This window comes from Onychomys torridus, chromosome 13 (assembly GCF_903995425.1).
Source record: "Onychomys torridus chromosome 13, mOncTor1.1, whole genome shotgun sequence".
In the NCBI taxonomy this organism is placed as follows: domain Eukaryota; kingdom Metazoa; phylum Chordata; class Mammalia; order Rodentia; family Cricetidae; genus Onychomys; species Onychomys torridus.
Window position 1 is genome coordinate 32,980,262 of NC_050455.1, and position 144,179 is coordinate 33,124,440.

The 144,179-nt window shown below is 38.3% G+C and overlaps 2 protein-coding genes across 2 annotated transcripts; both read left to right on the top strand.

Annotated features, from left to right (window-relative positions):
* The first annotated feature begins 37,260 nt into the window (after window positions 1–37,260).
* Spink5 (serine peptidase inhibitor Kazal type 5) lies at window positions 37,261–93,017 on the top strand. Its single transcript, XM_036204481.1, has 30 exons — window positions 37,261–37,299; window positions 39,636–39,760; window positions 41,463–41,538; window positions 49,517–49,644; window positions 51,553–51,616; window positions 52,471–52,598; window positions 53,935–54,001; window positions 56,896–57,023; window positions 58,409–58,496; window positions 59,396–59,523; window positions 60,899–60,980; window positions 62,189–62,316; window positions 62,978–63,026; window positions 66,429–66,556; window positions 69,919–70,006; window positions 70,848–70,975; window positions 71,524–71,587; window positions 74,925–75,049; window positions 77,673–77,766; window positions 78,938–79,065; window positions 81,895–81,967; window positions 82,660–82,787; window positions 82,950–83,028; window positions 85,998–86,125; window positions 87,174–87,246; window positions 88,174–88,263; window positions 88,415–88,542; window positions 89,114–89,213; window positions 89,944–90,074; window positions 92,783–93,017. Exons 1-30 carry the CDS (start codon window positions 37,261–37,263, stop codon window positions 93,015–93,017), a joined length of 3,150 nt encoding a protein of 1,049 aa, XP_036060374.1.
* Window positions 93,018–109,573: 16,556 nt separating this feature from the next.
* On the top strand, window positions 109,574–113,243 carry Spink14 (serine peptidase inhibitor Kazal type 14 (putative)). Its single transcript, XM_036204452.1, has 4 exons — window positions 109,574–109,643; window positions 110,487–110,530; window positions 112,235–112,371; window positions 113,198–113,243. Exons 1-4 carry the CDS (start codon window positions 109,574–109,576, stop codon window positions 113,241–113,243), a joined length of 297 nt encoding a protein of 98 aa, XP_036060345.1.
* The last annotated feature ends 30,936 nt before the right edge of the window (window positions 113,244–144,179 follow it).

Genomic DNA, 144,179 nt, shown 5'->3' on the forward strand with positions numbered 1-144,179 from the left:
TTCTAGGTGCCATGCCCATATTTATTAGTACTGTAGGTATTAGCAACAATCTTCATATGAGCCTTACCCTTTCACAGATAGAACAAGGCTAAGTCAAATTCACAGGATCCCATAGTGTGAAGTACCAAAGGCTGTGTTTGAAATTTGTTTGTGTCTAGCTTCAAAATCCCAACGTTTCATCAGTGGAAATTGAAGGGCTATGCACACCCAGTGTCAAGAATAAAGGGCTGATTTGCATGTATTCCAATTATCACATTATGTGGGCTTTGAAAAATAGAGAGAAATAGAGAAAAAAACATTGCCTAAGAAGAGTTACTGGAAGATATTTTTAGAGGAAGAAAGAATGTAAGAGCTGGAGGATGGGGAGGTGAAATGCTATTCCCTGGATATGACATGACTGTTGCACACATGGAGTCACTACAGCTGTGGTTACCTACACAAGACCTACACATGATCAAGCCAGTTAAAGTTTCTCCAGCAGGAAGGGGAAGGACTACTCCTGGATGAGAGCCTATTGAAAGTTGACAGTTGCTGAGGAAGAACAATCACTTTTCTTTGAAGAGTGGCTGTTGGTAGGTTGTCCATGCTCCCATGGATGATACCATACCCAAACTCACATGGGCACTACCAACTGGACTCAGTGGGTGGGTGGATTATGAAAAAGACTAGAAGATATAAAATTGTGAGGGTGATGTGTTGGAGGAGAGACAATGAAGGAAGTTTGAAGGAGGGGAGGTAGACAAGATCAAAATGTACTATACTCACATATGAAAATGTCAAAGTATAAAAAAGTATGGAAACACCAGATTACTCCAAATTTAAAAAAAAAAAACACAAAATAAGACTTTTAAAAAGTAACTAGGAATGAATATCATTTACTGAGTGATGCTAAATCTTAAGAATATTCATGTTTTACCGTATAAATACAATAACTCTAAAATCCTATACTAGTGGAGTTGATACATTCACAGCCATTCAATGTTGGGTTCAGGATCCTGGAACTAAACTATAATACTAAAGCTTTTGCTTTGTTTTAATGTTTTCATGTCACAGTAATGCAGTCAGACAATACTTGAAATTGAGAGTGGTGGGAGCATGCAGGGCAATGAGTCATCCTCAAGGAAAAAGATTCCAAATAAATCCCAATTCACAAGAGCATGTAAAAAAAAAATGTGTAGTTTTTCTAGTTGGCTTTTTCTTTCTTATTTCTTTTAAAATTTCACTTCATTTATCTTTCTTGAAAAAGCAAAGGTAATTCATTATAAAGATCTTTTTTGTATTTACCAACTTAAACTTGTTTGTGTAGGGATGTGTTTTATATATGTTTGCCAGAAGAATGTTGTGCGTTAGGGGGCATTATGTGGTATGTGTGTCTGTTTGTGGGAAGGGTGTGTGAATGTGATGTAAATGTGGCAAATTAATGCCTTTGTTAAGTGCTTAGGAGTGAAATTGTATAAACAGTATTTACAGCTTCAATTTGATCCTGAGCTATAGAAGAGATTTAGATGAGATATAGTAAGAAAATGGATACTGAGTTGAAAGTAATTAATACTTAGGAAGGAAAAGGTATACCAAATATTTGTGCTTTAATCTCCATTATGAACTTTCTCAGCGATTTTATCTTGAACTGAACTCCTAGCTGCTAAATGCAAACAAAAACGTTTACTTCATAATACGAGTATATGAATGCTTTAATGTTTAAAGTCTGATTCTGGCATTAGTAATAAAGAATTTTTTTCTGAGCCAGAAAATAAGTCATAATTTTTAATGCATTCTAAGCAAACTAAAATTTTAACTAAAAAAACCTTTGGAAACTTAAAGAATGAAGTTTTCTTCTTATCACTGAATATTTGTTTATCATTGTAGTTAGAATGATTCTATCCTATTAGAGATAGAACTAGAAAAAGAAATAGGGACTTATCATTTAATCACTAAAATTATAATGTCAAGTGGGTGATCTGAATTTAATATCTGTGTGCAAGAGGATGCTGTAGAAGAGTGTGGTCAGTTACTCTAGCACTCAGATTTTACAGCTCTAGATCCAGCACAGAAAGAAGAACTGCTAAAACTTCACTTTTAAAAATAATGTAGTCAGGGCTGGAGAGATGGCTCAGAGGATAAGAGCATTGACTGTTCTTCCAGAGGTCCTATTCCCAGCACCCACATGGTGGCTCACAACCGTCTGTAATGAGATCTGGTACCCTCTTCTGTGTACATAATAAATAAATAAATAAATAAATAAATAAATACATAAATAAATAAATAAATATTTTAATAAATACTGTAGCCAATGCTTAATTCTAAATGCGTTTGGTCTCTAGTCTGCATTTTCTCGGCTCCTCTCCTACCCCTTTTATTTACGTCATTGTCTCCTTGGAAAACGACTAAATGGGTAGACTGCCTCATCTATTTGTTTTTATTTATATACCAAGAATTTGATTTAAGAAAGCAGTCATCTGCTTTGGTTACTTGTTAGAAGAAGCTGGGGTGGAAATAAAATGATTAAGTGAACTTAAATAGATGTGGGTACTTCTGTGTAAAAAGACATCTTCTAAATCTAATAATTGACCAGAAATATGCACAAAGTCCTACAAAGACATGATTTGACAGAATTTTAAAAAGATTTTTACTTTTGCCCCTGGGGCAGGATTTCTGGGTGTAGCCTTGGTTGTCCTGGAACTTGCTTTGTAGATCAGGCTGGCCTCAAACTCACAGAGATCCACTTGTTTCTGTTTCCTAAGTGCTGGGATTAAAGGCATGTGCCATGACCATCCAGTTAAATTTTTGATATTTTATTGTAATATGTGCATAATCATGAAAGGAAAACATGTTAGGCTGTTCTCTTGTTTTGAAGCTTCACAATTTTACAATTTTGAGTTCTGTATCTTGTAAAAGTATGTGTCATAAAATCAGAATTGATTGGGAAGCATTTTCTTCATCTCTGGGAAAAATGGGTTTTCTTGCCCCTGATGTTCTTGCTTTCAGTGATAAACTTGAGTGTTATTCCTCTTGCTCTTGACATTTTATTGGTTTCCTCTATGTTATACTCTCAAAATTTAGCAATATAATTGCTTAGTTGAAATAATATCCATAACCCTTATTTAGCAGATGTCTTTTCACATAGCATCCTCAGTCAATAGACAGCCTGATGACTGTACATCTGCCTTAGGCAATTTATTGGCTAGGTCACTCATGATCAAAGAAAAGCCTATAACTTCTTCCTTAAATAAATCAGGTGAGGCAGTTTCCTGCAGACATGACAAGCATTGTGAAAGACACCATTTTTATCACTTTTATATTTGGAGATTGAAGGGAATTTTGTTCTCTCTTCATAGAATAAGAAATCTCTGACAGAGAAGAAATAAATTTTGTCCTAAAACAGATGTTTTGAAATTGTTATCCAAGCAATTACATCTAGTCAGTGTATCATATCTGGATACTTTGAAATGTTTCTCCTCTGCTTGGTATTAACAGTCTGGCAATCGACTTTGTTAAAGGACACTATCCTGTGTTGAACATTTTCTTTGAGAGGTATCAATTTTTTGTTGCATTTGTGAAAACAATTGTTATCCCTGAATGTTTTGATAGATAAAGAGAGATTGGTGTATGCAAATATATATTTTGTGTCCGTGTGTGTGTGTGTGTGTGTGTGTGTGTGTGTGTGTGTTCCATCCAAGACTGTGATCACAATATGCAAGTGCACTACCTTTGAGCTCTAGAACCAAACCCTGCTTAAGCAACTATAAAACTTTTAAATTCTATTTTCTTCCACTTTCATTCATATATCTTGGCTGACTACCAATAAGATTCTTTATATAGTTTCATTTTAATATGTTATTTTATGAACTTTGAACCAATTTTAATGACATGTCACTATTGATTATATAAAATCAATAAGCTTTTATTAATTATGTTTTTAATTTGTGAAGCTACACTTCAATTTGGAATGCAAAAAATGTGGATGCATTCAACAAATATTCAAAGTAAGAAGTTAACAAAGACATTTATTTAAATACAACATTGATTCCAGGTAGGTCTTCTGTAAAGAAGAGGTTAGATATTGATGAATTCTAGATGGGAAAGCCATGACAAATAAGTCACATTCAGAGCAGAATCTAGGTGTGGTGTCCCTTTTAGATCCAGTGCATTATTAAATTCCATAATCATTTTAATTCATATTGCTAGGATTAAACCAAACTTCGTAATATCACTTTTCTATAAAATACTGCCCTCCTTAACTTCACCCTACATACCCAGAAATATTTTGTCTCTTAGGGCACTTGCCAAATTCACTTTTCCCAAAAGTCCATTCTTCATCTCTCAGTTGATTGTGCAATTACTCTGTGGAATTTCACACTAAATTTTATCTTTCTGTAGTTACAAACTTGTGTTTGAAGATGACCAATGCTGAGAATTTGGTTTATCTGTCTTACTGCACCACGACTTTCTCTTAAGACAAGGTTCCTGATTCATTTCCAATAACTACCACAGAGTGAAACTGATGTTCATTTTATCTGAACCAATGAATGAATGAGACTTTTTGATAGAAATATAAGATGATGAAAGAGGTTGACTTTAGAAGTGGAGGAATGAGCAACACATGGGAATAGCATGGTCCACAGGAAAAGATATACTGCTCTATCAAGTGAGCACTGACTGGGGCAAGTTATAATGTGAACTCCAGGAACCACAGCAGAAAGTGGCCACATTTGGCATCAGTGAAGTTTTACAAACTGTTTTTCATCTATTATTTCTTTCTATCCATCAATAAATTAATTCACCAACAAATAGGGCTATACTTCTTTGCTGATACCATCTTGCTTGATGCTGGCTACACAGGAAATTCAGGAGCTATGCCTCCTGTCCTCCTGTCCTTGAGATGAAGGAGGAGACACTTGTTTCTCCCCTTAAAAGCAAAGCACACATATATCTTATGTATATTGTGATCACATTCAAGATTTCATTATATAAGCAATTATTCAGACACAGTGAAGATAAACATTACAAGTCTGAAAGAGACACCCAGACAGTTTCTAGAGAAGAAAGTAGAGAGGAAGTTAGTTATATAGACTTTGGACTGTAAAGTAAAGATAGACTATACTTAGAAGAGAAGGAGACAGAAATTCAAAACAGATTCTAAAATGTGACAAACTGAACTTGCTTGGGTTGTTAAAGACTTTTCACTAATCATATGCCCAAGTCAGCTTATTATAGAGCCATCTTCTTATCCATGTTTGTTATCTAAATTATGAAACCAGTCTGGGTGTCCATCAGTGGATGAATGTATAAACATGTTGAATACAGATACAATGGAGTTTTATTTACCCATAAAGAAAAAATAGGTTAAATTTCATGGTATATATCTTAATCCTGCAATTAGGTTGAGAGGAAAGTGGGAAATGATATAATTATATTTTATTTTAATTTCAAAATGGAAGTAATTAAAAATTAAAATTAGGTTTTAGCTCTTCTGGTAAGTACCTATATTGCCCTTTGAATATCATAGGGCTTTTTTTTTTATAATAGAATGATGGCCTAGTCACCAAGATGATTAGTTGAGTCTTTATAGCCAATTCTGGTTGAAAAGCACATAGCATGGCCTCTGTATATCTCGATAGGCCCTTTGAACTGGGTTATTCCTTGATGAGCATGTGTCTCAGGCATGGTAGGATATTTAGCAGCATCTCGGGTCATTTTCCTCCAGGTGCCATAGTGCCTTCCTAGGTACAACAACCAAAATCTGAGACATTGCCAAATGTGCTCTAGGAGTAGAACATCCTCCCAATGGGAGCTACTGGAAACAGTAAAGCTAATGAAAATGTACATTGTTAATCTGCTAATGACATTAGTAATCTAGAGTCAAACTCTGCACTAAATGATGTACACAAGACTGAGTATATTCTCTGGAATATAAAATGATGAAATGACACACATAAATACATTTTGGTAAAAGAAGTTATAGGGTCTAGGGTTGGCTTAGCAAGCAGTTGAAGGCACTGATGCTCTTTCTGGAGACCAAGGTTAGGTTTCTGGTACCTACATGGAAATTTAACAACATCTGTAACTTCAGTTTAAAGGTATCTAATGCCCTCTTCTAGTCTTTGAGGGCACCAGGTGCTCAAATAGTTCATAGACATAAATTCAGGCAAAAAGCATATACACAGAGCAAATAAGAACAAAAGCCTTTAAATAAAATAACAAATAAGATGCTCACTGGACTGGGACTGGGAAAGCTGAAACTTCTGACCTCTTCCGCTTTCTATCAGTTGGTCATTGAATCAGTATCCTCCATCTGGCAGTGACTGGAATAAGGAAAAAGAAATTCAATATATTAAAATATACTAAGGTTCCTATCAGCTTTAAGTCCTGTTTATGAACCTATGGTTCTCTAGATAATAAACTTCTAGAGACCACATGTTGAATGTGTTTTCTTACCCAAATGTTGAATGTGTTTTCTTACCCAAATGTTAAATGTGTTTTCTTACCCAAGTCTACCCTCAATCATTTTCCTTCTTTCTTTTTTTTTTTTTTTCTGATTCACAAGGGTCTCTTGGAACAATCCCTCCTGGTTAATGAGTGACAGAGACAAGGTGTGATCAGGCAAAGGTACTTATTTGCCCTAAAATGATATGAAGTTGGAAAGGAGGGCTGGGTTCAGACTACTCTGGTTTTGTCAGCACATTTTGTTGAACGCATAAATGTGAGTTAAGTGAGCAAGGCTTCTAGCATGAGATCCTGTGGGAAGCTTCAGTTGCTCAGACCTCTACACTGGCCTCTCTTCCCAGAAAACGGATGTCAGTGGACACTCAGCATTTCCGCCACAAGTAGGCAGTCACTGCATCATTGCATCAGGACTCTAAAATGAGAGATTACTCTGCCTCCCAAGATTGTTTTCCACACACCAGCTAATTAGGCAACAGGACAGCAGGGTGGAGTGATACTGGCTGTCTCCACACCCACAGTGGATTTGGCTGGGTGCCGCTGCAAACCACCCTCGCAGCAGGGCCATTTTCTGCAGCCACACCCAGATACAGCAGCACATTGTATTTTTTTTAAGGGTTTATTTAATTTAAAAGCATGTATATTAGTTAATCTAGATGCAAAACAGAAAAGTGTCAGCTCTTTCTTGCCTTTAATTAATCCCTCTCTTTGTCTTTCATTCTTTCCTTTTTCTTGTTTTTCAGACTTACAACTGGCCTTGTAGAGTATGCCCCATCATGAAACCAACTGGTGTAGCTTGACACACAATTTCAACTTGGACTAAAATAAGCCTTGGGATATCAGGAATGGCAGCCAGCTTTAACTAAGTCATCCCAAAGAGCATTTTTAACTTATACTGTATGATTAGATATTCAAGACAAAATGGATATATAGGTTGAAATTTCTATTTACAAAAAAAGGAATATGGCTTCAGATATATAAATACACATACTTTTTCCATTTCCAAGGTGCCTTGCTTCAAGGGTAATCCAGGAATTGATTCTGTCCTGACAGACTCACATCAGCCAACAGTGAGGACAGGAATTCTAATTCAGGCTGCCTAATATCACACCAATATGATTTTGACTGCATCTATGACCTTGCTAGCTACTTAACTGAGAACAACACAAAACAACATTTTTCCTCCAGCTTGTGAATTCAGCATTTAATTTTTTAAACAAAGGGAAATGTTTGAACATTTCAGAGCTTAGGATGAGCTGTTTTTCATGGACCAAATGATCTGTCAGTCTATCCAGCCATGTATGACTATAATTCATTGAAAGTGACCCAGTTCCCTGCAAAGGTTTCACGGTGATCTTGCAAACAATAAGCTGTCCAAGGGAAGGGGCATTGATGAGTAAATGACTCCAATGCTCTGGAGGATATGAGTTTGCCTCCTTAAAATCAGGTACTGTTTTTGGTACTTCTCATATTATATTCTTCAAAGAGACTTAGAAGTAGATTTTCCCATTGTGATCTCAATGTAGCATAAATAGGCAGGCTTCTATTAACAGACAGCTAAAGCTGACCATGTCCCGTGCCTCCAAATATCACCTAAAGACTTCACATGGCTTAACTCACTTAATCCTCAGGGCAATCACTGTTAACAATTTCTAGTTTCATTATGACAAAGCAAGCTGACATGGAGAATTTAGGTAAATTATCTAGTGATACCATGACAAAGAAGTTAGTATTTAAATACAGTTTAGCATTACACCAAAGTTCAATGCTTCATTTATGAGTTACACTTCCAACAGGCTCTCAAGCGGACTTTATTATATATCACATTAGCAGTTACCCATGCTAATAAAGCCAATTGCTACAGCTTTCTCCCATCATCACCCCTATGTGCCTAGCAATTTTGCCAAGTGGAAAGTATTGTGATCATTGTCCACTGGGGTAAAGATGGTGACAAGGCAGCATTTATAAATATAAAAGTCATCATCTTCTATGTGTAGGTTAGAGAACCTATATCCATAAGGCATTGAAAAAAATATTAGCAGAAGATGATTAAAAAAATTTGAAGATGCTTTATTGGGGAATCTGGAGTGGGATATGTCTATAGTTGTATATCTATCTTCTTATCTATCACATCTATAATCTTATCAATCATCTATATACATACATATCAATTATGTATCTATCTGTAAAATCTAACATCAATATATAATTTGTCTATAATAACTATGTATACATCTATATTTGTCTATCAATAGTCTATTAATTATCTATGATAGATATCATTTAGTTATAATATTTTCTATCCATTTGTAATATCTGTCATCTATCTAGCTTTCTAGCTCTCTAGCCAGTTGTCTACCTGTCCTTGTTCTCTTTCTCTGGAGAACCCTGACTAACACTGAGGAAGAAGAGCTCAATGCATTTAAATGTCTTATGAAATGCTCCAAATATCTAATTACTTTGCTAAAAATAGCATTTCTAGTCTAAAAAATAATACTCATTTAATATGAAAGTCTTACCAGATGAAAGTAGAAAGAGGAACATAAAATATAGAAATATACTCACAGAGGAAAGAAATCTTAAGATCTTTAGGAAGGGAGGAATTTATTTCTACCTACCATAGTATATAATATGTGAGCTCTTTAAAAACAGTCTAACAGTGAATGTACTTTTTTCTATAGTCAGAATTGTTAACAAGATGTTTATGAAAGATTTTCCTTTGAGGCTGAGTTGTGACATAGTTAATCACTTACATAACCACCACTGCAATCCAGATGCACAGTAGTTCCATCACCCCAGATGTTCACAACTGTCCTCCTCCTCTGACCTCTGTTATGACTACCAGTGATCTAATCATTGTCCCTAAATTATTTTCATTTGAAACTGTTGAATGAATGGACTCATGCAACATTTTATGTCTTGCCTCTCACAGAATAATATCACTGAGACCCATGCATATTGTAGCAGGTTTGGCAGTACATTTATTTTTGTTCTACAGTGGCAATCCATTGCACAGATGGACTATTGTTTGTCTGCCCATTTATGAGTTCATATAAATATTAACTTTTCCAGGTTTTAGTGATAATTAATAATGTTATGGTAAGTATTTTTATATACAAATATTTAAATTTATCTTGAGCAAATATTTAGGAGTTTGACTGTTATGTTATATGGTAAATATATGTAGAATTTTATAATATATAGCTTTAATGACATTTTCAGAATGATTAGAAATTCATAGGAATTTGAAAGATGATACACAGAGGTCCTCTGTATTTTTTATCCATGGTTCCTAATAGTTAAGTCCTAATTATAATACAATAGAATTTGATGCAGTTTATCTGAATATTTGGTGTCATGCCATTCCATGCATAGATTTATTAACAATATACAAGTTGTCAAATTTTCATTACCTTTAATGCCATATCCTGCCTTTATAGTCATATTAATTTTCTGTCCATCACATTAACTTCTGAAAACTACTAGTGTTCCCATGTCTACAATTTTATAGTTATTTACAATTTTATATTATATAAATTAAAATGTACTATAAGAACATTTAGAGAAAGACCCATCTGAGTTGCTGTAGATGCATATAATCTACTAGTTTTTAGTGCTTATGGTTATATCTAACGTTTTGTTTGTGCTAACAACACTACTACTGTAAGTTTTTCTTAGAATTTATTCTTGTAAAAGAGTTCCCACTGTTTTCTTTTCTTTTTTTAATTAAGAATTTTTTTTTGATTCAGCTCAAACCTCCCCCATCCCTTGCCCTCCATTGCTCCCCCCTCCCAGTTTGCTCTTTTAGATCTCATCTATTTCTCCATTGCTGGGTGATCCCTGTGTCTATCCTAGGGTCCTACTTATAAGCTAGTCTCCCGGGAGCTGTGGATCAGGAACAGAGTGGGAAAATAAGCAAAGAGATACCATGATAAATGAAGATACCATGGGACTAGGGAGAAGCAGAGGGCTACAGAGGTCCCCAGGAATCTACAAATATGACTCCACCATAGACTACTGGCAATGGTTGAGAGGGTGCCTGAGCTGGTGATCGGATGGCTGAATACTCTGTCATCATAGAAGCCTCATCCAGTGACTGATGGTAGCAGATCCAGAGATCCATGGCCAGGTCCCAGGTAGAGCTCCAGGAGTCCAATCAATCAGAGAGCAAGAGATATGGAGACCATGACTGGAAAAAGAGCAGAGACAACTAGCCAAACTAGTGGAAACACATGAACTGTAGAGCAATAGCTGAGGAGCCTTCATGGCACTGGACTAGGCCTTCTGGATAAGTGAGACAATTATTTAGCTTGAACTGTTTAGGAGGCCCCCAGGCAGTGGGACCAGGACCTGTCCCTAGTGCATGAGGCAGTTTTTTAGAACCTAGTGCCTATGGTGAGACACTTTGAAAAGCCATGGTACGGTGAGGAGGGCCTTGGACCTGCCTCAATTGAATGTACCAGGCTCTGCTGACTCCTCATGGGAGACCTTGCATTGGGGGAGGTAGGAATGGGGGGTGGTTGGGGGGGGGGGAGGCTGGGGAATGGGAGGAATCCCTGGTTGATATGTAAAATGAATAGAAAATCTCTCTTAAAAAGAAGAAGAAAAAGCATTCATAACCCTCTAAAAAACAAAGAAAGAAAAATTTTTTAAATTTATTTTACATACCAATCAAAGATTCCCTTCTTCCCTCCTCCAACCCCTCCACTGTTTTCATTATCATGCATCTATAGTGGTTGAAAGAGACCATACACTTTTCACACACTGTTCTTGGATCTTGTGCATGCTGTTCCTCTACTTAAACAGCACTCATATCACATCCCCATATGCTCAAACATCTTTAAGCATGAAGGCCAATTTCAAAGGCCACATCTTTCCAAACAATCACTGCTCATTGCTTTGATATAAATAACATAATATGTATTTCCTGTGCTTTCTTGATACCATTTCTGTTCTATTGAGTCAGTTATTTTTCTTATTTAAGTATTATCATCTTAATAATATGTTGTAAGTTGCTACAGTCTCCTGACCAGAGCAGTTTTGTTTTTGTTGTTGTTGTTGTTGTTGTTGTTGTTGTTTATTCTCTCCTTCCCTTCCCCAGGCTTCGTGCAGCTATTTACTCTGAACTGAAGTGTTCCCCTCCAGAGGGAGGGTGGGGACCCATAAGACACAAGAGATAACGATTTGTGGAGCCTCAAAAAGTTAGAGGCTTCCCAAGTCCCCTCCTCGATGTTACAAAAGCAGTAACCCCTTGCTGAGGGGCACTCCATTATCTTCAGTGGAGCTGCCTACAAGGTGGGCAGGGAGCTAGAGAGGTGCATATTTTGTGAGTCATCAACCATGCTGAGGTAGGCCATTCAATGGTGCAGCCATGTCTGAGTCAGACATATTCCTGTAAGAAACCCCTCACTCAGGCTCCTGTAACTTGATGCACCCATTGACCTAACAAGCTAGGCTTGGTTGGACTTGTTCCTTGGTTCTGTCATCAGTTCATTATCTGATGAACAGATGCTTGTTCACATCTCCTGGGGAAAATGCACACGTGTGCAAGGCTTTCAGGCTTCAGTTATGGGAATCCAGCATGCTTCCTATACATGGATATTGATTTAAATTTTTGATTAGGATAAATCTTCATAGATTTGAGAAGAGGAAAATGTGAAATTCCACATATCCATGTTGATTGTATTCTTAACCATAACACTACTGTCAGTTCTCATTAATTCCTATGTAGCACCCACATTTTATAGTTTTAAGTCCACTTACTCTGCTGGTGGCCCAGTTAGTAGCTGCTTATTTACATGGTCTACAACTGTGCACTGTTTTCTGATGTCTTCTGAGAATGAAACAGCATGGGTGAGGTAAATAGCTGCTTCTTATTTCCTCTCATACTGTCCAAAGATCTGTTTCTTCCAAAGGACCCAGGTCCCAGCTTTGCTTCTTTGGAGTACATGGAGTAAAACTACCCTTTTGTTCTGCTTGATAATAAACAATTTGAATTAGTTTTATTTTATTGAGTAAAATTCTTGATTAAAGTAATTTAGAAATAGATAATATGTAATTTGTTTATACTACTTGACTATCATTTTAGTCTAACCAAATGATTAATTGAAAATAAACTCTTGTCTACTTCTCTGTTATTAGGTACAAGGCTTTTAGATTTCAACTGTCTTCTAGATGGGTTGATATTCATCTTCAAGAAGAAATTTTCTTCAGTCCTGGTAATCTTTGTTTTGAAGTCATGTTGCCTAATATAAGTATAGCTATTCAAGTTTTCTTTTGAATAATTTTAACATCATTTTTTACCTGTCTTTCATATTTTACACACTTGCATTTTTGTGTTTAATGTATATTCCTAGCAAGCAGCAAATGGGAAGCAAATGATTTTTAAATCTAATCTGACAATAGCTACATTTTAATGTAAATATTTGCATATGTGATATATTTATGTAGATTACTTTAAAATAAAAGTTTGTTTAATTTACATATCAATCATAGAAAATAGCTATTTATACGGATTGTTGTTAATACAAGATTACCAGTTTGTTACTTATATGTTTTCAATTTGTTCCATTTTTTAAAAATTCTCTTTCAAAAATGAGGAAATGTTCTGCAGAATGCCCTCTTCTGGGCATGATACAACCATTGCGATAAAAACTCACTACAGTTGGGAATGCCTATACTGAATTTGCACAAGAGTGGGCCTCTCAGTAATAGATATTAATGGAAGAAGTGCTCAAGGGACTCACCCCCGCTGAACTATTTACAACTAATAGAGCCACAGAAGGGGAGGCATTGTCTTTAGTTGAGGAATCACTGATGACACCACCAGTCCTCAATCTATAGTTCCAAGCCAGCAGTGACACAGGTGGTCCTGTTTAATCTAAATGATATGCAAAACCAAACCAAGAGTCCTGGGCCTGGATGGGGTTGGAGCTGTGGGAAGTTGATAGGAATGGGAGGAAGATAAGAGAAGGTGTATGCACTTGGAGACTAAGTAGAATAGTTTATGTACATGTGTGAAATTGTCAAATCACAAAATTAATGAAAAGCAGCATATCGCATAGACTCTGTAAACGTGACTATGCTTGATATCAGGTAGATGAGTCCACTCGAAATCTGGGTTACTGACTTAACTGATCACAGAACAACAGTTCATTTGGTATTCATTAAAATGTCCTTCCCAAGTAAAAATAGTCTTTCTTCTATTTCATTTTTCCTTTCCATTAGATGAATCACATACTTTAATGTAGCATCCTGTATGTTAGTTTACTAGTTATAAATTATCTTTGGTTGTTACTACTTGTAAATAATTCATTCATATATATATAGAGATAGATAGATAGATAGATAGATAGATAGATAGATAGATACAAGAATTTCTTGTATCTTTACCCATGCAGTTTCCCTTTCTGGTATTTTTTTTTTCTTTGTAGAGGTCATATTTTATAAGGTATGTTTTCTTCTGCCTGGAAAGCTCAGCATTTCGTTTAGTGCAGATCTTCAGCAACTAATACGTTTTTTAACTTCCCTATGGTAACTTTCCCTATGTTTTTATTTTACCTTCACTTTAACAGGCGACCTTTTTGAGCATAGAAATTTCATCTAAGTTAGCAGTTCCTTTAAGGAAGTTTTTGTACTTCCTGTTCAGTGACCTTACTTCCAAAGAGGAATCTGATTTTTATGAAAACAAGTCTTTCCATAGGCTCTCACTTTTTGTTTTAATTTTACTGTGGATATTTCATTGAGATTCTTGGAACCGCCAGTGTGGAAACATTTTTGATGCAGTTGTTTATGCTTTTGTTTTTCTTCTTCCCAACCCTACACTGGGAGACCAGAGTGGCATTCAGTTAGGCTGTTCTAGCTCTCCTTCAGGTATTGATGTTCCATGCTTATTTTGTTTTTCATCTTATTTTGCCTAGTTCCTATTGTGGGCTTTCAAGTTCACACTTCTTTCTGTGTGTATGTGATTTATGTTTTGTTCTGTTTTTTAAAACGTGATCAGATTCATTGTTAACTACATTTAGTTTATTCTTGCCTTAAAGTCAAAGTTTAATTTCTATACTTCTTTTTTTTAATCTTTCATGTGTAATGTTACATGTTTTGTGCATGTAAAACATGTTCCTAGTGGCTGTTTTAGTTTCTTTTTTTTTCTTTAGAATTCTAACACCCATAACAGCTGCATAACAAGTTTCAATCAATTCTGATTGATCTTTATTTCCCATGGGTCATAGACTCTTGTTCATTGGCAGACCTTTAGAGTCTCAGATCGATGACAGGCATTAGCAATACATTCTTGGTTGATGAATTGGGTGCACATGCATTTTGTGTCTATAAGTGTGTGGTGTACGTTTTATCCCCCTGGACCATATAATGAGTTTATCTTTTGCTATTAAGTTCTTTGGGGTAGAATTAGAGAAATAAATATTTGATCTCTGGCAACTTATTTTATTCTAAGGCAGAGCACCTTTGAATGCTTAGTCTAAGGCCTTGTGAATTGTCAGGATATTCAGCATGGATGGTAAGGAAGGTACTGCTTCTGACACCATGACATCACTGGATGGTGAGGAAGGTACTGTCCCTGACACCATGACATCACTGGATGGTGAGGAAGGTACTGTCCCTGACACCATGACATCACTGGATGGTGAGGAAGGTACTGTCCCTGACACCATGACATCACTGGATGGTGAGGAAGGTACTGTCCCTGACACCATGATGTCACTGGAAGGGGAGGAAAGTTCTGTCCCTGACACCATGACAACACTGGATGGTGAGAAAGGTACTGTCCCTGACACCATGACATCACTGGATGGTGAGGAAGGTACTGTCCCTGACACCATGACATCACTGGATGGTGAGGAAGGTACTGTCCCTGACACCATGATGTCACTGGAAGGGGAGGAAAGTTCTGTACCTGACACATGACAACACTGGATGGTGAGAAAGGTACTGTCCCTGACACCATGACATCACTGGATGGTGAGGAAGGTACTGTCCCTGACACCATGACATCACTGGATGGTGAGGAAGGTACTGTCCCTGACACTGTGACATCACTGGATGGGGAGGAAGGTACTGTCCCTGACACCATGACATCACTGGATGGTGAGGAAGGTACTGTCCCTGACACCATGACATCACTGGATGGTGAGGAAGGTACTGTCCCTGACACCATGACATCACTGGATGGTGAGGAAGGTACTGTCCCTGACACCATGATGTCACTGGAAGGGGAGGAAAGTTCTGTCCCTGACACCATGACAACACTGGATGGTGAGAAAGGTACTGTCCCTGACACCATGACATCACTGGATGGTGAGGAAGGTACTGTCCCTGACACCATGACATCACTGGATGGTGAGGAAGGTACTCTCCCTGACACCATGATGTCACTGGAAGGGGAGGAAAGTTCTGTACCTGACACATGACAACACTGGATGGTGAGAAAGGTACTGTCCCTGACACCATGACATCACTGGATGGTGAGGAAGGTACTGTCCCTGACACCATGACAACACTGGATGGTGAGAAAGGTACTGTCCCTGACACCATGACATCACTGGATGGTGAGGAAGGTACTGTCCCTGACACTGTGACATCATTGGATGGGGAGGAAGATACTGTCCCTGACACCATGACATCACAGGGCACTGCTTTCTCTGTCATTTGAATAGGAAATGCTTTTCCTTAATCTCAACTTGCTCTCCCTCACGTTCTTTTAAAAATTTTATAATTTATTATTTTATGTGTATGGGTGTTTCACCTGCCTCTGTGTCTTACTCCTTGGTGCCCTCAGGGGTCAAAAGAGGGCCTTGGATTCTCTCAGAACTGTGTTACAGATGCTTGTGAGACACCAGGTAGGTGTTGGGAATTGAACCCATGTCTTATGGAAGAGCAGCCCAAGCTCTTAACAGCCAACCTGTCTCTCCAGCCAAGCTCCCCAAAATAAATAATAAACATACTACCAAATCCTTGGGTAACATTCAGATCTCTGGAGTTCTCACTTTCTCTAGGTCTTTCTTGTCTAGTTCTGCTCCCTGGGAACTCTCACTTCTTGCTGCCTTATTTTCCTACAAGCTAGTCTTCTCCTCAGATCTGTGTAGCTGACCTTGGGTTTTCCCTCCACGCTCTGCAGCTAGGAAGTACTCTCAAGCCAGAAAGCACGTGCAGTATTATGACACTGTTTAGTTTCTCCTCTCATGTGGAGATCAGTTATTTTCATTTCAAGAGACCGGTGTAGACACTTGTGGTAATTGTATTCTACCTTCTATCCCCTTTGATTTTTATTTTGCTGTTGTTCCCCCTATTCCTATCTCGTTACTGCCGATGGGATTGTAATTCTAGGATGGGACTCATGTTTGCTACTGCTGCAGTACAACACTCTGTGGCTGAGGAATCAAAAGTAATAGTAAAGAAGCTTTTGCTATTGCCTATCAAACTGCCTTCTAAACATTCATATATACTCCCATAGACTATTGCTTCTATCAACCTTGGTCATGGAGAGAAAATTCTTATTTGGAGTAGGTTGTGGTTATTACAATGACTCATAACTAGAAGCTTCTGAGGATGAGTGATTATGCTGTGGTGGGGTGGCTTGATGTTTAGCCATAAGTAGAAAATAATAATAATCCACTATATCGAATGTTTCAAAACTAAGGAAGGAGGCATGAAGAAATGGCAGAGAAAATATAGGAGCCAGAAAGTGATGTGTGGTGTAGTCATGTCCTTCAAATGGAAACATTCTCTCCCAGAGGGAAAAGGATGACTTCTAAGACTCAGGAAGCTCACAAAAGTCAGAGCATTGAAAACTCCTGAGCTTTTCCCCATAGTTACATAAGCAGCAAACCTTGGAGGCAGTAGAAGAGATTCTTGGCTGGAGCTGCCTTCAAATTGCACAGTGAAGTGTGATGCATTGTTCCTGAACCATAAGCCATACCAGAGCGTGCTTTTCAATGTTATAGAACTACTTGGGTCACCTGCGCCCCTGTTCTCACATCATGTTCCTATAAATAACCACAATAAGCTCATCAGCTCACCAAACTAGATTTGAATGGAATGATTTCTTTGGTCTGTTGTCGCCACTTTAAGTTTTAAAAGTCTGCATGTCTCCATAGGAAAAGTTTTGGGACACCTAGTATCTTTGAATGGATTTAACTCTTTTGTAGACTATGAGAGAGTACACATATAAACTAGAATAAGAATGGTCCTAAGTTCCATGACAACTCTTCTAATTACTGCTGACAAGCTGGAAGCTAATCATTCAGTCACACTGGTCTTTAATCTTGCTGACCGTGATGTGGAAATGAGGCACTCTCTGCTTGCCCTCTCATGATGATGAAATGATTGTGTAGTCCATGACTTGCTATGGCTTACCGCATGGTTTTTCAACTTTGGGGTAGTGGGGGAAAGGAACACAGTCAGTAGAAATCAAATTTTGGATTTTGAGTTTTTATGTTTGTGCAGGATAGCCATATGTAGTAGAAAACTCTTTAGAGGTGGCAAACAACAAGGCATAACTCCCAGCCAACTAAGAAAATCAAGAAGATCAGAAATGCTACTGCACATTGCATTGCTTTGCTAGGCTATGGAGTTCGGTGAATCATGAGCATTAAACATATTGTTGACATGTGATCATTTCTATTTGTTATAGGTTTATCAAAGTATAACCCTGTCATAAGCTGACATACACTGTATAAAATATAAGACTTTTTGTAGCTACATATTGTTGAAAATTTAGTTTACCACATTAATATATTTTATTAATTCACCAATGTTAGAAATAAAACAAGTTATATAAATACAGGATCTTGTTCTTTTAAATGTTCTTTGTTTAAAGTATTGATAAATAATTTAGGTGTCTATATACTCCAAAAAATTATTATTCTTTTTCTCCAGTAAGTAGAAATAGAAACATATTTACGAGGAAAATTACACAGTCTTGATTAAAAAATATTTTAACTTTCATTATATAAATGTAGGAAATGGTCAAATAATTAAAAAATAGAAAAAAGAAAACTATTTTATTCAATAATTACTTTTATGAACACATATTGCTATGCAACAAAATGCACACATACTAGATAAACACAATAAATTGATGACATCTTTATTAATTCCAGTAACTATAAAGTTATTAAATCATTTGCTATACATTTTTTCTTTATATTGTTTTTTTTCATTTTTCTTTATTAAGAAATTTTCTACTCACTCCACATACCACCTACAGATCCCCCTCCTCCCTCCTCCCACCTCCCAGTCCTCTCTCCCAAGCCACCCTACACCCCCACATCCTCCAAATCAAGGTCTCTCATGGGGAGTCAGCAGAGCCCAGCACACTGAGCCTAGGCAGGTCCAAGCCACTTCCCACTGTACCAAGGCTGTGAAGGCGTCACACCACAGACACTGGATTCCCAGAAACCTGCCCATGCACTAGGGATAGATCCTGACCCCATGCCTGGGTGCCCCCCAAACAGTTCAAGCCAAACAACTGTCTTCTGTATCCATAGGGCCTAGTTCAGTCCCATGGGGGCTCCACAGCCACCAGTCCACAGTTCATGGGCTTCCACTAGTGTGGCCTGTCATCTCTGCATGTCCTCCCATCATGATCTCAACGTCCCTTGCCTACAGAATCCCTCCTGTCTCTCATCAATTGGATTCTTGGAGCTCAGCCTGGTACCTGGCCGTGGATCTCTGTAGCTGCCTCCATCAGTCACTGGACAAAGGCTCTATGATTATTCACTAGACTGGTCACCAGAGTAGACCAGTCCAGGCACCTTCTGGACCGTTGCCAGCAGACCAAGGTGGGGTCATCCTTGTGGATTCCTGAGAGCCTCCCCAGCACCCTGCCTCTTTGTATTCCAATGATGTCCTCATCTATCATGGTATCTTCCTCCCTGCCCTCCCACTCTGTCTCTGTTCCAGCTTGACCCTCCCATTTCTGTATGTTCTCATCTCCCTCTCCTCTCCTTCTCCCCCAGTCTGCTCATGTAGATTGCATTGACTTCTCCTACTCAGGGTCATCCATGTATCCCTCCTAGGGTCTTTCGCTGTTTTGCTGAACATTTTTAACACAATTCTTTTCACTGATCTTTTGGATATTTCACATAATGCACCCCAACCCCACTCATTTTCCAGTCCATCCATGTCTGCTCTCCACCCTTGTAGCCTCCTTCCATAAAATAAAATAAAACCACTTTTCATTTCTGTCTTCCCAACCTCTCCATCACACATTAATTGTCATAGTGGCCTTGGAAGCTGCAGTGTGTCATGCAGTATACGCATTTGCCCTAACAGTTTTACTTTTGAATGTTCATTGCAATGAGTTGTTGGTCTGGATCAAAGCCCCTGGCTTCTGGTACACCATCAACACTGGCCCCTCACTGAAATTCCTCTCTGATATTCTGCTATTACCTGACTCATGGAGATCCTGCAGCTATGGTTCATGTACTCCAGCAGGTCATAGATGGCATAGATGCTGGGGTGGGCCAACTCAAAGTCCTAGATGTGGGCCTGGGTGATGGCTGAACTGATCAGTCCTGGCCTCCACCAGGACCACCACCGTCTGGTGATCATCAGAGCCAGCTCTCTCTCACACACTCCATCTGGGCCAGCTCTCCCCAGGTAAGGAGTGGGAATAGCTCTCCTGTGTGCAGGACCAACTCTCCTGGGTCTTTGGGGCCAGTTCTCCTGGAGGAGTGGGGCAGTTCTCCCACTGAGGCAATCAGCCAGGAATAGTAATAGTTCTCAGATAGCCAAACTACTTGGGCCAGCTCTCTCATGGCCCCCCATGGTAACACTGGTCATGGACATGAACACAGTTCCCGGCCATGGCAGGACCATAAACTCAGACATGGCCTTTGGCCTCAGCCAGTACTCAGATGTCACCATGGCCCCAGATGGCAGCTCAGGCCATCCAGATTAGCATAGCCCTGGTGACAGTGCAGCCCTCAGACAGCAATGTGGCCTCAGGTGGCATACTGAACCACAGACATCTGCATGGCCCTTGGTGGTAACACAGGCCATGGATATCGTCACAGATTCCAGTTGCAATAAACCCAGACACCGCCCTGAGCCACAGCCCAGGCTCATATATCAGCGTGGCCCTGCATGGCAGCATAGACCACTAAGATTGGTATGACCTTGGTAGCAGCATGGCCCTTGTGCACCAACATGGCCTCAGGTGGTGGCCCAGACCCCAGGCATCCTCACTGTTTTTGGTGGTAACACAGGCCACAGATAGGGCCATGGACTCATTATGGCCCTCAGCCATAGATAGGGCCCAGACATCACCATAGCCTCAGGTAGCAGCATAGGCCACCAGTATCATCCTGTTTCTCACCACCATCACTTTTTTAGTTCCACTCTCTCCACAGTGTAGGAACTACTTTGCTTTTCATTCTCTCCCATTTCTCTGTCGTACACCTGTTTCCTGTAGTGTGGACCACCATGGCTGTCCTCTGCATGCTTGCCTGCCTACCCAGGGCACGGGGCCTACTATACAGTTTTTATTGCTTGCATAATCCATGTTTTCCTAAGGGAAAAAGAGAAACATGTATATTTTCCATCTCAGACTGGTATTAGGTGTTCAGTTCCAAGGCTGTTTCAAGTTGGCAACTACACTTCCTTGATATAGAGTACTTGGGCTGGAAACATTTAAATTATTTTCTATAACATACTTCCATCATGCAATTTACAGTAGGGACTAAGTAATAAAGATACTAATATCACACAGGAGGACTCATTTCAAATAACTAAATCTAGCACATGAAAATAATGTCTGTGTTAATTGTAATTTCACCTAAGCATATTAGATAACTAAGTAGTTACGTGTTGAGGGGTATGATGTAGCTAGAGGGTGATATAAATCATTAACAAATGTAAGAGGGTGGGGAGGAGGGAGATGAGGAGAAAGGAGAGGAAATTACAAGGACAAAACTTTAGCTCCTACAACTATTTTTTAAAATATGGTTCATTCCAGTTAATTGAAATTTAAAAAAAAATATGCTTCACTTTTCAGTATTCAAACTCACGTTTACATCGCCTACACACTGCCCATCCCATCTACAAGTGAGGCTTACATAAATTAATCCTCTTAATTCTTTCTATGTTTGGATTGAAGATCACCTATTGGTTCAGCAAGGAAAAAACATTCTATTTGTAGATTATAGTCTTCCAGAAGGGTTTAAACAAATTGCCAGTAGAATTATTCATGTACCTCAGAATAATCAAAAGAATTGGGCAATTGTGTCTTCAAGTTGTGTTGAGGTTGAACGGTTGTTTGCCCAGCTTGTTTCTCTCATATGGGCTCCTTTGTGCTTGTCAGTGATAACTCATACCAACCTCTGTAGCTGGAGTTTTCTCCAGTCCTGCCTGGCCCATGGTCAGGATGAATCTCTCTCACCTGCCAGTCCTGTAGCCGCTCATACTCAACCAAGAAAACACACAGAGACTTATATTTCTTATGAACTGTATGGCCATGGCAGGCTTCTGTTAACTGTTCTTATATCTTAAATCAACCCCATTTATATTAATCTATAAGTTGCCATGTGGCTCATGGCTTACCAGTATCTTTTTTCTTTCTTTCTTTCTTTCTTTCTTTTTTTTTTTTTTTTTGAGACAGGGTTTCTCTGTGTAGCATTGCACCTTCCCTGAAACTCGCTTTGGAGACCAGGCTGGCCTCAAACTCACAGAGATCCACCTGCCTCTGCCTCCTGAGTACTGGAATTAAAGGCATGCACCACCATTGCCCAGCCCAGCTTACCAGTATCTTTTTTTTTTTTTTTCAGCTGAGGATCGAACCTAGGGCCTTGCGCTTGCTTATCTTAACATCTGCTTCTCATCATGGTGGCTGGCAGCGTCTCCCTGCCTCAGCCTTTCACTTCCCAGAATTCTCTTCTTTGCTTGTCCCGCCTATACATGCCACCTGGCTACTGGCCAATTAGCATTTTATTTATGCAGAGCAAGATCCACAGCACACCTCTCTTACTTCATCACTTTTTCTTTAGCTATGGTAGAGTCCTCCATCATTTTCCTTGCAGTAAAAGTTTCTTTTTTATATCTGCTTAAAATGTGGATGCTTCCCTTCACCTGGTTTCCATCAGCAAATAGGAGTTTGCTCTTTAAAATAATCAGAGATGGCTCAGTTGTCAAAGGCACTTGCTGCTTTTGCAGAGGACCTGGGTTTGGTTTCCAGTAGCCACATGGTAGGTTGCTAGCTCCACCATCTATAGCTCATTTCCAGGCAATGTGACTCCCTCATCTGACTACTGAGGACACCAGGCACATATTTGGTGCACATATATATATTCAGGTAAAATACTCAGACACATAAAAGATGTATTTTAAAAAGAATTTAATGTGCATAATTTAATCTGGAATCCCTTCATTTTCACAAGTAAAAATCTCTGTAATGTATAACAGCTTCTCAATTAACATCTTCATAAAAGTTCCCTGGTAGAGTTGGTGAAACAACGACTTATTTTCCTGTGTCTTTCACTAATCTATGATATCTCAGAAGTTGGATGATGCTTTGTCTTGTTCTTAAGTCTATGATTAGGCTCTCTCATGGAACAAGGCCAACATAGCCACTTAGTAAATATTTGTGGTATTCATGAGAAGAATCATATGCCTTCTGGGACTCAAGGGATAGAATATTTGTCTTATGTGTTGAAGGCCATGAAGTTCAATACTTAGTTCTATCAAAATAAATAAGGTACTATAAACATACTATAAAAGAATAGTGTAAATCCTCTGGGCTAGTTTGGGAGTAAATTTCAGTGGTAGAATGCCAGGGTTTTCATCTTTAACATACATATGCAAGTACATGTGTGAATGTGTGCATGCGTGCATGCATGTGCGTGTGTGTTTGCGTGTGTGTGTGTGTGTGTGTGTGTGTGTGTGTGTGTGTGTTTAGTACCTTGGGCTCCTCACAAATCCATTCTGGCTTCCATACCCATAAACATTTGTACACTTTTTTATTCTTTTTAACACCCATCAAGTCTGATTTGAGCTGCCCATGTGTATGCTATGGATGTGTGTCCTTCTAGTTGATAAGCTCTTGATAACTGGTTGATATGTTCTTCCATGGGGAAGACTATTTCTTCTGATCTCAGCATTCCTTAGTTTCCTGTAGTTCTTTGCTTAGGGCTGAAGCCTGAGCTTTCTCAATTAAACTTTAGCATGTATATTGGCATCACCCTTGTTCAGCTCATGTTTAGGCAGTTATATTGATGAGACTTTATGGGTGTAGCGTCTGACACTCCTAGGAGACACAACCTCACAGCAAACTCCGTTTCTCTGGTTCTTACAATTTTTCTGCTCCTCTTCTGCTTAGGTCTCTGACCCTTAGGTGCAGTAATGAATTGTAGATATATAAGTAGGGACTAGGATCCACAGCTCTGCATTACGGTTGACTGTGGTTTTCTATAATAGTTTACATCTGTTGCAAAGACAAAGGCGAATAACACTGTACAAGTTATTTGAAGGGGAAATGGGAGAAATTGGGGCTTTAATTAGGTAGGAAGTACTGTTCTCCTCCCTATTGCTCCCCATTCCTCTACCCCAGCAATGGTTCCTTTATCCCACAGTTAAGTGTTGACCTCACCTGTCAATGAAACTTCTCTTTGCAATGGATGTAGATGTAGACTATTACAGAATACCACAACCAATCAAAATACAGAGTTTTACAAAGATGTCTGAAAAAGTCATGAGAAATAAGACTATTAACTATTTACCTAAAAATACACATAGTTTGTATAAATCTGTCTTGATATATGCATATGTAGTTTAAATGAAAATTTCACATCTGGGTTGATAATCTTCTTCCAAAAGCCAAAGCACATCCAACAAAAACCCAGAAACTATACATGGGAAGTCCTCTTTTAAATTGTTGGCCAGAGTTGTTCAAAAGAGTCTCAAAACATCATAGGCTATTGATATCACCTTGGGTGCCACAAAAGATGAGACTTAAGTCCCTATTGTTGAATATGCCATGCACTTTAGACACTGGCCTGTAGGCCCTGCACTGGAACTGACCTGAATTGTCTTCTCCCTGAAGACTAACTTTTATGGTACCAGAAGTTTCCAGCTAATCTTCCAAAGGAGGGAAACAACAAAAGTCCCACCCAGATATGAGACCTATGAACTACAACAGTGACCAGCATTGCAAGATAACCATGTAGATGCAGTAGTGGCATACATATCTTGGTTGTATCCAAAAGCTCTTTTGGCCTTGAAACCAATTCAACAAGAAGGAAATCACACCTAGTACCCAGAACTAATGAAGCCATGGATTTTGGAGGAGAACCTGCATCCACCACTGTACTAAACTGGCAAAATCCCTAACTACAGCCCTTCATTTTCAATTTTAAGGTCTTAAGCTCTATAAGTGAGGCTCATAATGCCTACATATGAGTCGCACAGGTATTATCTGTCACTGGTCACAGAACCACATCTCTTTTAGGCTAGGTTTGATTTCATTAGTTTATTAATTTTTGAGATAACATCTCACTGACTCACAATGTTTATTGGTCTCAGACCTATGATCTTTCTTTCTTCCGGGTCTTCTGAGCTCTGAGACCATAACTAGGCACCAACACACCTGGCTGGCTTTCAAATAAACAATTATCTGTAGAAGTTTGCTATTATAAAGTTGAATTTAATTTTCAGGGTTGTTAAATTTTTTTCTCATTAATTCTTTTTATTTTTTTTACAAGAGTGGAGGAGGGGTAAGATAGGATACTGAGGAGATAAATATGTATGTTTTATGAAGCACATCGTATGCATGTTTAGCTGTCACTAAAAGATGTTGAGAGTGAGAGAACTAGTCTTCTCCAGGGAAGAGCATATCAGTTGGTTATATAATACTAAACACTTCTGAAATCATTCCCACAAGTAACATGATAAAGACCAAGCAAGCTGTACTTATGTATTTAAAGAAAGAGAAGACCATGAATTTGAAAGAAAGCAAGGAGAAGTATATGAGTACATTTGGGGGCAAGAAAGTAAAGGTGGGAATGATCTAAATAAACCACAATCTCAAAAAGTAAAATGTAGATGTAATTCTAAATTGTCTTATTAAATAAGAAACATAGAGCAAACTAAAGAGTTAAAAGCCCAGAGATCAAAGCAGTAGCCAAGAGCTAAGACCACCTTATCTTACCACTTGCTGCTGTTCTTCCCCTATCTTTTTATTGCCTTTCTCTTCTGCCTTCTCATTGGTTCTAAACCCAACCACATGACTTCCTTGTCACTACTTGTCTATACAGACCTCCAGGTCTCTATGGTTGGTACTGGAATTAAAGGTGTGTGTCACCATGCTGGCTGTGTCCTTGAACACACAGAGACTTTGCCTGCCATGTGATCTGATTAAGGACGTGTGCTAACACTACCAGACTTCTGCTTAATGGCTTGCTCTTAGCTCTGATCCCCAGGCAACTTTATTTATTAACATACAAATAAAATTACATTTCAGCACAAATAAAATATCACCATAATACAATATAGTTTAAAAGATTAAATTAAATGAAAAGTTTTAATTAATTGCATTTCATAAAAATACTGTTTACAATAAAACTACTAAACCCACCCAAAAAATCATGATGAAATACATTATTTTTATGTGCATAAAAAATAAAGGATGAGCTGGGTAGTTGTGGCACACACCTTTAATTCCAGCACTCTGGAGGCAGAGGCAGGCAGATCTCTGTGAGTCAAGGCCAGCCTGGGCTACCAAGTGAGTTCCAGGAAAGGCGCAAAGCTATACAAAGAGAAACCCTGTCTCGAAAAACAAAAACAAATAAACAAAAAAGAAGGATGAGTTTATTGTTTTCATTGTCTGTGGGAAGGCAGGAGATTATCCTCCCTAAGTACCAGTTAGTAAATAAGTTCAGTTTAGTAACAATTACCAACCTCCCTCACACTGTTCCTTTAGCTACCCTCTGGGTCTTAAGTGATAGAGGACTTGTCTTGCATTTCTGAGGATCTGGTTTAATCCTCTGTACCACAAAAATAAATAAAATAGTAAGAGTTTCCTGGCTGAGAATTGTATTGTGGTTAGAGGCAGCATCCAGGCTTGATCCCTAGCATCAGGACAAAGACACAAAACAGAAAACAAAATTCTCAGACAAGACACAGTATCTTCTACTGTCAACAAATATCCATGTCTGCTCTATAGCTTTGTAACTTTAGTGCAAAGACAAGTAGCTCATGGAAATCTCAATTTCCCACCACATAAGTGTTTGTATTTTTGCATGCACTGTATGCGAAACTCTGCAAATATGTAGAGTGAAGGTATAGTTTGTCAAATAATTCACACACACTCACTACCACCACCACCACCACTACCACCACCCCTATCAAACTGGGAAACTTAACAGAAACCTCAATTCACATACTCCTATAGGCTAGTATTCCAAGATTAAGGTGTATACAGGTTTGCTCTTAGCCTCCCACTGACTTTGTGATGAGTCTTTATGGGCTCTTTCCTCTGTGCATGCATGCCTGGTGTCTGTCAAGGTTTCAACTTTTCTTTTTGTATAATAACATCAGTAAGTTTTGCTTAAGGCCCATTCCAGTGGCTTCACTTTAACCTAATTCTAAGACGCCACTGCATAGAGCTTCAACATATACTTTAAATCAGAGTATGGCATATAATTCAGATCAAAATACTGAATGTCTGCATTAGTGTAGATGTGGTAATGTTTGCTATGCCATGTAATATTTATGGTTTTTGTTTTGTTTTTAAATTCAATTTCCATCTTATTTGTTAAGTAGATATGGCACAAACTAATTTAGCCCATAACAACTTGAGGGTGGTTTACAGTTTACTTTTGCTTGAATAAATTAACAATGATGCATGGATTTTCAGATACTTATAGCCAATTATTTCCAAACATATTATAACTATTGGTACAGAAGCAATTATAGCATATGCTCAGTGTAATAGAGGCAGAATAAGTGTGTCTCTAATGCTTAGGAGAATGGATTGTGGAGTTTTTGTCTTGCTTGCAAGACGCCATGTACAAAAATAACTACTTATAAGTTGAGTGACCTCAGGAAAGTTATAGGACTTCACCAAACCATAGTTTCCTGCAAAAAGAATCAAATTATATAAACCCATTACATTTATTGTCTTATCTGTTAAGTGTATAATACATGTTAACAAATTTTATATTTCCTTGAAAAGCAGCAAATCATATTTGCCTAATATGATTTTTTAAATTTTATCTTAGAGCCTGCAGAGGCCAGGAGAAGCTGTTCTCATTCTTGCTGACAGCACACACAAAAATTATGTCCATAAATATACAATTTTCTTTTACACCTATTCAATGCATATGTAGTGTTTCAGAATGAATGTGTCATGTTTATTAGTGTTCTTTGTCTCAAGGAGGGACAACTCCACAAACCTTTTGTTTCAGATTGTTAGAATAAATCCTAATAGTAATTGGAATTTACAACATTTTAACATGGTAGACACTGAAGGGATTCAAGCAATAGTAACTGTAGGGAGAAATTGGATGTTGTATTTAAGGGCAAATCATTACAACATCAAATGTATTGTTTAATGCATTAAAAATTAGACATTGAAGCCAGGCATTGGTAGCACACACCCTTAACCTCAGCACTCAGGAGGCAGAGGCAAGGGGATCTTTGTAAGTTCGAGGCCAGTCTGGGCTACAGAGTAAGTTCCAGGAAAGGCTCCAAAGCTTCACAGAGAAACCCTGTCTCAAAAAAAAAAAATAGACATTGAGTCTTTCCTGTTTTCTTAACCCTAATCTAATAAAAGCAATAATTATATCTATAAATAGCTATCTATATACTCACTGAACAAACAATAACCTTCTCATTCTATTCTTAGATGCAAATAGATTCTTATCTCTTCCATTCTAAGTCTTTCCAGGTAAACAGACAGGAATTCTCTAAGAGGGAGTGAAGTGGATTGTTAGTTAAGCATTCTGAGATAACAAGTTCAGTAAAGGCTGTCTTCTAGTTGGTATCTTTTCCAAAGAAGTATCAAGACATAAAACAGACAGATGTAATAATATAATTCTAGGAGGAAGGAATTAAAAGTAAGAAAATGAATATTTTATTTTATCTTCTAAGATATTCTAGGAAATATGGATACTACTCAACTAATAAATTTTGGGGTCCAAAGAAATCCATAAACTGTTGAGAATGCTGTACTTAAAAAACAGAACTCAAACAAACACTGTCAACAAAGCCAATAACATATTATGAGATAGGTCATGGGCTGTAGAAAAGAACCTACTACTATTCTGCTATATAGTCATAGCATTACAACAATTCCTGACAATGTATCACTATACCACAGATTAATGCATTGATCGACCCTCTTCAGAGAAGCTTTTCCCCCTAGTGAATGATAACAAATGAAGAGATTCACACCTGGACAATTTGCAGAGAATAAGAGCTTTTGAATGCTCAGACAGAAAGAAGATGTTCATATCACACCACACCCTTAATCTCTGGGATCTGTGCAGAAGAGAAGGTGCAAAGATCGTAAGAGCTGGAGGTTCTGGATGACTTCAAAGAAACAATGTTTTCCAGACACAACAGAGTAGCTGTGCATACAAAAGCACAGAGACTGTGAGTTCATATTGTGATTGCACAAGACCTGTGCAAATTCAAGCTGGACAAAATCCCAGCATGGATGAGGGGAGAGGGAAAGAATCCCCACTCCTAATTCAAGAACTGTTTGCATTGATAGTTTTGGGTGAAGGAAAGTCATTTTTCATTGGTAGTATAACAACAAGGGTATGACCCATGCTCCTGGACACAAACATAATGCCTAAAAGTAATTGGCCAACACAAACAGGACTCAATGAGTTTAAGAAAGAAATAGAGAGATGGAGGGATGAAAGCAGATGGATGAAGAAGTGGGTAGGATGTAAGAGGAGTTGATGAAGGGGTAAATATGATCAAAATACATTGTATAAAATTCCCAAAGAATTAATGAAAATATCATTTTAAAAGTATGGAAGATAGTAAGTAGTAAAGATTGTACAGCAGTGTACAGGTACTAAATGTCCCCTAACTCACCATTTACAGTGCCTAGTAAATTTTGTTATGCCTATTTTTGTTGTAGGATAATCTTTTTGTGCACTGTGAAGATGTGTCTCTGCCGAGGCACCTTATGATTGGGTTAATAAAGTGCCAATAGATAGGCAGGAACAGATAGGTGGGATTCCTGGGAAGAGAGAGGAACTTGGGGGAAGGAATCAAAGAGACAGAAATTTGCCAGCCAGATACAAAGCAAGTGGGATGCACAGTACTGAGCAGAGGTAACAAGCCATGTGGCAGAAGGTAGATTAATATAAATGGGTTGATTTAAGTTTTAAGTGCTAGCCTAAGCTAAGGTCAAGCTTTCATAATTAATAATAAATCACCATGTCATTATTTGGGAGCTGGCAGTTCAAAGAAAGTCTGGCTACACATTTTAACACCAAAAATGCATTTATACTTCTAACCTACTGGACATCATTATCCTAGCCCATTTTAAATGTTCTCAGAGTTCTTCCATTACACTATTATGGGAAAATAATCTAATAACATGCCTATTTAACAATGAAGCAGTCAGTATCCCCAGTAGTGTACTCATCAATCTACTGAAAGTGCAAGCTGATTGGCTGCAAAATTATAGTCTGTTTTACAGCTGAAAACTGCAAGTCAAAACTCTTAACTTGGGGGAAGAGTTTACAGTTGTACTGTTTTTTGTTGTTGTTGTTGTTTTTGGTTTGGTTTGGTGTTTGCCAACTTGCCACAAGCTACAATTTTCTAAGAACCTTAAATAAGGGATTGCCTCCATCAGACTACCTATGTGAAAGTCTGTGGGGCCATTTTCTTGATTAATGATTGGTGTGGGGAGCTTAATCCACTGTGGACAGTGCCACCCTGGGCAAGAAGTTTAGGTTGGTATGTGAAAGGAGGCTAAGGAAGTCTCAGACAGCCAATCAGTAAGCAACACTCTTTCATGGCCCTTGCTTCAGTTCCTCCTTCCACATTCCAACCCTGACTTTCCTTCACCATGGTCAGCAATGGGGCATGTAAGCTGAATGACTCTTATGTCCAGGTTAGTTTTGGTCTTAGGTTTTTTTGTGTGTTTTTTGTTTTGTTTTGTTTTGTTTTGTTTTGTTTCTCATAGCCATAGAAAGCAAACCAGGACCATGCTCTTCATCATCATCATCATCATCACATCTATTTGACTATTGAGATGTATAATAGTGTGTGTGTGTGTGTGTGTGTGTGTGTGTGTGTGTGTGTGTGTGTGTGTAGGTCTGTCTGTTTAAAGAAAATCATAGAGGATCAACAAAGAAAGGCAAATCAACACAATCTTAAACAAAAGACAGTTGTGAAAGCTCAGGAATTATACAAGAGCATAGTTTTTTATGTTTTTTTTTTTTTATCTTTTTTAAATTAATCATTAGAAACAACAAGGAGCTCAACTCATAGGAAAAGAGAAAACTAACTTTGATGTTTAGAAATATCTTTTGTTTTGGGGGACATTTCTGGTCTATGAAAATGCTGCCTATTTATTCTTATTCTTTTTTTTCCTTCTTTCTCAGTACCTCTCACATGGGTTCAGATTTGAATCTGGCTGACAAATGAACAGGATTGGAAAGTTCATAGCTTTTTACTATCTAATCCTTTTCCTTTCTAGAAAGAGGAAATAGAGTTCTGTATCTTGATGAGTAAATTGAATGTTCAGAAGACAAGGATGTGAATCTGAGAGATATTCTCTGATAGTCTAGCAGTAATCTAAGCCTAACTCCAATCTCATTCATTTGAATTTAATAACTGTGGTTTTAAGAAACAAAGAGTGATTGGCAGAGCATGTGATTAATCACTTCCAGATTTGCAACGTTCCTGAAGTGAACTGGAGGGAAAGCCCTGATGGCATAGGCAGCTAATGGGATCTTTCAATGTTGGGGGAACTGGGTGTTCTTCTGCTCCTGGGAGTGGAAGCTCTGGCTGTCAGTGAGGAGCACTTTGCCAGGAGGGAGGAATCCACCTCCTTTGTGTTTCCTCATAGCAGAGATTCTTCAAAGGGAGACTCACCTGTTGGTTCTTTTGTTCCTCCTTGGCTCTATATCCACCCATGAGAATAGTATTCACCTTGTCTACAGTAGGCATCATCAGGTCATTTTACATAGTCACTAATTCTGTTGTAAAGTACTAACTTGCCCACTATCAAGCTGAGAGGGTTTCATGTGGCCTAACTGGGGAAATGCAAAATAAAATATACTATGAATATACATGAATATTTAAAAGGCTTTTATAGACACAAGTATTTTCCTACAAACAAAATTATGAAATGAAAAGATTTTCATTTTAACTTTGGAATGTAGATGCTCAATAAAGTGTTGCAACTGTTGAGATCCAGATTCAAGCAGGTTGACTTTTCTGAAGAACCTACGTTATCTAGACCAGGCACAGTACTGGGAGACCAGTTATCAGTAGCTGTAAAGCTCACCATATATTCCTGCTATTGTTAGAGTTGTAAAGTTAGACACATATACAATCACAACACCTGGGTAACATTGGAGCTTTGCAATGCAATCATACAGCCCATGCATTATTTACTCTGCTTTACATGTTAGGAAACTGAGTCTCAGAGGAAGGAAGTGACTTGCCCAAGGCAACATAGTAACTGGTGAGTCAAGTTTTGGACTCAGAGAGACCTTGTTTCAAAGCTAGTTCATTTCCATTATACTGTAGTCACACAGACAGGAATAGCAACATACTGCCTGTCTCCCTGGTCCGTTTTCCTTGCACTAAGTTGTGACAGACTCTGGGTTTTTATCCTATAACAGCAATACATAGAACTTGCTCTCCATGCTCACTACTTTTCATGGACACTGAAATGTGAGAAAAGTATTACAAAATTGGTAGTTAATGGCTGTTTTATGTGTAATAAATTATTTATTATGAGAGAAAAGAAAAGGGGGAAAATCTATCTTTGATATTGCTGAGATTATGAACAAAAAGTTCTTTCATTTCAGGACTTTCTTCTGTGTGTGGAGACCCTGAGAACTACTGAAATCAAACTATTTGGTTGTGGCTTCAGACTTTTTTTTCTTTTTTTATTATTATTATTAAGAGATTTTCTATTCATTTTACATACCAACCACAGATTCTTCTCTCTTCCCTCCTCCTGACCCCAAGCCTTCCCCACCAACTCCCCCCATTCCCACCTCCTCCAAGGCAAGGTCTCCCATGGGGAGTCAGCAGAGCCTGGTACATTCAGCTGGTGCAGGTCCAGGCCCCTCCTCCATGCACCAAGGCCGCACCAAGTATCCCACCATAGGCACTGGGCTCCAAAAATCCGGCTCATGAGATTTTTTTTTTTAAAATTTATTCTTCTCTTATACTATATATCCCAGCCTCAGTCTCTCCTCTCTCCCATCCTCCCAGTACCCTCTCCACCAGACCCAAACCTCTTCCATTTCCCTTCAGGAAAGAGCAGGTCTCACAGGGATATCAACCAAACACAGCACAACAAGATGCAATAAGACAAATCACAAGCCCTCATATCAAGGTTGGACAAGGCAACCCAGTAGGAGGGAAAGGGTCCCATAAGCAGGTAAAAGAGTGACAGACACCCCTACTCCAATTGTTAGGAGTCCAATAAAAACTCCCAATATCCTTTAGGTGGGAAATCTAAGCCAACAGTGAAAGATGATCTGGCTTACAGAATGTGCTCCTTGTAGAAGAAGAAAAACAAATCAACAATGTATTAGAAAAAGGTCACATTTATGTATTTAAAATCTTTAATAACTTACTATTTTTTTCTTTGCAGGAAGGCCAAGTAAGAAAAGGATAAATTTAATTTATTAGAAACAGAATAATTTAGATATGTATGGGCTATGGAAAGTTCAATCCTGAATCTCTAATATTTAGGAGGAGTGCAGTATTTGGCTATGATAAATTACTCTTTTATTGAGAATTATTTTTGTGGTTCTAGGTAGGTATGAAATTCAGCATCTCTCATATATTAAACAAGCACTTTACCACTGAATTATATCGGCAGCCCAAAAGAAATTTTAAAAAGTTGTTATGTACAAAACATATTTTCACAAAGTCTATGCTTTATCTGTGTGTGGAGTGAAAAGAATGCCAACTTTGTAGTTCCTATATAGCCAGCAAGTCCTACTTTAGAATATCTACCGATGCAATCAGTGGGAATCCTAGGTTCTCTCAGTATACGCAACTTTCCCCAGATATGGAAACCTTGACATTTTTCCTGATGGGTAGGACAACCAATCTGTCTACTTTTCCCTTCCCTTCTCACTTAGGAAGGGAGGTCAGTTAGAGAGAGAGACACGTTTGACGAGGATGTAGCATGCCTGACATCACAGGGGAGCTCACATAGGATTAGAAATTATAGGCTGAAGGTAGGGTCCTTTCTCTAGCCTTCTGGGTTGGGTATCATGAAAACACATTATTGTTTTAGAAATAGGCATTATCTGCTTGAATCTGATACTATGGCAGGATCTTACAAGATGGAGACTAAACTGATGTTGTCTAAGGAGTCTAGCATGAGCCTGAACAACTGGTTCTGTGTGTGTGTGTGTGTCACCAGGATGTATAAAAGTGAGCTCCAACTCACATGCTCAGTCCTAGAGCAGCAGCTGAGCAATGCACAGAGCAGACCTGTGACCGACTTACATCATCTTCAGCATGAAGACAGCGACAGTGTTAATGCTTCTGACCCTGGCTCTTTACCTCACACAAGGTGAGCAGTTTGAACACATTTGAAGTTTCTTGCCATATATCTCAGACCCTGGAGAAGGAGCTTTTTCTCCCCCCCCACCCCCCGCTTAGACAAAAATATATTCTAATATATTTATGTATATTGTATGTATATATAAAATGTTAAAACCTTGAACTATCTTTAAAAATGAAAGTAATTTGAGAACAATTGAACTTTATCTATGAGAGGCCATTTTAATAATTTCATACTAGTTCTGAAAAGTCAACAGATTATTCTGTATTTTTTCTTCACCAAGTATCCAGTTTATACTACCTATAGATATAAGAGACTTAAAACTGGGATGTAATTACTATTTATATTTTAATTCTTTGTTAATTATAATTTAATTATAGTGACTGTTCCTGTTTTAAAACAATATGATTTATGTATTTATCTTATGTTAAAATTCAAAATGAATTGAAAATATTGTTCTTGAAGAATAAAGAACTTTTGTGAGAGCTAGAAAATAAATTTCCTAATTTTGTGTTTAATTGTTAGGATGGCATGGGCTACATAGATGTACCTTTCTCTGACCAGTTCCTTTTAAAACACTGAACCTCAGATATAAAACTATTGAGATCATACACAAATGATATCATTTCCTAAAATAAATATATAGGTATAAGAGAGTAAGTCAATGAGAGTGTAATAGTCTGTGACTTTAATTAATCTTAATTTCTGAAAGATCTCTGATTTTGCCTCTGTAATAATGAAGTAGAATAGCCAGAGTTCAGAAAATGAAATTTCATGTATATACATATATAATTTAAACTTCATATTATCTGGGTATTTTAAGTTATATTCGAATTGTTTGTGTATTTGACATATGTTCATCTATCAAAGTAGAATGCCATGCTTCACTCTGCAATGAGTTTTTAGGAAGTAGATAATCTGGTAGGTTTGGGACCATAGGAGTATTATTTTCCAAAGTAGGTGGACCTTCCTAAGTGATTGGGCCTTTGTGACAGTGCCATCATTTAATTTGCCACCACAGATCTTAATACATTCAAGATGATTTGTGGCTTTAGAATACATTGCCAGTAAAGCAATAAGAGGCTTGCATTGAGTGAATCCTATGTCTAATTTATTAAATAGTTTACATCCTCTTAACTTTGGTTTCTGCATTTTTGTCCCAGATGCTGCCAGTGGGAATACAATTCAGGTCAGTCTTGCTTTTTTTCATTGCATTCACTCCAAGTTTCCAAAAGAAAAATAATTTGTGGCTAACACCTTCATGCTAATAACACAGAGAGTATACTGACAGGTACTAATCACTTTTGTTAAAGACACAGAACGAAGTCTTTATGGATCAAACATGAGTACTTCTCTCTCTGTCCCTCTTTCTCTTTCTCTCTCAATGCATTATTTATATAAGGTGTTTGCAAGGTGCAATCTGCCATGCTCAAATAGTAGTTTAATACTCCATAGACAACTCCATAGACATAAAAAAAAGAAATTATTATTTTTCCATTCAACAGGTAAAGAAACCAGGATAAAACATCTGTATTTTTCTGGTAATCATGATGCAAAGAAAGATGTGCCTGTCGACAGTACATAGTCATCACACACTCATTCACACACATACACACACACACACACACACACACACCATATATATAATTAAATACATATTTATTTAATGTCTATTATATTTGTGATCTTATTTGAAATGCCAGGATATTCTAAAGTAAATAAAAGATATAACATTCATGCCCTCTGAAACTTTAGTTTTTGTGACAGTAAATAAAGGAACTAATAAGCAAATTACAAAAATATTTGACACATCCAATAATAATGCTAGGAAGAAAAAAAGAGTAAGATATAGAATATTCCAGGAACTAAGTGGATGTCTCCATTTCTAAATGGGATAAACACATAGAGTTTTCTATGGTAGGAAAACATGGGAACAAGGATTGAAAACCAAGAGAGATCTTGGTAGCTTACAGCAGCCCAGGTAGAACCCTGTGAGGGCAGAACCCTAGATATAGGAAGGTATTCAACTGACTATGACAGGTCTGGTATTGAAAAATAAAAGAATCATCTTGTATAGAAATACATTTTATATCTGTTTGAAAGATAATTGAAAAGGCTAAGTCTTTGTCATGTACGTATTTTATTTTTATCCACAGGCTGCTATGTATGCCATTGGTATATCATTTCAAACAACATAGCTGGTGTAGCAAAATTTGCTACATCTCTCCAAGGCCATGAATACTAAATAAAGAAATGAAGCAGCTTTTCTTTAGACCAAACTTCCTTAAAAACATGATTAAAATATTTGTATCTTACAAATAAATATCCTACAGTATTTCACTATATAGAGCCTCTATTAGTTCACACGTTTGGCTAATAAATGAGAGTTCAATAAAATACGGTAGAGTCTTGGTTTTAGAGAACTGGATACATGTTGAAATCTCAGATCCCAGGCAACTGTTGAAAATTCTTGCATTGGATTTCTTTTTTATTATTATTTTAAAATTTATTTTATAATTATTTTAATTTTACATATCAGCCATAGATTCCCCTGTCCTCCCTCTTCCCTCCCCCCAGTCCACCCCCCATTCCCATCTCCTCCAGGGCAAAAACTCCCCTGGGGATTCAGTTCAGCCTGGTAGATTCAGTTGAGGCAGGTCCAGTCCCCTCCTCTCTTCGCCCAGGCTGAGCAAAGTGTCCCTGCACAGGATTTCTTTCGTATCATTAAATTCTGCTGTACTGAAAATTTTCTTGAAAACCTTACAATATTGACATAAAAGGCAAGACGCACACAAGAAAACAGTCCTCACTCTGGGAAAGTTTCCAAGAATACTCTTTGGACATTGTCCCCCAAAAGAAAACTATTCATGATGCTGGAATGTTTGCTAATCTTCTGAAGACTCATTAACTTGAGGTCTTAGCCATATAGAATCCTGTTGAATATTTTAAACTCGAGCCAGAACACCATGAACTAGCACTGTCACCACCAGAAAGGAGCTTACATAGAGGCTGCAGTCTGTCATCAGAGAAGGGTCATTACAAAGCCAAAACAAATTGGTTAGCATTGTAATGCGAAAATGGGAGCAACTCCAGCTGCTGGAGGATTTGATTACAAGGTATGTGGACAGACAGAAGACAACAACAGGAACACGTGACCTGAGGTGGATGCAGTGTTTTTCTGAGATGTGGAAATGCAGAGCAACTTCAATGAGACAAACGCAAGCTGATGGCTTGGAGTTACACTGCAGAATCATCTCCCATGGCTCGGAGGGATGACATCTCAGTCTAGATCTGCTCCAGGGTCAATCTACTGTTCTTTGACAATTTTAGGGACACTCAGTTTTCCTCAGAGAGAAACATGTCTAGTGCTGTCCATTTCTATGGTCATTCACTGCATCCCAGGAAACTATGCTGGGGTATTTAAACCTCAGAAAACCACCCGTGATCCATCTCTGAGCATGTTGAATGCTGTGAACAAGTTTCTTAACTCACTCCCTAAACCTCTGGCTCCCATTGTTTTTGTTGTTGTTGTTGATGTTGCTGTATTTAAAGCTGGATCTCATAAGGAATTATATCTAATTGTGACATTATGAAGATTAACTGTGAAGTCCAGTCAAAACTTCTCTGGGTTGATGCTGTTTTTTTGTGATTTAACTATTAAAATTATTTAGAGTTTCATTCTAGTGTTATCATGACTCTTTTTTTGTAAACATGTTGCCAAGTATCTACCTCATAAGAGTTGTTTTTGTTGCAAAGATACTAGGCTATATAGCCTTTTTGTTATAAGGTTTTGAAAGCGCTATAGAGCCATTTACAATCTAGGAAGTAAGCTTCTAAATTGGCATAAAACATCAAAGAACCAGATACCAGATCTCAAGATGGCCAGCTCCTAGTCTGTTACCATAAATTGCTACTTTGTCTCTCTGAGAGATTGCTGAGCAGTGATAACAGTCCAAGATGATTTAGCAGGTGACCCTTAGCAAGACTCCCTGTGATTGACTGGTAGCTGATACTCCTTTTATCTCCTTACTAACCACTCTGTAAGTAGTTGCAACTTCTAAACATATTTAAGAAGTTGGATTAGATACAGTGGTGCCCATTAGTTTCTACTCAGTCCAACATTCTTCCTCTACTAAAGTATTATCATATTGAATTTAACAGTAATCTCATAATGAATGATTGTTGATGGACTAGATTATTGTAAAGCTTTTTTAGAGTCTACAATGATCGGTTCCATGGAAGAGGAATGTTTGATAGGTGTAACTAAAGCTTTATTACTTGTCTTCTGATGGAAGCATCTAGAAGCAGGGCTTGTTTTTCGGGAAATCTAAAGAGAGCATTAACCTTAGATTTAGCAAGTTTGATCTAAGGGTCTAGGAAATGTTCCTTGTTAGTGATGAAGACAGCATTTTGAATCCTTGCTCACTTCCACAGCACAAATGTGCTGTTGATTTTTCAAATGTACTTCAGTCCTAGGAAAGGCGAAGTGACACAGGGTGCAGGTTGTCAATCAAACATACTGAGCACAGGAATGAAAACAGATTCTGTTTATTTCAGAGACTTTTCCACTATTCTTTAGTGTTGGTTTCAAAATTCAAAATGGTCTCCACACACCTTTTTAACTGTGGAAAACAGGGACCATTGGCATTTACCAAAAGGAAGTCCAAATAAAGAAGATCACAGCATGTCTTTGAGGATGTTGCACAGATAATAGTAGTACTAGACAGTGTGCCAAAGGTTAAAATGGAATTCCAAGTACCTTAGCCTAGCCTAAGCCCTTGGGAGAAGAGCCCAGAGTCTTCGGCCCCATTAGCTCTGAAGTGAGTCAGCCTCTTAATACAAGGCCAATGGTGTGCCAACGGATCTGGAATTTGTCCAGAGAATGAATCATTATAGAAACTTGTCTTCCAAATATGAAGGAACATTTTGTAAACATTTAATAACTGCTAATATTGCTATGAGAAATGCAGTATACACTTCAGAGTATATGACAGGGCCCCTTGGTAGTATCCAGTGCTCATACACTGAGTCTCAGTTTTTTAGCAATTCTCTCACATTCTAGTATCTTTTACTGTTGTTTCACTGTGCACTAGTATTTAATATATCACCTTAGCTCATTATTATTATAATACCCAGTGTCACCATAACAGTAGTAATAAAGGAAGACATTTTATTAATTGAGTATTTATAACATGTCAATAATTCTGTGAGGTCACTAGTGTAACCACAGAAGATCAAGGAGGATCCTTTGTCTCCATACATTTTTATGTTTAATCAGTTGTATTAGATAAGTGTTTATTAGGTGAGTTTACTGTTTTTAATGGATAAGCCAGAATCATTATTTTTGTGTTGTTTGAACTGACTACACGGCTTTTTTTTTAAAAAAGGGCATAGTGCTATTAAACAATGTTATTTTATGAAGTTCTTAAATGATATAACTATATTTTCCCAGGGTGTATGTAGAAAACTTCGAGCATTGATGGAAATTAATAAGCAGTTGTGTTCTGAAGACAGTGAACATATTCCAAACCCCAACGACAATAACAATGAGCTATGTGTCTTGTGCAAACGGATACTGTGAGTAAAATCTTTTACCTTCCACTTGTTCAAATCACCAGCTAGGCTCTGAAATGATGGGGGCATGACAGTGGTCTATTTGTAATTTTTCTTCAACTTAATTTTCTTTGCAACCTAGAAGAGTAAACACATGCTGAGCAGACCATTCTGACACCTCCCATCAGATAAAACCGGATAATTGTCACCCATGCAGAACGACTTTAATGATCACTCAATGGGATTTCAAAGGCCTTTCAGGGAGCCCTATGGGAATATCTTAACCAGAACTCTGTAGTCTTCTCAGGATGTAGTTCCACTTCGAGCTTCCTGATTCTCAGATAAAAAGAACTTAAGACAGTCAGATTCCTGGGCCTGTTGAGACTTGATTCTGCTGTAGCTGAGAAGCTGAGAAGATTCACTAGGAAGAAAGCAGACTTGTCTGGTGGCAGCCAGCCAGCAGAGCGATTTATGCAGAATGCATTTTGACCCGTTGAGGTGCCAGGGAGAATCTGCTGGGATTGCATGGGGGTGTGGTGGACTAAAGATCTGATTGTATGTAGCTTTCACTGCCGTGCTCAGAAAGAATACTGGAAATTTACTAGGATGTTACTCAATGTCTCAGCATCTATCCAGTGTTCCTTAACTTGATTTCTGTCTCTTCCATGGCAAACAGAAGGCAGTAGAAGGTTTGAGTTATCGATTCTAAATCCTCAAAGCAGAGTATCACAATTCTTTTTAGGATTCTTCTGGATATTTTTCCTAGTGTCAAGGATTGATCTTAAGGCTTCCTGAATGCTAGGCAAGGACTATACTACTGACATACGTCTGCAGGCCCCTAATCAGTTTTTTTTTAACAGGGATCTCTAGATCTTCCATTTTTGAATACTGTCAAGACTTCAACACTGGTATCCAGGCCATGCTAGACTTATCCATTTAAGACAATTCTCCTATAATTAGTTTTTCAAAATTCACAATGGTCTATGTCAAGGATTTAATGTGACATATTCAATAATATTGATATAACAAAGCAATAAAAATATGTGTTACTTCTACTGAAGGGACTGAAGGATGAAGAAACACACAGGACAGGAATTAGGGTGGGGGACTTCATGCATGTGTAGCACTTTCTCACTCTTTTGGAAGGTGCATGTGAACCAGCAAGCATTTTGTTCACAACAAAGATTCCCTTTTGTCATATATGTGAAATCAAATCTATACATAGAGTAATATTCCTGATAATTTTAAACAAGAATAAAATAGTTTATAACTAATGTCACTTGTTAAATTGTTATTTTTTACCTATGTAATAAAATAGCTGGCTCACCAGGGAAGAAAGGAACTATGGATTGCTAGAGTTATGTTGCCATTGATAACGGGCTGTTGAATTCCATGTACATCGTCTTTCAAATGTTGCAAATAACGACACAACACAGACGGTGTTTAGAGTAGCAATATATTCATCTTGCTGCATGACATATTCAAAGTCAGGTATGTAGTTAAACACCAAGTCTCTTGCCTCTCCTTGTCCATATTTGAGACTTCTTTTAGCACAGAGGGGATAGCTGCACAGTCTTGCTAACGCATTAAGGGGCCTATTTTCACTTCTGGCAGTCAGGCAGGGGCTCAGGAAATAGTCAAAGCAACTGGACCATGGAAACCTTTATTCCTATAGGTTGGCAAGAAATTTTAACATCAAATTATACTGTTCCTTTCTATTTCTCAGAGATGAAGAAGAAAAGTCCAAGACTAACAGGGTAGGAGATTTATCAAGAGCCACCAGGGCGACTGTCCCAGCAAAGGTGAGCCTGACTGGAGTCAACCAATCAGTTTGCTTTTGAGATGATGCTGGACTCCATTTTGAGTTATTTGTTTGTTTCCTAATTACCTGTTGTGAGGCCAGCCACTTAGAAGGGAGGGAATGTGGCTTAGTCTAAGGGTGGGCTAAGTATCTGGTACAGCTAGTTCATAGGCCCAACCCATGACCCAACTCAGAAAACACTGGCAGATGCTGAGAGGTGGAGCAGGCCAGATGGTGTGAGCTTTCTGGGACTACTTCTCTTACCTCCTGCCTGTCTAGTTCCTTTAAGAATCTTTCTTTGACCACAGAATAATTACACATCTCAGAACCCGTATTGTCTGTGCAATATGGACAATCTGTGTATCTCTGGGTGTCATTATTTTATCTACTAAAATTTAAAAGCTAGCCACAGTGTTTAATGTATATCAGCAGGCATTTGATCCAGTCTCTTTGAATTTTCTTTTCCTGTTTTATCCCTTTCTATTTCTTGTGTATAACAGCTAGAGTGTTCTCCTAATTCAACTGGACTCATTTTTGTCTATTTTGCAGGTTGAGATTGAACTTAATAGTTTGCAAGAGTTTAGTGTCCAATGCTTAAAAGAAAAACAAGTTGTAAAATCAAAGAGGGAAAAAAAAATACTAAATAGTTAAGAGGCATCACACAGTCATTTCACTGGAACAATATATTTTTTAGAGAAAAATAAAAAAAATAAATTAAAAAATATTAATAAATAAAATAAACCTTTCTATATTGATGGAAATGTCTGTCTTAACAAAATCTCACAATTTTAGTTGACCAAACATAGGCTATCACCAGTTAGCCTGAGAAGCACATCACTTCCAGGTCCCCTGTGTTGCTTTTTCTTTAATTTCTTTCTTCTCTTCCTCCTCCTTTGGCTGTGGCATATAATTAAAATGATCAGTCAAGGTAGACACACCCTAATTACTTGTATCATCCATGGTCTAACCCAGCTGCCATCTTCCTTGGCACAGCAGCCCAGGAATGTCTGAGAACTTCTGCCACTGTGGTAAACATAGTTGACTGAATTCTTCTTTGGGGCTCAGTCAGTCTCACTCTTAAAACAATACCAGGCCAGCCATTCAGCTAGTCAATACCTACAAATCCTTTGTCTATAATTAAAGGGACTACATTTTAAGCTATAAAAGTGAGGAGGACCGCTTATTATTTTGAAATCTGAGTTACTCTTCTGACATAAGACCACTCTGTAATTCCCTTTCTTCCATTCCTTATATCTCCTTGATTAGAACTTTGGTCAACTCCTGTTGTTTAAAAATATAAAACACAAGTAAATGAGAACAAAATAAACATAAGACACTCACACCACACTCCAATCTTAACAAGTCTATTTAAATCTATTAACAAGCTGCAGAAAACATGAAATAGGAATTCGGCTGACTATGGCAAAAGCTATTACCTGGAAGAGCCAAGGACTCTTACAGAGGGAAGTCAAAACTCAAGGAGTATTGATGATACTGGATTTTGAATATATTAGCTGTATCATGCAATGAATTTCTTGTGTGCTATTTTATCTTTCTCATTTGATTCTTTTCCCAAGAACTTCTAACAATGTGTTTGATCATTCACTGGGCACAACTTCCCCTATTCTGGGGTATTTTAGATAACATTCCCCAGCTATGTTTATTCTTCATTAGCAAATATCTGACCAGGGCCATTCTCCAGACAAAAATATTTCATCTGAGATATTTCTCCTATATCCAAGGACAGACAGCAGATAGATAAGCATTAGTTCATCTCACCTACAGGTAAGAGAATATAACAACTATCAATTAAATCCTTAACTCCTTAATTTCGCTCTGGCTTATTAACACAAGACCTTAATTTAAGAGATTTACAGCTTACTATTCTGGGATGGTGTTTTGTACATCTGCTAGTTACTGAGTAAAGGCAACTATCTCCCTCAGTTGACCTTACCAGAGAACTCCCATTAGTCACTCCCCTTTTCAGGTTGTAAAAGTAAGCCTGACAGTCACTGCCTGGTGTAAACTCTTATCTGCCTTGATGACCCTGAAAGAATTCAAGCCTCCTGACCCTGCCTTGGCCAGAGAATTGCTGACTGTATGTGTATATAAACTGGAAACTTCAGAGACTTGAGGGAGAACAAAGATGGAAGGGACTAGGATAGAACAATGAGAGAACAGGAGAAGAAGAGACAGAGCGAACTAGGTATGAAAACAGAAAAGAAGCTGTGTAGAGGGAATTGACTTAGAAGAATAAAATGAATAAACTAAAGACCTCAGTGTGCTTATATTCTTTTGATATCTCTCAGAGTAGATTCCCACTCACTTGTAGTGTCTTCCCCCAGACACAGGGATATTTCTCCTCAGGGCAGGTACATGGTGAGAATTAGATATTTAAAGACTACTACTTGAATGTTTACACCTGTAGAATGAAATTTACTAAAATATAAGTGGGAATCTTAAAATATAAAATGATGGAATTCTGTCTGCTATGTTAATTCTCTTAGTTTGATGATTGTGATGACTTTTTTTTCTTAGCAATTGATAATACAATCTGGGTAAATTATAGTTTAACTATTTTCTTTCAGTATTAGTTAATTCTTTATTTCTCTTTCATTCCTTACATTACTGGCAAGGATTTTGGTTTAAACACCTAAAAACTGGATGATACTAAATATTAAACCTCTTCATCTTTCCTCATATTAAAGGGAATATCTCTACAGTTTTAGCTACTAACTATATTTTTCTTCTGGGGGGGGTTGTATGAATTTTATCAACTTTCAGAAAGCTATATTGATTCCAAATCTGCTGACTATGTGTGCTGGTCATTATCAAATGACTTTTCCATAATTGTTAAAATAATTTTAGATTTTAATATAGTAATCTTAGAGATTTCTTGTTGTGAGACTATTGTTTAAAACTATAGCATAGTTAATTAGAATAAATTTTTATGTATTTTTGGATAGTAATACTTCATAGATTTTGCAATTTTGTATATAAGGCAAAGGAGCTATATATTTTTGTTTTTACTTATTCTTATCAAATTTGGAATCAATACTTAAAAATATCCTACATGGTGAGACTTCAGGCTATGCAGAAATCAGAAAATTTCTTCCAAATGAGATATAAGCTAGAAAAAAATTAAACATCTCTTTGGTGCTCTGAAAATTAGCAGTCTATGGCGTTGTTCTGGAGATTGCTGTACTTTGAAAATGAGAAGGGTGGTTCTTTGGCTTAGCAATAAACCATATCATTTCCTTACCAGTTGCTATTGAGGCTCTATACCAGGCTAGCCCTGGCATTGGCAGCTGCAGAACACTGCTAAAAAGGAATATTGTGGAACTGCACCACCCAGACATGTTTTGATGGATGTGATGGTCTCCACCGGGTGCAAGAAGGATGTACCTGGGGTTACAGTCCTGCTTGGGGGAAGAAGGGCCTCAGGCTTCAGAGTCTATAGGAGGTCCCAATACTTCACCCTCAGTGAACCCTAAATGTATACAAGATCTCAGAAGACAAAGCACCCAAGTGAAAATGCAATGTATTGCTGACTCTTTGCCCAAAACTCCCTCTGCAGAAGGTAGCAGTCTTTTTAGGCAGAGATATTCAACCATACACTATATCAACTCAATGGCTGACCATTAAGCTCCAAAATCATAAAGGATTTTAAAAAAAAAAAAAAAGGAAGCCAGGCTTGCAAATAACAGCTACCCCTGTATTTTCTTTTCTTTTTCTTTCTTTCTTTCTTTCTTTCTTTCTTTCTTTCTTTCTTTTTTTTTTTTTTTTGTTTTTGTTTTTCGAGACAGGGTTTCTCTGTGTAGCTTTGAGCCTTTCCTGGATCTCACTCTGTAGACCAGGCTGGCCTCGAACTCACAGAGATCCACCTGGCTCTGCCTCCCAAGTGCTGGGATTAAAGGTGTGTGCCACCATCACCCAGCCCTGTATTTTCTTAGCAGACATCTCAGCTACCACAAATCGTGTGAAGGAAGATTTCAGAAATTTAATATAATAAAATTTACAAAAAGTAGAACAAAAGTAAACTTTAGAGGAGAACTAAGAGTTGTGTCTCTGTAGTATAGTCTATACTGTGCACAGATTTAAAAGTAGGAATGATAAAAATGAAGAATATAAGTTTAATATATAGGAGAAATATCAATATAAAATGTCTCTGAGTATATACAGTTGTTCATTTGACAGAAAAAAATATTTGGAGTAGTTATTTAAAAATGTACACAAAATATTGAAGCAATCATGTTGTAACTTTAAAGGAAAGAATATGAAAAAAGACAAATTATTTTTAAAAATAGAAATGTTAATATTCTTGGACTTACCTGAAAAAATATGAAAGCAGATTTATTATATTATATTATATTATATTATATCATATGTTATATATCATATTCAATATGCAATATATTATATATAACATATACTATATGTATTAGTCATATAATTTATTTCATTATAAAAGCAGATTTATTGTTGAATTATAAAGAAATAAAATTAGTGGATACACAGGGAGAAAACTGCTTAGAAAATGGAAAGACTTGCAGGTTTTTTGTGTAATAGGAATGCCAGACAAAAAAAAAAAAAAGGAAAGTAAAGAAGTGTAAAGGGAAAAACCATGTAAAAGATGCTGAAAGGGGTTAATAAAATCAAGGAGTTTAGATAATAGCTGCATGTATCTAAAGGTTCCCTGACGGAGAACAACTATTGAAAACAGCTGCCATCATGTTTAGAGAATAAATAGTTTGTCCTTAAAATTAATGATAGAAAATAGTAGTTTATTCTTTTTGTTTTTAGTCAACATTGAACTGGAACTTCTAGTCATTGTTAGACAAATTTATTTAAATAAATACACGGTTCTTGTAAAGGAAACAACATATCTACAATTACAGAATTATGATATGATATATGTGCATGTAAATTACTAAGTTCACACAAAAGAAAAACCATTAGAGATAGCAAATGTGCACAGGATTGTTTCAGTGTACAAGCTCAGTTGTAAAAAGCAACTGTAGTTCTATGCACTAACAATGAATAATTCAAGAATTAAATGATTCATTTAATTAACCAGAACATAAAATGCATAATAATCAGTGTGTGGCTTACACTACAAAACATTGCAAAGAGTAATGAAGGATTTAACAGTCATGTGCCATATGTTCAGGAACTATGAGTATCTACAAGATCATAATAGAGCTGTCTAGGGACCTCATAGGCCTCCCAGCATTACCACTCAATGTTATATTCGCATGTTTGTAGTTATTCTGGCCTGAACAAACCTATTGCGCTGTCAGTCATATAAAGCTGTACTGTATGCAAGTGTGTGGACTTCACAACAGGTATTAGATAAAGGTTGCTAGTTTACATACTTAATATGCTTTACTTTTCCTAATTATTTTAAGGTTCTACTTACAAAAACAATTTAGTTTAAAAGAGTGGCATGTGATATAAGCCAGTCATACATTCCTGTGTCTCTTGATTACATCATCTTATTGGTTTGATTAAATCTTTTGTTGTTCTGCTCATAATGGTCCTGGAATCAGTAGGGGTGTGTGTGTGTGTGTGTGTGTGTGTGTGTGTGTGTGTGTGTGTGTATACATGCATGTGTATGTGTTGTATAGTTTAATCGAGGTGAGTAGTAGACTATACTATGTAAGCTTTTGTGATTATATCTCTGATGGGTTTTACAATGATAAAAAAAATCACTTAAACAATTCAATTCTCAGTATATGCTTCCATAATTAAATGATGCATTGCTATGAGTTTTGAAGGTGAAATAATCCATTCCTATTATTTGGAAAAGTCAAGATTTTCAAGATATTTTTTAAATCTACAAATTCAACATATATCATATCAAAATATAGCCATGATTATATTCACATGAATATTATACAGTTGATCAAGCTTCTGGTGCATGGATTGCTAGGGCAAGGAATAAGAGCAAGAGCTGAAAGTTCTGGAACCTGGCCCAGTTTGCTGCCTTTCTTCCTGGTCAGGATCCATCTGTGAGCGCTCAGTAATTGTCAGCATTAGGGAGAGGTGTTTTCTGCAGGTTGTGATTCACCAACCTTGGAGTCTAGAGGGCGAGGAAGTGGAGTAACCAATACCTGCACCTGTTCTCTCACCTCCCAGCTGGCCTTTTGTTTCACCCTATCATCCCCAGCCAACACCTGTGACCTAGTATGGTGCCCTTGCTTCTTCTGAGGAAGGGCCATGGCCACAATGGTCCCATGTCAAGTCACTTTGATCCACAGTTTCCTATGGATGTTTCTACATCTTCTACAAATGACATCTTAAAGAAAGTCAGCAGCTCACCTGCCTTTTCTTTCTGTCACAACCACTTTCTTCTCTGCTTGCATGGCACAATCCAGCTCCCATGAATCTTTGCCCTTTCCTGCTCTTCCCCCAACTCTCTAAGGGTTGGCCCCTTCTGACTAATGTCATTTCACCACAAAAAATAATCCTTTTAGAAAGATGTTTCTGGAGCATTGACATTGGAATGACATGTATGATAGCTGTGTTACCATCTTTGGCTTATTTTTTGTGGCACTTACCATGACATAAAACTGTTTTTGATAATGTTATAATTTTCCTGTTCATATAAACCCCTTAGAACAGTATTCTAACTCACCTTACAATGCAATCTCACAAAATAATAGACTATCCCAAAATCTTGTAAATATGTAATAAATTTTCTAGTATAAATGAGAAAATAAATGAATGAAATGACATATATGTGACTTGATTTCCATTCTGTAACTATTGTGAAACAACATGGTACATCTAGTGGGATCGTGCTGTAGTTTTTCTTACCACTTTAATCTTTTTCCCTCTATAATGTGCCAATTGGACCCTTGAACTAATAAATTCACTATAATTGCATGCATTCTACTTTTTTACATCTGCACTATGTAACTAATCACTGGCATATATCATATGTTCCATATACAGTGTTGAAATAATTTAATGGCAGCAAATTTTGATTTTCAATGTGATATTGACAGTTAAATGGATTTGGTTTTAGATGGAAGTTAAACTCAAATTACACTGTATATTTTGTGTTAGCTTATTTCACAATAATTCTTTCCAAATCATGTTTCATAATTATTTCTTTGATCCTTACCATAAATGTAGAATGTGGGCTGGGTGTGCATTCCTATTTTTCACATGAAGAAAGTGAGGTTCCAAGAGGTAAAGTGAGTGGGAAGCAGATCAGAAGTTGGAAGACTTGTCTTCAGTTACTGCCAGGCACAGTAGTTTTCTCACCATACAGGTTTGTCCCTAAGCATATGCCATGCTATTACAGCAGTGACCTGGAGATTTCTGTCATCATCCATGAAGGATGTTTAGTCCTCTTTCCATGGTTGGCAGTAGACAAAGCATTTTGAATAACAACAAGATCACAAACCATTTTGCATTCAGAACATTCTAATTACTGTGCCTACATGAAAAACTGAAATATCTCTGTGGTATCAACAGTTGGTAAAATTATACCCATTTTATAAATGAGAATACTTCAGTATAGACCAGTTAAATTACCTGCAGAGATCACACAGTGGTAGCAGTAGAATTGGGAAGCTGCGAAGCTGGCTTAGCAACTATCCTAATGTATCATAATGGAACATTTTCTCTAGTTTATAATTTCAGAGGGTTTCTATGTCCTTTGTCTGCTGGGGCTCATTATCACTCTGTGGAGGCTACAGGCAGAATCTGGCTGCGACACAGAGTGCTCAATTTCATTAATGAGGGCGTGGGCTATCTCACTCAGAAAGCAGGTGGCTGAACCCATATTCAAATCTTTTCTTTTCAAATCTAACCCTTCACATTACAATTCATTGTCCATGATTTTATTAGCTGGCTGATCTCTAAATTTATCTTTTCTGCAGTGAGTCACATTCTGGGTTTAACATACTAATCTATTTATGTGTCTAAGGGGTATTCTGACTTTTTGACATTCTTTGTGTCTCTGGCAGTTGAATTGTGAGGAATTCAAGCAAGGAAGAAAAGATGGGGATTTTACCTGTACCTCTGATGCTTCTGCAGTTTGTGGCACAGATGGGAAAACATACCGCAACAGATGTGAGCTGTGTGCCCAGAATGAGTGAGTAATCTATGAAGCAGACACAATGTCTGTGAAGTTTCATGACATGTTCTCCCCTGTAGTATTTGTAATTCATTTGCTATAAATTAATCTCCAATAGACTGTGTTACACAACTTCTTTTCCTACTCTTTTGGGGAAATGTGCATAGTAACACATTTTATATCTTACAGAATACAGTTGTTTTGGCAATTACCACAGTCTCTGTGAAGTAAACAGGACATGCAGATACAAATGCATACATATGCTAACATATATATGCTATGCATATCTATCTTCCCTCATCTATATATTATTCTCTGATTATATTCTTTTATGTGTAGAGTGCCATCATCATCAAATAACATTTAAATGATCAAGAAGTTTGAATACTGAACTTTTTGCCAAATAGATATCATATCTTACTGGCCTACATTATCCCCTGTGTTCTTCCTCCACCTTCAGTGCTTGTTATGGTTATTAATTTTCTTTACCAATAAGATGCACACCTGCTTTACAGCCTTTGTTTATGACCTCAGACTTGAATGAACTGCTCTTTTGTTTCTGGGGACACAATAACAAATGTTCAAGAAGGCTAGGAGGGCAATAGTTACTCATTGAGATTCTGAGTTTTTTGTCTCTTCTTATAAGGCTCTCAGTAAAACAAAGCTGCAGTTAACCCTTCTGATCTATTCATGATTGTATTTGCAGGCTGCTCTCAGCAGTCACCAAGAGTGAATACACAGAAATACAAAACCCAGGGCCAATGCAGGTGGTCACCAAGCATGGCAACCTGCATTCCATCCCTGAGACCCACATGGCAGAAGAGAGAACTAACTCCAGCCGGTTATACTCTGGCCTCCACTTGCATGATGTAGCAAGAACACCCATGCCCTACCTCTTACACTAAATAATAAATAAATAAAGCAATACAATTTTACAGTAGAAAAGCTAAATAGGCAAACAAAGAACATTCATTTTTTCGTAAGGCATGCATCTTATGATACTACTTTAAACATACTGAACATTTAATTCTTACTATATCATAAGTGAGAGTTCCTATCTTAAAATTTTAAATCTCTGATCCATGTTATATCATCTCCCAGAATACCATATGACACATTGTACTGTTTCTTGCTCTGACTTCTAGAAGACTTCACACAATATTCCAGGTTACTGTGAATACTTTCTATCAGCCTTCATATCTTAAAAAATCTGTTTTTCCTATTTTTCTTCCATTTTTATATTTGTCCTGAGCATTGTGGGTTTTTTTGTTTGTTTGGTTTTTGGTTTTTCGAGACATGGCTTCTCTGTGTAGCTTTGCTCCTTTTTCTGAATCTCGATCTGTAGACCAGGGTGGCCTCGAACTCACAAAGATCCTCCTGGTTCTGCATCCTGAGTGCTGGGATTAAAGGCGTGCGCCACCACCGCCCGGCGCATTGTGTTTTTATTGTTATACACATGCTGAATTATAAGCTTCTTCTATAGAAAGTTGAAATTATTTTACACTTAAGCATCTGTTTTTGACATTCATTAAAGTTATACTACTTTGAGCAAAGTTAGTCATAAGACTTTACGTACATTCCATGAAAACTAAAATAGAAGGTAGCACAAGAGTCCTAAAATGAAAAAATGAGACAAATTAAAATTGAACATTTTATAAAAAATAACAATGGCAACCACAAACAACAAAGTTCTTAGAGAGGTACCAACTATTTACTATAAGCCTGAAATGTAGCCATCCAACATGACTCCATGTCTTTGTTATTTTTTTAAAGTTATATACAGGGGCTTTGACTATGCAAGCTAAATAAAGAATAAAATGTAACACTGTTTTCAGCTACAGAAGTAATGAGAATACAATGAGAAGGTGGACAGGATCGACACTTCTATCACATTAATTCCTGTGTCAATGAACTTTTTGATTCCAGGAAGAGCCAGAACCAAGTTGACATAAAAAGTGAAGGTGAATGTGGCAGCGGCACTTTAGAGAAGGTAAGGACAAGCGGCAGTGTGGGGAAGCTACGGTCCTCAACCTCCTCATGCTGTGACCCTTTAATACACTTCCTCATGTTGTGGTGACAACTCCCCCCCACACACACCCACACACACAACCATACCCTTATTTAAAACAGAGTGACCAGTAGTAAGACAGTTCAGCTCTATTTCTGCTATAAAGAAAAGAGAGAAGGAAGAAAAGAAGGAAGGGCAGAGGGGTGGAGGGATGGAAGGAGGGAGGGAGAGAAGGAGGGAGGGAGGGAGGGAAGGAGGGATAAATACAACAAAACTAAACTAAACTAAAATAAGAAATCATGTGAGACATGAATGGACACTACATGTCAATCACTGCCTCAGAGTTGAAACCTCAGCTTGGGCCCTCACTGTCAGGGATCCTTGAACTCATCACTTACAGAAATCAGATTTAGACTAAGTGTTTTCTAGCTAAGATTCCATGAGGTTTTGATGTTAGAGGAAGATGAAAAGTACCATACATTTCACAGTTAATTTTCTAGTTGAATCCTATTCTTAATTTCATGGTTTGATACTTTCCTCCTTGAAGTTACCAGCCCCCATCAAGTCTTTTACTATACGTTGTTTGTAAGGACCTCTTTGTCTACATCACCTAGGACATTGTGAACAGGTTGAGAGTGAACACAGCGATCCACTTGAGTTCTAGCATAACTCTCACTGTTTTTCTAATAAGCGAATGTGTAAGGGAACAGTTCTGGACTTACACGTGAGTTACACAGATACAAAAAGCTGTTTCTATGTGTCCAGCATTTTCTGACAGTGGAATTGCAAGCACCCAATCACACCTCTATGCGCCATCTCCTTTCCCTCGTCTTTAGGACCTGTGCAGTGATTTTCGGGCCTATGTGCAAGATGGAAGACTCGGATGTACGAGAGAAAATGATCCAGTCCGTGGTCCTGATGGGAGGACCCATGGCAATAGGTGTGCCATGTGTGCTGAGCTCTTGTAAGTTGCTTACCCAGGTGGACTCACGAGGATGCCTTTATTTCCTTCCCTGGGAGCCCCAGGATGATAAAGTCCTCTTCATGTTGCACGTGATCTTTTGTCTTTTTAAGTGGGATAGGTCTAGCTCTAAGATGGGCTTCTTGTCTTTTTCTTCATCTTACTACAATCTTTCTAAAAGAAAATATTGAAACTTCATTTTAAAATGTATAATGCCTTAAAAAATGCAGTGTTTTATAATGTAATACTTTATATTTATACTATAGTATACTATAATACTATATATAATATAGTATGTATAGTATAATACTATAATATAATATAAGACTTGGGGGCAAGGTTGGAGTAAATAAAGAGGAGGGAGAATTGACAAATATATACTTTGTTTCAATGTGCTTTAATGATATCTAATGCCTTATATACTGATTTTTATTTGGGAAAAAAAAAGACTGACTTTGAAAGCACTTAAGCATTGGTAATCAAAATTGGTCATTTGACATGTAGGATTTCTTTGGACTCATATAGAGACCCTCCCTGAGTAATGACACCTAATTTTAAATATTACCATAAAGTAGTAGCAATAATAATGAGGATTGATGAAGATAACATGATGTCTGGACTCATTCTTAATGTAGAAGGTGAGTGCCATATAAAAGAAGATCCATTGGCTTCATTTTTCCCTGGGTGCCTGAAACTTTCTTACCTAGGAGGCATGCGTCTTCAGTGTTCAAACCGCCCCACATTCTGTAGCTTTTCCCCTTCATTTATTCATCATTTTCTGTCCTAACAGAAAAGGAGAATCTGCCTTTTCTAAATTGATTTCCTGCAGGAGGAGCCTGGGACAGCAAAATGAGTCTACTAATGGGTCACAGACAAGGTCCAAAAAGTTCAATTCAAGTTTAGCTTTTAGCAATAACCCTGCTTTGACATGAAAGCAGACCAATATCTGGTTTAGAATGTTGCACAGGAGGGTGTGGTATGGCAATACCTGAAAGGCTCAGCTTGGTTTCACCCTTGTCATAGCATTGTTTCAAGGCTCTTGGTTCTGCCTGTTAGAGGGAATTTTCCTGGCAATCTTCTGTTTGTCACTCAGGGTGGCACACCCATCTGGCTCTACAGAACAAAGCTTCTAATTGACTCGCCATGAGTCAGCTTCACACCCTTCCTTATCTTTGGCAATGTCTTGGTCGCCAGCATCCAGGACAGGGAAGTGTTTGCCTCCCATGAGTGGATCGGTTTCAACAGGTTATAGTAAAAGATGTGGAAGCCTCTAGCGCTTAGAAAAGGGTGGACAGTGAGAAGATGACTGGACCATAAACAGATTTTGTTACCTTGACAGTTTAAAAGAAGCGCAAGAAAATGCCACGCGTGAGAGGGAAAGCAGAATTCGGAGAGATGCTGAGAAGGTAAATGGTTTACTGCTACAGTGTAGCCTGTGGGCCTTTGAAGGAACACAATGATGCCATTGTCTCATACCGCTTCATGCATTTCAGATTAATTAAAATTCCTCCAATACACTATTCTTAGTATAGTTGTCAGTAGGGTCATTTGAACTCAGCTTTTCTCATCTAAAGTTCAACACTTACCATTCTTTCTTTAATCTTCTTCACCTCACAAAAGAAAGAGAAAAATAAATCCTATACACACAAAATTCTTGAATTAATTTTTTTCAGGTTAGCATACAAAAAATTGGTTTCATGGTGGTATTTTCCTACATATGTACCAGTATACTTTGTGTTTCTCCTCTCTCTCTCTCTCTCTCTCTCTCTCTCTCTCTCTCTCTCTCTCTCTCCCTCTCCCTCTTTCTCTCTCAGTACAACCATTTTGGTTTGAATACATTTTTTTTTAAACTTCAAGCACAGTATAAATTATATAGGAAAATTTCTAAAGAGTTAAATCTCTTAGGCAATATATTTAATGGTGCTTTACTCTAAAATTATGTTGAAAGAAATGGAGCTATTCACTTTTCTATGTGGCCATTTTTCAGCAAGACCCTTCTTGATAAAGGACTTGCTCTGCTAAAGACCTCAAATATTGAGACAGTAGCTTAAAAAATACTCTTAAAATTACATTTTGTCACATTTGTTTGGTGTTATAATTTCAGCCTTGGCTTCTTAAATCACCAGGGTTATTAAACCCCTATTTCAATGGAAAGGATAGCAGTGACTTAGCTAAATGACTGTCCTTTTGTTAGAAAGAGGAGACACCTGGATTTGGTTTCATCCTGCCATGCTGTGGGCATTGTGAATAAGCAAAGCACCTCTTTTCTGGGCCTCAATTTTCCTGTCAGAAGAATAAGGACATTGGATAAAAGACCTCAGTCTTACCTTCTGTTTGTGTCATGTTCTCACCACTAAAACCCAGAACCCTCCACAGACCATTCAACACTAGCCAAAGATGGAATATAATGCCTCTTGTGGGGTTTATGCACTTCAGCCTGAAACTCTGGCCTAGGCTGTCATGCTTCCCATCTATTATATGTAAACAGGGCTGTTTTCCAGCAAGCCCTGAGCATCTTAGCCTCTTCCTCTCGGTGTCCAGGGTCATTAAGCACCACTGGGCTGAGCAGGACTGCTTTCCAGTGATGGCTCAATGTGTGCCCTGTAATTAACCTGTCAGTGGGTTGCTCACAAAAGTGCTTCTTCAGAACCTTCCTGAATGAATCATAAGTTGTAAACTGAAATTATCATCGTTGCTGTTATGGAAATCAGGGAGCAGTGATTTTTATGACTGTGTTATGATGATCAGGTGGCTGCTTTTTGCATCTTATTCCAAGTTTATTACCCAGAAAGTGAAGGGCAGACTCATCTCTCCTTTCAAAATCTTATAATAGTGCAGAAAGGATTTTTTAAAAAAAAAAACCATCTTCAGGAAGAAATTTGAACTTCAAATACAAATCAAAATACTTAGCTAGAAAAATCTCATTGTATAGGTGGTAACAATAAGGTTCCAAAGGCACTATGACTTTGCTAGAGTCAGTTACTGAGTTAGATCCACAGAACAGCTGCCAATGCCACCTTACTCTTGCTTACACTGTCTTGGCTGAGGTGAAAAGTATAGCTGAAAGTTTTCCTGTGTCCCTCTAGTTCTTCAGCCACTCAGACCCAAGTAAACACACAGAGCTTATATTAATTATAACTGTTTGGTCATTAGCTCAGGCTTACTACTGACTAGCTCTTGTACTTAAACTCAGTCCATTTCTATTAATCTATGTGTCACCATTTTCTGTGGCTGTAACTATGTGTCATTAAATGCTGCTCCTTGGATGGTAGGCTGGCATCTTCTGACTCAGCCTTCCTTTTCCCAGAATTCTCCTTGTCTGCTTATCCCGTCTATACTTCCTGCCTGACCAACCAGCATTTTATTAAACCAGTGTACAGAAGCATTATTCATAGCATTTCCCCCTTTTTGTTTAATTGAGTGGGACATTTTTAGCTTTAACATAGTAAAATTGTGCATAACAAAACAGTTATCAAGCAAGAATTACAGTTACAATAAGAAAGATTAAAGTGGCATAGTTAGTTATTGTTTTTATAGATTAGGCTACAGTAAAACAATATATACTAGCTCATATAGAGCCTAATAGTGAGTGTGTGTGCACACGTGCATGTATGTGTGTGTGTGTGTGTGTGTGTGTGTGTGTGTGTGTTATCTTCACCAAATAAAATTCTGAAAATCCAGAACCAAATTATCAAGAAGCCTGGCAACAAATCTCTCTTGTACTTTATTGAGAGTATCAGTTATTTTTTAGAATTTCTAGGTAAGTATAGTTCACATAGGTCAGGGTCAAGGGGTTCCATTCACTCTCTGAGATTTTATCACCTACAGAGACAAAAATGGATATAGTCAATGGATGGCCAGATACCACCTTCCTCCTGTCTCTCTGCAGATGAGGTTAAATTGATCTTGACTATGAAGTTCCATTAAAACAACCATTTTCAAAAGTTTAGTATTCTCATTCTGTTGGACTTGTGTGGGAAATACTGAAAGACCATTTTATTTCCCAGAATATTTGAAAAAAATAAGAACTGTTTTTAGTTTTAGGGAATACGTGTTAAGCCTTACTGTTTCCACAGCCCTTTTACTTAAAAAAAAAAAAAAAAAAGTACACCACACAGATGCTGCAAATGTGAGTTAACTTGGTAAAATTATTTGCTTTTAGATAACTCTCATTTAGATAGTTATGTTAATCAACATTCCCAGATTTGTCATTCTGTGACTATAAATCTATTATTCAAAATTCCAAGATTGAAGACCAGAAAATGACAAATACAATTGCTTGTTCCCCCAACCTCCAAAGGAACTTTGTAAGGAATTTGAAAACCAAGTGAGAAGTGGAAGACTCTTTTGTACCCGGGAGAGTGACCCAATCCGTGGCCCTGATGGCAAGATGCATGGGAACAAGTGTGCTCTGTGTGCTGATGTTTTGTAAGTAAAACTTAGCTACTCCTCAGTTCACTGAGAAAGTGGAGATGCAGAATGATGCATCAATGGGTGACAGCAATCCTGAGTCAGGCTTTTGGCCACTGTGATGTATTTGAACAGATTTACATCTTCCTAAAACCAAAAGCCCATCTGCCAAATGTTATATGTCTGTGTGTCTGAGTACAAACTAATACCATTGTCCAGTTGGAAAGCAGGTGGATAACATCCTCAGTAACACCTGTGAGTCCTGTGCCTTTGTGACCTTTTAGTGAACTAGTCATAGTACAGAATGGGGAAATATTTTATAATCAGTAATTAACTCAGTGTGTCAGGACTGATAGGACATTTTCAAAAATTCTTTACATTTGTGTTATCATCTGAGAATATAAATCAAAGGCCTAACTTACAACACAACTTATACAGGCCTCATTACACTTTCAGCTCCTCTGAGTTATGAACTTATGAACAAAGTCATGAGTTAAAAACTCATGTTTTGCTGTTTGTTTACTTTTTTTGAGAGAAGTCTATAGCCCAAGTTAGGCTGGAACTCATTATCTAGGCCAGACTACTCTCAGATTCATGACAAACCTCTGGCTGTAGCCTCTAACATACTGGACTTACCAGAGTGAGCAACCACATTGAGCTGAGTTCCACATAGTTTCTTACATGTTGTCTTAATGTATTAAGTTGTAGACAGCATTAAGATTGTCTCCCTTCAATAAAGCTTTCCACTTCCTTGTTGAAAATCAATCTTCATAATCCTTAGTTATGGTCTTTCATAACCATCATCACAATCAGCAATTACCTAGTTATTTCTATAATTATTAGTTGATTATTACTGTTCTCTCCAAGGCTATAAATTCTAAGAGAACAATGGATAGGTTGGTGTTGTTTTCTAGTGTTTTCCCAGGCTGAGTGCATTGTTGTCCCCAAAGTAGGTACTAACTGAATGATGAGTGAATGAATAAAAGTGTACATGAATGAAGATCCTGCTGCCCATAAGCTTAAATCTACCAGTGAAGCAACACATGTGTCTGTGTACATACATTTACATACTTCAAAACAGAATGAAAACTATTCAGCAAAATAAAATTCAACAATAAAAACACTGACAGATATAAAGCTTATTTTTATTTAGAGCCTGGAATATCTCCTTTAAAAAGCACAATTTAAAATGGGGAGATTTAAAAGAAAGAAAAATTTTATGCACATAAGTATGTACTTGTGTGCACATATATATGTATGTGCATGTGAAATAAAAAGACCTTTTTGGAAATATGAGGTACCTTAAAAACACCAGAAATCTCCATTGCTCAGTCTGTGTCTAGTGAATATTGGGCAACATGAAGATTCAAAACATTATCTCTTCGTTATTTTTTTTTCTCCAGCATGAGACAATTTTCAGAAGAAAAAAGTAAAGCAGAGAAAAAACAGAGAGATGCCGAAGAAAGAGCCAAAGCTAAAATGGAAATTGAGGTAAGGATTAGTGAGCCGAGCTAGCTGTGACTTCTGTTAAGATGTGTACAAGCATACTGCTTCAGAATGCATTGTCAATGTGTTGAAGTAGTCTTTCATTTTCATTTGTGATCTCTTCCTACCTCCCTCCTTCCCTACATCCCTCCTTCCCATTTAATAATCTAATTAACTTCTTTAAGTTTCATCTCAATTCACTCAAATTCTCCACAGACCTGGTTGTTAGTGTTTCTAAAAGAAAGACTTTATTATAAATATTTATCATGGTCTCATATCATAAGAGTGAAGCCTAAATTACACTCAATCTGTGTGTATTGTAACTGGTTTTCAAGGTAACCTTTTTTAGCTCTTTCAAAACCTTCTTATCATTACCCAACTAATTCTTAACTACCACATTCATTGAAATGTTAGATTGTCTCAAGAAGATATGCTAGTCACTGCCTCCATAACTATGACAATGATAATTTTTGAAAAATTTGGAAAAAAATTTCCATATGATTTTTCCTGATTATATCCTCAAAATAGAGCTCAATCAAAAGTTCTTAGAACTTTTATGAATCATTCTTTCCTTTGTACTAGCATATATTTAATTCAGACCCAGCTATATTTCTTAAATTTGTATATGGCAATTACTTATTCTTCCCAATTGTCTAGAAAAGGAAATTGAAGCATATTCATATTTATAATTATGAATATACTTGTTAGGTGTGTATGACTATGAATAAACTTGCTACATATGAACATTACAAGGATAGATTTGTAACTTTTCTAATGGCCTAAATCTTTAAAGTCTTGGTTTTCCTCTTTGATTCCACTTGTAAAGTTTCATTTATACACAAAGCTGAGAAATACAGATGTAGAACAAAGTCTCACACCTTAAATATCTCATTTTCCTTGTTAAGAAACGCTGCAGTGAATTCCGGGATCGTGCAAAGAACAGAACACTTTTCTGTACCAGAGAAAATGATCCTATTCAAGGTCTGGATGGAAAAACACATGGCAACTTGTGTTCCATGTGCCAAGCTTTCTTGTGAGTATGGAATTTTGAGGTGTCAAAGAAAGAAGACCCTTGCACATGGCCTAATAGGACCAGCTTGTTTCATTCATGGGAAACTGACTCAAAATAAGCAAGACAATTGAGTAAAATACGTGGAGAATGTTAATAACATAGAGCTAGGTGTATGTGCTTCCAGTTACTTGCTTTAAGATGCCTTATTTTCTGTTTCTTAATCTGGAGCCTTGTTACAAAATGAACCTGTATAAATACTGGAGGTTTCATGTGCAACCCATCTAGGCATCTAAGGGTTAAGTTCCAACACTATGATTTAACTGATTTAAGTTGCCCACAAATAAACATACCATACACAACCACAAACACCTATAAACTTACTGTAAATGGTATTTTACATGCAGTGAAATTCCTTGGCAACTTAGAGTTACTATCTCTCTTTCACAATTTAGACTACTACTCATATTATTTCACTGAACTCAAATTAAGTACTTGATTATATTTATAATACAAAAATATTTAACTTTTTGTTTTCATTGATAATCATATGTGTTTTAAATGCCACAAATTATCTGTAGATACAATATAATTTTGTTTTAAAAAGCAATTTGCATTCTTTTTTTAATTTTTTTTATTATGTGTTTTAATTTTATACATCAGCCATGGGTTCCCCTGTCTTCCCCCCTCCCGCCCCCGCCCCCACCTTCCCCCCAGCCCCTCCCCTAGCAATTTGCATTCTTTTAGTTTATCAGTGTGTGAAGATATATATATATATATATCTCACATATGTATACATATGTGAGATATATATATATATATATATATATATATATATATACATATATATATAATCATTGGTTTATATGCATCTGTCTAACTTTTGTAGTTTAGATAAAACAGCCATGCATGAACAATATATTTAAGTGTAGGTGAAAGCAAGAGGTACATGATGTAGGAGACAGACCAGAAACATGGGAGAAGGCATTGGTGCACTCTGATCTGGGAGCATAGCTGAGACCAGTCTGCCTCTGCTCTCCCCTGACAAGAGAAGATGTATCGGTGTGTTTTCTTAAGGTCTTTTTCAGCCTCTGGGTACAAGGCCACTGGTATCCCAGTGTTGATACTTCTTTGATGGATGCTGATAACCTTTTTCTCACCACAAACAGGAAGTCAGTAAATAGAAAGGAAGTTTACAGACCTCCTATTGCCACTGTTCTTTTGATGGGGGAAACTCTGAAGATGTTATAGGATCATAGAATATTGCAAGCAGTTTTGTTACCTCTTGTTATTACATAGTGATAAAGGGGCAAACTCTTCATCCCCTGGCTGAGAAGGAAGAAGGGATGATCAGTGTGAAAAATCAGTGGATCCCCTTTTTGCTTTTTTTTTCATTCAGTGAAGCAGAAGCTGAAGAAAAGAAGAAGGCTGAAGCTGAAACCAGAAACAGAAGAGGGTCTGAAGATTCAGAAATATATGCCGTGAGTGGGACCTACCCTTAACCCTGTTTGTCACTGTGCTGGGCACATCTGCAAGGGCTCGGCTGAAAGTCGTAATCCTTCAGTCTGAAATGAAGTAGAAATGAATGCTATGTGAGACTGATACATTCTTCCTGTTGAGAGAAAAACAGTGTAAAGTGAAAACTGGAATGTGAGAACTGGAATTTTCCGGGGAATCTCTCCATGTATGCTTCTTTTGATGGATTCTTGAAACCTCCTGAGTTAAGATTTAGAAACTCGATTTCATAAAAGCATGACTTAAAAGAAAGTTTAGCACTTATTTTGTGTGTGTGTGTGTGTGTGTGTGTGTGTGTGTGTGTGTGTGTGTGTGTGCGCGTGTGTGGGTGTGTGGTTACCCAGGAGCACATGTGGAGGAGGGTAGAGCTCAGAGGATGATTTGGAGGAGTTAGTTTTCTTCTGCCATGTGGGTTCTGGGAACTGAACTCAGGTCATCAGACTTGGTGATAACTGCCTTTGCCCCTTAGATTCTCTCAGGCCAGAAAGCATGATTTTTAAGTCTGAAATGTTGCAATACCCAACTCCATAGACTTGCATGTCTTCTCATCACCTATTGTTTTGATGATAAAAGTCTTCTACTTTTTCCCTAGGCTATCCTTTCCCTTACACTACCATTGAGATAATACAGAAACTATCTGCATATTGCCTGTCTTGCTTAAACTCCACACTGTAGGTCTAAAGAGATGACTCACAGGGACAGGGCCTGGGTGACAAACTTGACACCTTGAGATCAATCATTGGAACTTATAATGGAAAAAAAAATAAAGCTGGATGTGGTCCATTGTAATCACAACACTCCTATAGCAAGATGGGAGGAGAGTCCATGCCTAGAAAGGTGGACTTAAGCAAGAGCCAACTCCTGACAGTTTCCTGTGACCTCTGTGATGTGTGCCTTGAGACCTTCACACACACGTACACAGAGGTCATCAATCGCAGGAAATATTTCAATATGCTCAGCTCCCTATTTAAATATTCTCACCTCCATTCCAGCTTTATCACTTAACAATGTTTATGCTTCTTTCAAAGTTTAAAACTACTCTAGGGTAAGCCACTACTTACCCTAAAATTAAAGAGACCATCTCCATGAAGAAATAAATATCCACATTTTAGTGACTTTTGTGTTCTGGCAAAACATGTGTTCATTCCCTCCATCTTCCTCCTTGGTATTACAGAAGCTGTGTGATGGCTATCGCAAGGTCAGAAAGAATGGAGTACTATACTGCACCAGAGAGAATGACCCAATCAGGGGCCCAGATGGGAAAGTCCATGGCAATACATGCTCCATGTGTCAGGCTTTCTTGTGAGTGCAGCAGGGCCCCCTGGAGTTGTGGGGGATCTGGAGCATGGGAACTATCATGGGAAGATTGGGGGGGAGGGTCTTTAAGTGGAGAGAAAAAAATGCATTGTCTTCATCTAGGTATCTCTCAGCTTTGAGGGTCACATTTAAATATCAACAAACAACAGCAAAAACAAATGGAGAGTTTTCAGATTGTGACTATTATGATAGAAATAGCTGTAGACTAGTCAGGAAACACAGAGAAAGAAGTAATACATGAGATCACTTGTATGTGCAACTTCAAAAAATCCAGATGATAGTAGGCAGCAGAACATGGTTGCCAGTGGCTAGGATGGTGAACGGTGTATAGTGTGGGTGAGGAGATGCTGAATGAAGGGTACTGTTGGGTGGGATAGGCTCCTCTTTCATACCATGTCCTTGAGAGAATGGAGCCATTCTAATTCACTAACTAATAGATAGATAGATAGATAGATAGATAGATAGATAGATAGATAGATTGATAGATTGATAGATAGGTAGATAATACTGCAAGCTTGATGTGCAGGGCTTTGGAGTAGCCTAAGAAAAGTGAAAACATTGAACCATGATTCCACGACTATAATGGATCTTTGCTATGGGGATAGGATTTGTTTCTTCATAGTCTCTTTCTCCCCTTTTCTCATAGTATTCAAGAAGACAAAGCAAGAGCAAAGGTTAGAAGAGAAGCTGCAAAGGTAATTTTCTCAGACCTGCTGCTGCCCTGCCCTACAGTTTGGGTTCCACAATGGCATGATGTTCTGGTTGTCCCACTAGCATAGTGTTTGCTGCCTAAACTTCATGCCTGATGGAAACAAATGAAACCTTTAACTTTCACACACACTGTAGTCCAGCTGCTTGGGAGGCTGGTTTGAGCCCAAAAGTTGAAGACAGTCCTGAGGTATCTTTTTATTAGTTTGAAACCAGTGGCTAGTGGATGAGTCGGGGAGAGAGAGACAGAGTGTCAGAAATAAAGAGAGATAGAGAAAGAGAAAACACTTAATGCAAAAATGATCATGATTAGATGCTTCCAAAATGCTAACCTTATTTGATTATTGTTCAAATTTTGAGACTCATTTGAAGTGAAAATTCAGAGGGTCCACTCTTTTGTAAGGGATTTTTTTATAATAATAATAATGGTTTTTATTAGATTTAGTTCATTAGGCATGGATTTTTAATACTTAACATGTGCTGTTTAGTGAGATTAATTTATATTATCCATACCTTTAAAGTGTATCAAGTGGACAGTACAAGATTCCAATCATTCTAACTTACAATGTCATGCATGTATGTTGTCAGATTTGTCATGGGGAAAGTGCTACCCTTCTTAGCCCCAATATTATTTATTTTGGCTTTTCAATCACTCTTACTCTACTTCCTTTTTTCCACAATTTTACTGTTTTGTATATCACTAAGACAAATATGTCTGTGTAGATGACAGGTTACTTCCACCCAATAGCCAATTACATGATTTACCCAATGTGAATTTTTAACATCCTTGAACAGGCAAAACTTAAACATTATTTGGGAAAAGTTGTCATAGTTTAAACAATAACTGTTTTGTTAGCTGGAACTATCATTTTTATTAGTAATTCAGATCTTAAAATTTGATGTATGCATTGTATATGACTAGCTGCTGAGCCCTGTTAAGTACCCCCCAATGCTCCTAATACACTCCTTCTCTCCTCTCTGATTCTGTTGCTCTGGTTCACATCCACATGTTCCATCCCTAGATGAGGATCCCCTCCTGAAGATAGGTCAGAATCCCCAGACTTCAGGCTTTCTCTCTCCTTCTTATACAAACACTAATTTCTTAGCTGAAACATGTTTTTCCCTTTTCTTTCACAAAATACTGAACACAAATGATAGCTCAGAAATAACTTCAGTTCTTCCAGGAAAGCTTGTTCACTGAATCTCTTCCCCTGTGATATTTCATGAGTGTTACAGGCTGTAGCACACAGTACAACACATATACAGATGTATCTATTGGTATCTACCAGAATCTGAAGCCCAGTTATAAACATTTTCAGTGCTGATACATCTTTATATTTCTGCTACAAATGCCAGGGCCCTCAAGAACTCTCTTTCTTCCTTAAAAAACTGTAATTTCCCTTTATTCTTGAGACTTTCACATAGTATGCAATGGAATGTGATTTTATCCATCCTCTGTTTCTTCCTCTCCCTCCCCTTGTATGCCGCCTAACACACCCTTCTTGCAGCTTCATGTCTTTCCTTTTATTTTTCTGGTAACCCACTAAATCCAGTTAGAACTACCAATATATGATAGAAAGGTATGGGACCACTGACAAAAGCATGAGACCTACCAGTGGCTAAATCCTCAAAGAATAATGATTATCTCTCCCTTAGGAACCATCCACTGCCAATAGCTCCTTAATGAGGATGGAGCCTAGAGAAAACCTTGGCCTACTCTCCTGGACTTTTGTGCAGGCAACCACAGTTGCTTTGAGTTCATAGATATGATGGCCATGGCATATCCAACAGACAGCATTTCAGAGCAGTCCTTCCCATCCTACAGCTATTACAATTTTCTACCTCCTCTTTGGCGGTGTGCCCTAAGCCTTGTTAGGGAGGAAGTTAATTGGTGATGATGTTCCATCTAGGACTAAATACTCAGTCTCTTCCTGTAGCCACTTTGGCAGTTATGTATGCCTACTGCAAAAGGGAGCTTCTATTACCAAGGTTGAAGTCAGTTAGGTATAAACATAACTGTTTAGAAGCCAGTTTGACAACACAGCCACTTATTGAAATAACAAAAACAGATTCTACCTTGGGTCCTGTTGCTTCTTCAGCCATGGGCTTTGGACTGGGATTGTAGCACCAGGCATAAAATTCCCTCCTGTTGAACAAGCTTCACATCCTATCAGAAAGCAGTTAGTTACTCCATAACACTTGTACCACTACTGTACCCAGAAGTCCTTCTTGCCTGATAAGTGGGTATCCTAGAATGTGAATTGAGCACTAGGTAAGACCACTGATAATTTTCTTCTAGAAATCTAGACAGCATCTTCTGATACTATGAAAGCTGAGCAGCAGGAAGGTAGTTTCCAAGTCAGCTAGAGACTAATTTTCTATTTATTATAGCCAAAGTATGTGGTGTTTTTAACAAAAATCTTGCCATGTAGTTAGGATAGTAGCTAAGAGCAATGGCACTAGTTAGTATTGTTTTGGAGACTTCTGGGGCCTCACTGACCAATAACTCATAGAAAGGTACCCTATGTTTTGTACTGCAGTTTTTATTTAATAATGGAAACAAAATTGTCTGCCCATGCAGGGTAATTCTGTTCCAACTCTTTTTGTAAAATACTGTATTTTTAAATTAACTTACTCACTAGTGGGTTTTGAGAAAGCTTTTACACGCATATTTAGTAGTGCTTAACCTATCTACTACACCTTCCTCTCCCCAGCCTCATCTCCAGCCCCCATGCCCACTTAATTCTTTAACACCAAGTAATCCAGCCTCCTCTCTAATATTTCATGTGTTCTACTATCCCTTCAACTCAACTGATGATTTAATTGGGTTGTGAGGCTTCCATATGGCTTTTCATACAGCTTTTCTTTGGTTTAGCCCTCCCCTTATTCCCTGGTTTCCCACATATACCTGTGCCCTATCCTGATAAAGTTCTTTTACCCTCAGTGTTCAACCACTCTGTTTCTGTATTATCTATAACCTATAGTCTCCCTCCTTCAATCTGTACTTGCCCCAAAAAGGCCCCTTTCTGTCTACCTGGTTTCTTCTTTGATCCAACTTAATTGTACATGTGAAACAATGTATTTGAACCTAAGATCCTCACATGAGAGAGAACATGTTGCATTTGTCTTTGAGACTCCGAGTTATCTCCCTCCGTATAATTTTTTTTTCTGATCTGTCACTTACCCTCATGGTTTCTGTTTTCTGTACAGCTGAGGAGCCCATTGTGCATATGAGCTCTTGATGAGCACTTTGTTCTTGATGATGTATTGCCACATTATTATTTCTCATTTAATTTTTTTGAATCACTGAGCATTATTTATTACTCACAGTATGAAAAGATCCAAGAAGAGCAGTAACTGCCTTAAGATGTATCTTTTTCATTTTCCAGGAAATCTGCAGTGAGTTCCGAGACCAAGCAAAGGATGGAATGCTCATGTGCACCAGGGAAAATGACCCTGTGGTTGGGCCAGATGGAAAAACACATGCAAACAAGTGTGCCATGTGTGCAAGTGTGTTGTGAGTAGGCACCCTCATTTATTTCTCCATCTAATCATTCACCATTATTCTTCCCTGAGTTTGAGAGTCCAGGATGTACCATGGGCTGTAAGCTAGAAAAAAATCTTAAAAACAGATAGGCATGATATTAAGCAATAGTGAATAATAAAGTGACGTCATTTTCTATTCACTTCTAATTGAATAGCAATTTCTATTGTCTACTAATTATGTCAAGTGGCTGACTCATCACTAAGTGTTTATAATACTTGACTGTCTTCATTTACAACAAAAAGAAAGCACAAGTCTCAGATTGGATCAGGTGTTTTCTTTGGCCACTCTCCTGCCTCTGATAATCTATGATTCTGTGAATATATTCATATATGGGTTTTAGAAAGAAAGAAAGAAAGAAAGGAAGGAAGGAAGGAAGGAAGGAAGGAAGGAAGGAAGGAAGGAAGGAAGAGGGAGAGAAAGTTGGGGGAGAATTGTGGGGCTAGTATACAAGGACTGTTAAAATACTTGACCAAGAAGTGGAATATAGAACATTGTATTTACTGTTTTAGGGATATCATTACTCTCTGCCAGTGAAAGGTAAATGGAGGGCAAAGCCCCTAAAAGATAAGCCCATGAACTAAAATGCACAAAAAATGTCTGTATGTCCAGCTAGTCTAGGCCTTCTGGGACTTCCTTTTGCTGAGTGATATGGGTAAACCTGTTGTCAGAGTTCTTTGATGTGGGACAATATGGAAGGTGTCCCATTCTAGTTTATACTCCAACCATGATTCCAGCCCACTAAGATTCAGGAGCTACCTTTTGAGGCTGATAATAAGACTAAGCTCCAGCCGGGCGTTGGTGGCACACGCCTTTAATCCCAGCACTTGGAAGGCAGAGGCAGGTGGATCTTGGTGAGTTTGAGGCCAGCCTGGTCTACAAAGCGAGTTCCAGGAAAGGTGCCAAGCTACACAGAGAAACCCTGTCTTGAAAAAAAAAAAAAAAAAAAAGACTAAGCTCCTTGTTCTCCCTTTCTGTTCTTGATCCAGCTGGGATCTCCTGCTCCCCTAAGCTCTCTTTCCCTCCAACCTTGCCCTTCATTACTCCCACTGTCATCCAGGTTGTTCATGTAGATCTCATTCATTTCTCTGTCATTGGGCAATCCCTGTGTCTTTCCTAGGATCCCTTTTTCTAGGTAGCCTCCCTGGAGTTGTGTAGCAGTCTAGTCATCTTTGTTTTACATCTAGTATCCTCCTATGAGTGAGTACATACCATGTTTGTCCTTCTGAGTCTGGGTTACCTCACTCAGGATGATTTTTTTTCTAGATCCATCCATGTGCCTGCAAACCTCATGATGTCATTGTTTTTCTCTGCTGAGTAGTACTCCATTGTGTATATGTACCATATTTTCTTTATCCATTCTTCAGTTGAAGGGCATCTAGGTTGTTTCCAGGTTTTGGATTGGAAAAGCACAGGGACAAATAGCCAAACTAATGGAAGCACATGAATTATGAACCAAAAGCTGTGGAGCCCCCAACTGGATCAGGCCCTCTGGATAAGTGAGACAATTGAATAGCTTGAACTGTTTGGGAGGCACCCATGCAGTGGGACCCGGACCTGTCCTTAGTTCATGAGCTGGCTGTTTGGAACCTTGGGCTTACACAGGGACACTTTGCTCAGCCTGTAAGGAGGGGACTGGACCTGCCTGGACTGAATCTACCAGGTTTAAATGAGTCCCCAGGGGTGTCTTGGCCCTGGAGGAGATGGGAATGGAGGGGAGGGGCTGGGGGGAAGGTGGGGGTGAGGGTGGGAGTGGGGAGGACAGGAGAACCCATGGCTGATGTGTAAAATTAAAACACAAATGTAATAAATAAAAAAGGAGAAAAAATTCTTCCCCTAAGGCAAAAAAAAAAAGACTAAGTTCCTCTTGAAAGTTACCTCAAAATAAGTGTTGGGTGATTATCTTCAAATTTTGGACCTAGAATTCTTGTGCTGCATTACTCTGCTACACTTATCTATCTTCAGATTGTATATATGTAAAACACAAAGCTATTGATCATCTCAGTCTTCAGAGATTGGTCCATCCTTAAGTGTATGCCTATAATTCCTTAAGGAAAGAGACAGTATAAGTAGATCAATAGGAAAAGGATTGGCCTAAGGTTCATGAAATAGCAGGTTTTTCTTACTTGTTCTCATTGATGGTGATGATCAGATATAGGGAATGCTAATAATTTATGAGTTTTGAAATATCACATGGCAGTAGAAAATGGCAAGAATGAGGGTGAGCTTGTTGATCCATGTTTGGATCTCAGCCCTTGGAGGCTAGAGCAGGAAGATCATGAGTTTGAGGCCTGCCGAGACTACATGGCAAGACATTGTCTCAAAACAACAGCAAACACAAAAGCAAGACCTAGAATCTGAGGCTTGTGGTGGGCCTCATAAAGCTTACTGTCAGAGCTTACTGGACTTCTGTCATGACTGCAACTAAAATTTGAATTGTAATGTAATTAGCTCTGTTAAAATATTTAAATAGTTATTATATAGTGAAGGATTGTTTGTGTCATGATGGGCTCATCATCTGACTTGGCATCATTCCTTGCTTTCATTAATGATGCCATAGTTACTTGGGAGGGTAAAATTTCACAGTTTAGAAAAGAATCAAGGTAATGATGGCTGGTTATAGATTGAAGTTAGGGATCTACAGAAAATAATGGTAGCAGAGGTCCTTGCAAACTTATAAAAATGTGTTTCTTTGTCATTGTTACTGCATTTTAAGGAATGTAGTATAGATGGATTTCTTTGCATATGGTCCAAAATAATCACACCTCTTAGGGAAGATTCTTTTGTCCTGAAAACTTTTATATATATTTATTTTTATCATCATTACTATTATCGTCATTATCATCGTCATCATCATCATCATCATCATCATCATCATTTGTATGTGTGTGCCTCTGTATGTATGTGTGAGTGTGTGTGTGTGTGTGGGTGTGTGGGTGTGGGTGTATGGGTGTGTGTGTGTGTGTGTGTGTGTGTGTGTGTGTGTGTCTCTGTATGTGTGTGTGTGTGTGTGTGTGGTGTGTGTGTGTGTGTGTGCCTCTGTGTGTGTGTGTGTGTGTGTGTGTGTGTGTGTGTGTGTGTGGTGTGCGTACACCACAGTGAACATATAAAGCTCAAAGGACAACTCTTTGGAGTTATTATTCTCCTTCCATGGTGGGGTCCTGGGACTGAACTCAGCTCATCAGGCTTACACAACAAGCACTTGTGCCTGCTGAGCTGCCTCCCTGGTCCAGTGTCCAGGAGACTTCTGAGATTTGGTTGAGGGCATTCTATTCCTTCTGGAAATGTCTCAGAGTAATTGGACAAATGAATTTAGCTCTTGTTATCTATTGTAGCCTAATAGAAGAGGAAGAGAAGAAAAAAGATGACCAAGGAGAGAAGGAGAAGGTTGAGGCTGGAAAGTCGAAGAGAGAAGCAATACAGGTATCTGCTCCAGGTCATCATACCACATACATGCACAGTCATCATTCTCTTTGGCCAAATCACCAGTCTCAGCATCCTTAATGACTTTGCCAGCTGGGAGCATACATTTGAATCCTTGTGTCCAAGAAATTGTCTGTCTTCCTTCCTTATTACATTAATTTATCCTTATTTTATGATGTTCTACAAGCTGGACTTTAAGCTTTCTTATACTCCTTTCCTCTAGTGTTTCCTTATTTGGAAGGTCTCCTTTGTGAATGTGGTGCTGGTGGTAGTAGTTTCTCTCTCTCTCTCTCTCTCTCTCTCTCTCTCTCTCTCTCTCTCTCTCTGTGTGTGTGTGTGTGTGTGTGTGTGTGTGTGTGTGTGTGTGTTGCGTTTATAAGAGTGTGATTGTGCATCTCCTATGTGAGAAATAGAGGCCAGAGAGGAACAGTTAGTTATGACTTCCATGCTCACTCCCCAATACTGCAATACTGGAGTTACAGCCACACACAGACATGTTTAGCATTTTATGTGAGAGTTGAGGATTAAAATTATCTATTATTCTGCATACCACAAACTTCATTACCAATCTAAGATACCAAATTATTATGCCTTTTGTCTCTCATAGTTACTATATCAAAATAATATTTAATGTTCTATAATCATTTGAATAGCAACCATCTTATGTTCCAAATAATGTGTTACTTAAATCTGTGAACAAGGCATCAGCAAAAACTGATATCTGACATCACTTTGTGCATGTGTAACATTTTGTTGCAAGACAACAGTTTTTTTTGGGGGGGCGCTAAGATGGGGGAAGTTTTACAGTAGTGATTTGGTTCTCAAATCCTTCATTTGACAGGAGTTATGTAGCAAATACCGTCCCCAGGTAAGAAATGGTCGGCTCCCCTGCCCCAGAAAGAATGAGCCCATTGAGGGCCTGGATGGGAAGATCCATGAAAACACCTGCTCCATGTGTGAGGCCTTCTTGTAAGTACAATTGCAGCCAGTATGGCTGAGTGTCAAATGTGGGGGTGGAACAACCAGCTTGCGCCAAGACATTGACAATGAAGCCTGTCTTTCTTTGTGCTGAGTTTGGGGGGATGTATTTGCACCAAGACACACACTTACAGCACTTTCTTTATACTGCTTTGTACTGCACATGGTAGGGTCATGTGCTAATACCAGATCTCCCCAAAGTTGATGACATAAAATTGCTGGGTTTTGATTTCTCCATCTTTGAGGTGACCACCATGACTAATACAAAGGTGGAATCATTAGGTGATAACAAGTTGAAAATTTGTTAATACTTAATTATTTTTTCTAGTTGCTTTCTGGGAAGAAAGACAACTCTTTAGTTATCAAAAATGTAGTGGGAGATGTATTTGCTGTTGTGGGACAGCATTTGTGTTTATTTTTAAAGCAATGTTAAAAGGAAGACAAGAGAGATAGAGGGGAGTATTTATTTTCGTTTTTTTTCTCTTTAAAACACTATGGATTGGTGCTAGAAGTGATTCTTGCCCACCCTTCTCTTGCAGCCAGCAAGAAGCAAAGGAAAATGGAGCTGGTTTCAGAGTAAGGGCTAAAAGAGACATTAAAAAGGTAATTATCCTGTGATGCTCAAAGCACAATAGAAAGGTCAAGTTTTGCCATTTTGCTCTAAACATCACACAGAATTATTGAAGACTCTGGCTGGGAGGAAACATGGGATTCATATAGTCCAGAATTTGACAATAATTTTTGTTCTGACTGCATAGTTAAATTCGCTTACCAAGCAATAGTTTTCCATAAAACTTTAATCATATATTCTTAGTTTTAGTTATCTAGCCACTATATCCCACATCCCAGTCTTTTTTTTTTTTTTTTTTTGGTTTTTTGAGACAGGGTTTCTCTCTGTAGCTTTCCGCCTTTCCTGGAACTCATTTTGGAGACCAGGCTAGCCTCGAATTCACAGAGATCTGCGTGCCTCTGCCTCCTGAGTGCTGGGATTAAAGACGTGCGCCACCACCACCTGGCCACATCCCATTCTTAGTAACCAGGGAGTATATTATTTCAGTTTTGTGGCCCTGCAGTCTCTGCCAGTACTACTAACTCTGCAGCTGTAGCTAGAAAAACAGCCACAGAATCACAATCCCATTAGTGTGTCTAGATTCTCTTTGATCTTTATTAGAAAATGTCAGGGCTATGGGGGACAGATGGCCAAACTTCGATTACAGTACACAGCTTCATATTTACTTCGTTCTCAGATTGTGCAATGGAAATTTGAGCCTCGAGAGAATGAAGGATGTAATTACAAAACTGATGTTTTATTGGTATTAGCACCCATATTTTACATTTCTTACAAGGGTTAAAGTAGAAAGAAAAAAATACAATTTTAATGTAGGGTTCCTGACCCCAAACCCAGAAGTCTTCCTCAGACACTTCGCTTTATTTATTTATTTATTTGTTTGTTTGTTTGTTTGTTTATGGTTGTCAACTATGGGGGAGACATTTTATAAATGCAGCATCCCTAAGAAATATTTTTGGTGGTTCAGAATGACTGACTCAAGGTAACTTACTACAGACCATGGCAACTTCTCTGTACCCATCAAAGGCCCTGAGCACTAGAGTCAAATCTCTGAAGAACCCCTGAGTTTTGAACCTGGGCATTGACTTACTTACACACTTGAATTGCAGTCCAGTGTGAATCTGAAATTAAAAACAACACAAGTGTTTTAAGTTTCCAATGTCTTCAAGAGAAAGTCCTTCAATAGAATGCAGTTTCTGCCACCACATTAGCTTTGGCAGGCCTATTGTGTTTCTAATTATCAGCAATCAAGGGATCTGGGAATAAACAAGAAAGAAGAACTATGGGTGGGGTTGTGTTCTCCATCCTTATTGACTTTTAACTGGAGATAAAGATTTTAGAAGAAACACAAGAATCAATCCTAATTGCCACCAGTAAATAACCCTCTGCTATTAAGTTATTTGCTTTTTCTCTCATGTCTTCATATTTTAGACAGCCTACATTTTGTTTTTTGGTTTTATTTATTTATTTATTTATTTATTTATTTATTTATTTATTTATTTATTTTGAGCTGAGGATCGAACCCTGGACCTTGTACCCTGGGCCTTATGCTTGCTAGGCAAGCACTCTACCACTGAGCTAAATCCCCAACCTTGTCTTCATATTTTAGAGCTAGCATCTCTTAGGTACTTTCTAGACTTTAGACACCACTAAGCATTTACAAACAAATATTGACTACATAGTGTTCATTATTAAATTATGAAGTATATTCTTATTTCTACTGTGTAGGGAAGGCAATTCAACCACACTTAGGCTTTCTTGGTAGGAAACTGTAATTCTAACAATGTGACATAGCCATGAGCAGAGTAGTGCTTGCTGGACCACACTTGGGACATCATTCTAAATTCCTCAGAAAAGGAAGAGAATCTAATGCAACAGATGTTGTTGAAATGGTGTCATAAACAGAAAAACTGCAGTGTCTGGGCATATATGGCACTTGAGAGAGAATATGGGGAAGCATTTCTAATATGGAGTTGCTGGTGCTGTAGAGTTCTGTTCCAGTCTACTCCCATCCTGCCTTAACCTCATTTGCTCAGCTGGGAGCGCATTAGTCAAGGAACATCACTGTAGCTATAGCTTTCAAGGATACAAAAAAGATATTTGTAGAAAAGAGATGGGATTTCACTGAATTCCAATTACCCTCTCCAGCCTCAATATGAAGAAACTGGAGGAGATATGTACTGACTTTATCAAAGACTCAAAGCAAAAGAAGCTAAGAGGCCCATCTGTGAGGCCCACCAGACACTGAGAATCACTACAAGGAAACAGCTTGTATGGAGGGTCTAAGACATGGAGTTGTTTCCTGATTAGAATCTGCAAGCAACTCCTTATAGGAGTGGAGGTTGAAGCCACTATTGTAGATGCCAAAGCCAACTATTTAAATAAATTGACTTATCAGTTGTTGAAGAAAAATAGAAAGTTTTTTCCAAATATTGGAAGGAATCTAATTTGGAAGAAGAAAAATTTTCCTGAATATTTATTAATATTTCATCTTCATATGCTGCTTTCAAGGAACATATTTTATTAATTTAGGAAAATGAGTCTTAAATATAGGAGTCTCATAAGATTTGTTAAGATTCCAATACTCCTCAAAGCAGCACTGTAGCTAACTTGTTAGAATTATCTGATAGAAATTTCATTTGGGGATGAAGCATCTGGAAAGGTAATGGAACAACCACAGGTCTTTAAATAGAAATTGGAAAATACCTTTGTTATATATCATGCAAAAAGGATCAAGAGAGTATGGAAGATAAGTGAACTTTGAGGTTTTTCCTCATAATACAAGGTGTTTGATTCTATATGTATGCTATTTTTATTGCATTATGACAGAATAGAGATAAGCAATAAGCCCCTGAACAAGGATTATGCCCAGTCTTCAGAAAATGTCATTGAAGGGCAGTGAGATAGCTCAGGGATTAAAGGTGCTTGCCACCGAGCCCGGCAATATGAGTTCAATCCCCATGACCCACATGGAGGAACGGGAGAACTGATCCCACAAGCTGTCCTCTGACCTCCACACCTGAGTCATGGTGCACACACACACACACACACACACACACACACACACACACAAAGAAAGAAATGATTTTTAATGTAAAGGGAAATCCAGTTATTAAGAGAATCTTACATGCATATGGACTCAGACTCAATTTCAAAGTGGGAAAACCACAAAGCCTTTTATGGGTCTGATGTGCTTGGTAAGAACTGAATAATGCAATCACCAGAGGAGGGGAAATCCTTTGGTTCTCTCTCTCTCTCTCTCTCTCTCTCTCTCTCTCTCTCTCTCTCTCTCTTTCAGTGGCAAATAAGAAGCCAACAAAGTGACATATCTGAGACAATATTTAAACTTTTGAAATTCCCTTCTTCTCTTAGGACTGCAGTGAATTTCTGAGTCTTTTAAACGGTGGGGAACTTTTCTGCACACGAGAAAATGACCCTGTGCGTGGTCCAGATGGCAAGACCCATGGGAACAAGTGTGCCATGTGCAAGGCTTTCTTGTGAGTACAAGATACACACTCCATCTCCTACTGTGAGTCCAGAGAGTAGGAGAGGCAATAAGCCTACAGACTTACACATATATACTATTGTAGACTAGAGATACACAGTTCTATTCCTACTGTGAATGAAGAAAATGGGAAAGGCAATAGTCCGGGCAGACTTACACATATATAATATTATAGACCAGAGATACACAGTTCTATTCCTACTGTGAGTGAAGAAAATGGGAAAGGCAATAGTCCGGGCAGACTTACACATATATACTATTGTAGACAAGAGATACACAGTTCTATTCCTACTGTGAGTGAAGAAAATGGGAAAGGCAATAGTCCGGGTAGACTTACACATATATAATATTGTAGACAAGAGATACACAGTTCTATTCCTACTGTGAGTGAAGAAAATGGGAAAGGCAATAATCCGGGCAGACTTACACATATATAATATTGTACATGATATTACTTACATATGAAAGAAAGTATCTTCAGGTGAATCACTCTTCTTCATCCCCAATATTTATAATTCTAAAAGAAAAAAACAGTATATTATTAGGTTGTTACCTTTTGTATTAGTTCTCTCAGTAGATAATCACATCTTTGCTCATAAAAAAAAAATATCCATTGTCAAATATATTTCTTCTATTCTTTATCTTAGAAATTCAATTAGGAAGAAAATACACAGATTTTGTTTGTCACTCTGTACTGTATTTTGGGAAATATATTTCAGGAAATAAAGATAAGTAATGCCTCACACAGAGTTTGGAAGTACATCTAAAATACATAAGTCATTCAAGAGACATTTACTGAGCACCTACAGTATTCAGTGTGTGTAATCATTAGACAAAGATGAATGAGATGAATTCTCAGAAATTATACAACTTGGGGTTTCTTAAACTTTTGCCACTCACAACTCATTTTCCCCAAGAAAATGTTATTCTACATCTAAGCACACAAATCAAACACTTACTTGTAACTATCCTGAAGAACTTTAAATCAAATAATTATTTACTATATATTTAATTAGGAAAAATCAAATGAAAATGAAATATACAACTGTTCAGTTGTAAATTAAAAATTAAATCTTGCCTGAATATTTAATACTGCAAGACACAAAACATTTTCAATTTTTTCAAAGTTGATTAATATTTTGACTTTATCATCATCAATGCTGAGAATGCGATTTTGTATAAATAAGTCATCTTAAATGGCAGAAGTATACTTGAAGTCATTTCAGGAATTGTTTGAAATTTTATACTAATCTGAAGACAAAATTTATTTAAAAAATATGTTATGAAATACATACAAATCAGCAACTCATAGAGCAATTTCTAAAATCAAATACTCTAATATAATGTGAACAAAAGAGGAACTAGTTTGCTCCATCCATGTTGAAGAATGATGATAGATCATTAAAAGTCTTTAGTTCCCACAAAACAATGTTCCGGTATGAACATAAAACTTGTAATATACAGAAAAGTGAAATCACTGCAATTCCTAACTTGTAATAGTTTTGAACCTGAGCTGAGATCTTAGGCAATTTTCTATGGCATTGAGTGGCTGCCAACTCACAGAGTGGAAAGTATGCGTACTGTAAGTTCAAAACAAATGCTGCAGTGAAATTCCATGATGCCACATAAGCAATGACAGGGATCCATTGCCTGAGTCATTGGAAATTTGATATTTTGAGACAGGGTGTCTCTTTGAAACAGTCCTGGCTGTCCTGGAACTCACTCTGTAGACCAGGCTGGCCTCAAACTCAGAGTCACAGAGATCCACCTGCCTCTCTGTCTCCAGAGTGCTGAGATTAAAGGCATGTGCCATCACCACCCAGCTTGGAAATTAATTTTTGATCATTGCACATTCCAAAAACTTTAATGTTGTTCTTCAGTGAGGGAACAGCTAATAGAGTGTTTTGTGTGAAAATAGACCTGAACCTTATATCTGGGTAAGAGATATAAATGACAGGGCCATGGGAGAGAATAACAGAACTGCATACAGTCCAGATTAGGGAAACTGTGGTGTGTAAGGAACAAACATCTAGAATTTAGGAACTTTACCAAGTTTCAGTGTCAAAGCAAGGACTTAGACATCAATTCTACATGTAGTGAGGGCTGCAGAAATGTTTTGGTTAGGGGAGGAAATGTTAAAAATGTGGCTCATTTAGAAAAAAATGCATACAGCAACAATCAATACAAGACAATCTAACATTCCCTATGCTACTGGTGTGAGGGGACTGATGGGTGCCGTTACCCAGTGAGGGGCAACTTCAGGGAGGAAGGAAAATACATGTGGTCAAGCTGAAGGTGGGTGACAGAAAGATGTTAACAGGCAAAAACTTTAAGAAATAAAGTCAAAGGTCCTGAGCAAACATTTAGGAAGCTCTAATTACCTGGTGGTTAAGTATATGTTGTTTTTCTCTTAGTATGATGAAAACATAGAATAGCAAACAAAGAATTCCACATAATCCATCTATTATATTTTTTTCTGAGAAGAGAGTCTATAATACAGATGTTAAATAAACACTGATATATTCCATCTATATCCAATTGAAACATTTCATAGGCTCATAGAAATGTATTCTTCATTCAGTAAGCTATTATTCTCTCCACTTTCTGACTTTCAGCAAGAAAGAACATGAAGAAAGAATGAGGAAAGAAGAGGAAAATCCGAGAATCACTTCAGAGCATGGTTCTGGTGGTGGGAGACAGAAGGCTAAGGTGAGAGGACGCCCCACCTCACTGCATGAGAAGGCAGAACTCATGGCTGGTGGGATTGTGATGGGCATGAGGTAAAGGGAAAGGCAGAGTGCCAAGAGAAACAGGTCCTTGGAAGGACAGTCTTCCATCTCATCTTGGCCTCTAGGGGAAAGACATTAGCAAATTCTGCTGCTGTGTGACTCTTGGCTTCTTTAGATCTGGAAATAATTGGAGACAGAACCTTCCCAGTCTCCTGACGCCTTTTTAGGACTCTAATCTTGTGTCAATATTGATTCTCATAAGCGTCTTCACTTTTTTCACTCTTCCTTTATCACTGTGGATGAGGCTAAGCCTTTGAGTTATCTTTTCTACTGTCCAAAGCAGGACAGTCCAATAAAACAGAAAAGACTATGGGAACCTGTACAAGTGGTCCTTACGGTATGGACTTGTGAGATTCTGAATACGTTACTTCCTCTCTCTTATCTCAAAGTTCTCTTAAAGAGAAAGAGGAAAATAATTTAGGTACCTTGAGCACATTTGAGACATTTTACAGCGTGAGCATGGTATTATTGCCTGAGGTACAGCAATATTTCAAGAGATTTCTGCCACCTATTCACCTTTGTATGGCCATAAGGCCATCTCTTGGCTCCCAAATGCACTACCTGTGATAAAAATCCATCTTTTCTGTTTTTTTTTATTTTCTAATGCTTCTCTTTAGGACAATGAATTCTCACTCTCAGGAAGAAGACCTGTTCAGTCTAGTTGTCTGTCTTTTTCAGACAGTGAACCTGTCTGGTGAACATGTTGTGTTATTCTGGAGAAGGAATCACAAATTATGCCTAAATAAATAAATGAAGGAATGATTGTTTCATTGAAACATTATACATCTGAGCAAGCAGGAATGTAGATTTGGTCTTTAGTCTACTGTTTTTCTGACCTTTGATCTGTGCTATCAGACTTTAGCCACTGTATGATTTCCCTGTGTAAGTATTTAAACACAGTAAGGGCTATGAAACTAACCCTTTATCTTTAGAACATGGATGATTCTAGCCCCTTTTTCTTTGTGGACCGCAACCCTTGGTGATGAAATAGTTGCAAGGGTGAAAGGAAAGAATGTTTCTGATAGTGATTGCATCATGAACTTGGCAATAATAAAATAGACTATGTGGCCTGCTTTCTTCTACCTTTTCAGGAAGAATGCGCTCAATATTGGGAAAGCTTAAAAAATGGAGAACTCAGCTGTACGAGAGAGAGTGACCCTGTACGTGGTGCTGATGGGAAACCATACAACAATAAATGTGTCATGTGTAAAGAGCTACTGTAAGTGCTTCTCGTAGCAACTGCGTCTAAAAGACATGCATTTCTTCTGAATGAATGATTTGTCTCCTTTTCTATGGCTCCTTCTGTAAAAGTTCTTTCCATTAATCCCAATGGTCTTTTTTTCTTATGTTTCCTGAGGAACATAAGTTCAAGGAAGGCAGTTAACGAAATGGTTGATGGTCCTCATTTGCCACTGTAATACTGTGACCTCTGGGTGTCATCGTGATAGAAAGTTATTCATTGCCTTGACCTAATGAAATTTAATGATAGTCCTCTGTAGTAGCTGACCACTGTTTAAGAGAGCTAGTTTCTTGCCGCGTGTATGAGATATACTTAACTACAGAAACAGGAGTTGTTACTTCTGTTTATTTTCCCTTGGTTAATTATTAGAGTATTTCATGACATAGTTCAGCCACTTTGATTCATCCTATTAGGGTCAATAATACAGTTATTGCTAGTCCCATCTGTAAACTGAATAAGTCCTAGATGACCCTAAACATTAATGTCTCAAAAATTATTAAGGACCAGCCTGAATAATCTTCTCAGGGCCCCAAAAGAGAAGCTATAAGCAGTGTGAATTGTTTTCGGGAAAAGAATCTAAGTACACTGAGCTCTTTCATTGATTTATTTTATTCCTCTGGAATAAAATTCTGTCTACACAGCTTCAGTTCTTTTCTTATGCCTAGCTCCTTTCTTGCCTGATCTCTCTCTACATTTATCTGTGGTCCCCTCTAAGTTCTATCTTAATTCTACCATCTAGTTCTGCCCCATCTAGGGTCTCATCCATCTAGTTCTTTCCCATCTCAGCTCCTTCTTTCTCATCTTGTTCTTCTTCATCTTGTTCTTTCCCATATGGTTCTTCCTCATCTTCCATCCCATTCCTCTAGTACTCTCTTCTAGCCCTCCAATCTGGTTCTTCTCCATCTCAGTTCATTCCTCTCCAGTTCTTACCCCTCTAGTTTTTACATTTTCTTTTCTCTTTACCCACCTCATCCTCTTTTCTCTTCTCCATCTAGTCCCCCAAGTCTCTTAGGTTTACAGTTATATACCCATGTGAAGCAGAGTCACCAGGCTTGGATTCCCTCAGGGTCAAAAGGAGAGTCAATGAGAGCCACACAAAGGGGAAGTAATTGCCAGCTATCATCTGCAACCCAAAAGGGAAGTGACTAATGGGTAATAGAATCAACTGAGGGCTAAATTCGGTTAATATCTGAGCAAGGGGGATTTTATATGCTCAACTATATTCTTAGAAGCAGTTAAAGTGTTAGGAGTCTATCAGTGATGAGTGAAAATAAAACTGCCTTATTTTCCTCTGGCCCTTTATCTGTCCAAACTATCTTGGCTACTGCTTTCTGGCAGGGCTGGGGAGTATACTTGGTGGCTGGGCAGGCTGAGTCAGCTTGATGTACCTGTAAGTAGAAACACTTTAGTTCTGAGTTAATAGTTAAAGGCAGATCTAAAACTAGAGATAGGACTTTGGAAAGGGAGAAAGTTAAGCTTAATTAGCACATCTGCCAGGCCTACTTAAACAGATAGTCTAGATGCTTAAGTCTGTTCTTAGAGAGTACAGAGGTATCTCTCATAAAATACTTTCCTTCATCTGGGGATGGTCCTGGATGGATGTGGCTAATGACAATAATAGCAGAAATGCCTGAAATTAGAGATCCTGGCTGCATTACTGCACAGAAGATTATCTAAATATTCTATCTTTAGAGGGGAGATTGTGCCCAATGAATGATGGAAAAGCTACAATACACGAGAAATTCATGGTAGGAAATGGCTAATAACCAAAAGCCAAATATCGCCAAGATTCCTTATGCCTCGGCTTTACCTCTGGAAGGCCCTTGGTTTCTTCCAGGTAAAATCCTACAGTTAGCTGAAATCCTACTTTATCTTATTGTGGCTTGCAGCATTTATGGAAGCTTTTAGTTGTGGCATTTATTGTAGAGTGATTAGTAAATATGTAGCATCTATCTCTCATCACACAAAGTATAATTCACTCATTCTTCACTTTTCTGAAGGTTATGTGATGACCTCTTATCCAAATGCTGACATTCTATGAGATGAGTTTTCTTAAAGGTCTCATGGAGAGTGGTGTGGAGGGCTCTAGCTACAGTCCATTTCTTCTGTACAGCAACCTAGAGCTTACTCTGCATTATTAGCATGTGTAATATGTATTATTACCGGGTGGCAGACCTGGAGCTGACTGGCCAGTGGTCTTCATAGACCACTGTATCTTGTCTCTGTATCTCCATCTCTGGGATTATATGTATCTGCCACCAACCCCTACTTTTGATATGGATGCTGGGGATTTGAACTTGTGTCCTCATGTCTGTGAGGCAAACAATTTAACAACTGAGCTATCTCTCCAGGCAATTATTGGAGATTTATAACTAAAGGTATGACTATAACTAGATTTTCATCATGCTGTGGAATTCCAGGAACCTTCTATTTTCAATAATTAAATTGGTTAAAGTGTGTTTGAATTTACTATTTATGTAATTATTGAGGTTCATGCTTTAAGACATAATATACAATGATTGATTTTTTTTAACCTCAAAATCATGGATCACCATTCTAGGAACGTGGACTAACACTGGAGATGTGTTTGGATAGGAAGTAGGAGGACAGTAAGCAAATGATGTGATAATGTATTTTGTGGTGAAGGAGGCTCCCACCCTGGAATCTTAGTTATGGCGTGGTCTGTGGCTCTCAAAGAGTGGAGACACTTACTGTGAAAGAGAAGGTTTAGAACAAACGCCCTCAGACCCTTCATTCCTGCATTTGCGTTTGTGCCAACAAGATGACTACTGACCCTTTCTCCCGTAGGCAGAGAGAAATAGAGGAAAAGAATAAATATTCTGCCTCAAGATCAAATGAGACTGGATCATCCACAAAAAAAGTAAGTCGGTGCTGAGGTTTGGTATAAGCCATCAAAAATGTGCAATGAGATTGTTGTCGATGTGGTCAATGAAGACCCTCCTTTTGGACTGTCAGCACTAACACTGGATTTTATATTGCTGCTATAAAAAGTTACTATAGACACTGGCTCACAGTCCTACGAGTTATTACCCTACATTCATAGAGGTCAGACATTCCAAATAACCCCACTAAAACGAAGGTGTTGGTGGACCTATATACTTCCATTGTGGAAGCTCCAGGGTTGGGTGTTTCTTCCCTGTCTCTTGACTTCCAAGAACTGTCTGCCTTCTTTGATTTTGTGATTGCCTTCTGTCCAGCATGCTTACTCATGTCTGATTCTCTATCCTTCTTGTACCAGTTCCTCTGTTTGAGTAAGAATTCTTGTGGTTACAATGAGTTCTCTCCACTCATCCCAAATTACCTTACCACTTCAAATACAACTGATTGATTGGTGCTCTTAATTCTCCATTTAGATGATTACATTAATTGATAAAGCAACATATTTACATACTCCAGACATGAAGACATGGATTCCTTTATGTCATAATCCTGCCTAGCTCAGCAAGGTTTTATGGCTGCCAGACATTTAAATGGAAATCTCCAGCTTTCTAAACCCAATCAATTACTATGCAAAGCAGCATTTCTGAGTATTCTTTCCTTATTTATTTTCAGGATGTGTGTGATCAGTTTAGAAGTCAAATGAAAAATGGGAAACTTCTCTGTACTCGGGAAAGTGACCCTACCCGGGGTCCAGATGGCAAGACTCATGGCAACAAGTGTGCCATGTGCAAAGAAAGACTGTAAGTGTTTCCCCAAACAGTAATTGGGCTGGGGGTCCAGATAGTATAATAATCGCATTGCAGCAGTTTGAGCAGAATAGCAAATGGTTTAGAAGTGAGTCTAATAAACAAGAGATATTTATTCACTTTGTTAGAACTGTTTCTTCCCATCCTTTCTCTCAGGGAAAGAGAGGCCGCTGAAAAGAAAAAGAAAGAGGATGAAGACAAGAGAAACACAGGGAAAAACAAGAACGGAAAGGAGGTAATATGGCAGACATTTTAATACCTGAATTTGGTGGGTTCATGTTAAGGAGAAGCAGGTGATGGCTTCGGAGCCAGCATGAAATTACCTTTCAGAAAATGGGCTTTATTAAGGGGGTTGGAGGGCTTGCACCCATGAGAGCATGGTTGGGCCATGGTGAAGTAGGTGAATATTAGGAGGGATGATGTAACATGCCTGAGGCAGCGTAATGGGACTGTGAGGTGGAAGAAAATCATAGACCTTCTAAAATCATTAAGAAGATCAGTTTAGGGAGAAAAAGCTACAGTGGACAGCACAGGAGAGATACCTGACTGAGGGAATGGCAAGAAAGAGATGGTGAGGATGAGAGGCAGTGAGGTAGCTAGAGCTCTAGGGGGCGGGGAGCCTGGCCAGAGGTCAAAGTCAGTTCCAGGAGAGGCATCAGAGCTGTCTGGTTGAAGTGGCACAGATTAGAGCGTGTATGTACAAGTTTTTGTCATATGCACAGGAGACAGTGTGCAGACATAAAGAGGCACTTTTTTTTTTTTTCACATTTATTTTGCCTCTACAGAAGATAAGGAGCAAGCAGCCTCAGGGGAATTAGAGACCCAAGCTAGCAGGGGAGGTATGCCTTGATTCTTTCTGGCTAGGCTCAGACCTTTGAGACTCTCTTTTATTTATTTATTTTTTTCCTGGAGCTGAGGGCCAAACCCAGGGCTTTGTGTTTGCTAGGCAAGCACTCTACCATTGAGCTAAATCCCCAACCCTGGATCTTGGAGACTTAAGCACATAAAGTAGTGAACACCTTAAAGCCACAGGCTCACCCAAAGTTAGGGAATCCACGTAACTAATCTTTTTGAAATGCCCATTCTCCCCCAATCATTGAAGATGTGATAATAAACAGAAAAGGATATGGCTAGCTCTCTCACAAACAGGTCCACATTCGCAGGAGCAGCAGCAATTATCAAAGTGTTGTGACTGTCCACTCAGTGGATTTCATTTGAAGAACCCATGGGGAGGGGTTGGACTTGGGCATGGGCGAGGCAAAGGAAAGCACCAAAAATTTCTGTCAAGAAAAAATATATTTGGAGCGTGCAGGGTAACTTCTCCAGATGGTACTTAACTGCCACCTCGTGTTCAACTTGGGGCTTTACAACTGGTGCTCACCTTTTCACAGTGACAGCACAGAATATCCATTATTATGCAGCATGTCTCACCTGTGAAATCCAATTAGAAAGACAAACTTGCAATTCTCTCTCTATTTTCAGAATATTGCTTTGAAGTGTGTCAAAAGAGAGCTATAGATTTCTTCATATGACCAAATCAAAATATGATTTGAAAACTCTGATGTCCATACAGTTTGAAAAATCTATCTCTTGAACGTCTCTGGTTTTACAACCGAGAAAAGTTCAAGAGACAGGAGCCTCACACAAACTATAAGCAGATCAGGAGACCAAATCCTGAAGGCCATCAGTACGATGATGATGAGTATTACTGTTCACATGTATGTGTGCAGTGGTGTGAGCAGCTGGAAAAGAAAATACCTCCAGCTGCTTCTGAAAATGATGTTTGTGAGACAAATAATACAGTGATCAGATGCTCAAGTCCAGAGATAATTTTGATAATTCCATGGTACAAGTAAGCATGAGGTTACTTGTAGGGAAGAAGAAGAAGAAAAAAAAAACTTCTAAGTCTCAAGTCTCTGTCAGTATTATAATGACAGTGTCTCCAAAGGTCTCTTTGGAGTACAGGGAGTTCAAGGTAAGATCTCAGGCTGGAGAGATGGCTCAGAGGTTAAGAGCACTGACTGCTCTTCCAGAGGTCCTGAGTTCAATTCCCAACAACCACATGGTGGCTAACAACCATCTGTAATGAGATCTAGCACCCTCTCCTGTATACATTTAAAAAAAAAAAAAAAAAGCAAGCATGTGCCAGCATGCCTGACTCATGTTTAGGGTTGGGGATTTCGCTCAGTGGTAGAGCACTTGCCTAGCAAGTGCAAGGCCCTGGGTTCGATCCTCAGCCCCATAAATAAATAAATAAATAAATAAATAAATAAATAAATAAATAAATAAATAAAAATCTCATGGGATCAGTTCCTTTGACATTGTTTTGAAGTTGTTTTTTTTTTTTTTTACATAAAAAAAGCCAGCTTTATTTTCTTATAAATTAATGGCTTTATTCTCTGTCATGGAAAAGCAAAGAAATAAAAATGAGGAACCTCTCTGTCAGTAAATACCTGGTCACCAACCCAATATTTACCTTGATCATTTAATATTTCTGAGTCTTTTCTAAAATGTAAAATGAGAAAAATGATTACACATCATATGAGCTGACATGTAATTCACATGATAGAAAATATTTTAAAGATGTGATTGTGTGACAAGCTGGCTCAGAAGGTAACATGGCAATTGCCACCAAGCATGAAACTCTGAGTTTGATCGTGGAATTCATGTAGTGAAGTGAGAGAACCAACTTCTCTGCAGATCCCCTGACTCTGAACACGCGACATGGTAAGCGTGCCCACATATGTGTACATGCACACAAGTAATAAATGTAAAACCATCACTGAGGAACCTAACTGTGAGTATATTTGAATGTCTTCCAGGTGAACATTTTCAGTCCATTCTGTATTTTGAATCTGACTGTTTTTACACATGAAATAATGAATACAGTTGCAGACAGGCAAGATTTGGGACACAGCTCCACAGAAGACTTTGTACAAATGAGATGAGCTGGCTTAGGCAGTGATAAAATTCCACTAGAGAAGGCAAATCAAGCAAAGTAACTTTAAATCACAGTCCATTCTCTGAAATCTCCTTTGCTCTATTTTCCTCCCAGTATTATGAGTCTGTGCCTAACTGTCACATGCTTTCAGATGGTAAATGTTTAGAGTAAGACAGTGATATGGCTCTTCTTCTCTGTCCTGGTGATTTTGGATGATAAATGCTAGGCTAAGGTAGTAATATGTGTCTATGTGCTCTTGTCAGGATCAATGTCATGAATTCCGGAGCATGCAGAAAGATGGGCTGCTGATCTGCACCAGAGAAAATGATCCCATCCGAGGCCCAGATGGCAAGACGCATGTTAACAAATGTGCCATGTGTCAGAGTATATTGTACGTGAACAGGCTTGTTGATGAATTTGATAAATTGTGCTTGTTTGCCAGAAAAGAATTAGTCACTTAAAAGCCTATGACACTTGGTTTCATACATTATAGATAAATACATCTCCTCATGTATGTAGACTAGTGTTAGTTTTCAAGGCACTCAGGGAGGAGCTGTTCTTTTAAAAGATGAGAAGCATAATCTTACCTAGGTCTTCTGAGATGGGAAACAATCATGATACATTTACAAATCAGCATCTTTTGTTTATTTATTAATTTTAATTACTGGTTTATTTTATTTATTTTTATTTATCTATTTATTTACTTATTTATTTTGGTTTTTTGAGACAGGGTTTCTCTGTATAGCTCTGGCTGTCCTGGAACTCATTGTATAGACCAAGCTGGCTACAAACTCACAGATATCTGCCTGCCTCTGCCTCCCAAGCACTGGGATTGGACACCAGAACTGAACTGAGGTTCTGTGAAATACACATCTCTCGTCTGTGGCAGCCAGTGTCTTTTAAAGGAAAACCTCAGCCAGAGATGAGAGTTATGTATTTCACAGAACTTCAGTTCATCGTGTATGTGGAAGAATTACAATGACCACACATAGAGTTTTGGTGGAGATCCAAGGAGACAGCATTTTCTAAAATGCTGATAAAATTTAAAGCATTGTAACTATGAGAAGAAGAAACAAAATAGTTTAAGCAGAATGCAATTTTAAAAGTATCAAAAAAAAAGGAAAAATGAAGCTATAGTCTGGATGAGAGAATAAAATAAACATATTCTCTTAAGAAGCAACAGCCCTTTAGCTTCCTTTGAATCAGGGGTGATACTGAAGCAACAGAATCAGTAAATGTTGAGCATGTTGCCACAATAGACCATGAACAGTGCAGCCATCAGAGACAACAGATAAAAATGTATGTCTATATGTGTTTAAGGTACAGGACTATAGTGTTATATTTATTAACGTTAGGCATTGGGGAAATACTTGGTTAAAGACAATTCTGTATGATCCTAGAGATATTTCTTTATTGGTTTTCTTTATTTAATTCTGCAGTGAACGAGAAGCTAGTGAAAGAAGACTGAGGAATGAAGAAAACTCAAGTCCTCAGCCTGACAATGAGAGAAAGGTTGGGTTTCAGTGGATACAATGTGGGCTTTACCACTCACCCTCAGAATTTTACCTTTCCACATAGCCGTTAAGTGAGAAAGATACTAACGTTATACTTAAAATTTTAATTTTGACAACAATCTCACTTTCAGTCACAATACAAGATATATCAACACACACACACAAACAAACACACAACACACACAACACACAGAGAGAGAGAGAGAGAGAGAGAGAGAGAGAGAGAGAGAGAGAGAGAGTTAATCCCTTAAAAAATTCTTAGAGAATTCTCCCATAGTCTATATCAATTTTTGTCTTTCTACCTTAACAGAAATATGGATTGGAAAACTAGAGCACCCAACTTTCTTTCACCTCAACTACATGCTTATAGTTGACACTTTAAATGTGAAAGGAGGCTTTAGGTAGCTTGTTGATGTTGACTTTAATTATTCCTGTAACAAACAGACATTCTAAGACTCCTGTTGTCTCGTCTTTGATGATGTCTTCTTCTGTTTTCTCCAGATGATTTTCTCAGCATCCATGAATCAATAGCATGCATGTATTATAATACTATTTCTCTTTACTTCTTTCTCTTTTTTAAGGGGTGAGACAGGATTTCTCTGTGTAGCTTTGGAGCCTGTCCTGAAACTCACTTTGTAGGCCTGGCTGGCCTTAAACTCACATAAATCCACTGGCTCTGCCTCCTGAGTGCTGGGATTAAAGGTGTGTGCCACTGCCGGCTTCTCTTTACTTCTCAGTATTGAAAATAAGGCAGCATCTTCACTCAGTCATTTCACAACGATCATCACATTTTTAGCCCAGAGTGCTTTGAGATTTTCCTTGTCTTAAGATCTTGGAAAAGAGAGAGGACAGATGATGGGTAGGCAAATGAGCAGGAGATGAGAAGTGCCTGTCAAGTCTTTTCTTATGTTTCCCTACCTTTCAGGATGAGTGCGGAGAAGTTCACAATACAGCAGAGGATGCAAAACCTAGGCAAGCCAGAAGTTCTTTGCCCTCCGTTGCTGGGATGAACAAAGTGAGTACTAGCTAAGAGCCACAAGATATCTCCTAAAGCTGAGTTTGATAAAAAACCAAACAAACAAACAAACAAAAACAAACAAACAAACAAAAAAACACCCAGCAACAAGGGGAAAGCTCATGCCCACCTCCCCTATTTCATTCTCCAGGATGAGTGCAATGAGTTCCGAAAGCTTATGAGGAATAACAAACTTCTCTGTACACACAACAATGACCCAGTGCATGATGCTGATGGAACCGTCTATCAAAACAAGTGCCATATGTGCAGAGATTTCCTGTGAGTAAGCTCATTGTGCTCAGCAGCCAGCAAGGAATGCACATTTTTACAAATTGCTGATTGAATACATGTATGTGCTCATGAGTCCAAGAGAAATGATATGGCCAAAGGCTGCAAATTAAGATACAAGGGTTTAGAGATAGGAAGTGAAGGTGTATGTCCTTACCAGAGCACTCATTCCAAATCCTTGGTCCAAAACTATGTGAGAGCTGAAAGAGAAGTCATTAAAAAAAAATACTAAGTTTTATACCTTAGAATGCATTAAGTAAGGGTCTCAGGAGCTAAAGAATTTGACTGGTGAACAAACCCATGTCCTGTTGAGTGAACACTGTGGTGGTTAAAAGCACCCATGAAGACAACATCAATAGTTTTTCATAGAGAACGTTCTTGAGATAGGGATGAATTATCAGTGCTGCTCAGTGTGTGTTTTAAAACATCTCATTCTGGTCACATCCTGATGGAATGTTCTAGGGTTCCCTTATCCTTTCCTGTGACTGTCTGTCTTTCCATGAGAAGTTACAGAAGTTTTGTGAATATCCTTTTTTAAATATTTTTTTCTTTCCTCTTCTAGTGAAAAGGAAGCTTTGGAAAGGTCAGAGCTTCAAGAAAATCCACCACATATTAGGGTTACTAAAGAAGAAGATGGTCCAGAATTTTCCAGCTCCTCTGAGGTAAGAAGTTTCTCCTTGGATTTATCAGGTCAGCTGCTTTTTTCCTCCAGGGGTTGGGGAGCCTGGCAGCAGCTCAAAGCCAGTTTCAAGGGAAGCATCCTAATTGTTTGATTAGAGTGGCCCAATGAGAACATTTGTTTACATTGCCATACACGTGGGAGGTAGTGTGGCAGAGATAAAGAAGGACAGTTTATATATATATATATATATTTGCCACTACAGAAGATAAAGACCAGAGTCTCTTGGGGAAGTAGAGACACAGTTAGCAAAGGAGGTTTGGACTAATTTTTTTCAGACTGGAATCTGATCTCTTAGAGTGACCAGTATCTTAAATAGGCAAGCCCATACCAAGGTCCATTGCAAAGGGAATTCATTATTTGAGAGTGAATATTGTTTCTAGCATGATTATTATTCTTGACTCCATTCTAGAAACATGTACCAGCTTGTTATGCTTCAGATCATTAAAGAGTTCCACTTACTACTTCATTCTTGATTTCTTTCTTTTTTCTTTTTCTTTTAATATACTAATAATTCTCTAGCTAAAAGAAGCCAAAGCCAGGAAGTTATGCCTACTCAATATGATGTCAAATAATATGTACATTTGAAAAATGTATCACAGTCCTATTCTTAATAGTTGACTCAGATGCAATTAGGAAAACCAATGTTTATCCAAACCCATACATTTCCTTGAAAGTCTTAAGCAATTATGCTCTCTACTTTACCCATGCAGGACTCTGACATGTGCAAACACTACCGAATATTACCCAGGATGGGTTACCTTTGCCCAAAGAATATACAGCCTGTCTGTGGGGATGATGGGCAAACATATGCTAACCCCTGTCTGCTCTGTCATGAAAACCTGTAAGTACCCATATTGCACCATCTAATCTTCCAGTGTGGAAGTTTCCAACTGCAGTGTTGCCTAGCATAGGGCTCTTATCTGTTAGTTACCTTTTCAAATTTCAAAATGTGTTTGTGTTTAAAATAAAAAGGATATAATAGTATCCTTTTAATATAATTGTCTAAATCTATTATTTCATACTTCAGAATAGTAGGAAAAGAGGAAAGAGTGGTGATGAGCTCACAATGATTGAAGAACATCTCTGTAAGACTGTGTAGACTCATGTAGATGATGAGAGTGTGACCATCATTCATCTGGCACATAGGAAGAGAACACAGTTGAGAACCACCACATATATGGTGTCTGTACCACCCGCAATATCTAAGGGATTATATGACTGTAAGACAGTCATTGGTTTCCCGTCATCTCTAAGCATTCCTCTTGAAGGAATTAGTAGTACCCAATAGAAACTATGCTTAGATCAATGATATGTATGATGTCTGTTCTCAGCTTTATTACTGTTTGTGTGTGTTGGGTAATTATCTCATCATGTGGAGTCTCAATTTCTTCCTTGGAAGAAGTTGGAGACAACTCCCTAAGCTGCTGAGTTCACTGACTACGGAGAAGAACTTAGATATGAAAGTATAGGTTAAGTGCAAAGAGCTGTTTAATTCTTTCATGGCTTGTTTTAGCTTGGTTGATTTTCTTTTCAAATACAATTTTGCAAAAACTCCTCATTGTTCCTATACTTATCGCTCACCATCTCCCAGGCTCCCTGTGACCAATTATCCTTGGACCGATGTTGGCAATGCTTTATAACTAGAAATGTGAACTATAAACTTTGTACTTACATGTCATTGTACCTGTAGATACGGTGTGGTGATAAGACATTTTACCATTTCAGCATCAAGTTTTCATAATCTGATGTAGAGTCCTGTTATTGTCTTAGTGCATGGATGAACCTGATACTCAAAGAGTTCCATTGATTTATTGAATGGCACAAAACTCACAAAAATTAGAAAATATCTTACCTTTATTTTTTCTGAAGCTAAATAATTGGGGTTTAACTTTAGTTTTTTACTATATTATTGTTATCTCCAATGCAGTGGTTCCACTACTATTTGTGAGACTAGAAATTGTAGTTAGAGTTTCCTGCCTGGCCCAGTCAGGACAAATCTCTCTTACCCGCCAGTCCCACAGTCGCTCAGACCCAACCAAGAAAGCACATAGAAACTTACATTGTTTAGAAACTGTATGGCCGTGGCAGGCTGCTTGTTATTTACCTTTTCTATCTTAAATTAACCCATTTCTGTTAGTCTATACTTTGCCACATGGCTTGTGGCTTACCAGTGTCTTTACATGTTGCTTTCCATGGCAGTGGCTGGTGGTGTCTCTCTCCAGTCTTCTACTTCCCAGAATTCTCTACTCTCTTTTCCCGCCTATACTTCCTGCCTGGCCACTGGCCAATCAGAACTTTATTTACACAGAGCGATATCCACAGCAAGAAATTCCTTTGATAATATAAAGATGTGGCACAATGTGTGGACTCAATATCTATGAGCTCATGAGCTCCCTGACTATATCAATGGAAATTAAATATTTGTTTAAAGAATGAATTAACCTTTCTAGGAATTCAGTTTCTGTATATACACAGTATCTTCTACCCCTAAATCCTTCCATTCCTTTTTATTATAAACCTGAGGACTTTACATTATTGATACTATTTAATCAATTTTTTTTCATTAATTACACCAGCCCAGGGTAAACTCTAATCAAGAAAGCTTTATAGAAGCTCAAGTGAGGAAAGATTAATGTAGTATAACTAGGGTACGTGCCAAGGCTAATGAAGGTGGGACTAGACCTCATAGAGAAGACTCAGGCTTTCCCATGGAAGAGGAACCAATATTTACTGAAAAGTTAGAGGAAGCTACAGGGGAACAACTTCAAATTAAGACAAGTCTGCTTCTGTGATAGACAATGGATCCTTTTCCAGCACTGCAGATGAGAAGCAGTATCTGTCTTTACAAAATTCCTTAAGTTAAAGGTCTTAAAATTCTCTCAAATATCATTTTAGGTTCTAGAAATAATTCTGTATTATTGTACTTTGTTCTATTGTCTATTGCTGAAGTTATATTATAGGTACTTTATATAGCCAAACTTCTCTCTGGTATCTAATTTTCTCACCTACAAAATAAAGTCATGTGGGCTAGTGAGGTGGTACAGCAGGTGAGGGCACTGACTGCTTGTACCTATCTACCTGAATTCAGTCCCCTGAACCCACAGTGAAAGCAGTGAATTGGTTCCCAAAATTTGTCCTCTGACCTCTACATCAGTGCTACAGTACATAAGTGCCAGTGATCATAATACACACATATGGGCACACAAACACACATGAACACACATGAACACACACACACACACACACACACACACACACACATGGAGTGACTCTCTCTCTCTCATTGAAATTAAATTTATAAAAGAGCTATGGATTAAGAATCAAATGAGTCTATCTTTGTTGAAAAGTGATGAAATAGACTCAGAACTAAAGGATAAGTTAGGAACAGAAGAGAGAGACCAAAGCTAGATGATGCTAACTAGAAAATGGTTCAGTGAGTATTCTAGACTTTTATACTCATTTCAGTTTGTTTGGTACTTTAGTATTATCTATTTATTTCTCATTCTTTCTGAGTATTTTCCCATCATTGAAATGTCTCTTCTTTTTTAGGATCCATCAGACTAATACACAAATACGTAGTCAAGGAAAGTGTGAGGAGAGCAGCAACCAGGAAGCAATACCTGCTGGCACACCTGCATCTGTGAGTCACTGGCCTTTGGTGGTGGTAGTTGCTGTGGGTTATGTTTTTGGTTCTCTGAACTGGGAAGTGAGAATTTGTCGGACCAGAGAAGTCACACTTCTAGATCAGATGACTCGAGAAGTATCCACTTTAATTCCAGGATGATTAAGTAATTATTGAAGCATATGGTAATAAGCATACATCAATTACAAGATAAGATGGAGGCCAAGAGAGGCAGATAGTAACAGCTGAATTGAAACCATTTCTATGTAATGCTTATGTTTTTGCATATTGCAAAGAATTTCATTTCCCTCAGTGCCAAAAATTGGCCTTTTATTTAAATATTTAACAGGATATTTGAACATGCATTATTTACTTTGAAATTCTCCCTGGTGACTCTATCTGAAAGTCCATTTCCCAGGTTAGATGACATAGAACTTGATAATACAGAAACCTTTAATGAAGGGTTGGTTTGAATTCTGGTTTTTAATGTTTTTCATATAGAATATTTCTAGTGAATCACATACATACTCTTAATCTTTTAATGAATTATTGAAAACATTCAACATATACTAACATTAGAATATTTGTCACAATGTCTAAAAATTAATGGCATCTATTACTATCATAATCATCATCATCATCATCATCTTCATCATCATCACCTATATCAACCCAAGAAGGAATTTAAGAAAAATTCTAAAGTATAAACTTAGAAGAAAAAGAAATATGGATGCAATTATTATTTAACTTGAATAAATAAATTAGTTTAAATGTATTTTTAAGAAAGTTATTTACATCTAACAAATACTATTTTAATACTGATTGTTATTAGAAATACTTGTTATTATACTCCATGCCAAGTGAAATGTGGGCAATAACAAAATTGGTAAATATTCCACTTTATTTGCAAATCTTAATCAAGCCATGTTGCATGGTGAGGGAAAACACAGATTGGGAGATTTTTGGTTTCAGATCAACAGTGGGAAGACACATTGTAATAGGCTGAGAGCTAGAATCTTTCACCTGCTTCCCATGTAAACTTGCAACCTATTTCCTTACTCTAGGCCTTTACGCATACATTTAAAAAAGGGTTTAACCAATTCTAGTATACTACTGTATGTTATTTTTGCATACAAATTCTTATTGGCTTGGGTCTCATTTTTATTGGATGAATATACTCTTCTACCTCCTCATAACCCCACTTAAATACATGTTGTAGGGCAAAGAGATCTCAGTAATTTTCTGAAAGTTCAATGTAATAGAATAGCCTTGGACCAAACTTTCCTGAAACTCTAATCTTGTGTATGTGTAAATTAACAAAAACTAGTTCATGTGGAACTTGCCTGAAGATTATACGAAAATGGATTTCCTTAAGTAATGAAGGATTGTGCCAAAAATGTGACCTAACTGGAGAATTCAGAAAGTCATTAAATCCTGATGCACAATATCCTTATATGTGAGATGCTGCTAGTGACAGCATCATCATGAGGGAGCATGCAATCAATAGCAGAGTTAAGCCATGATTGTCCTTGTGTCCACCTCAATATTTGTTGCATAGTAGATACTCAGGTAACAATCATCATAGCATATAGAATGTGAGCATGATTTAATATTGTTAGGTCTTTGCATGAACTCATACATTGCTTGATGATACAGATCATATCCCTGTAGCTTCAATGAGTTCTAGCATCTAACTTCTCTGTCTTCTTTTCCAGGAAAAATGATACAATAATTGGTGAAAGTCACAAGGAAAAAAGCTATGCCTTGATTCTGAACTGCCTACCTTCACCATCTGTGTATATAAAGAATTCTTCATTAGCCTTTTTACTATAGAAAACAACACAGAGCTGTTGGTATTGGACTCACTGGTTTTCAGTCTTTCCATCTATTTCCTTCTAGACTCAGTGATTTGAGGACGTGGAGAAATCTCCACCCAGTCTGCACTCTAGAAATCTGATCACAATGTTGTCTGCCCAACTGCCTGTTTAATAAACGTAGAAACTCAGCAGAACATCCTTTTTGGGATTTGTTTCTCACTGTTAGATAACAGGAATTTAAAAAAAAAAAAAACATAAGCTGTATGTATGGTGCCCTTTGTCTTATACTGGTAGATAATTTGCTGCCATCATTGGGAATAAGTCCCTAGAATGAAGGAGGGGCAATATGGGTTCTCAGGCAACCAATACACGTGTGAAACTATCTGTCACTGTAACAGACACTTTACCTAGTACCTGTATTTCCATAAATAGCATATCTCAATTATATAAGTCCTATAATTGACACAACCTAGTAATTTCTCAGATATTATTTACGTCTTGCTAATTTCCTTTTATTTTTTGAGATTATGCCATGGTTTTCTACCTACAGTCTGAGAAAGACTAAGGAAATGAATCCATAATGTATGTAAATCTCCAGAGTGGCAATCACCAACAGAAATGTTGTATGAGCCATATATATAAAATTTAAATTTTTTAGAAGTTAACAAAATAACTAGGTAAAATTAATTCTAATTATGTATCTTATCTAGCCCAACATATCACATATTAATTAAACCAATATAAATGTTTTATTTAATAAACCTTTGATATTGATGTGTATTTCCCATTATTCATACCTCTAGTTTGGACCAGTCATGTTTCAAGTGTTCAATGGCTGTAGTGGAGAATGCAGCTACACGTGTAACAATAGATAAGGAACATCTGAGGAGGAACGAACATTAGATAGGGGTGGCTCCAGGCTCTCTACTGAAACTCTGCTATGCTATTCTCAGACTGTAGTTGCTGGCGTTCTGTGGTAGCAGTAGGTACCAGATTCACTCTACAATTCTAGGCTGAGGCAGGACAAACTCCAGAGGGCATATAGAGAATCTTGCATGTCTCTTAGCTACAGGCAAAAATGTTCAGAGTGTGACTGACCTGCTTAGACCTAAGAAATTAATTTTGTATTTTCTCTCTGCTCTTTTGTTTTTATAAATAAATCTCCACTAAGCTAAATACAATGGAATTTTATTATTGTTGTCTTTTGTAACTGAGTGAAAATTAACCATTCTCCACACTGTATTTTTATGTGTCATCAAGAAACAGCCAGGCGGTGGTGGTGGTGCACGCCTTTAATCCCAGCACTCGAGAGGCAGAGCCAGGTGGATCTCTGTGAGTTCGAGGCCAGACTGGGCTACCAAGTGAGTTACAGGAAAGGTGCAAAGCTACACAGAGAAACCCTGTCTCGAAAAATCAAAAATAAAAAAAAGAAAGAAACAATGATCAATAACCATTTGTCAAGCATTGTTGGGACTTTTTTTCCTGGTAATTCTGGTATGAACAAGATAAATTTGGAGATTCTCACATGTCTCTTTCTTGCTCATATGTAGGAAATCTGGAGACTCTATTTTCATGAACTTTTGAGAAAGAGATGTTTGTTATGTCATTTTTAATAATTTGTTGATGTCCCATCAAGGAATCCTTTATATTCCACTTGTTTTTTTAATACAATGTACACAAAAACTCCTTGATTTAGCCAACCCTTTATAATCATCATGAAACTTTGTTTTGTGTTTAATTCATTAAAAATATTGTACGGAGCTGCATTTAGCCTATAAGCAGTATGTGAGGCACAAAAAAAGTGAGTTTAGAATTTAAATCTATTTTTTTATATATTTAAATTTTTTGTTGTTCATTTTACATAAACCACAGATTCCCCTCTCATCCCTCCTCCAGCTCCCCCACCTTCCCTCCCCCACCCCTCATCTCCTCCTCTAACAGGGTAAGCTCTCCCATGAGGGAAGACAGCTAAGCCTGGTAAATTCAGCTGAGGCAGGAATTAGCCCCTCCCTGCTTTATCAGGGGTGAGCAAGGTGTCCGAACATAGGTAATAGGATCCAGAAAGCTGGCTGGATCATGCACTGGGGATATATCCTGATCATGCTGCCAGGGGGCCCTCAAACAGTCCCAGCTATACAACTGGTCTAGTCTGGCCCCATGTAGGTTCCACAGCTGTGGTTCTAAAGTTCGTGAATTCCTTTGAGCTTGTTAAACCTAAATCTTAACTACCAAGATATGTCATTATCTAGGAAAATGATACAGAATGTCAAAAGAAAGGAAACAAAGACAGAAATCTGTTCCCTCGCTTTTTAAAAGTAAGTAAAAGGTAGGTAGGTAGGTAGGTAGGTAGGTAGGTAGGTAGGTAGGTAGGTAGATAGATAGATAGATAGATAGATAGACAGATAGATAGATAGACAGATAGATGAATAGCCTGCAACCTGTATTCACAGCAGTAGAAAAGTGAGCCAAATTTGGACTGTAAGGCTTCAGTGTCTCTGGTATAGATCAACACAGCAAGTTCATCTTCCTTATTCTCTGTAGCTTGTGCTCTCTCCACTACCTTCCATTCCATTTAATACCAAGCAACCCTCTGATTCTTTGCACTCTGTAATAGAAAACAATAAAATACAACACTTATGAATACTTAATATTTACTTAAAACTGAGAAAAGTGGCTGTAAAGGTTTGAATGTGTATCCTAGGCTGGTAAAGTGTATCAAGAACTCTGCTGCATTCTCTCAAAATCCACGGGCTAAGGCACCCTGATCTTGCATGTATGGCTTCTGAAGGCATAAGAAAGCACATTCCTATTTTTTGAGCTATGTAACAATGGTATTTTGTTGTGTTCTTTCCATTATGTGACCTTTTCAGTTGCCTTTGACTAAGGTGACTCTTCTTTCTTATCCAGTTATATTACAAATGTGCCCTCAGATACCTCAAAACTTCAGAAACAAACCAAGCAAGGAATGCCCTGCCTTTCCCTCATACGTTACTGGCACACAGATGCTTTTTGCCTTCCAGTTTTATCTAAATAAATGTTGGGAGTTTTATCTAAGTAGGATGTGGTTGTAAATGACTCTTCAAGCATGACCTATAAGCAGAACGTGATAGTCAGCTGTAGAGAGATACCCAGAATCATGGGAAAGCCTTCAAGTGCCGTCTATGACTTCCAAGATGAACTCTCCAAATCCTCCTGACGTGCAAAGCCTCTATTTGCCTCACGTCTCACTCAACTCTTGCATTCTACTCCTTCCATTTTCTGGGGACATAATTTCCTTCATTTTGTTCCTGATCATTTCCTCCTCCTAAAAAGCAGTTTTCATAGTGCTGGAGGAACTAGGGCCATGCTTACATGCTGCCCCACTGTCTACCTCCACACTATGAAGACCATTAGACACCCTCTCCTTCCTTTTCCTCTTCCATCTTGTAAAATTCAATGTTTCCCTATTCTGAGCTGATATTGTCTACCACTTTACTCTGGATTTTTTTCATGTATGAATGTAAGTATTTATTTCCTTTTTAAGATCCCAATAATACCCCAGTCCTCCACCTATATTTCCTGGGTCTGCAGTTGGAGAGTCACCTGACATAGGCTTACTGAAGGGCACCTGGTGGGGTTGCACACCCTCAAATTGTCCTCACTTAGAAACACAAGTGAGCACAATTGTCCTCACTTAAAGGAATGGAGAGTAATGGAGATTTTCTACTTCTGGGGATGAACTGAAGGGGTAGAGACTGAGTCAATGCTGACTGACTGACATATCATTTGGTTTAGTCTACTCACCCAACAAGAAAAAATTAATATGAAATCCAAGCAATAAGAAATGAACCAAAGTTTGGAGCTGGAGACTTTTTTTGCCCACCTTATCTATGCAATATGGAATTTTAGTCTTTGTCTGAAAATGTCTATTTCCCCAAATAGCAAAATTTAAAACTCGTATTTTACTCAATATATCTTTTATTATTTAGGAAATGTTTCCACTCATTCTACATATCAACCACACATCCACCTCTCATTTTTCCTCCCACTGCCCCCTAGCTTCTTCCAAAAGGTTAAAGGCTCCCATGAAGAGTCAGTAAACCCTGGTACATTCAGTTAAGGCAGGACCAAACCTCTCCCTGCTGCACCAAAGCTAAGCAAGGTGGTCCACCATAGGTAATGGGCTCCAGAAAGCCAGATCATGCACCAGGGATAGATTCTGATCAAATTGCTAGGGGCCCCTCAAACAGACCCAGCTACACAACTGTCTCCTGCATGCGAAGGGTCTAGTTCAGTCCCATGCAGGTTCCACAGCCGTCAGTCTAAAGTTCTTGAGTTCCTATGAGCTTGGTTCAGCTGTCTCTGTAGATTTGCCCATCATGATCTTGACCACCCTTCCTCATACAATCCGTCTTCCCTCTCTTCAACTGGATTCCCAAAGCTTGGCCTGGTGCTTGGCTGTGGATCTCTGTATCTGCATCCATCAATTACTGGATGAAGGCTCTATGATGACATTTAGTGTAGTCACCAATCAGATTAGAGGGTAAGGCCAGTTTGGGCACACTCTCTGGCTATTGCTAGGAGTCTTAGCTGGGGTCATCCTTGTGGATTCTGGGGAATTTCCCTAGAACCAGGTTTCTCCCAAAACCCATAATGGCTCCCTCTATCAAGATATCTTTCTTTGCTCTCCCACTCTGTCCCTCCCCAGATCAACTATCCCATACCCTCATGTTCTCATCCCCCATCCCCTCTCCTCTATTGCTGCCTCCTTGTCCCCAGTTTATTCATGGAGATCTCATCTACTCCCCCTTCCCAGTGTGATTCATGCATCCCTTTTAGGGTTCTCCTTGTTTCCTAGCTTCTCTGGAGTGGTTAATTGTAGTCTGTTTATCCTCTGCTTTATATCTAGTACCCACCTATGAGTGAGTACACACCATGTTTGTCTTTCTGAGTCTGGGTTACCACAGTCAGGATGATATTTTCTGGTTCTATCCATTTGCCTGTGAATTTCATGATGTCAGCTGAGTTGTATATATGTACCACATTTTCTTTATTTGTTCTTTGGTTACCCAATATATCTTTAAAGTGCTTTTATTTTATTTTTTTTTTTAATTTTAAGTTCTAGAGAAGAACAGAATTTCAACTGCACTTTTTTTTTCTTTTCTTTTTTTTTTTTTTTTTACTTAACTGTTCCTGGTGAATCATATATTTTTTAATTTTTATTATTCCAAACAATTTTTAAATTTAAATAAATTTGATCATATTCTTTCCCTCACCCTAAGTCCTTCCAGATCCCTGTCCCCTTCCTACATACTCAACTTTTTAGTTCTTTCTCAAAAGAATCAAAATCCAAATGCAACAAAACCCCCAAAACCAAGAAAACAAAATAAAACAACATCTAAACAGAAAAAGAGCATGAAATAAAAGTATACACAAAACAATAAAAAACAAACAAAACAAAACCTGTATGGAGTTCATTATACATTGGTAAACTCCTCCTCAACATGAGTCCTGTCCTGAAGCAGGTGATAAAATCAGTAGAGACAACTGATTCCTCTCTCCCAGTAGGTATAAATGACAACTGTGCCATTTTAATACAACATATCAAACAGCTGCATTGGCCTTAAAAGCAATGATTTAAAAAAGAAAGAAAGAAAAACTAGTGACTATAGTTTTCTTGTCATTTTTCCCTTCTTGTTATATATTAGAAAGAGTTGTGGACTTGGCACCAGTAGTTATGTATACACAGGGAAAAGGTCTAAATAAAGGTCAAAGAAAGCTGTTATCAGTAGCTTGACAACAATCTGAGCTTCAGTGTTGGTCATCAGCACTGCTCAGCATTCTTCAACCCTTTGTTTCTAGAATACTAAATATCCAAGTGTGGAAGAATGGAATGGAACACTTAAACACTATGTGTCTTTTGTAGGAAAATGGCCCCCATAGGCTCATATTTGAAGAATTGGAAGAGAGAGAATAGAGGGGATTTTTACCTAAACATATATACATGTTTGAATGTGAAATAGAATATTTAATAAAAAGAATAAGGTCTCAGGATGAAAGGTTATAATTATATTAATTAGAAATGAAAGATTTATGAGGTCTTATTGATTATATTGTTACCCATCCTCTTTGTAAATGGCAATAATTCAATGTTCATGGAGAAAGTGTTTACAAAAAGAAAAAATAAGGTTCCTAAATCTCAATAATGGGAAGAAAGCAAAGATGACCAGGTATCTGGTGATTACCCCACTGAAGCCACCCAGTCTGCACAGGTAGGGTTTTTAGCAATACCATTCCAAACTGAGTAACCATTGTCCCATTGGGCTGCTCTGCTATTTTTGTCTTCAGGAATGAAAAATATCCAAAATATAGAGCATTCTTCTCTCAATATCTTACTAGCCTCACTTATAGAAATTGCCATGCACAATTGCTCTGCTCCATTAAACTTCAGAACTCTCTGAAAGGTGACAAGGGATGTAATTTGCACATGAGTCAAGGTTTCATGGCCATGGGATCACAGAGCACTGAACACATTGACTGAGTCCAAGTATGATTAAGATCAAGCAAAGCTCAGCTTTTGCCTCACAAACTTCAATTTTTGATTGGTAATAAATATTATTTTCAAAACTATGACTTGATTAGTTCTTCACATTTTCACACACATGGAAAGTCTTAAACATATGCACAAGAGGAGAAAATGAAACAGCAGACATATGTATCTTTCAGCTAATCTTGACAAACTCATGACCCAAGCGCTTAGAAGTAAAGATACACAGATTTCTTCTGTGAGTAAAGTACTGCATCATTTAGGAGCAATAATGCAATAAAGCTGACTTGTGTAAATATATTGAAGTAAACAAACAAACAAAAAAGCTTACCAGAAAAGAAATGTGTCATTGAACATGAATATGTCCAGCCAGTGCCTACATACAGCCTTTACCCCATGTCCGAACATCTTTAGGACAGGAAGGTACTCTCCATGCTATCAAAAGAGAAACATAAACACCAAGCTACCCACAAAACTTTTGACCTACAATGGACTTCTGCCTGCAAGATAGGTTAGGGCAATAGTGTCACCAAGCTTGTTGGAGTAGCCAAACAATAACTGATTTGACTTAAGGCCCACTCCACAAGATGAAATCCTTACCCAAGATTGCTTGGATGACTAGGGTAAAAATCAAATAATATCAGTCTAAGAAATGAAAAAATTATATTGATAACATGACTTGTAATTTTGGGGTCCTACAAGCTCCACTGCCTTTAGAGAAATGAACCAGGGGTGTCAAGAAGGAAATCTGGGTTAACACGACTTAGTTAGCCTGGCAGTTCAAATTCTGGAGTCTGACCCCAACACCTTATTTTATTTTATTTTTTACGTATTTAAGCACAGTACAACTTTGGGGAACGTTTCCTTGTGACAATTATTACAAGAAAGGTTAAGGCATAACTTTATCTAAACTCCCTTGAAAAGTGCATGTCTTTTGCAAAGTAAATGTGACCTCTTCCACAAGAATTGGTTCTCTTGCCTGAGAAACAATGCTCAGGAGAAAGGGTTTGTAATAAGCATAACGATAGATTCCATTGACTGGAAAACAATGCTCAGTATAAAGGGGATCTGGTGAAGGATGACTCCATAGAGTAGCAAAGATGACCAGGTTATTAACACATTCATTCCCAGCTCTCTGGATAGAAAACAGGTAGGCACATTCCTTCCATTGAGAAGAGTATGTGTGTTTAACAGCTCTGGTTTCTCTATTGCTGTCTGTAAGCATGTGGACCTCGTGCTTTCTACATCTAATGATATTCGGTTATTCTCATAGATCAATGCCTTTTTCAGCTGTCACCAGAGAAGCTTCCTCCTGCAGGAAAGGGGACAAATATGACCCACAACCAGACAACACAGAGAGTGAGAGACCCTCAAACACTCAGCCCTAAATGGGATGTCTCCATCAAAACCCTTCCCTTAGAGCTTAGGGAACCTCAGGGAAGAGGAGGCAGAAAGGATATAAAAGCCAGAGGAGGTGGAGGACACCAAGAAAACAAGGTCCTCTAAATCAACATGAGCAGAGTTCATATCTAATCCACAAGGACTGGGCAGCATGCACAGGCACTGCACAGGTCTGCACCAGGTCCTCTGCACTCCACTGTGGCTTCCAGTTTAGTGTTTTTATGGGATTCCTGAGTGTGTGAAGAAGTGGGTCTCTGATTCTTGTGCCCTCTCTTGGGCTCTTTTCCCTCAAATGGTTTGTCTTGTCCAACTTCAGTGTGATAGTTTATGTTTTAACTTAATCTATTTTGTTTAGTTATATTTTAAAATGTGAATGAATGAATGAATGAATGAATGAATGAATGAATGAAAAACTAGACACTATGGTAAAGATTGACAACGGGTCTGTCTTTTATACTTGCTGGGAGAGAGAAAATCAGTTTTCCCATAGAGTGACACTGGATGTATCAACCTCTCCAGGACAAGCCTCATGTTCAGGAGTAGTTGATCAATATATAATGGGCTCCACAGTATTTATTGTATGCTTTTATTTGATTATAGTTGGTTTACAGGAGTTGTTTGCTTGTTTTCTTTTCTCTGGGGGTGCTTTATTATTGGGGTTTTATTTTTGTTCTTCATTTTGGGGGGATTTGATGCTGTATTAGTTTGTTTTCCGATTTTTTGAGAAAGAAAAGTTGGGTGGGAAGGGAGAAGGGAAGGCTCTGGAAGCATGTGAGGAAGGGGAAGAATATGATCAAAATACATTTAAATTTTACATTTGTTTTAAATAATAAAAAAGAAAGAAATATGTCCTTATATCTATAAGAGCTCATCTGAAAATTTAAATGAAAACAACTTAATTTTTGCCTTAGAAACAATGGGCAGCTCTCAGGCTTGAAGGTTTAGTCTAGGATTGAAAAAAGAGAACAAAGTTTTCTCCTTTATGGAAAGTTTAACTTAGGGCTTTCAAACTTTCCTGACTGTGATTCACAGCTAAGACAAACCAACATACAACCTCCTTGGCTCAACCCACATGGCTATTTAGTCTGCTTTCTGGAAGGAAGTAGCATTTGATTTGAGAATCACAAAATAACACCAATTTATATCTTAATATCTGTGTTTGCTTACTTGAAATAGGCACACAGATTTCTGTTGTACCATAATTTTATCTTATTCTATTTATTACTATTTTCTTAGGGTTTGTTTTAAAATAGTAGAAGTATAAAACAAATTTTGCAGCTCCTGAGAGAATTAGAATTACAGATTGCAAACAAACATTTTCACTGTTCAGTCTCAACATCAGTGCTTCATTTTAGCAAGTGAGAGGGCATCTGTGACTATATGGTCAGACTTGTGCATCAGCTCCAACAGTGACAGAAGCAGGCATACATCAGTTCACACATCTCAGAACAGTGCAAACGGGAACAGAGCCTCTCCTATATATTGGCAAAGCCCTTCCATTAAGACATTCTGTAAGTGAAATTTGTTGTCCCAAGTGAAAGACAGCCTTTGAAAAGTGACAAAATTGCAGGGACAATCAGACAGATCTAAGTGAGTTAATCTAAGTACCACATTTTAAGGACTTTTTAGGTATTTTTCTTCTTATTTGTTAGTTATAGCTTGCTTTATTTTCCTCCATCTTTATAATTCCTGTTACATATTTTTAACAATTTAATTTTTATATTGAAAAATTACATGTATATTTATTAACATTGACATAAATATCATTTCATTGCTCTTTTAATAAAGAATATATTAATATATACAACTATGCAGATGGGGCTATCAGTTTTATTAAGATCACCTTGGCCAGTCCAAAGAATAGGATAGGTCACAGATTCTGTTACACAAATCATTGGTCAAGAGCAGAGACTGAGCAAGTGTGGCTCCTGCAGTCCTGAGACTTCCAGATAACCTAATAGAAAGGAAACACTTCACCCTCTAGTCTATGGTGGAAAGGACAATTTTTGTGGCATCCAATGGCTTTTCTGGGAAAGAGAATCATCTGCTGAAATCTAAAGGAAAGAAGACCAGTGTGATGGTAGAATGACTGACCCCCCACAGTTCTTTGACTGTGCAGCAGAGGAGAGAGTTTCTGCATAATAACAACAGAGTCATAGATCAGTCTTGGATTACTAGCGTTTTCCACATCCTTGGAAACCTGTGTTGTGCAATGGAAGGATTTGTTTTGTGGTGTGTTGATTCAAAGTGACATTAAAAAAACTAAACTGAATTATTTTCATAGCTAACAATGGGATCATGTCAGACAATGAGAAAATTTTATGTTGTCACTTTAAAATTAATAAAAATAGATGATAAGAAGCATAAATTGTGTTTCCCCAATATAGGTCTGATCATTAATCAATATCTATTCTATTCTCTCAAGTTTAGTTCTAGTGGGATTTGGAAGGGTATGAAAATGCTAAAGGTAATTTGGCCTTTTTTCTTCCGCACAGTATCTATTTTTTTTCTGAGAGCTTCTAGATTAAATAATGTTTACAGATTAGTGTTACAGTTTATATCTGTTGAATGTAGCTGTTTGGTTGCAATATGCAATTATCTTTATCTTACAAAGTTTGTACTCACTTTTACATAGTTGATGCACTGGATCTGTGGGTTTTTATTGCTTCATTTCTCAGTTCTGATGAGAGAAATACAGGGGCCATCATTAATACTCTAATGTCACAAACTCAGAAAATTCAAGTATGGGAGTTACTTTCTTGGGCTTACATAGTTATTTACTTAGTGATTTTTCCTGTCTGAGGCATTGGCTACATTAGAGAAAGAGATAGATAGGCCATTTGTTTTCATCTTGTGTTTCCAGTGTTCCTTCCTGGTTCTGACCAATCAGAATCCCAGACTCCACAGGCCTATGGGTCTCACCCAATGAGTGATGAGCTGTTAATAAATTTGTCACTAGTGCATGAACTGGCTTTTTGGAGCCCATTTCCTATAGAGGGATATCTTGATGAGCCTTGATACAGGGGGGAGGGGCTTGGTCCTGCCTCAACTTTATATACCAGACTTTGTTAACTCCTCATAGGAGACTTTACCCTCTCTATGGATGGGGCTTGGGAGGAGGGCAGGTGGGAGAGGGGTGAGTGGGAGAAGGGAGGGGGAACTGCGGTTCATATGTAACATGGAAAAAACTTTTAAATAAAATTTTAAAATTGCAATAAATCAAAGTAGAAACATTTAATTGTTTATTCTCAAGTGGAAAGTAATTTCACATTCACTATTATTATTAGTTTTTAGAGACAGAGATAAACACATTTATTTGCACATGCAGAACTCCCATAAAAACACAAAACCAGAAACCATAAAAAAAGGACCTGCAAAGTTAAAAACAATGAAGCAACCAAAAGCCCTAACAGAGCATTATGAGACAAAGAACATCCAAAAATGTCATTGAGTTCATTTTGGTCTTGCCTTAGAAGTGGTATGTACATGTAGTTAGACTCTATTGGAGGAAACCAATTTCTCATATGTAAGAGGTTATCAATTGGAGATAGCTTCTGGGTTAAGGATGTGGGCTTAGGTCTACCTCCCTCTCAGTCTGGGACCCCATCTGGCCAAGAAGTGTGCAGGCCCTGTGCAAACTGCCATAGTCTCTGTGGGTTCATATTTGCACCATCCTGCTGTCATTTAGGAGTCACTATTTCCTTGGTGTCCTCTACCCCTTCTGATTCTTATTTTTTTTCTGCCTCTTCCACAGGTTTCCCTAAGCCCAAAAGTGGGGGATTGGTGGAGACATTCCATTTATAGTAGTTTCTCACTCTCTACACCTTGTCCAGCAGTGGGTCTCTGAGTTTATTTGCACCTACTATAGGGGTAAACTTCTCTGATGATGACTCAAAACGACACTGATCTGAGTATCACAGAATGATGATGTTAAGAGTCATTTTATTGCTATGTTTCTTCATCAGAACAGTAGTATTTTGTTTTCCCTTAAGGTCCCTGGCCTATCTAGTCTTAGGTTTATGGCCACATAAACAGTATCAGGTATGAGTTCCATCTCATGAAGTAAGGCCTTAAGTCCAATCAGATATTGGTTGGCTAGTACCAGTGGCTTTGAGCCATGATTGCCATAACACATCTTGCAGTGAGGTCACCACTGTAGATCTAAAGGTTTGTAGCTGGGTTAGAATTTACCTTTCTCCTTTGGGAGAAAGTACCATGAGCACTGTCCAGTAGGGGTGAAGGACCTATGTAGGCACCAGCTCAGCTTCTCTATGACTAATGATTTATGTAGGTGTTGTCTTCAGAAATAGTCCTAGCCATCAGTTTGTGAGGGGCAACCAATAGCCTTGGCAATAGCCTGGGTTGTTTGGGAGTTTCCATGGGGCCCCTTCAACCCAAAATTCAATCAGATGTGACCCATTCCTGGCACTGGAGGTTTCGTTTGGTGATGCAAGATGTTCAGTTGGGGTGCCCTCTCCCCATCTTCCCTCACTAGTATTTTTAACAATGAGTCTATGGCTCTGATGCTATGACACCTGCATCAATAGCCATGGCTAAAAAGCCATCAGAATAAAAGCACAGGGATTTTATTCTGTAATGCAAAGGGACATCACTTTCCATGTTAGCAAAATATTGTTGTGGATGTGTTTCTACATCTGTAAGCCTTCATAAATAATGAAAGGCCTCTTCTTTCTGAACTTAGGAGTAAATCATTTACCTAAGATTATTACATTATTGTCAAAGTGGCCTGTATTATAAATATGGCACGCAAAGTAGCTAAGCAAATGTCATTAGCAAACATTGGTTTTACAGAACCATGTGTTTCATTACAACAGCTTCACTCACATGTATAATGTGTTTAGTTCACATTCATTCCCTCCATTGCCCTCTCTTGTCACCCTCCTTCTAATGCCCTTTCTCATCCCCAATATCCCCCTTACTTTCCTGTCTTTATTTCTTTAATTTAGCTTTCTACATATGGAACTCTCTCACATCATAGGTGTCCCATATTCTTTACAGAATCTACAATATATTTATAGACAAGCATATTAAAATATTAAAACAGAGTAAGACACATAAACAAAGGCAAATACAGATCTGTTATTAAAGAATTTTAATAACAATTAAAATTCAGAATCACCATAATTATCAACAATAGAAATATATTAATACAATTGTCATTCACGTATGTAATGTACTGTGGCCTAAAGCATATAAAGGCAAGCTTTGAATGACTATTTGAAACTAAGAAAATGTGGCAGTTCAGTTTTCATTGGGAAAAAGCAAAACAAAAAACAAAAAACAAAAAACAAAAAACAATGTATAGTGAAAAACATGATTGACTATTGGAATGAACTGTGTAATGTATGTCATTATCTGTATATCTGTTTAGTTTAAAAGTGGAATAGTTAAGTCAACATTTTTAACACTTCTTTTGAACTTGTGGGACTCCATGTCATTTTTTTTAAAGTTTATCATCCAAATTCTCTAAGTGAATATGTATTGCCTTCATAGAAGAAAACAAAATGTTCTTTATAGAAAGCCAACAAGAAGCAGAAAACTCAGGCCACCAAAGGAGCCCAACCATGCTAACACCGTCCCCATTAACAATGCAAAGGCTCAGGTTGCCTAAGGGACAAGACTGTACCCACTGCAGATGGCATCTGTGGATCTCATGCACCACTGCAAATCACCGCTCCAGCCTTCTCTATCTTAATGTTTGTGTTTTTTTCATTCTGCCTGAGAAGTCTTAACTGTTGGGGGATGTGGACTGTGTTCGGCGATGCTCTTTCCAACTGTAGCAGGCATGCTCACACGCCACCCTGACTGTCCTATCCAGGAATCACTTCTCACCCCCCTCAAGTCCTTTGCAACATCCCCTGCTGAGATCTGATCTTAACCTAAGTGGAATCATGATGGACCTACCAGAGCCTGCTCAGCCCAGCACACAATGCCTCAGTGCTTTTTCCTACGCAGCTACTGTCCTCTCAGGAGGTCCCCAAACTTAAGCTTTAAAGAAGAGGTAACAGTGAAGGGAGCTCATTAACGTAGTCTCCTTCTACGGTGGGTCACCTGTGGTGTAGGGCATGAAAGGATCAGAGTGAAGTTGCTGTGATTTGGACTGATGGTTTTTACTGTTGTTGCCCCGCTCCAGAAGAATTAGAAAAGATAGTAGGATAAGGTAGTGATGTGCTTTAGCAAGACCATGGTGCCCAAGGTTGTCTCAACATCAGGCAAGGCAAGAGTCCTGGATGTTCTGCCAAAAATGTCCAATCATCCTGGAGAGTGCTATGCTCTAGAGACGGTATATGTCTTGGATAATAGAGATTCGGTTGCCCTGATATGAGGACAGAATGAAGGTTTTTGTGTTTTGTTTGTTTTTTTGTTGTTTTTGTTTTTCAGTATCCCAGAATACCCCCCAAAGAGTTTAATACTCAGTCAGAAGATTCTCAACATAGCCAACTTTGCCTGTAATGTCACTAATCTTCATCTTGATTCAAAGACTTCATCTCTACTTCATGAAAAATTATAGACTTTCCCCTCTATTTCTCCAATAATGCCCCATTTTAGTTTTTTACCATTTCAAAAAAATAATAAATGTGGATGGAATTTGGGGTAAGGAGTTTTTTTTTCAAGAGATGTAAAATGCCTCCACACTAGAATAGTACAATTGTTCACACAGAATAGAAGCTTCTGCTCCCTGCTCCCCTGTTTCCTGAGTATTCACAGGTCTGCCATTGAACTCAATATTTTAATCTTTTGACCCTTTAGATGATTAGTCAAGGTTTAACTTTTCCTGTACATTTATTCTTGAAGTGGTGAAGAACAGGCTTTTAAATTGGAGTGTGCAGTGGATTTGTCTTTCAAGAGTTGTTTTAGCATTGTGATGATGTCTCCTGGGGTAATTTTATCAAAAGGTGGTATCCTGAACCAGCATCTCAGAACAGCATTCCAAGGATATACCAGAAGGAAAAATGGTCAAATATTTCCACGTACTATGGTCACTTTTGTTCTTCATCATGCTACATTTGGCACTCCTGTCTGGTGAGTAATTTAGCTTTTCCATCAGGAATATAAAGTTTGGGGGGTGTTAACATTGTAATCTGAAAGAAAATGCTTTGAATTAATTTTTTAATGTAAAATGTATGTGAATATAGGTACAAACACCTACATACATGCTTATCCACACATATATGCTTAGAGAGACAGTGAAATCTGGATCAGAGAGGTAAAGTTTTGGTTTTCCTGGCTATGATATGCAGGTTGTGGGACCTGTTGCATGGGGAAAAGGAGGCTTTGATATTCAGGGAGGTAGTTAGTGGGAAGTAGCCAGCAGTATGTCTGCATCCAGAACACACCTCGAAAACATTTGCAAATGCCCCATAGTGGTCTCCAGGAGCTCAGGACCTCTGTGGTCTTTCTAGAGAAGAGATCACACTGAGAATCACAAGAACAGAGTTCTCAGTTTTTCCCACATCTACCATGAACTACTGAATATTACCAAGGTGTTGTTTCCTTCCCTGCAAAATGCAGGGTCCAAACCAAAATATATATATATCAAGTTCTAATGTTTCCCCTATCTTTCCCAGCCACCTGTTACACCAGCCCCGAATCCTCTCCAGCTTGGCTAGTATTAATCAATGAAAGCATTCCTCTGGCATGGCACCCTCCTGAAGTGGTGACACCCTAATCCCCTCTGCTGACTATCTCTAGAAGCAGGAGTGTCAGTACATAATTTGAAAGAGATGAACAAACGTATAAATGATATAGTGTCTTCAATTATTTCAGATTACCTAGTAAGAAAGTAGAGCTTTTTGTCTTCAGCCAATGGATTAGGCTATGATTTGTCAGGAATTAAATTCTGCAACATATTTACATATTCTCCAGTTCCAGGCGCTCGGGTTTGGTGGCCGCCACATGGAGTTATCAAGGTAATTGCCTACTAGGCTTTCCAGGACTCAGATTCAAATCCAATCTTTAAAAGATTTTTCTGAAAGAAGTTGTATATAGTGTTTTGCCTGTTTCTATATAAGTGTGCTGTATAGGTGCCAGGTGCCCAAGGGGGCCAGAAAAGGACACTGAACCTTCCGGAGGTGGAGTTACCAATTGTTATAAGCTTTTGTGAGGGTACTGGGAACTGAACCCTGGTCCTCTGCAAGAGCAGCAAGTGAGCAAGTGCTTTTAAACACTTGAGTCATCTCTCCAGGCTCTGGATCAAATAGTTTTTATTGTATATATCTGTTCTATGAGAATTTCATACAAGTTTACTATGTGTCTTCATTTTTCTATTCCTGTGCCCTCTCTAACTTCTCTTAGACCCCTACCTTCCCCTACTTCATTTTTCTCTTCAAATCCCACCAACTCAAACTACTGCTGCTCATGATCACATGGTCATATGACTCATAGACTGCCCCTGCTCCAGCAAACCTTACTTTTTAAAAAATCCGTCATTTTACAAGTTTAGCATAACAATGAAATTTATGAAATTCTTCAAGGTCTATTCATATGAGGGTTACAGGCCCTCAGGTGACTAGAGTCTACAATAGAGTGATCTAAACTGGGAACCAAGTCAAATGTACATACACACACACACACACACACACACACACACACACACACACACTCACACTCACACATGAGAACATCCAAAGGTATTTGTAAACTATTTCTTATATTTTTGGTTGTGAGCCTAGCCTTTAACGGCTGAGCCATCTCTCCAGCCCTGTTAACTATTTCTGAATGGTGACAGCTTCTAGTTGCCAGTTATGAGGGACCCATGTACGTGAACATTCACAAAGCTCTAGAGGAGTTGTACTTTTGTAGAGAGAGTGAACAGAGCACATTCTTCTAGGTTGAAAATATGGAAAGCAGCGGTATCTTGGATTCTAGAAGGAAGAAAATGTAAAAGAATCTCTGGGCATAGGCTCAAATTGTGTTTGCAGTTGTGTATGAATGAAACAAAATGGTGGTTTGTTTGTTTTTGTTTTTGTTTTTTTCTTTTTCTTTTTGTCTATCCTGCTCAGCTTTGTGTGCATTGCGGGGCCAACATATGTTTGATTAGTGAAATAAAAGATAAATTGAAGGTCATTTCTTTTGTGCTTTTATAGATTTGCTTTATAGTATTCTTTCACTTTAGAAGTACTTGTGCACCAGGCAGTGGTGGCACATGCCTTTAATTGCAGCACTCGGGAGGCAGAGGCAGGAGGATCTCTCTCTGTGAGTTCAAGGCCAGCCTGGGTTACAGAGTGAGTTCCAAGACAGGCACCAAAGCTACACAGAGAAACCATGTCTCAAGAAACCAAAAACCAAAAAAGTTAAAAAAATTTTAAAAAGTACTTGTGCTTGCACTTGTTTTCCTTTGTGAATTTAGATGTTTTGTTTCCCCTCACTATAGTTTACCAAGCCGCTAGGAATTCCTGACCATGAGCCATGATACTATCAGACCACAGAACAGGATATGTACCTACCTACCGAGTAGAGATAGACTCCAGTGCCGTTGGACTGTGCAGACAGAGAAGGAGCGTCTGGTGACACTGGAACATGATTCAGACTCGCTCAGATGACCCTAGTACAGTCCACAAGTGACCTATTGTTTCAGCATGGTTCTAATTATATTGTTTTCTGCTCAATTTCAGATCAAGTGTCCTTACAAGAAAGTAAACTTGAGCTGGTTTAATAAAACAGTGGACCCTTGCCCCAGCTTAAAGCAGCCCATCTGTGGCACCAATTTCGTAACCTATGATAATCCCTGCATCTTATGTTTTGAGAGCTTGTGAGTATTTGGGGCCAGGGGAAGAGAACTAAGACTAAGCTTGTTGGTTGCGATTTCTGTCCACCTTGCCCACCACCAAGGCCAGCAGCCATGAAGCCCGTCTTTCCCATTTGCGGAGATAGCACTTGGTCCTCCTTAGAAGAACCATAGTAACAGAAGGTTTATTGGCATATTAGACTGAACAGTGCCCCTTAGGTGCTTCTCTGTGTCCTAATATTCCCGTAATTGATGGATTCCCTGCAGAAATTCTAAAACACCTTCAATCCTCACCACTTTGATTTTTAAAACAAATTTTACTTTTATCTTCTGTGAGGTATCTTCTGCTGCTTCTATATCTAAAACTTTCAACTACAGTAGAATAACAGCAGATTTTGGTTCATTGCCTGGGATCGATTACTCAGATATCTGGATTTACGTGAGAGGAAATCAGTCATTAGACACCCAGATTGAAATGCCACAGTGATTTTAGCTGTTATCAATGGGAAGCAGTATATTTTATAAGAAGAAAACCAGTTCTTGGGGTGTCAGATCAGAACCCAAACTCCAGCAACCCTTCAGTAATTTTGTGCAAGGAGCAAAGAAGAGACCACAAAGCCCCCAGGCATCCATAAATCACTAATTTAGCCACAGGGTAAATAGCTGATGGCACTTAGATCTCATACATCACAGACTCGGGCCCAACCAGAAAGATTATTTCCAAAGAGTTTCTAAGTATCTTCAGTGGCAAATGCCCTGGCCTTTGCTCTAAGCAATTCCCTTTGTAGTCTGTATCTTAATTTCCCAAAGTAAAATGTCTTAATGAAATGCTTTTTATGCCTCCACTTAGGAAATCTCATGGGAGAATTAGATTTTATCATGATGGAAGGTGCTAGGTGAGTGAACTTGGATGTGCAAGAAGATATCTTCCACTTCTATCCAGCACAACCACTTCCTTCTCATGACTTATCCATCCTTCTGCCTTTCCTTGCAGAGATTCTTGGTGACAAAGTCCTACTGGAAGCTGATGACTCCAGGGTCCTTCTATGTTTTCCTTGATATATAAACTATTCTGGCCTGGAAATGTAGCTCACTTGTAAATCACCGTCTTGCAGGTCGGAGGACTCAGGGATCAATCTGATCACTGCAAATAAACAAGCAAACTTGCCTTAACATCTTGACTCCTGTCTTATGTCTGTGTCTCATATCCTAATAGTAGAGCTGATTGAACATTTGAACCTTAGCTCAAAGACAAATACTACATTTTATCAGCTCTCATACCATCTTCAACAATGGCTTCTCCAGATCAAATTCTTCTAGATTTCACTGTCATTTTAAAAACTAATCAAATTATAGAACATGGTGGTCTTCCTAATCAATCCCTGTTGTCCATTTTTTAAATCTCTCATTAAATATTTAAACTTTTCATTACTTATATCTTTTTGATATGTAGTCTTGCTGTGTTGTCCTGGTCAGTCTTATGTCCAAGCTGATTTCAAACTTGAAGTCCTCCTGCCTTAGCCTCTCAAGCAGTTGGTATTACCAGAGTGTGTCATTGTACCCACCTGTAACAAGATCTGAACCTTGATACATAAACATGCTTACATATCTACCATGGCCCTGTGTCTTTGATGGCCCTACTTTCCCCATAGAAGAAGCATACATCATTCATACCTACTAATGTCCCATTGGTCATTTTACTTAAATTCTGAAGACACATTTTATCCTCTGGAGTATGTAAGAATATATGTCTCTCCCAGTCATGATACCTCATATGTGTGCATGTACACATATTTCCTAATGGTCATCAGACTGGTATACACTCATGTGCTATCTTCTTTCAGTAGCTTGGTCACATCTGGTCTGGGAGAAAAATGGCTCTTTTTACCTGTCAGTACTCTGTAAGCTGGTGTCTGTTTGATGGCTCTGTGGTGCATGAAGGGGTACTATGAAAACAAAATCACCCTAGATATTGAATCTTTAGAATTTGAAAGCAAAGAGCCTTGGGGGGAAAGGACATATTCTTCCTTCATAGCATGCCAACTCCCATTAATTCAAGTCCCTGGGACAGGTACATCAAGAGCTCCAGGGAGGATTGTTTCCAAATGCTACTGATTTTATATCAGCTTCATGAATCTTTTCTTTAAAAGTCCAAATCCCACATTAAGGTCACACAGTGAATTTTTAAAGTAGGTACTGTTGGCATCCTGTGTAAGATCTAGGTTCTGTGATCTTTTTATTTTCATAATTCTCTCCTCCACAGGCAGCAGTCTGCAATCTGTTGAACCCTTTCCATAGGATGGTTCTATGAGCTAGGCATTTCTGTCCCTCCTTCCTCTCAGCCCTGTGACCTCAGTTCAGGGTAATACCAAATGGGTTACTCCTTCCTATTCCTAAAATCTCCCATAATGTGAATGCCTATGTCAACCATGCAGATAACTTGGTGGTCAAAAACAATATTCCTCAATGCCTTCTGCTATTTAGTCTAATGTCTTCTTAAGTTTTTACCTACTACATCACAGATAGTTTCTCTGAGAGCATATTGTCAGAAAGGAAAATAAAATGTCTTTATTATGTCACTTTACTTATTTTTCCTCCAGAATTTTCTAAAGTTTTCACTAGAATATAATGCCATTCCTTTCTGTAAGAATTCCAAAGGACAAGACTGTTTCATAAGAATACAGATGATTTTAGCAAACAGAAACTCGTGTATGTAAAATATGCTACACATAACTGGTAAAGGGCTTTGATACTGTTTTTTTCTGTAGACATTTCTTATATTTTTGGTTGTGAGCCTAGCCTTTAATGGCTGAGCCATCTCTCTAGCCCTCTGTAGACATTTCTAAAGAGAGAGAAAAGATCAACATGCATCTAAATGCGAGATTGTCTTCTACTGTGACTCATAGGGATAATCTCTCTACACCTCTCAATCCCTACAACACAGAAAGTGGTCTCTGTCTTCAGAATCCTTGCTCTAGTAGTCACTAGTCACTGCCCTCTGCCTTTTCTTCCCTCCCACACTCACTCTTTCCTTCTCTTTTGCCCCTTGTCCTCTTCTTCCTCCTCCCCCATCCTCCTCCTGCTTCTTCCTCTCTCACATTCTCTCTTGTCTCCCATCTGCTAATAGATAATTACTTTCCTCTTTGGGAACTTGTTTGAAAATTTTAAATATGCTACTTAAATCTATCTCTTCTCAGCCTTATGGCTAAAACCATGTGTTTTCATCTTGACATGTAACTTTTAATCCCATAGTTCCTAACCACTTCCAGGCTTTTCCTGTTGTCTTCTTACCTATCCCACAACCTCGGACTGATAGTTATCCTACCATCAATGTACCTTAAATATCTACATCATGAGACCACACCATTCATCCTAGCACCAGATGTTAGATGTCTTCATTTCTTTGACATATGGAATTTTTAATCATTTCATACAAATTTAAGTCCTTTTCTCTTCTTTTAAATTTGTTCCTTCATGGGTTCATACAATAAAAGGTAAATTAGATGTTCTCTCTGAAGTCCTTAATACCAAAGCTGAACTTCTATCCATAATGTCTACATATTCTTATTTCATCATAGGCATGAATAATATTATACCTTCAAGTATTTATTTAATTCAAACTATTGTGTTTTAGTAGGTTTTGATATTCTTCTTATTTATCTCAGCCTCCATCTTATTCATCAAACCATCATTCTTGTAACATTGCATGAGCAGTTAAACACAGTCTGTTAAAATTACAATCTCAGTCTAACTGAGTAACAGTTTATTCAGGTCTGTGCCTTGGAATTAACTTACTGAACTTGTTACTAACAAGAACATAAAACTAAAAGGAACTTCACAGGATTAGAGGAGCAATTTTAAAATTACTTATAAATATGCCATTTGCTGGAACATCCATTGGTTAGAATATTCTGCTACAAACTTTCCCTAAGTGTGTCTGGTCCCCACTTTGAGACCTTAGTAAAAGGTAAACATGATGTAACAGTAACAGTAACTATCAAGAATGTCAACTGAGAAGAAGCCTTGAAGAACTGGTACCAACTTCTATCTGGCCAGCAGGTGGAAGTAAAGTACTACAACTTAGACCAACACCTTAGAGGACATTCGCTTGATCCGGTGTAGTAAAGGTGTCTTGGATTTCTGGGGACCTCTCTAGCACTTTGTTTCTTCCTGTTCTCATGTGGTCTTCATTTATCATGGTCTGTTATTCCTTGTTCTCCCTTTCTGTTCTTGATCCAGTTAAGATCTCCTGCTCCCCTAAGCTCTCTTTCCCTTGAACCTTGCCCTTCATTACTCCCACTGTCTTCCAGGTTGTTCATGTAGAACTCATCCATTTCTCTGTCATTGAGCGATCCCTGTGTATTTCCTAGGTTCCTTTTTCTAGGTAGCCTACCTGGAGTTGTGTAGCAGTCTAGTCATCTTTGTTTTACATCTAATATCCTCCTATGAGTGAGTACATACCATGTTTGTCTTTCTGAGTCTGGGTTACCTCACTCAGGATATTTTTTTCTAGATCCATCCATTTGCCTGCAAACCTCATGATGTCATTGTTTTTCTCTGCTGAGTAGTACTCCATTGTGTATATGTACCATATTTTCTTTATCCATTCTTCAGTTGAAGGGCATCTAGAGACGTCCCCAGAAATCCACAATGATACATCCACTGTAGACTACTGGCAATGGTCGAGAGAAAGCCTGATCTGACCTAGACTGGTGATCAGATGGCCAAACACCCTAACGGACATGCTGGAACTCTCAGCCAGGCCCCAGGTGGAGCTCCAGGAGTCCAATTGTCGAGAAAGAGGAGAGACTGTAAGATTGTGAATTGTTGAGACCAAGATTGGAAAAGCACAGGGACAAATAGCCAAACGAATGGAAGCACATGAATTATGAACCAAAAGCTGTGGAGCCCCCAGCTGGATCAGGCCCTCTGGACAAGTGAGCCAATTGAATAGCTTGAACTGTTTTGAGGCCCCCAGGCAGTGGGACCAGGACCTGTCCTTAGTTCATGAGCTGGCTGTTTGGAACCTTGGGCTTACACAGGGACACTTTGCTCAGCCTGGAAGGAGGGGACTGGACCTGCCTGTACTGAATCCACCAGGTTTAAATGAATCCCCAGGGGAGTCTTGGCCCTGGAGGAGATGGGAATGGAGGGGAGGGGCTAAGGGTAAGGTGGGGGCGGGGAGGTGGGAGTGGGGAGGACAGGAGAACCCATGGCTGATGTGTAAAATGAAAACACAAATATAATAAATTTTAAAAAAACAAATGTAGAAAAAAAAAGATATCTTGGAGCAAATCGAGTTGTGCACACTGTAAGCTACAGACGTCTCCTAAGTTCACAGGAAAATGCTCTTTTCCCCAGAAAGGTGACAGTGGCTGATATACATCATGTTTACCTTTTACTAAGGCCTCACAGTGGGGACCAGACACACTTAGGGAAAGTTTGTAGCAGAATAGTCTAATCAATGGATGTTCTAGCAAATGGCATATTTACAAGTAATTTTAAAATTGCTCCTCTAATTCTGTGAAGTTCCTTTTAGTTTTATGTTCTTGTTAGTAACAAGTTTAGTAAGTTAATTCCAAGGCACAGACATGAATAAACTGTTTCTCATACATTTTCCAAACATGATTTAGGAATGCTGGGGGTCTGGGCTTATTTAAACAAACAAGAACATCCATTGTTAGTAAAATAACATACAGATGACAACCAAAAAGCCCACACAGTGGTTAATTTCCTTTAACTTAAAATTTGTTTATATGATATTTTGATAGTTCATAATTGTATATACTCATAAGGCACAATATGATGTTCTGAGCACTGTATTTTGCGGTGAGATAGTTGGAATTTCTTCTCATATGTTTCATGGAAGGTAACTAAATTAGGCTGCTGTGACACTGACCTCAGAAACTTATTATTCTCCACTGACACTAAAATTAGTGTCTCCCGACTAACATATGTTCCCTCCAAACTCCACCCTGCATATTCCTGTCTCCTTCTATGAGTTTGATGTGCTTGGACTCCACATGTAAGTGAGATCTGGCAGCTTTTGTTTGTCTTTACATAGCTAATCTCACTCATTTTTCCAGCTTTTTTCATGATGTTGCCAATGACAGAATTTCCTTTTTATGAAAAAAACAATCTCCATTGCTTAGTTCTTACCTATCCATTGGTGAACAAGCTCTGAGGTCAATTTCCTATTTGTCCCTTGGGACTAATGTTACAGAAACAGTACTGTTTCTATCTCCTTAAACACTCAGCATTTTTATCAATGCATAGGAACTGCATACTCAGTGTTTGCATGTATCTGTACTAATCCATTCAGAGTAAACACTACTTGTCACTGTGTTGTATCTGGAGCCCTCAAGGTCTTCTGTTCTAGTTTGACTTTGTCACCTCTGTTTTTGGCTTCCATTCAAAACTATCACAGCCCAGGCCAATAGCGTGGAGCTTTTCTCTGTGACTATTCTGGGTTTACAGTTTCAGATCTCATAGGTTACACTTTAATCTATTCTTATATAAAGCAGGAGAGTGTTTTCCTCCCATATAGCATTAAATCTCTTAAGCAGCTTTTCCACTCTCTGCTAACCACTATTCTATCCTCAGCTTCCATGAAAAGAACTTTTGTGTGTGTGTCAGTTCTACACATGCATGATATCATACAGTATTTCTTTCTATGTCTGAATTATTTCAGTTAATGTAATGAATTTTGGGTTAATTGGCAAAGTAAATAATAATATCTTATTTTATGGCTGAGTAGTATACTGTGTATGTGTATCATATTTTGTATCCTTTAATTCATTCTTTGAGAATTCCACATGTGTATACAATGCATTATCATTATAACCCTTCCCCCTCAAACACTTCCAAGACCACATCATTTTTGCACCCATGGGCATATCTTGCCAGAATGGTTGTTGTAGCTCACAGTGTTCTTCACAGGGTAATAGTTTTGATGACTTTTCTTCCATCAGTAGCAAGGACAGTACATTCTGGAAGTTAGAATGCTAGCCAGGAGAAAGGATATATTTAGGTAAATATCGTGATTTCTCCATATCTTCTGACCCAACTGTGTAGTGTGTTAAGCAATCAGCCTTACCACATCTGCTGTTCTGACTTACATCTCCTTACTTCCTTCACTCATTCCTACCATAGTAACTAGTCTATTGTTTCTCTGGCTCTAAATGCTTGACATTTTCTCTTTTGACCACACTGATATGTCAGACTAGGAAATATTATCCTTCTGTTTATAGCTTAGATCACTGGTCCACATGGTTTCCAAGCATAGCCATATTGTGGTGAATGGTAAGATCTCTCTCATTGTCATTTTATATCTATCATAGTTTATTTATCCATTTGTCATTTGACAGACACTTAGATTGTTTCTTTAACTTGGATTTTTTAATTACAATAAACATAGATTATGTAACTTGAGGAGTTGATGATTTGTATTCTTTGAGTGCATGCCCAGAAGCAGACCATGAGTAACATAGCACAAATCAAATCCAAAGCAAGTCAAGCAAATTCAGATTGATTTGATATTTTTGTGAGGCAAGAATACCTAAGGTCTAACCATTCAACAAAAATTTTAAATACAATTAAACTCACAGAAAAATACAACCTGCCAATATTGAACTATGAAGAACTAGAAAAGTTTAACCAATCAACAAAAGAGTTAAATTAGAAATTAAGGTTCCGGGACTCTGGACTGACAGCTAGGGAGCCTGCATGGGAATGACCTAGGCCCTCTGCATGTGTGTGATAATTGTGTAGATTGGTCTGTTTGTGGGGCTCATAACAGTGGGATCAAGACCTGTCCCTGGCACTTGAATTGGCTTTTGGGAACTCAATCCCAGAGTCGAATTGCCTTGCCCAACCTTGATGGAGGGGGAAGAGCTGGGTTCTGCCTCAACTTGATGTGCCATGCTGTGTTGATTCCCATGGGAGACCTGCCCCTTTCTGAATGGAGATGATAGAGGAGGAGTGGGGGGGGGGGTTGTAAAAGGCAGGTAGGCAGAGGAGAGAACAGGAGGAGAGGAGGGAGTGGAAACTGTGGTTGGTATATAAAATGAATGAAAAATAATTTAAAAATAATAAAAAAGAAATTAAGTTTTCCCAACAGGAAAAACCCAGGAGGAGTTCATTTTGAATTAAAACCTATAAAATATTCAAACAATAGTTAATTCTGCTACTTCTTAAATTCCTCTCCTTAAACAGAACTGGAAGAATTATTTCTAAGCACATTATACACAACTAATAAGGTAACAATAAAGCCAGTGAGATACATAACTTCAAAAACAGAAATGACCGGTTACTAACTCTGATGGACATTGATGCAAAATACCAAATAAAATACTAGAAGAGACTTCAACAAAATATCAACAGATTATGCAGTATGACTAAATATAGTTGTTCTTTTCTTTTCTTTAGCACGTAATCCTTTAGCATTATGTCAATTTTTTTTTTTTTTTTTTATGTTAAGAAAAAGAAAATTGGCCGGGCGGTGGTGGCGCATGCCTTTAATCCCAACACTTGGGAGGCAGAGCCAGGTGGCTCTCTGTGAGTTCGAGGCCAGCCTGGTCTACAAAGTGAGTTCCAGGAAAGGGACAAAGCTTCACAAGAGGAATCCTGTCTCGAGAAAACAAAACAAAAAAAATTAAAAATTAAATGACTGTGTTTATGATATAATAAGAATATTTTCAAATCATAACCTTCTTTCTGAACAAAATCTCAGAACACTTTAATAATAGTAGAAAAGTTACTTATCATAAAAAGACCATCTATGGAAAATTGACAGCTAACATAATCAACAAAGAAATATCAATCTTTGCCTTGTTCTGTATTAAGAAGGAAAGACCTTCAGTATTTCTATATTGATTAGATGGATGCTCTTGTTATTTCCATAGTATCATAGACCCAGAAGCACAAGAAATAGCACTCTGACAAGAAAAAAACTCAGGGCTAAAAATCAATAAGGAAGAAATAAAATTATCTATATTTGAAAATGACATGATCTCATATGCAGGAAACCTCTGCTATTCCACACAACACTGGATGAGGATGAGTTGAAGAGGTGGCTCAGGGCTTGCTGCTCTGTAATGAACTGGATTTGGTTCCCACAAGGTTGCTCACAGTCATATGCAAACCCTGTCTAGAGAGTCTACCACCCTCCCCTGACTTCCTTGACTACCAGACTCTCAAACACTCATACACACAAAATGAAAGTAAGTAAATAAATAAATAATGAAGTCAGTAAACTTTCAGAATATAAAATCAGCATAGAAAAGTCAGGTGAAAAATTAATGACCTTCAAAAGTCAAATCTGAAATATATATATATAGTCATTGAAATAAAATATTTAAAAGTAAATTTAATCAAGGAGGTAAACAATCTCTGCAGTGAAAACTATCGTATCAGTGAAAAAATTAAACTCTGACAGGGATGATTGGCATTTAAGTGAGTTTGGGGAGACATGTCATTTTATCCACTGGTGCCGCACTGCTCAATTGACTTTGTTCCAGTGAATCATGTGCCACCCACACTTGGGCAAGAAGCTTTGGTGAAAGTCCATGGGAAGAAGCATTGTGGGGACAAAAGGCTTCAGCTGCAGAGGGAAGGGAACAAGAAAGGAATGGGTAAAGCAAATAATTGAAATTTGCTCAATAAATGTATAAAGCTGTCAAGCAATTTAAAAAAATAAGAAAAAGTTCAAAGACTGAAATAAACAGAAAAATACACCATATTTATGGGTCACAGAATTATGTTAAAATGTCCATGTACTTAATCCAATGTAAAGATTCATTACAATTTTTTTAAGCCCTATGGCATTCTTCACAGGAATATAGAAAAAATAAAACTAAAATTTGAAAGCACAAAAGACTCTAAGGAGTCATAGAAGAATAGGAGAAGAACAGAACAATTTCATGATTTAAGTTATGTTACAAAGCTATATTATCAAACAGTATTTTACTGGCATGAAAATCATGAGGTCAAAGGAACAGATACAGAGCCCAGAACCAAAAGGACACAATGAGAAATTACAGCTTTTCCCCTGAGTTTTCAAAGCTGGATTTACTCAAGCGAAAAGGTGAAGCAGAACCTTGTCTTAGACTCCATGCAAACATCCTTTCAAAAAGGTTATATTCTTAATAACTAAATTTTATGACCTCTTAGATAAACATCTTGTTATGGCCATCAGAGTTTTCCAAACACAGTTGTATAACTATTGTCCTTTAACTACAGATATTTTTAAGAAAAATTATGCCTTAAAAAATGGTTGTTATACTAAGAGACCATGGATGCCAGCCTAGACTAATATACCCAGCAAAACTTTCAATCATCATAGATGGAGTGAACAAGACCTCCCAAGACAAAACCAGATGTAAACAATACTTATCCACAAACCCAGCCCTACAGAAAGCACTAGAAAGAAAATTCCAACCTAAGGAAGGCAGATACACCCATGAAAACACAGGCAATAGATAACATCACAGCAGTAAACCCCCAAAGAAGAGAAGTACACACACACTACCATCAAAAAATAAAAATAATAACAGGAATGAACAATCACTGGTCATTAATATCCCTTAATATCAATGGACTTAATTCACCTATAAAAAGACACAGACTAACAGAATGGATACGAAAACAGGACCCATCTTTCTGCTGCATACAAGAAACACACCTCAAATTCAAAGACAGACACTTCCTAAGAATAAAAGGCTGGGAAAAGACTTTCCAATCAAATGGTCTTAAGAAGCAAGCTGGTGTAGCCATCTTAATACCCAGCAAAATAGACTTCAAACTAAAATCAATCAAAAGAGATGATGAAGGACATTACATACTCATCAGAGGAAAGATCCACCAAGATGAAGTCTCAATTCTGAACATTTATGCCTCAAACCACAAGGGCACCCACATATGTAAAAGAAACATTAATAATGCTTAAATCACATATAAAACCCCACACATTGATAGTGGGATATTTCAGCACCCCACTTTCACCTCTGGACAGATCGGCGAAATTGAAACTTAACAGAGACATAATGGTCTTAACTGATGTTATGGCTCAAATGGATTTAATCGATATCTACAGAATATTCCACCCAAATAAAAAAAAGAATATACCTTCTTCACAGCACCCCATGGAACCTTCTCCAAAATCGACCACATATTGGCCACAAAGCAAATCTCAACAGATGCAAAACAATTGGAATAACCTCTGTGTTGTATTGGACCACCATGGTTTAAAGTTAGATTTCAAAAACAGAAAGAAAAAAAAAACACAGAAATCCTACAATCTCATGGAAACTGAATAATGCTCAACTGAATCACCAATGGGTTAAGGAAGAAATAAAAAAGGAAATTAAAGACTTCCTAGAGATCAATGAAAATGAATACACCACATACCCAAACTTATGGTAAACTATGAAAGCAGTGCTAAGAGGGAAATTCATAGCACTAAATGCCCACATAAAAAAACTGGGGAAATCTCATGCTAGTGACTTGAAAGCACACCTGAAAGCCCTGGAACAGGAAGAAGCAAAGTCTCACAGGAAGAACAGATGCCAGGAAATTATCAAATTGAGAGCTGAAATCAATAAAATAGAAATAAAGAGAACAAAGGATTAATGAAACAAAGAGTTGGTTCTTTGAGAAGATCAACAAGATAGACAAGCCCTTATCCAAACTAACCAAAAGAAAGAGAGAGCATCCAAATTAACAAAATCAGAAATGAAAAGGGGGACATAACAAAAGACAATGAGGAAATCCAGAGAATTATCAGGTCATACTTCAAAAACCTCTACTCAACAAAACTGGAAAATCTAAAAGAAATGGATAATTTTCTGGATAGGTACCACATACCTAAGTTAAATCAACACCAGCTAAACCATTTAAATACTCTGATAACCCCTAAGGAAATAGAATTAGTCATTAAAAGTCTCCCAACCAAAAAAAGCCCAGGACCAGATGGTTTCACTGCAGAATTCTACCAGATCTTCAAAGAAGACTTAATACCAATACTCTTTAAATTGTTCCACACAATAGAAGCAGAAGGAATATTACCAAACTCCTTCTATGAGGCTACAATTACACTGATTCCTAAACCAAACAAAGATGCAAGAAAGAAAGAGAACTACAGACCGATCTCCCTCATGAACATTAATGCAAAAATGCTCAATAAAATACTGGCAAACAGACTCCAAGAACACATCAAAACAATTATCCACCATGATCAGGTAGGCTTCATCCTAGGGATGCAAGGGTGGTTCAACATACGAAAATCTGTCAATGTAATATACCATATAAACAAACTCAAAGAAAAAAACCACATGATTATCTCACTGGATGCAGAAAAGATATTTGACAAAAACCAACACCCCTTCATGATAAAGGTCTTGGAGCGATCAGGAATACAGGGAACATACCTAAACTTAATAAAGGCAATCTACAGCAAGCCAACAGCCAACATCAAATTAAATGGAGAGAAACTCAAAGCAATACCACTAAAATCAGGAACAAGGCAAGGCTGTCCCCTCTCCCCATACTTATTCAATATAGTACTTGAAGTTCTAGCCAGAGCTATAAGACAACATAAAGAGATTAAGGGGATAAAAATTGGAAAAGAAGAAGTCAAGCACTCCCTATTTGCAGATGACATGATAGTATACATGAGTGACCCCAAAAATTCAACCAAGGAACTGATACAGCCAATAAAAACCTTCAGCAACATAGCAGGATACAAGATCAACTCAAAAAATCAGTAGCCCTCCTATATACAATAGACAAACAGGCTGAGAAGGAAATCAGAGATACATTACCCTTTACAATAGCCACAAATGGTATAAAATACCTTGGGTTTACTCTAACTAAGCATGTGAAGGACCTATATGAAAAGAACTTTAAGTCCCTGAAAAAAGAAATTGAAGAAGATGTCAGGAAATGGAAAGACCTCCCATGCTCATGGATAGGCAGGATTTACATAGTAAAAATGGTGATCTTACCAAAAGCAATCTACAGATTCAACACAATCCCCATCAAATTACCAACACAATTCTCCACAGATTTGGAAAGAATCATACTCAACTTCATATGGAAAAACAAAAAACGAAGGATAGCCAAAAGAATCCTGTACAATAAAACTACCTCTGGAGGCATCACAATCCCCGACCTCAAGCTCTACTATAGAGCTACCGTAATAAAAACAGCTTGGTACTGGCAATAAAAACCGACATGTGGACAAATGGAATCGAATTGAAGACCCTGACATTAACCTGCACACATATGAACATATAATTTTTGACAAAGAAGCAAAAAATGTACAATGGAGAAAAGAAAGCATCTTCAACAAATGGTGCTGGCATAACTGGATGTCAATGTGTAGAAGGCTGCAAATAGATCCATATCTGTCACTGTGCACAAATCTTAAGTCCAAGTGGATCAAAGACCTCAACATAAATCCAGTTACTCTGAACCAGATAGAAGAGAAAGTAGGAAGTACTCTGGAATGCATTGGCACCAGAGATCACTTTCTAAATATAACACCAGTAGCACAGACACTGAGAGAAACAATTAATCAATGGGACCTGTTGAAACTGAGAAGCTTTTGTAGAGCAAAGGACACAGTCAACAACACAAAGCGACAGCCTACAGAATGGGAGAAGGTCTTCACCAATCCCACATCTGACAGAGGGCTGATATCCAGAATATATAAAGAACTCAAGAAATTAGACCTCAAAATGCCCAACAGTCCAATTAAGAAATGGGCTATAGAACTAAACAGAGAATTCTCCACAGAGGAAGTTCAAATGGCTGAAAGACATTTAAGGAATTGCTCAACATCCCTAATTATATGGGAAATGCAAATCAAAACGACTCTGAGATACCACCTTACACCTGTCAGAATGGCTAAGATCAAAAACACAGAAGATAGCTTATGCTGGAGAGGATGTGGAGCAAGGGGAACTCTCCTTCACTGCTGGTGGGAATGCAAGCTTGCACAGCCACTTTGGAAATCACTATGGCGCTTCCTTAGAAAATTGGGAATCCATCTTCCCCAAGACCCAGCTGTAGCACTCTTGGGCATGTACCCAAGGAATGCTCACTCATACCACAAGGGCATTTGCTCAGCTATGTTCATATCAGCATTGTTTGTAATAGCTAGAACCTGGAAACAACCTAGATGCCCTTCAACTGAAGAATGGATAAAGAAAATATGGTACATATACACAATGGAGTACTACTCAGCAGAGAAAAACAATGACATCATGAGGTTTGCAGGCAAATAGATGGATCTAGAAAAAATCATCCTGCGTGAGGTAACCCAGACTCAGAAGGACAAACATGGTATGTACTCACTCATAGGAGGATAGTAGATGTAAAACAAAGGTGACTAGACTGCTACACAACTCCAGGGAGGCTACCTAGAAAATGGGACCCTAGGAAAGACACAGGGATTACGCAATGACAGAGAAATGGATGCGATCTACATGAACAACCTGGACTACAGTGGGAGTAATGAAGGGCAAGTTTTGAGGGAAAGAAATCTTAGGGGAGCAGGAGATCCCAGATGGATCAAGAACAGAAGGGGAGAACAAGGAATAACAGACCATGATAAATGAAGACCACATGAGAACAGGAATAGGCAGAGTGCTGGAGAGGTCCCCTTAAATCCACAGTGATACATCCTCTGTAGACTGCTGGCAATGATCAAGAGAAAGCCAGATCTGACCTAGTCTGGTGATCAGATGGCGAAACACCCTACCAATTGAGCTGGAACTCTCATCCAATAACTGATGGAAGTGGATGCAGAGATCCTCGGCCAGACCCCAGGTGGAGCTCCAGGTGTCCAATTGTTGAGAAAGAGGAGGGACTGTAAGAGTATGAATTGTTGAGACCAAGAGTGGAAAAAGCACAGGGACAAATAGCCAAATGAATGGAAGCACATGAATTATGAACCAAAGACTGTGGAGCCCCCAGCTGGATCAGGCCCTCTGGATAAGTGAGACAATTGAATAGCTTTAACTGTTTGGGAGGCATCCAGGCTGTGGGACAGGGACCTGTCCTTAGTGCATGAGCTGGCTGTTTGGAACCTTGGGCTTACACAGGGACACTTTGCTCAGCCTGGAAGGAGGGGACTGGACCTGCCTATACTGAATCCACTAGGTTTAAATGAATCCCCAGGGGAGTCTTGGCCCTGGATGGGAATAGAGGTGAGGGGATTGGTGGGAAGGTGGGGGTCGGGGTGGGAGGGGGGAGGACAGGGGAACCCATGGCGGATGTGTAAAATTAAAACACAAATATAATAATAAAAATAACTCAAAAAATGGTTGTTATATATAGAGGTATAAATTTAATGTAACTCTGAGATAAAAAGTATTGATGTATGATGACATTATTTTTGGCTCTTTTTTTTGTGTGTAAGGGGGTGCATGTGTGAATGTGTGTGCTGTATGCACATGTGTGCATGAGGGGGGGACATAGATCTCCATGCATGTGTGGAGGACAGTAGTTGATGTCACATCTCTCTTGAACTTGGAGCTAATGGATTGGTTGGACTGAATAGCCAGAAAACCCCCAGGATTTCTTGTCTCTTTGTACCAGTGCTGAGCTTGCTGGTCCTCTCTGCCACACCCAGGCTTTTTATTTTGGTGCTGGATAGCTGAGCTTGGTTTGTCATGCTTGTGCACCAAATGCTTTGTAGATTGTGTCATAGATCTCAAATCTAATCACTATCATTGTCATTGTCATCATCATAATAATAATAATCATAATAATAATAAATAAAGTATATGGAAGAGTAGCATCTGCAACCATCAAATGGAAAGTCTATATTTGTGCACATGATTAAGAAAGAACTGTCAACTTCTCTTTATAATGTAACATCTGTTTGAAAAATAGTACTAATAGAATCTTTTCAGTGCCATGGGAGTACCTTGCTCAATTTCCTCAGCTTGCTGAACATTTTCCAGCAGAGAAAATGGGACATGGAAAGATGAGTATGTCAAAAACATCCACTATGTATTGTAATAACAGCTTCTATGACCATACACTTACTCAATATTACTGTTCCAATGGAAATCAGGTCATATTATCATCATGACTAAATTTTAAGAGAGGAAATGCCCAGATTGCAGAATAGCATCTGAACCTGAAGCAAAACCTTTGTTTCTGTGTCAGTCACATCCCCATAGACCTCACTGTTACAAAAGGACTCGTGACTAAGAGAGGAATACATCACTGCCTGGGACAGAGACAACTTTGTACGCCACCTCCCTAACACACCTGGATCTATTTGATTAAGTGACTAATTCTTTGTCTTCCACAGAGGACTGTAAATTATTTGCTTGCTAATCTTGTGTCAACGTGGTGCCCTTTGGACTGATTCTTGTAGATGTTTTATATATATTTATTAAGCAATTTATAAGCTTGAGAGCCAACCATTGTATAACACAAAGAATCATAATCCTGTTCCAGCTCCTCAGCCACTGCTGCACAATGGTGGAGAATTCATTTAATCTTGCTGAGCATCAGTTTTCTCACTTGTAAAGTGTCATGATACTTTATCAACACTTCATATAATTTAACATTAAAGATTAATGTCACAACACATGCAGTTTTCAAAGGACATGCTCAAGAAAAGAGATGGGGGCCAACCCACGAGAAGGCAAGAAGCCAAATACACTACTTTCTCCCCTTTCCATGAGAGTTCCAAAGCATGACTGAGAACTGACACAAAACTCCTCTTTCAGCTACTAAATCCAAAGCGTTATTCTGTGATGACTGAGTGCTAAATCTGAGTGCTATTTAAAAAATCCCCAAACAAGAGTTGGGGATTTAGCTCAATGGTAGCCCTGGGTTCAGTCCTCAGCTCTGAAAAAAAAAAAACAAAAAAAAAAAATCCCCAAACAAAAAATAAGTAAATACATTTTTTAAGCCCCAAAGAAAAAGATAAGTACTTCCACCAAAAACATTACAATGGACAGCATTATAATCTCTCCTACTACAAGAACATGAGAATTATTCAAAACCTATACTAAAATTTTAAAAATTAATTAAAAAACAAGTAGAATATGATAATATACACCAAAGGACAAAGATAATACAGTGATCTTCAGCACTAATTGCAGAGCTGGATTCCAGTCAGAAAACATTGAGAAACCTCATTCTCAAACACATTTCCTGTTTAAATGAGACATGAGAATAAATCCTAAAAGATCTGTAGTAGGCTCCTACTGCATCTAGTCATGCACTATTAGTATGTATACTCTTTCTCTTTCTAACAAAGAAAAACTATTTTTTTCCTTTTTATTAGTAGGAAGAAGATCCATTGGCTGGGCTTGGCAGATTATACCTGCAACCCAAATACTTGTGAGTCAAAGGCAGGAGGATAGTCTTAACTTAAAGATCAGCCTAGACTACATAGTGAGTTACAAGCCAGCCTGAGCTACATACAGAATGAGACTATCTAAAATCAATAAAATAAAGTGCAACTAGGCATTATGGAACACATCTATTCCAATACTTGAAGGCTGGACACAGGAGAATCAGGAGTTCAAGGCCAGCCTCAGAAACTTAGAGGCCAGTCTGGAATACACAATACTCTGCCTGAAAAAAAAACTCCTAAATAAGTTATAGAGTAAAAGAAAGGAAGAAAAATGTCAAGGCAATGACCACAAATTCCATTTTAAGAAATTAGAAAAGGAAGAGGAAATGCAACTCAAATAAACACAGGAAATGAATTTCACATAATAAAATAAAATAAAAATAAAAAAACAAGAAAGCATGTAGGGGAAAGGGAATCTAAAAATTAAGTAAAAGCAAGTTACTTACAATTAGTAAAACTATCATACCTCTAGTCTCGTCAACTGGAAACAATACAAAGGTATAAAATACTAACGAGAGTGGCCGACATAGTAAATGAAGCACGTTGTACGTCTTTTCATTCATTACTGAACTAAAAATTCTAGCCAAAGCAGGAAGAAGAGAAAGAAGAGAAAATGTATTACAAGACAAAAAGGTTGTGAGAATTCTATTTGAAGGAAGCATGGTGTTCTATGCAGGAAATACAATGAAATCTACTTTTCAAACAGGAACTCAGCACAGAAAGGACAGGCCTCCCATGGCTACTAACAAAGCATGGCATATCCATTTGCAATAGGACTGAGCATTTCCCCTTGCATTAAGGCTGGAAAAGTTTCCCAAGGGCCACTGAGGAGGAGTGAATTGAGGGAGGGTGATTGAGGTACGGAAAAAGAGGAGAGGAGGGAGGGGAAACTGCAGTTGGGATGTAAAAATAAATAAATAAATAGATAGATAGATAAATAAATAAATAAATAAATAAATAAATAAATAAATAAGCAAACTATTTTTACAGGAACTCAGTAAGTGAATTTAGCAAGGTTGAGGGCTACAATGTCAAGTGCAAAATAAATTGCATTTATATTAAACTTTTAAGTTTAGTTAACAGATAATGCATGTAGACTTATGAGAGGCAATGCATATCTGCTTACAATACTGTAGAATCATTAAATTAAGAAGCTGATCTATATCCTCATATATTTGTTATTTTTTAAATCAGTTGAAATGTTTTATTTCATTAGCTACTGCACTTTTTTTAAAAAATAACATCTTTTGCATTTATTTTACATACCAACCAGTTTCCCCTCCCTCCTCTTCTCCAGACCCCTCCCTTTTCCCATCTATCCCCCTCCTCACCCACTCCTCTTCCATCCCCATTCAGAAATGAACAGGCCTCCCATGGGCTTGCATAAAGCATGACATATCAAGTTGAGGCAGGACTGAGCTCCTCCTGTTTTGTCCAGGCAGGGCCAGGTAATCCAGCATGGGGAACAGGTTAACAAAAGCCATCTAATCACCAGGAAGAGGTCCTGCTTTCAGTTAGAAGTCTTACTAAGAGTCCAAGTTACATGGTTGTCACACACATGCAGAGGGCCTAGGTCAGTTCAATGTAGGCTCCCTGACTGTTGGTCCATGAGCTCTTGGGAACTCAAGTCAGCTGTCTCTGTGGGCTCCCCCATCATGAATCCCTGGCTGGTACATTCCCTCCTCCCTTTCTTCCACAGGACTCAGGGCAGTGCTTGTCTGTGGATCTGCTTCTGCTTCCATCAGTTACTGGATAGAGTATCTCTGATGGCAATTAGGGAAGTCACCAATCTGCTTGTAGTAGAGGGCCAGTTCAGGTGTCCTTTCCACTATTGCTAGGACTCTTAGTTGGGGTTATCCTTGTGAGTTCCTGGGGGGTTTCCCTGGCACCACTTTTCTCCCAAATCCTGAAATGCTCCCCACATCAAGAAGTCTCTTTTGTTACTCTCCCACTCCATCCTGCCTCCAACCCACCTTTGACACTCAGCCTGCCAACCTGCTCCCTCTTGTTTCCATTCCTCCCTGTCACCAACCCCTGCCCTGAGTTTACCCAGGAGACCTTTTATACTTCCCCTTCCCAAGGAAATCTGTGCATTACTCCTTGGGTCGTCCTTATTATCTAGCTTCTCTGAGTCTGTAGATTGTAGGTTGATTATCCTATACTTTATTACTGATCACCACATGTAAGTGAGGACATACCATGTTTGTCTTTCTGAATCTAGGTTTATTCAGAATGTTGTTGTTTTTTTTTTCTAATTCCATCCATTTGTCTGCAAATTTCATGAGTTCATCGGTTTTTACAGCTGCATAGTACTCCATTGTGTATATGTACCACATTCTATTTATCCATTCTTCAGTTGACGGGCATCTAGGCTCTTTCCAGGTTCTGGCTATTACAAATAATGCTGCTATGAACATAGTTGACCAAGTGTCTTTGTGGTATGATTGTGCATCCTTTAGTATATGCCTAAAATTGGTATAATTAGGTCTTGAGGTATATTGATTGCCATTTTTTTAAGAAACTGCCATTCCAATTTCCAAAGTGGCTATACAAGTTTGCACCCCTACCAGGAGTATAGGAATGTTCCCCTTGCTCCACATTGTCTCCAACATAATCTGTCACCAGTGTTTTTTTATCTTAGCCATTCTGACAGGTGTAAGATGGTATCTCAGAGTCCTTTTGATTTGCATTTCCTTGATGACTAAGGATGTTGAGCAATTCTTAATTGCTTTTGTCTTTTGGCTATTTGAGATTCTTCTGTTGAGAATTCTGTTTAGAACTGTACACCACTTTTTATGGATTATTTGGTATTCTAATGTTTAGCTTCTTGAGTTCTTTATATATTTTGGAGATCAACCTTCTGCCAGATGTGGGGTTGGTGAGAATCTTTTCCCACTCTGTAGGCTGCCATTTTGTCTTATTGACAGTGTCCTTTGCCTTACACAAGCTTTTCAGTGTCAGGAGGTCCCATTTATTAATTGTTGCTCTCAGTGTCTGTGCTACTGGTGTTATATTCAGGAAGTAGCCTACTGTGTCAATGTATTCAAGGCTACTCCCCACTTTCTCTTCTATCAGAATCAGGGTAATTAGATTTATGTTGAGGATTTTTTATCTACTTGGGCTTAAGTTCTGTGCAGGGCAATAAATATGTATCTATTTGAATTTGTTGAAGATGCTTTCTTCTTTCCATTGTATACTTTTGGCTTCTTTGTTAAAAATCAAGTGTTCATAGGTGTGTGAACTTATGTCAGGGTCTTCAATTTGATTTTGTTGATCCAAATGTCTGTTTTAATGCCAATACCAAACTGTTTTTTATTACAGTAGCTCTATAGTAGATCATGAAGTCAGGGATGTTAATGCCTCTGGAAGTTCCTGTATTGTATAGAAATGTTTTAGCTCTCCTGGGTTTAATTTTCCATATGAAGTTGAGTATTGTTTTTTTGAGATCTGTGAAAAATTGTGTTGAGATTTTGATGGGGATTGCATTGAAAAGATTACTTTTGAAAAGTTTGCCATTTTTACTATGTTAATCTTATTTTTCCATGAGCATGGGAGATCTTTCCATTTTCTGATATCTTCAATTTCTTTCTTTAAAAACCTAAAGTTCTTGTCATATATGTCTTTCACTTATTTGGTTAGAATTACCCCAAGATATTTTATATTATTTGTGGCTATTGTTGTTAGAGTCCAAGCCCCCAAGAAAGACCAACAGTCATGTACGCAATTTAACAAGAGCATTTATTTTCAGGATGTTGGAGTGGCAAAAAGCAACCCAAAAGGGAGATCACAAGATCATTTTTAAGCTGAGTTAGGGGAATTCTAGGGAGGAGGGATTAACCTGGTGCCGATTGGTGGAGGAAAGATTAGTCTGGGAGCTGATTGGTTAGAGGCTGTAGCGGTTATGGACTTGTTGACTGGAGGGTAGGAAAAGCTATCTTTAGCTAGCAGAAGGCTGAGGGGCATCTGCTGAGCAAGCAGAAGGGGCTTCGGGGTGCCTGCTGATTGGTTGCTCCTGAGCTGTGGTCTTCCTGAGAACTGTTTGCTCAGCTCCAGTCAGTTCCAGTAAATTGAAACTAAGGCCTGGTCTCTGGCCTGGCTGTTAGAAACCTGTCATGACTCTGGTCTGGCTCCCAATTCCTTTCAGTTGTAAAGAATATTATTTCTCTGATTTCTTTCTTAGCCCATTTGTTATTTGTATATAGGAGGGCTACTGATTTTTTTCAATTATTCTTGTTTCCTGCCACATTACTGAAGGTGTTTATCAGCTGTAGGAGTTCCTTGTAGAATTTTGGGGCCCCTTATGTAAACTATCATATCATCTGCAGATAGCGAAAGTTTGACTTCTTCCTTTCCAATTTGTATCCCATTGGTCTCCTTTTGTTGTCTTATTGTTCTAACTAGAACTTCCAGTACTATATTGAATAGATATGGAGAGAGCGGGCAGCTGTGTATTGTTCCTGATTTTAGTGGAATCACTTTGAATTTCTCTCCATTTAATTTGATGTTGGCTGTCAGCTTTCTGTATATTGCTTTTATTATGTTTATATATGTTCCTTGTATCCCTAGTCTCTCCAAGACCTTTATCATGAAGGAGTGTTGGATTTTGTCAAAGGCTTTTTCAGCATCTAATGTGCTGCATGTTGGATTTAGCCTTTGCTAGGTAAAAAAAAAAAAAAAAAAAGGTTTCTGGGCTATGCACTGCTTTGATAGAACTGCTTCTGATAGTTGATGGTACACATGGCTCCAGACCCAGAGCTGGTGGTAAACTGCACCACAGCCACGTTGGGAAGCTGAGGTGGGTGGAGCAAGCAGCCACTGCATCGTTTCAGTCTTACAAAGATGGATATTACACAGAGAATCTGGTTTGTCTTGTCTTTGGGATTTTTAACTGCAGAAAAAGATTTGATCTTAAAAGCTGTTGAGTTAAACAAATATGTAAATTTTAAAGGTACCTTGACTTCAAAATTTGGATATAAGGGTATGTTGCTTTGGAAAAGAGTCTCTGCTTTTGTTTCCACAGAAAGCCAGAGGCTATGGATTTGTTCCAGATTAAGATACATCAGGTTTGATCAGCCAAGACCACCTGAAAGGTCTCCAATGACACAATGGCCCAGATGATCCAACATCCAGAATGGTTTCAAGGCAACTGGCTCAGAGGTTCACCCTAATGGACTACTCCATAATCCTAAAATTTTCTTTGTGTCCCCATAAGATACAGCCCCCCTCCAGCAGGAAGTAGTTAGAGAAACTACGCCCAAATTCCCAAAAAATATCTAGCTGGCTTTGGAGATGGAATTGGCTCACTCCTTCTCTAAACCCAAGTACATTGTTAAAAGAAAAAGTTAAGAGATTCTTGTGTCCCAAATCAGAAGAGCCCTCTGGTGTGGGACAGAGAAAAACCAATATTTTATTTAAAACAGGTTGGTTATAAATGCAATCTCCTTCTAAAGATAAAAAGGGGATGTGATATAGATATGATAGGATGAAAGGGTAGATTAATGAACTTACTTCTAAAGAGCAACAACTCATTTAAAATGTTTTACATTGGTATAGGTTTTAGTCTATTGATACAGTCTTAAAGTTAATTTTGTTATACTGTGTGTATATTTCTACTTGTGTTTAAGGTATTATGTTTGTACAGCTCATTTAAAATTGTAATGGATAATTAAAAATAGATTAATAACTGGTCATCTATGATAATCATACTCATAGCCATGTTAGTTAAGTCTTCTAGGTATACACAGAGATATTTCAGATAGACAGGTAATCTTCAAACACTTCAAAGGTCTACAGAATATGGCATTTAAAATATTTTTAAAATTTAGGCTTTCTGGACAGTGATACATGTCTGCTCCTGGCAGCACCAATTTACTTCAGAGAGGAGGATGGGCATTAAAGACAATTCATATGGAGTTTATCTTCACCTTGGCAAAAATAGCCATTTGGGCAAGAAACTGTTCTTGCCTGGACTGTTTGATCGACTGGACGTGCAGGACCCATAGAAAGGTGACCACTAAACTTTGCTTGACAAAATGATCCTTCAGGTTCCTGCTTTGCAGAGGAAACTACCAGACATTCTACAGGACACTGAGAGAAGTGACCGAAAGACTCTAGCCCTATGGGCTGAAGACAAATGCCCCAACTTTACAAAGGATCATTAGGTGACTGTACAGGCTGCCAGCTGTCTCTGTCTACCCTGCAAGACTCCCGAAAGTTGCTTGCATCCTTCTCCCGGTTCTCAGATAATATTATATCTTTCTGAGGTCTTTGATGTGGTTGAAGATTAGATAGTTATAATTTCCTCAGTTATGATACAAGACAAATTAGATATAAACTTTAGACTCACAAATATAAGATAGATAAGATATCTTCTTTAATATTGTAACTATAATTCTTGCTTGATAATTGTTTTGTTATCTGTAATTTTACTATGTAAAAGTTAACCCTCCTTTTTTAACAAAAAAGAAAAGGGGAAGTGCTGTGGATATCACTCTGTATAAATAAAGTGCTGATTGGCTAGTAGCCAGGCAGGAAGGATAGGTTAGGCGGGACAAGGAAGAGGAGAAGGCTGGGAACAGGAAGGCTGGAAGGGGACACTACCAGCCGCTGCCATGAGAAGCAACATGTATAGACACTGGTAAGCCACAAGCCACGTGGCAAAGTATAGACTAACAGAAATGGGTTAATTTAAGATGAAAGAAGTAGGTAACAAGAAGCCTGTCATGGCCATACAGTTTGTAAGCAATATAAGTTTCTGTGTGTTTACTTGGTTGGTTCTGAGTGTCTATGGGCCTGGCGGGTGAGAGAGATTTGTCCTGACTCTGGGCCAGGTAGGAAAACTCTGACTACACTAATGAAATGATCATGTGGTATTGTTCTTTCCGTTTGTTTATATGGTGGATTACACTGACAGATTTTCATATGTTGAGCCACCCATGCATTTCTGGGATGAAGCCTACTTCATCATGGTGGAAGATATTCTTGATATGTTCTTGGATTCAGTTTGCCAGTATTTTATTGAGTATTTTTGCACCAATGTTCATGAAGGAGATCAGTCTGTAGTTCTCCTTTCTTGCATCAACTGTCTGGCCCTGTTTTTGTTTTTGTTGTTTGTTGTTTGTTTTGGTTTTTTTTTTTTTTTTTGAGAGACTTTTGATGACTGCTTCTATTTCCTTTGGGGTAATGTCTATTTAAATTATTTAAATTGTTTATCTGGTCTTGGTCTAACTTTGGTATATGGTACCTATCCTGAAAATTCTCCATTTCTTTTAGATTTTCCAGTTTTGTGGATTATTGGTTTTTATAGTATGATCTGATGATAATCTGACTTTCCCCAGTGTCTGTTGTTATGTCCCTTTTCATTGCTGATTTTGTTAATTTGGATGCTCTCTCTCTGTCTTTTGGTTAGTTTGCATAAGGATTTGTCTATCTTGTTTATTTTCTCATAAAGCAGACTCTTTGTTTCATTGATTCTTCGTATTTTTCTTTTTGTTTCTATTTTATTGATTTCAGCCCTGAGTTTGATTATTTCCTGCCGTCTACTCCTTCTGAGTCCATTTGCTTTTTTTTGTTTTAGAGCTTTCAGGTGTGCTGTTAGGTTACTAGTGTGAGTTTCTCCAACTTCTTTATGTTGGCACTTAGTACTATGAACTTTCCTCTTAGTACTGCTTTCATAGTGTTCCATAAGTTTGGATATGTTGTGCATTCATTTCCATTAAAATATAGGAAGTCTTTCATTTCTTTCTTTATTTCTTCCTTGACCCAGTGACGATTCAGTTGAGTGTTGTTCAGTTTCCATGAGATAGGCTTTTGGTAATTTGTGTTGTTGAATTCTAACTTTAAGCCATGGTGATTTGATAAGATTCCACTTTTTATGTATCTGTTGAGATTTGCTTTGTGACCAAGTATATAATCAGTTTTAGAGATGGTTCCATGAAGTGCTGAGAAAAAGGTATATTCCTTTGTGTTTGGGTGAAATGTTCTATTGATATCTATTAAGTCCAATTGATTTATAACATCTGTTAGTTCCCTTATTTTTCTGTTAATTTTCTGTCCTGCAGACCTGTCTGTTGGTGAGAGAGGAGTATTGAAGTCTCCCACTATTAATGTGTGGGGTTTGATGTGTGATTTAGGCTTTAGTAACGTTTCTTTTACAAATGTGGATGCCCTTGTATTTGGGGCATAAATCTTCATAGTTGAGACTTCATCTCGATGGATTTTTTCCTGTGATGAATATGAAATATGCTTCTTAATCTCTTTTGATTAGTTTTAGTTTGAAGTCTGTTTCGTTAGATATTAGGATAGCTACACCAGCTTGTTTCTTAGGTCCATTTGATTGGAAAAATTATTCCCAACCCTTTATGCTGAGGTAATGTCTGTCTTTGAAGCTGGTGTGTTTCTTGTGTGCAACAGAAGGATGGATCCTGTTTTCATATGCATTCTGTTAGCCTGTGTCTTTTTATAGGTGGATTGAGTCCATTGATATTATGGGATATTAATGACCAATGATTGTTAATTCCTGTTATATTTCGGTTTGGTTGATGGTGGTGGTAACATGTCTGAGTATTTTCCTTCTTTAGGATTTGCTGGTGTGGGATTATCACACTGTGCTGTCCTGTGTTTTTATCAGGGCAGCTAACTTCCTTGGGATGGGGTTTTACTTTTAGTACTTTCTATAAGACTGAATTTGTGGATAGGTGTTGTTTAAATCTGGTTTTGTCATGGAATATCTTGTTTTCTCCATCTACGGAGATTGCCATTTTTGCTGGGTTGTAGTTGAAATGTTTCTGGTTTCTCCTGTCCCACCTGGCCCCACAATCCTACAGCTGCTTATAAAATACTCACTCAGAGGTTTAATATTAGTTACTCGTTGTACAGTCTATGGCATGCTTCTTGCTAGCTAGCTCTTATAACTTAACATATTTCTATTAATCTAATGTTGCTACATGTCTGTGGCATTAATGGTCTGTGAGCATCTTCTAGCTCCTTGGGCAATAGGCTAGTATCTCCTTTCCTCTCCTTTCTTCTCTCTGTATATCTCTTAGATTTTCTGCCTGCCTCTATGCTGCTTTGTCATAGGCCAATGCATCTTTATTTATCAGCCAATCATCCAATCAGAGCAACACATATTCACAGCATAGAGAAAGACATCCCACAGCACTGGGTATTGTAGTCTGTGCTGTCATTCATGATCTCTTAGTGTCTGCAGAATGTCTGTTCAGGACCTTCTGGCTTTCATAGTCTCCACTGAGAAGTCAGGTGTAATTCTGATAGGTCTGCCTTTGTATGTTACTTGGCCTTTTTCCTTTTCAGCTCTTAGTATTCATTCTTTATTCTGTATGTTTACTGTTTTGATTGTTATGTGGTGAGGGAACTTTTTTTTTTTTTTTGGTCCAGTGTATTTAGTGTTCTGTAATCTTCTTTTATCTTCATAGGCATGTCTTTTTTTAGGTTGGGAAAGTTTTTGTCTATGATTTTGTTGAATATATTTTCTGTGTCTTTGAGCTGGAATTCTTATCCTTCTTCTACCCTCATTCTTCTTAGGTTTGGCCTTTTCATCATGTTCCATATTTCCTGGAGGCTTTGTGTTAAGAATTTGTTGAATTTGACATTTTCTTTGACTGATGAATCTATGTCCTCTATTGTATCTTCAATGTCTGAGATTCTCTCTTCCATCTCTTGTATTCCTGTTTATTTACTCAAAATTTTCATTTCCAGAATTTCCTCCATTTGTGTTTTCTTTATTGCCTCTATGTAGCTAGAGTTTTCCTTCCTGGCTGATGGTCAGGACAAATCTCTCTCACCTGCCAGTCCCACAGCTGCTCAGGCCCAACCAAGTAATCACACAGAGACTTACATTGCTTACAAACTGTATGGCCATGTCAGGCATCTTGTTATCTGTAGAGAGCTGTGTGTAGCCGCACCTTAAAGATGGTGCTGGCTTCCACTCTCTGCCTTCCGGACGGCAAGTACTCTTTGTGGGAAACAGCTCCTTATTTGGCTATGGCTGGATTCGTGTGCCGCTTGCATATGCGTCGACCTATGGATAGTGCCCACGTGGCTGTCTGGGGTTGGTAGCCCAGACCTACTTAAGGGCTGGGAGAGGCTTGCCCGGGGGGAGACATCACTACTAACAAGGTCCTGAATAAACTGCTTAAAGAAGAGCTACAGTGTTGCATCATCCTTGCTGGTCGAGGCGGTCACAACAAGTGGTGGCCCATACGGGGAACTACCACATCTCTCCGTGGGGCTCAGAACTTTCTGCAGTCAGGGGGTATACCGGTAAGTCCTCAGGTAAATTGGGGATCTGTGACAAAAGCGGGTTTTTTGCTCTCACCTGTAGATAAAGGGGGAGCGGGACAGTAGAGCCGCAACCATAGCGTACGGGTAATCAGAAAAACAAAATAAGCAAGTGAAACCGGAAGGCTGGGTCTGTTTGGTAAAGGCTCCAAGAAACCTCTCAAATTGAGGAAGAAAGGATATGCCAAGATGGACGCTTCCTCCTCGCACCCAATTTTTCTGGCTCTTAATGAGCTGCTTCTCTCTAAGAAATTGAAGATAAGGAAAAGCACCCTAGAAAGATTTCTAGAAGAGTGTGATGTTGTTGCTCCTTGGTTTGCAGTTTCAGGAAGTCTTACAGTGTCATCCTGGGAGAAATTGGGAAGAGACCTAGACTTCGCCGCAGAGCAAGGCACACTTAAGCATGGGGTTAGACCAGTCTGGAGACTAATAAGAGGATGTTTAGAAGATCAGAGATGCAGTGAGGCAGTTGAGAATGGCCAAACTGCTCTGGAAATACTGCAGGAAGAAAGATCAGAAAAGGAAACCTCAGAGAAAGCAGTACCTGAAAAGACAGGGCAAATAAAAGATAAAGAAGCAAAAGGTGAGAAAAAATATTCAAGATTATATCCTAGCCTTTCTGAGTTGGAAGACTCGGGTGCTTCCGATCTCTCCGACTCTGTCTTGGATGATGAGGATGTTGAATCCGTTTGTGAGTCATTGCAACGAGTGAAGGTTAGAAAGAAAAGAAAAGAGAGAAGAGGATCCAAACAGTTATAAAAGGGCCATGAGAGCGTGGTCCCTTCTGCTCCCCCTCCATATCCTGGAGCAATGGGGGCAGAGGGCGGAGTGTCTTTTAATCCTAGAGTATGGAGAGCAGTTAGAACAGAAATGCAAGTTGCATTCCCAGTATTTCAGAATCGTCAGAATCAGAGATATCATGAACCTCTAGATTTCAAGATTATTAAATCATTAGCAGAATCTGTCCGGACATATGGTATTACAGCTTCCTTTACAGTAGCTCAGTTGGAAGCTCTGCATAGACATGCTATAACTCCGTCAGACTGGATGAACCTTGCACGAGCCTGTTTAAGTTCTGGTCAGTATTTAGATTGGAAAGCCTTTCTGATAGAGTTCGCTAGTGAACAGGCTGCAGCTAACAGGGCTGCTGGTGGAGGCCAAGCTGCTTGGGATATGGATATGTTGCTTGGACAAGGTAGATTTGCAAATCAGCAAAATGGGTATTCTATCCAGGTTTATGAGCAAATTAACAACATTGCTACCAGAGCTTGGAAGGCATTACCCAATAGAGGAGAAGTTAGTGGTAATCTCACTAAAATTGTCCAAGGACCCATGGAACCCTTCTCAGACTTCGTAACTCACCTAGTGGATACAGCTGGAAAGATATTTGGTGATCCTGATACAGCCATGCTATTAATTAAGCAGTTGGTTTATGAGCAGTGCACTAAGGAATGTAGAGCTGCCATTACACCTTACAAAACTAAAGGATTGGAGGTTTGGATGAAAGTGTGCAGGGAATTAGGGGGACCACTAACCAATGCTGGGCTGGCTGCTGCAGTTTTACAAATTAGTCAGAAGAGGGCAGGCAGCACTGGGTCTTGCTTCCGATGTGGTAAAATGGGGCATATGAGATGTAGCTGCCCCCAAGGAGGAAGTAATCAAGGGGGAAGTAACCAGAGACCAGGGAGTGACCAACACCCTGTCCCGGGACTATGTCCTAAGTGTAAGAAAGGAAAACATTGGGCGAACAAATGCAGGTCAATCTAGGACATTAATGGACAGCCTCTGAGGAATAATACTCCTCCAAAAAATGGACAGCGGGGCCCCCAGCCTCAGGTCCCGCAAATATATGGGGCAATGGAGGATCAGAGACAGGAAGGGAATCAAGAGCAGTGGCCGACCCTCAGACATCCCAAACACTGCGGCGAGCCATTGCAGGTTCAGCAGGATTGGACCTCCGTGCCACCACCAGACTCATATTAACCCCACAAATGGGGGTGCAAGTAGTGGAGTCTGATTTTCAAGGCCCCCTTGACCCTGGGACAGTGGGATTGTTAATAGGGAGATCATCTACTACATTAAGGGGATTGCGAATCCATCCTGGGATAATTGACTCAGATTATACAGGTATAGTTAAAATCATGGTTGAATCACCAAAAGGAATCACTGCCATTTCCCCGGGAGACAGAATTGCACAACTTATCCTGTTACCCAGCTTACATGATTCTCACCCAGCCTGTGACAAAGAAAGAGGAAGTAACAGATTCGGATCCTCAGGCACAGATTTAACATTTTTATCTTTGACTTAGATCAGAGACCCACATTACAGTTAACCATTAATGGCACCAAGATAATGGGACTTTTGGATACTGGGGCAGATTGCAGTATCATAGCTAGCAAAGATTGGCCTCGAGGTTGGCCTACACAGGCTTCCTCACAAACATTGCAGGGATTGGGTTATGCCAGTGCTCCTAATATTAGTGCAAATTTGTTGAATTGGCAAGATTCAGAAGGTCACTCTGGCATTATGCAACCCTATGTTCTTGAACTTCCAGTGTCCCTTTGGGTGAGGGATCTTATGAAATCCATGGGCTTTCAATTGAGTAATGAATATTCCAAAGAATCTAAAAATATCATGAAAAATATGGGGTGTCATCCTAATTTTGGCTTGGGAAAATTTTTACAAGGCAGAAAGGAGCCGATACAAGGATTGGGTTTTTCCTAGGGGCTGCTGAGGAAAGAATTCCCATATCCTGGATAACGGAGGAGCCAGTGTGGGTTCCTCAGTGGCCACTCTCCTCTGAGAAATTACATGCTGCATATCAATTAGTGAAAGAGCAATTGGAGGAAGGGCACATTAAACCCTCCCTTTTTCCCTGGAATACACCCATATTTGTCATCAAGAAGAAATCAGGAAAATGGAGATTTTTACATGATGTTAGAGCTATAAATGAGCAAATGAGAATTATGGGACCCGTACAATGTGGTCTTCCATTGCTGTCAGCCTTGCCTGAAAATTGGCCTATTATTGTGGTAGATATTAAGGACTGCTTCTTTTCCATTCCGCTGAATAGCAAAGACAGTGAGAGATTCTCTTTCACTTTACCGGTAATCCATTAATCATGAGGAACCTGATAAAAGATATCAATGGGTTGTACTGCCACAAGGCATGGCCAGTAGTCCTACTATGTGTCAACTGTTTGTAGCAACTGCTTTAGAACCCTTGAGAGCACATTTTCCTGGCCTGAGATGCCTCCATTATATAGATGACATACTGTTAGCAGCTAAGGAGGGGAGCATTCTTCAAGCAGCATAGAGCTCACTTGTGGAACTGCTAAAGCAAAAGGGACTCTGTATCGCCCCTGAGAAGGTGCAACAGAGCAAAGTTGTCAATTATCTTGGCTCTAAAATAACTAATTATCATATCATGTCACAAAAGGTAGAATTAAGAAGGATCATCTTTGCACATTGAATGATTTTCAAAAATTATTAGGAGATATAAATTGGATAAGAGGAAGTTTAGGAATGGCCAATTATGAATTAAAAGCATTATATGATATTCTAATTGGAGATGCAGCCTTGCATTCACTGAGGCAACTAACCAATGAAGCCCGAGAAGCCTTAACAAAATTAGAGGATAGGTTACAAAGGGCTTTTCTTCAAAGAGTGCAAAATAATGATGATATTACCCTGTGCATTCTGCCTACCCAATTACAACCTATGGGGATTTTATGGCAAAAAGGACCCTTATTATGGATTTATGCTAAAATCTCACCTGCAAAATCAATTGAGTATTATCCTACTGCTGTAGCATTACTTGCACAGCAGAGTATTCAGCAGTGTTTACAATATTTTGGAACATCACCACAAACGCTAGTTGTTCCTTATGATTCTACTCAAGTCAAGATATTATGTGCTGCCATAGATGATTGGGCAATACTGCGTTGTGCCTATCCAGGACACATAGATTGCCATTATCCTAAACATTCACTATTAACTTTCTTTAAAGAACATCCTGTAGTTTTCCCTAAGGTAACTGCTTCCCAACCCATTCCAGGAGCCAGTGTTATATTTACGAATGGGTCTAAGACAGGCTGTGGTGCTTATATGGTGGATTCTACTGAACCCGTAAAGCATCAATTCTTGCCAG

Bases quoted from the DNA above. Each gene is read 5' to 3' on its own strand.
- Spink5 (XM_036204481.1), top strand. From the start codon at position 37,261: ATGGGAGCAACTCCAGCTGCTGGAGGATTTGATTACAAG. The intron at 63,027-66,428 runs GTAATTTTCTCA...TTCATTTTCCAG, and splicing joins TTAGAAGAGAAGCTGCAAAG to GAAATCTGCAGTGAGTTCCG. The intron at 70,007-70,847 runs GTATCTGCTCCA...TTCATTTGACAG, and splicing joins CGAAGAGAGAAGCAATACAG to GAGTTATGTAGCAAATACCG.
- Spink14 (XM_036204452.1), top strand. From the start codon at position 109,574: ATGGTCAAATATTTCCACGTACTATGGTCACTTTTGTTCTTCATCATG. The intron at 109,644-110,486 runs GTGAGTAATTTA...CATATTCTCCAG, and splicing joins ACATTTGGCACTCCTGTCTG to TTCCAGGCGCTCGGGTTTGG. The intron at 112,372-113,197 runs GTGAGTATTTGG...GCCTCCACTTAG, and splicing joins ATCTTATGTTTTGAGAGCTT to GAAATCTCATGGGAGAATTA.